Below are 141,317 nucleotides of genomic sequence, written 5' to 3'. Positions count from 1 at the left end.
AGCTCATGCTCTGCAATAGCAGAAGCCACTGGAATGAGAAGCCCATGCAATGAAGAATAACCCCGACTCGCTGCAATTAGAGAAAGCCCGCACAGAGAAAAGACCCAGGGCAATTAAAAACAAAAAAAAACCTCATTCCGGTGCAGCAGGCGTAGGTTCAATCCCTGGTCAAGGAACAAAGATCCCACTTGGCACACAACCAAAAGATTTAAAAAAAAAAAATCATTTAGATTATTTGACTTGATATTAAGTGAAGAAAGCAAGTTGCAAATCAAAGGTGAAATCCCTGTCTGATGTGTATGCATTTGCTTACAAAATGAATCGTGGGAAAGTGGGAGAAAAGCATATAAACCTTTGGAAAGAAAAAAATCAAAAATGTTTCCCTTCAGAAACCAAAAGTTCTCTCTTGATCATTAATGCACTTGCTAACTAAAAAGACTCCAAGTGAATTCAGTCCTTGACTCCTCATTCCTTAAGCTGCTGACATTCTAGGAGATGAAAATTCTAGTTCTAATAAACTTAGTGTTTATATACGCTTAAACCCTTTAGAGATTATAGTGATTTCCTACACATATGAAACATTGCTTAGATACATAAGCACGTGTGTGCCAAGTTGATTCAGTCATGTCTAACTCTGCAACCCTATGGACTAGCCAACCAGGCTCCTCTGTCCATGGGACTTGCCAGGCAAGAATACTGGAGTGGGTTGCCTATGCCCTCCTCCAGGGGTCTTCCTGACCCAGGAAAACAAAATATATTTAAATAAAATTATTTAAAAAAACAATTTCTTACCAGGTCCACCCCAGAACTACTGACTTTTTAAAAAGCACTTGTTTTAACAAGCACTCCACCTAATCATGATGGAGAACCAATGCAATGTGCATTGAAAGGCCTTACTGTAAGTTGCAGCAAAATGTCAGTTGCTTTTCTCTGGATAATGAGATTTGGGTGATTTTTGTTTTCTTCTTTGTATCTTCCTATGGTTGACAAAAATAGTAAATATTACATGTTCTCTTTCAAAATGAAAGTAACTTTATATGTATTTTTCTGCTTCTGAAAATAATGTGAACTCCCAGGTTGCTCAGTGGTAAAGCATCTGCCTGTGAATGCAGATGTAAGAGATGTAGGTTCCATCCCTAGGTCAGAAAGATACCTGGGAAATTTCATGGACAGAGGAGCCTGGCAGGTACAGTCCATGGGGTCGGCTGCGACTGAGTGACTGAGCACGCATGTACAAGTAATGTATGGGTTCTGGTTCTAATATGATGCTGAACTGTTAGCGCTCCAGGAATTGCCCTCAGGGCTTTTTCTCTTTCACTCAGGGGCTGCACCCTTGCAAATCTCAGCAGGATGTCTGCAGGGTGTATTGAAAACTGTGATGGTTAACTGTGTGTGTCAACTTGACTGGGTTAAGGCATGCCCAGATAGCTAGTAAAATAGAACTTCTGAATGTGTTCTGTGAGGGTGTCTCTGGAAAAGATCAGCATCTGAATCAGTAGGCTGAGTTAAGATGATTCCCACCAATGCAGGTGGGATCAACCACTCCACTGAAAAGAACAAAAATGTCGGGGGGGTGTGAATTTGCTCTCTCTGAGCTGAGGTGTCTGTTTTCTGCCCTCGGACCTCCATACTCCTGGTTCTCCACCCATGGGACTCAAACTGAATTACACCCCAGCTTTCCCAATTCCCCAGGTTGCAAGTGGCAGATTGTGGGACTTAGCCTCCATAATTATGTGAGCCAGTTCCTATAATAAATCTCTTAAATAAATATATATACATCCTATTGGTTCTGTTTTTCTGGAGAATCCTGCCTATACAAGCTCCAAAGTCCATTTAGTACCGAAAGAACTGAAAATAACCTAGGATAGTGGATGTGGCAGCCTTGGTTCTGAATGCTGCAGAGAAGATCACATGGACATGAAAAGAAATGCAAATAAAAACTACATCGAGGGGTGACTGCTTAATCCCAGGCCTTGCAGGTTAGTTTTTTCTAGGTTTGGACCCAAGGCTTCTGTTGAAACCATGCTCCACCAGATCATTGGTCAGGCCAAGAAGTATTCTAGCTTGATCCCCCTCTTCATATTTATTGGGCCAGGATGTACTAGAACAGCATCATATGTCACGTGCCTGGCATTGTTTAATCCCGTTGTCAGCTGGGACAGAAAGAATAACCCAGACCTCTGGAACCAGCTGGGACCTAATCAGTACAAGTTCAACTCTGTGAGTGTAGATTACAGCAGACTGAAGAAAGAAGGTCCAGACTTCTAAATGAAGCATTTCACTATAAAGTTGCTTAGAAGGAAGGTCTTCCAGAAGCCATTCACACAATTCCATCTAACCAGGAAATACTTGCCCTCTAAATGCACAAAACCATGTTAGTGTATTGTGTTGGAGTTTACACTGATTAATAAGTAGTCTGAAACTTAAAAAAAAAAAAATACAATGAGGGGCTTCCCTGGTGGCTCAGCAGTGAAGAGTACATCTGCTAATGCAGAAGACACAGTTTCCACCCCTGATCTAGGAAGATACCGCGTGCCGAGGAGCAACTCAGCCCATGTGCTACAACCACTGAGCCTGTGCTCCAGAGCCCGGGAGCCATGACTACTGAACCCAAGTGCCACAACTACTGAAGTCCGAGTGCTCTGGAGCACATGCTCTGCAACAAGAGAAGCCACCTCAATGAGGAGCCCACACACCATACCTAGAGAGTAGCCCCCACACCTAGAGAGTAGCCCCCACTCTCCACAACTACAGAAAATCTGATCACAGCAACCAAGACCCAGCACAGCCAAAAATAATTTAAAAAAATTTTTAAGGCAATTTTCTTTTTTAAATCTACAATGCAGGGGACTTCCCTTATGATCCAGTGGTTAAAACTCCATGCTCCCAATGCAAGGGACCTGATATCCATCCTTGGTCAGGGAATTAGAGTCTGCATGCCCTAAGAGCCCATTATGCCAAGACTAAAGATCCTGCATGCCACAGTGAAGACCGGGCACAGCCAAATTAAAACAAAAGCTACAATGAGGTATCACACTGGTCAGAATCAGATCAGATCAGTCACTCAGTCATGTCCGACTCTTTGCGACCCCATGAATCGCAGCACGCCAGGCCTCCCTGTCCATTACCAACTCCCGGAGTTCACTCAGACTCACGTCCATTGAGTCAGTGATGCCATCCAGCCATCTCATCCTCTGTCATCCCCTTCTCCTCCTGCCCCCAATCCCTCCCAGCATCTGAGTCTTTTCCAATGAGTCAACTCTTCGCATGAGGTGGCCAAAGTACTGGAGTTTCAGCTTTAGCATCATTCCTTCCAAAGAAATCCCAGGGCTGATCTCCTTCAGAATGGACTGGTTTGATCTCCTTACAGTCCAAGGGACTCTCAAGAGTCTTCTCCAACACCACAGTTCAAAAGCATCAATTCTTTGGCGCTCAGCCTTCTTCACAGTCCAACTCTCACATCCATACATGACAACAGGAAAAACCATAGCCTTGACTAGACGAAACTTTGTTGGCAAAGTAATGTCTCTGCTTTTGAAAATGCTATCTAGGTTGGTCATAACTTTCCTTCCAAGGAGTAAGCGTCTTTTAATTTCATGGCTGCAGTCACCATCTGTAGTGATTTTGGAGCCCAGAAAAATAAAGTCTGACACTGTTTCCACTGTTTCCCCATCTATTTCCCATGAAGTGGTGGGACCGGATGCCATGATCTTCATTTTCTGAATGTTGAGCTTTAAGCCAACTTTTTCACTCTCCACTTTCACTTTCATCAAGAGGCTTTTGAGTTCCTCTTCACTTTCTGCCATAAGGGTGGTGTCATCTGCATATCTGAGGTTATTGAGATTTCTCCCGGCAATCTTGATTCCAGTTTGTGTTTCTTCCAGTCCAGCGTTTCTCATGATGTACTCTGCATAGAAGTTAAATAAACAGGGTGACAATATACAGCCTTGACGAACTCCTTTTCCTATTTGGAACCAGTCTGTTGTTCCATGTCCAGTTCTAACTGTTGCTTCCTGACCTGCATACAAATTTCTCAAGAGGCAGATCAGGTGTTCTGGTATTCCCATCTCTTTCAGAATTTTCCACAGTTTATTGTGATCCACACAGTCAAAGGCTTTGGCATAGTCAATAAAGCAGAAATAGATGTTTTTCTGGAACTCTCTTGCTTTTTCCATGATCCAGCGGATGTTGGCAATTTGATCTCTATATAGAAGCTCTATACAGTCAGCAAAAACAAGACCAGGAGCTGACTGTGGCTCAGACCATGAACTCCTTATTGCCAAATTGAGACTTAAATTGAAGAAAGTAGGGAAAACCACTAGACCATTCAGGTATGACCTAAATCAAATCCCTTATGATTATACAGTGGAAGTGAGAAATAGATTTAAGGGCCTAGATCTGATTGATAGAGTGCCTGATGAGCTGTGGAATGAGGTTCGTGACATTGTACAGGAGACAGGGATCAAGACCATCCCCATGGAAAAGAAATGCAAAAAAGCAAAATGGCTGTCTGGGGAGGCCTTACAAATAGCTGTGAAAAGAAGAGAAGCGAAAAGCAAAGGAGAAAAGGAAAGATATAAACATCTGAATGCAGAGTTCCAAAGAATAGCACGAAGAGATAAGAAAGCCTTCTTCAGCGATCAATGCAAAGAAATAGAGGAAAACGACAGAATGGGAAAGACTAGGGATCTCTTCAAGAAAATCAGAGATACCAAAGGAACATTTCATGCAAAGATGAGCTCAATAAAGGACAGAAATGGTATGGACCTAACAGAAGCAGAAGATATTAAGAAGAGATGGCAAGAATACTCAGAAGAACTGTACAAAAAAGTTCTTCACGACCCAGATAATCACGATGGTGTGATCACTGACCTAGAGCCGGACATCCTGGAATGTGAAGTCAAGTGGGCCTTGGAAAGCATCACTACGAACAAAGTTAGTGGAGGTGATGGAATTCCAGTTGAGCTATTCCAAATCCTGAAAGATGATGCTGTGAAAGTGCTGCACTCAATATGCCAGCAAATTTGGAAAACTCAGCAGTGGCCACAGGACTGGAAAAGGTCAGTTTTCATTCCAATCCCAAAGAAAGGCAATGCCAAAGAATGCTCAAACTACCACACAATTGCACTCCTCTCACAAGCTAGTAAAGTAATGCTCAAAATTCTCCAAGCCAGGCTTCAGCAATATGTGAACCGTGAACTTCCTGATGTTCAAGCTGGTTTTAGAAAAGGCAGAGGAACCAAAGTTCAAATTGCCAACATCCGCTGGTCAGAACAGTCATCATCAAAAAATCTACAGCCAGGACTTCCCTGGTGGGCCAGTGGCTAAGACTCGGCAGGCATACTCCCATTGCAGGGGGCCCAAGTTTGATCCCTGGTTGGGGATCTAGATCCCACATGCCACAGCTAAGACCAAGTACAGCCGAATAAATAAAATTTTTAAAAATCTACAGCCATCAGACTAAGGAAGGCCTGGAAACGTAGGGGCCACATGAGCTACAGCCTCAGCTGCATCAGCAAACACCGGGAGCACCCGGGAGGCTGGGACAATGCTGATGGCATTCATCACCACAGGCTCAACTTCAACAAATATCACCCAGGATACTTTGGGCAAGCTGGTATGAGGCATTACCGATTAAAGAGGAACTAGAGCAGAACTTCCCTGGAGTTGAGGGTGATCCAGTGGTTGGGACTCTGAGCATCCAGTGCAGGGAGTATGGGTTGGATCCCTGGTTGGGGAACTGAGACCCCACATACTGTGCAGCCAAAAAAAAAAAAGAAGAAACAGAGCTTCTGCCCAGATGTCAACCTTGATAAATTGTCAACTTTAGTCAGTGAACAGACATGGGTATAAACGCTGCCAAGAACAAGAGGAGGTGCTCCTATCGTCAATGCAGTGCATTCAGGCTACTAAATACAAACTTCTGAGCAAGGAAAAGATCCCAAAGCAGCCTGTCATGGTGAAGGTCAAATTCTTCAGCAGCAGAGCTGGGAAGGTTAAGGATGTGAGTAGGGCATGTGCCCTAGTAGCTTGAAGCCACGTGGTAGGAGATGCATTAAATGTTAACAACTGCTTTAAAAAAAAAAGAAGAAGGTCTACAAATAATAAACTCTGGAGAGAGTATGGAGAAAAGGGAAACCCTCCTACACTGTCATTGAAAATGTAAATTGGTGCAGCCACTAAAGAGAACAGAATAAAAGTTTCTTAAAAAATTAAAAATAGAGCTGCCATATGACCCAGCTATCCCACTCCTGGGCATGTATCTGGAGAAAATCATAATTCAGAAAGATACATGCATCACTGCAGCACTATTTACAATAGCCAGGACATGGAAGCAACCTAATGTCTATCAACAGAGGGATGGATTAAGAAGATGTACATATATACACTGGAGTATTACTCAGTAGTAAGAAAAGAGCAAAATAATGCCATTTGCAGCAATATGGATGGACCTAAAGATTATCATACGGAGAAGGCGATGGCACCCACTCCAGTGCTCTTGCCTGGAAAATCCCATGGACGGAGGAGCCTGGTGGGCTGCAGTCCATAAGGTCGCTAAGAGTCGGACACGACTGACTGACTTCACTTTCACTTTTCACTTTCATGCATTGGAGAAGGAAATGGCAATCCACTCCAGTGTTCTTTCCTGGAGAATCCCAGGGATGGGGGAGCCTGGTGGGCTGCCGTCTATAGGTTCACACAGAGTCGGACACGACTGAAGCGACTTATCAGCAGCAGAAGCAAAGATTATCATAGTAAGTGAAGTAAGTCCAAAGAGAAAGACAAATACCATATGATATCACTTATATATGGAGTCTTTAAAAAAAAAAGAGAGAGAGAGAGAGCAAATGAACTTATTTGCAAAACATAAGTAGAGTCATGGATGTAGGAAACAAACTTAAAGTTATCAAAGTAGTGGGGAACTGGAATTACTTTTACTGGCGCGATACACAGCAAGATTTCCAAAGACCCTGAAGCGCTTTGTCCATATATATTCCTCTTTGCTTTGCTGTGATGACTCCAACTATGAACTGGAGGAGAGTGTATGGACAGAAAACTTAGAGACCCGCTGAAAGGTATGACACAGTAGGATGAGCAGGCAAGGGTGAGCCCACTGTCTCATGCTCAGCAGTCAGGGTCCACACTGTAATTGTGTGATGACACTGAACCTCTTATAGAGTAGCTTCCCAAGGTCTGAAACAGTGGCCACAAGACAGACGAGCACATCCTTTGCCTGGGCTGCAGCTTTTAGGAATAGCATTTTGTATAGTGCACAAGACTCCATTCTGACAGAGTAGACAGGTTTTTCATAATTGTGGAAAATCACAGTGTTAATGTTAAAAGTGAATGGGAGGAATTCTCTGCTTTCAATACATGATCTATGTAACCATGGAAGTTCAGTTCAGTCGCTCAGTCATGTCCAACTCTTTGTGACCCCATAGACTGCAGCATGCCAGACTTCCCTGTCCATCACCAACTCCCGGAGCTTGCTCAAACACATGTCCATCAAGTCGATGATGCCATCCAACTATCTCATCCTCTGTCGTCCCCTTCTCCTCCTGCCTTCAATCTTTGCAAGCATCAGGGTATTTTCCAAGGAGTCAGTTCTTTGCATCGGGTGGCCAAAGTATTGAAACTTCAGCTTCAGCATCAATTCCTCCAGTGAATATTCATGATTGATTTCCTTTAGGATTCAGTGGTATGATCTCCTTGAAGTCCAAGGGACTCTCAAGAGTCTTCTCCAACACCACAGTTCAAAAGCATCAATTCTTCGGTGCTCAGCTTTCTTTATCTTTATGGTCCAACTCTCACATCCATGCATGACTACTGGAAAAGCCATAGCTTTGACTAGATGGACCTTTGTTGGCAAAGTAATATCTCTGCTTTTTAATATGCTGTCTAGATTGGTCATAGTTTTTCTTCCAAGGAGCAAGCATCTTTTAATTTCTTGGCTGTAGTCACCAACTGCAGTGACTTTGGCACCCAAGAAAATAAAGTCTGCCACTGTTTCCATTGTTTACCCTTCTATTTGCCATGATCTTAGCTTTTTGAATGTTTAATTTTAAGCCAACTTTTTCACTCTCCTCTTTCACTTTTAAGAGGCTCTTTAGTTCTTCGCTTTCTGCCATAAGGGTGGTGTCATCTGCATATCTGAGATTATTGATATTTCTCCCAGCAATCTTGAGTCCAGCTTGTGCTTCATCCAGCCCAGCATTTCACTTGATATACTCTGCATATAAATTAAATAAGCAGAGTGACAATATACCTCCTTGACGTACTCCTTTCCCAATTTGGAACCAGTCTGTTGTTTCATGGCTGGTTCTAACTGTTGCTTCTTGACTTGCACATACAGATTTCTCAGGAGGCAGGTAAGGTGGTCTGGCATTCCCATCTCTTTCAGAATTTTCCACAGTTTGTTGTGATCCACACAGTCAAAGGCTTTAGCATAGTCAATAAAGCAAAAATAGATGGTTTTCTGGAACCCTCTTGCCTTCTCTATGATCCAATGAATGTTGGCAATTTGATCTCTGGTTCCTCTGCCTTTTCTAAATCCAGCTTGAACACTTGGAAGTTCTGGGTTCACATAGTGCGAGACCTGGCTTGGAGAATTTTGAGCATTACTTTGGTAGCATGTGAGATGAGTGGAATTATGTGGTAGTTTGAGCATTCTTTGGCATCGCCTTTCTTTGGGATTGGAATGAAAACTGACCTTTTCCAGTGCCGTGGCCACTGCTAACTGTTCCAAATTTGCTGAGATGTTGAGTGCAGCACTTTCACAGCATCATCTTTCAAGATTTGAAATAGCTCAACTGGAATTTCATCACTTCCGCTAGCTTTGTTCATAGTAATGCTTCCTAAGCTCCACTTGACTTCACATTCCAGGATGTCTGGCTCTAGGTGAGTGATCACACCATCGTGGTTATCTGCGTCATGAAGATCTTTTTTTGTATAGTTCTGTGTATTCTTGCCACCTCTTCTTACTATCTTCTGCTTCTGTTTCTGTCCTTTATTGTGCCCATCTTTGCATGAAATATTCCCTTCGTATCTCTAATTTTCTTGAAGACATCTCTAGTCTTTCCCATTCTATTGTTTTCCTATATTTCTTTGTATTGATCACTGAGGAAGGCTTTCTTATCTCTCCTTACTATTCTTTGGAACTCTGCATTCAGATGGATATATCTTTCCTTTTCTCCTTTGTCTTTAGCCTCTCTTCTTTTCTCAGCTATTTGTAAGGCCTCCTCAGACAACCATTTTACCTTTTTGCATTTCTTTTTCTTGGGGATGGTCTTGATCACCACCTCTTGTACAATGTCATGAACCTCCGTCCACAGTTCTTCAGGCACTCTATCAGATCGAATTCCTTTAATCTATTTGTCACTTCCACTGTATAATCATAAGGGATTTGATTTAGGTCATACCTGAATGGCTTAGGGGTTTTCCTTACTTCAATTTACGCCTGAATTTTGCACTGAGTTCATGGTCTGAGCCATAGTCAGCTTCCTGTCTTGTTTTTGCTGACTGTATAGAGCTTCTCCATCTTTGACTGCAAAGAATATAATCAATCTGATTTCAGTATTGACCATCTGGTGATGTCCTTGTGTAGAGTCATCTCTTGTGTTGTTGGAAGAGGATGTTTGCTATGACCAGTGTGTTTTCTTGACGTAACTCTGTTAGCCTTTGCCCTGCTTCATTCTGTACTCCAAGGCCAAACTTGCCTGTTACTCCAAGTATCTCTCAGCTTTCTACTTTTGCATTCCACAACATGTGAAAGTGAAAATCGCTCAGTCATGTCCAACTTTTTGCGACCTCATGGACTATACAGTCCATGGACTTCTCTAGGCCAGAATACTGGAGTGGGTAGCCTTTTCCTTCTGCAGGGGATCTTCCCAACCCATGGTTCAAATCCAGGTCTCCTGCATTGCAGGCAGATTCTTTACTCGCTAAGCCACAAGGGAAACCCAAGTATACTGGAGTGGGTAGCCTATCCCTTCTCCAGCAGGTCTTCCCGACTCAGGAATAGAATCATGGTCTCCTGCATTGCAGGTGGATTCTTTACCAACTGAACTATCAGAGAAGCCCATTCCAGAATATACATTGCAGTTACTGGGGAGAGATTTGCAATGCACCATGGGGAAATGGCAACCTACTCCAGTATTCCTGCCTGGGAAACCCCATGGACAGAGGAGCCTGGAGGGCTACAGTTCATGGGGTTTCAAAGAATCAGACACAACTGAGAGACTAAGCACTAGCTTGATGGGGAAACTATCAATCCCGCCTTCAAGAATCTCCATGGAAACCACAATTGTATCTTCTCTTGCTGGATGGAACAGACAAGTCTGAATTGGATGGAGAAATAATTGCATTACCACCTGTATGGTTAGAGAATTCCAGGGCACATATTCAAATTATGTGCTTTGTAATGGTCTTTCTAAACAAAAAACATGAAGCAATGAACATGAAAAGGCTAAAAATGGGAACATAAATACATACCTTTAATAAATTCCAAAGCAAAAATTTAGAGAGCTACATGGTGGAGAAGAGCTCTGGCAGATGCCACATTAACTAAGAAATCAGTGTAGGAACCCTCCTACACTGTTGGTGGGATGTAAGTTGGTGCAGCCACTATGGAGAACAGTATGGAGATTACTCAGAAAACTAAAAATAGAGCTACTATATGATCCAGCAATCCCACTCCTGGACATATATCTAGACAAAACTCTAATTCAAAAAGATACATGCACTCCTATATTCATAGCAGCAGTATTCACAATAACCAAGACGTGGAAAAAAAAACTAAATGTCCATTGACAGATGAATGGATACAGAAGATGTGGTACATACATACAATGGAATACTACTCAGCCATAAAAAGAACAAAATAATGCATTTGCAGCAACGTGGATGCAACTAAAGATTATCAGTAAGTCAGTGAAGTAAGTCAATATCATATTGACTTACTACTACTCTTGCCGGATGGGACAGACAAGTATGAATTGGATAGAGAAATAATTGCATTACCACCTGTATGGTTACAGAATTCCGGGGCACATATTCAAATTATGTGCTTTGTAATGGTCTTTGCTAAACAAAAAACATGAAGCAATGAACATGAAAAGGCATGTAAGTCAATATCATCTTCAAGAGTAGATATTGAAGTAAGACAAATATCATATGATATCACTTATATGTGGAATCTGAAAACAACCTATCCACAAAATAGAAACAGAAATAGACTCATGGACATAGAGAACAGACTCACGGACATAGAGAACAGACTTATGATTGCCAAGGGGGAAGGGGCTGGAGGAGAGACAGAGGAGGAGACTGGGGTCAGCAAATGTAAGCTATTATATATAGATTAGATAAACAACAAGGTCCTACTGTGTAGCACGGGCAGCTACATTCAATATCCTGGGATAAATGAAAAAGAATATAAAAAAATGCATATGGATGTATAACTGAATCACTTTGCTGTACAGCAGAAATTAACACAACATTATAAAAAAGAACTATACTTCAATTTTTTAAAAAAATTTCAGTCCACGTTACATGATTAAACCATTTTGAGTTGGGTAAATGACTCCATACAAACTGGAAGGTAAAGATAGAACTATAGACATGATGAAGCAATCAAACTCACGGTATTTATGATTTTGTGTTAAATTTAGGAACATTCAGAATGTGTTTGTGTTACATATTTTTTTGAAGATTTATTTATTCATTCATTTATTTTTAGGCTGCACCACATGCGGCATGTGGGATCTTAGTTCCCCAACCTGGGATCAAAACGTGCCCCTCCCACACTGGAAGCACAGAGTCCCAACCACTGAACCACCAGGGAAGTCCCTGTATTACATATTTTTAATGTTCCTAATGTTTAAAAGAATTTAAGTAAAGAAATCTGATAGATTAGCCCTGTAATTTCAATTTAAATATGTAACATTTTAATTTTTAATTTAAATTTATTTATTTTAATTGGAGGCTAATTACTTTATAATATTGTATTGGTTTTGCCATACATCAACATGAATCTACCACAGATGTACACGTGCTCCCCATCCTGAACCCCCCTCCCTCCTCCCTCCCCGTACCATCCCTCTGGGTCATCCCAGTGCACCAGCCCCAAGCATCCTGTATCCTGCATCGAACCTGGACTGGCGATTCGTTTCTTATATGATATTATACATGTTTCAATGCCATTCTCCCAAATAATCCCACCCTCTCCTTCTCCCACAGAGTCCTAAAGACTGTTCTATACATCTGTGTCTCTTTTGCTGTCTCGCATATTTTTAGATGATGTTTTGATTTCAACTTTGGGGGAGGTGTGCCGCACAACTTGTAGGATCTTAATTTCCCCAGCAGGGACTGACCCTGCACCCCTGGCGATGGAAGTGCAGAGTCCTAACCGCTGGACTGCCAGCGGATTCTCAGAGTTCAACAGACTGGATTACATTTGTAAACACTACCATAAAATTGAAAAGAACTTGAATCTGGACATTTGTACATTTGGTTTGTTTACATAAGTTATTTTAATGCATCAGAAGATAAGTATCTGTTAGAGTTTTCAGTCCCATCGGACATTGGAAGTGTTCGGAAATTTAATTAAACAGGTTTGCAATTAGTGTCCATTATGCAAATTTAACTTAAAAATTATAATTGAATATGAAACAGCAAGTGAAAATGATTATTCTTATTTTTATACTCAAATTATATTACCTGTATAACTAAAATAGCAAAGTGTATAAGTTGAAGACTTCAAAAGGAAAAAGTTAGAATTTTTTGTTTTAATTGAATAAATTCAAACCCAAGGATATTGATTTTGTGCACAAAAGCGTCCTTCAGACATCAAACTCAGATTAGTAGGAACAAGCCAATTTGCTCTATTTCATAAAGAATGGGAAAAAGGCAGTTGTTAAGGGGGGAAGGATGACCAGAGTGGATTGTGGAGGGACAAGAGGGTGAAGGGAGAGGAAGAGGAAAGAGAGTTGCCAAAAGAGTTGGAGAGAGAGGTGTAAAAATGACTTTTAATAAGTCTTAATTGCTCTCATCACTCCTGCAAACACAAAGTAACATTACTTTTTTCTTTTTAAATCAACTTTATTGAGGTATAATTTACATACATAAAATGCACTCACTATAAGTATACATGGAGAAGGCAATGGCACCCCACTCCAGTACTCTTGCCTGGAAAATCCCATGGACAGAGGAGCCTGGTGGGCTGCAGTCCATGGGGTCGCTAAAAGTCAGGCACACCTGACTTCACTTTCACTTTCACTTTCATGCACTGGAGAAGGAAATGGCAACCCACTCCAGTATTCTTGCCTGGAGAATCCCAGGGACAGAGGAGCCTAGTGGGCTGCTGTATGGGGTCGCATAGAGTCAGACACGACTGAAGCGACTTAGCAGCAGCAGCATAAGTATACGTATCGATGACTTTTGACAAATGTGTACTCCTGCATATCCACCATCACTACCAAGATATAAAACTTTTCCATCACTCCCCAAAATTCTTTAGTGTCTCTTCAACCCTGACCCCCAACATGGATCTGATTCTACCATTATAGGTTAATTTTACCTATTCTAGAACTTCATATATATATATGTGTGTGTGTGTGTGTGTGTGTGTGCGTATGTGTGTATATATATATATGCTTTTAACTTTATATACATATATTAATATATATGTATGTATGCTTTTGTGTCCGACCTTTCATTTAACATCATGTTTTTGAATTTAACCATATTTAGGTATCAAGTAGTCATTCTTTTTTTAAATTGCTGAATATTATTCCATTGTAGGACTTCTCTGGTGACTCAAATGGGAAGGAATCTGCCTGCAATGCAGGAGACCCAGGTTCTATCCCTGGATCTGGACAATCCCCTGGAGAAGGGAATGGCAACCCACTCCAGTATTCTTGCCTGGGGAATTCCATGGACAGAGGAGCCTGGTGGGCTATACAGTCCATGGGGTCGCAAAAAGTCGGCAACAACTGAGCGCCTAACACACACGCGCACACACACACGCATTCCATTGTATGGATCTGTCTGTCCATTCACCTGTTGACAGACATTTGGGTTGTACCAGTTTGCACCCATTGTAAATAAAACTGTTATGAACGTGAGAATACAAATCTTGTTTATAAGCATATTTTTTCATGTCTCTTGGGTAGCTACCTAGAAGTGGGCATTTGTTTAATAAATCTTTGCCTTTCTAAGAACCTGCCGAACTTTTCAAAGCAGTTGTATCATTTTACCCTCCCCCTTATATTTTTCCTCGGTAATTTCTGGAATCAGATTTGTTTGAGTAAGACAGTATCTTCAATGGCCTCAAGGTGGCCCCAGTACATCCCGGTGAATGCAAAAGATGTTTTAACTGGAGGAAAAGAAGCCAAATCCATAAATGACTTTGTCTTCTGCATTTAGTCTTTCTGTAATTTTCCAGGGCCTGGTGGGCAGCACTCCTTTGAACCCAGGAGTATCTCTTTCAGGGAGGGAGTTACTTTGGTCTGCCCATCAACTGAGCTGGAGTCAACCTGATCCCACTTCTGCCCCCGGGGTGATGGAGAGAAGGTCACAGGTCCACCAGCAGCGATTCTAGCAGCTTACGGATCTTGGCAGTTATAAATACCAGCTATTCAGAGCTCCGGGGCGGGAAAGGGGACTTGGAAAGACGCTTCTTGATAACAAACCTGTCCCCTTCCCCACCTCAGTCCCAAAGTAGTTTCTCCCTTCCGTCTTTCACTCTAGGCTTTCGAGGAAAGGAAGAGGAACTCCCAAGCCTCTTTGTCTCTCAGATGAGGCTGCCTGCAGGGCCCAACCACACTCAGGCCCAGTTATCGTCCTTACTGAACAAAGCTGCCCCACGTACAACCTAGAAAAGCGCGGCATGGGCAAAGAGACCAGCTGGGGCCTCCGGTTGGTAAGAGTGATTCTTCTGCCCAAGGACGCGAACAAGGGCCTGGCACAGGCACGTGAATGAAGGTGCACTGGTTTGGTAGGACCTGAGGTGACAAGGTGACAAGGTAGACTGAGGCGGCCTCCTCCTTCCTCAGGAAGCAGCTGGTGGGGGCAGACCTGGGGCAAACCTTATCTGCCCGACTCTCCATCTCAGGGCGGAAGGTGAATACCAGAAGTGGACTTCTGACAGTGAGGGCTACATTCTCGCTTCTTCCACGTAACGCCACTCAGAATAAAGATTCCATTTCCCAGGCTTCCTTGTGGAGGGAAGGCCAATGATATGCGAGCAGGTGGGTCACGTGGCAGCCTCTCGGGACTTTTTAGATGTTCTTGCGCCTGTTTCAGCCACTTCATCGCTTTCTCTCTCCGCTGCCTGGAATATGATTGATACATTCTGTGAATCCTGCAGGAGGGGGCTACACCCCAGGAGGGGTTTGGAAGGAGCCGACTGCTCCCTACTTAGGACTTTTGGGCGCAGAGCTGCTCTGCCAGTGCTGAATAGCCCCCACCGTCCTTTTATGTGAGAAACAAGGTTCCCTCTGGTTTGAGCCACTGTTCAGTATCTTTGCTCTTAGAGCCAAATCTCATCTTAAATAATTATAGAGCTAAGGGAAGAAGTAAGGCTGGACAGGGAAGCAGGTCCCAGCTGGTGATAAATCACAGAGCCTGAGGGGTCTATGGTGAACCAAAGGCTGAGGACAGAGGGGAGGAGGCAGAGAGCTGGGGCGACCAGTGACCAGAAGATCATCTGGTCTGGAGGCTTTTCAGACCAGCCTGGGGACCGGCTCAGAAACGGCACAGCTCTGCGGGGAAGGGGCTGCAGCGGATTTGAAGGGAGTAATCAAGGAGAAGCGGCCATGCCCCCTGCCTCTCACCCACTCTTCCTTCCTGCTCTGTTTGAGCTGGGGCAGATTTTCTCCATTAACCGATTTTGGAGTTTTCTTTTCTACCCAAGACTGGACATTCTGATTGCCGATCTCAGACTGGATATTCACTTAAGTGATCACAAGCCCTGGAGGAGATCAGAGGGAACAACGGAGCCGTGGGACCCAGCAGCGTCATCCTCTTGAGGCAGAGAAGATCTGCACCCTCTAAAACGCTTCCACCCCAATTCACTCATTCAGCCACCGCACAGATCTACTAAAGTGCCAGGAACTGTCTAGGCATTGAGGGCAGGACAGTATATAAAGCACCAAAAATTTCTGCCCTCCTGGAGCTTCCGTGCTAATAAAGGAGACAGATGCCACACAGAATAAATAAGAAAAATATAAAGTATGTTATGAAGTGGTCAGTGCAAAGGAAATAAAGCTCAGAAAGGAGATAGGAAGTCAGGGGTTAAATTCCAGTTAGGGCAGCTAGGAAAGGCCTTACTAAAAGGCAGCATTTATGTAAAGATTTTTTTAATGTTAGAGGGACACAGTGGAGAGAAAATATAGTTGTGGGTTGCTGATGTCATGGGTATTAATTTACCAACATGAGTGTGCCTGCCTATGTGTGTTCGTGTGTGATGGACATCATGTGTGATGGACATGGGAAGTTGTTCCACAGTCCAGCGGACCAGGGTGAGGTGTCTGGGATGGAGACCAAGTGTGAACCAGTCTGAGCCCAGCCCCAGACCGCAAGTTGGGCCAAGAATGGGGCCAAGTGCTGCCAGCTCTGGGCAGCATCAGTGACACCTCCTGCCAGGCTGGCACTATCTGAGAAGGAGGATGGGCCCCAGAGATTGCTGAGTCTCCTGTGTCTGGCCCTGCAGTATCAGGGCTGGGCACAGTGCAGGGGAACCACAGCTCCACAGCTCCCCGGCTCCCCCCTTGCCCACCCACCACCTCTGCCATTTTCCACTCTCCACAGGCAGATGCATCTGCTCTGATGAGGATTTTTCCAGGCTGGGCTGGTGGGCTAACCCGGCAGTGGCCATGAGGTCAGGGCAGGGACTATTCCAGGGGCGATGAGGTGTGTCCTTGGGCCCCCATGGCTGGGGGCAGGATTCATGGGTCAGGGAGCAGCTTTGCCAGGAGCAGATGGAGGTAGGGAATGGGGAGGTGGCCAGTGCTCCCAGCCCACATCCTGTTTTTGGAAAGGGCCCCAGCATATGCTTTCCTTTGGACTTGATCCAGGCTGATGTCTCCCCACCCAGGCCCAGTCCCTAGGGAACCCCAGCACTCCGGAGCATTAACCTAGGGTTTTTCCAGGCAGGGCTGGGCCGGAGCCAGTGTGGGTGAAGGACACATTTCCCACCCCTTCTTGAAATCGGACCAGGGGTCCCCATCAGCACATGGAAAACCAGACAGGCCCCCATGGCCGGAGAGGAGAGAAAGTGTCACCAAAGAGGTGAGTCCTGGCATGGCTGCCACCAGCCCCACACAAAGCCCTAGGGACTGTGAGGCCCTGGGAAATCCAGGCAGGCTGGAACTGGAACAGATCTACCATGAGCTTCAGAACGTGGGCTCCAAACCAGTGAGGCTGGGTGTGAGGCCAGGACCCTCTCTTTCTTACTGCATGACTGTGCCTTAGACCCTCTGAGTCTCAGCTTCCCATCCTTGTCAGGAGGATGAAATAAGTTAATTCTTATGATGAGTGGGGCCTGGGGCCCGACCCAGAGCAACTGCACAGGCGAAGGAGGAGAATGGTGTGGGCCCAGGCTCCTGGAAAGGCAGAGAGGACAAATGAGCACTTAACCTGGGAGTGTCCCCTCCATGGCTGCTCAGGTCACCCTCGGTCATCCTAATTGCCCTTCTCTATGGGACAGCTTCTCCAGCTACCTAGAGCAGTAGAAGGTGGCTCAGTTCAAAGCCTTGTAAGGGAAAAGAAACCTTTCTTTTACTTTTCACATTATAAAATGGCATGCTCATTACAGTAAATCTGGAAGTTACAGAAAAGCAGGAAGGAAGCAAAAGCTTTTATTCAAGTCCCAAGGCCAGAACACCCTTGAAACCCTAATGTTTTTCCAAAAGAGAAATTTCTCTGGGCTTGGGCTTTTTTGGTTGGGACCTCAGCATTAAGATGCAGAGCTGGAAGGGAACTTGGGGATCAGCTGGCCCAGGCTCCTCAGCTGACAAGCCAGGAGACTCTGGCCCAGAAGAACTAAGGGACTTGTAATATCAGGGCTTGAAGAAGAGTTAGCAGGTGTCTGCTGCTGCTTAAAATACCAGTGCCACCAATACCAGCATCAAACCCCACGCCAGCCCTGAAGACCACCTTCAGGGGGGATAGTCCCTTGATCGTGGATCTAAGCCTTCCATTAGGAGAGTCTGTTGGAGATGGGCTTCCTTCAGCAGGGATGTAGCTCTGGGTAACCCGTTTCCTCATTTCCAGTGGGGGACTCAGCCCTGGGATGGGGGTGGGGGTGGGGAGATGAGGGGATGGGAAGGGAAGGCTGGCAGAGTCCAGCAAGGGGCGTGGCCCTGGCTCTGTTCCCAGGGGTGGAGCCAGTCAACAGGGTCACCCTGTCCCTTTAAGAGAAGGGGGAGCACTGACCCCTCTCAGCCATCCTGTCTTGTCATCCATCCTGGCCAAATCCAAAAGGGAAAATGAAAGAGGGACCAGGAGGAACAGGTCCCAACCATCTCCCAAGGTTCTTCACTCGGCTTTGACATCCCAGCGCCAGCTGCAGCGTGAGTGGTTACGGGTGAGGGTCTGGGGGCCTGTGGGAGCTGTGAGGGGGGTGTTGGGGAAGCTGGAAGCAGAGGGACACCAGGGAGGAGATGGGAAGAGTGGGCCAGCATTCCCACCGCACAGATGGTAGGGGACACCTAGGATGACGGATCCTGATGGAAGTGGGGATCCTTCCCTTTGTGTCCACTCCCCAATTCTGAGAGGAGTTCACTGCAGTTAAAAAAAAAAAAAAAAGGAGGGAGGCAAGAGAAATGGTGGGCGGAGAAAGAAGAAGGTGAATCCTTCTGGGTCTGCTGGCTCCATTTCACCCAGAAGTACCAAATTGGGTCAGAGCCTTGGGTTCAGGGCACCACTCTTGCCCACAGAAAGCATCCTGGAGCACACGAGGGCACTGCTGGGTTTCTGCTTCCACACATGTAGTCAGGGGCCGGCAGGGCTCATGTCCGAGGTCCTTTCCCTCCAACTTGGACTCGGAGGAGCGCAGGATCCAACCCAGCAGTTCCATGGGTGTCTGACCAGAGCACTGGGGCGGAGCTCCTCCTCAGCGCCCAAACTGAGACTCATCTGAGTCCCCCTAAGCTAAGCCCTTTGTTCCCTCAAAGTCCCTGCTAAAGCCAGGTCTGGCTGAGCCCCTGGCTCACCTCGAAGTTAGAGGCGGTCCAGCTGATCCCACCCCGATGGGCGGGCGCAGAGGGTTGGGATCCTGATCCTTCGGCCTTTTAACTGCCCGCGCCGCGTCTATCTCCAGCGCCATGGGGGAGTGGGCGTTCCTCGGCTCGCTGCTGGACGCCGTGCAGCTGCAGTCGCCGCTCTTGGGCCGCCTGTGGCTGGTGGTCATGCTGATCTTCCGCATCCTGGTGCTGGCCACGGTGGGCGGCGCCGTGTTCGAGGACGAGCAGGAGGAGTTTGTGTGCAACACTCTGCAGCCTGGCTGTCGCCAGACCTGCTACGACCGTGCCTTCCCCGTCTCCCACTACCGCTTCTGGCTCTTCCACATCCTGCTGCTGTCGGCCCCGCCGGTGCTCTTCGTCATCTACTCGGTGCACCGGGCCAGCAAAGAGCCGGGCGGCGCGGACGGCGGGGCGGGGGCCCCGGGGCGCCCGGGAGACCGCCGCGCGCGCCGCTGCTACCTGCTGAGCGTGGCGCTGCGCCTGCTGGCTGAGCTGACCTTCCTGGCGGGCCAGGCGCTGCTCTACGGCTTCCGCGTGGCCCCGCGCTTCGTGTGCGCAGGTCCCCCGTGCCCGCACACCGTGGACTGCTTCGTGAGCCGGCCCACCGAGAAGACTGTCTTCCTGGTCTTCTACTTCGCGGTGGGGCTGCTCTCGGCGCTGCTCAGCGTGGCCGAGCTGGGCCACCTGCTCTGGAAGGGCGGCTCGCGTGCCGGCAGCTATCTCCAGGCCGCCGAGCGCGACAACCGCTGCAACCGCGCGCACGAGAAGGCGCAGCAGCTGCTCCAGCCGCTGCCGGCCCTGCCCACGCGGCGACCGGGCACCGACCCCTACGCCCCACCGGCTTATGCGCACGGGGCGCCTGCCGGTGACAGCGAGGGCGGCAGCGGCCGCAGCAAGGCGTCGCTGGCCACCATCCGTCAGGACCTGGCCATCTAGAACTGCCTGGGGCAGGAGGTGAGGCCAGAGGCCGGACCCCACCATCCCGGAGCAAGAAGTGTCTCCTCACCCCCTGTTGGCAGGGTTTCCTGCCCCAGCAGATGACACGCAGGGCGCATGGCCCTCCAGGCAGCACCCACACTTCCCAGCGGAGCTAGGGACATCGAATCAACTAAGGCCTGTCCTTGGTGCCCTGATCCAGGCAGAAAGGAAGGAGGCCAGGGAGGCTGAGAGAAGGTGGACCAGAGGAGGGCAGAGTCAGTGGAGAGTGGACGTTCTGGAGGAGCCCTGGGTGTTTTACTGGAAAGGAAAACAGCTGTGATACCAGCATCCCCCGGGCCCTCTCCTTGTTCAGACTGAGGTGTAGCCTCTGCTAAGGCTCTCTGTGTACATACACAAACACGGGTACACACATTTGGTGTGAGCATAGGTGCCCTCGCATGTGTAAAACCTGTGTAAGCACTTTGTGTGTGTGTATGCATGCATATATATCCTGTGTGAGCTCTGGATGTGCACACGTGTGCATATACACATGTCCATCTTGCGCAGGCTTTCTGCACACACGTGTGCCTACCCCTGTGTGCATTCTGCGTCTGTGCGTGTGACGGTGTGTCCTATGTGAGTTGTGTGTGTGATCTGTGACATGCCCGGTGTGGGTGGCCAGGATCCAGGGCAAGCAGCAGCCACGGTGGCTCCTCCCATTCTCAGGAAGATCTCCCCTCCTGATCGAGCCTGCGCAGGAGAGGCGCTGGAGGGGAGGCAGTCCTTCACCCTGGGCAGGCTTCAGTCCAGGTACCATCTGCACTCTCAACTTTGTGGCCTGGGCAAGGTGGCTGGGCCCTTCTTTCATGAAGACAGAGTGGGGCTGGGGCTGGGGTCAGAGGGCAGGACTCTTTTCTAGCTTCCTCCTCCTTACCCTGCTGCTGTTACCCCAGTCCATAAACATCCTCCTGGCCCTGCATTTTCTTCCTTCACTTCTTCCCTCACTCCAACCCTCTGGAAATACAAGGAACTGTCTACAGGGCTGCCTCCTGTTCATTCCTGCCTCTCCTCTGCCCCTATCAGCTTCCTCCTTCACCACACCCATGGGGATGCTGTCCATAAGCAGCCAGCACCTAAGTAAAGGGCTTCTCTGGTGGCTCATACAGTGAAGAATCTGCCTGGAATGCAGGATACCTGGGTTCGATCCCTGGACCAGGAAGATCCCCTGGAGAAGAAAATGGCAACCCACTCCTGGCAAATCCATGGACAGAGGAGCCTTGTGGGCTACAGTCCACGGGGTTGCAAAGAGTCGGACACTGCTGAGCAATGAACACACACACACACACCCCCTACGTGAAAAATCCAGGGGTCACCATCTAACCACAGGACCGTCACCAGACTCTGCTGAGCAGGCTGCCAGAGCCCCACTCTGCACGATTGTCTTCTATGCCTCTGGTCATTCCCTGTCTATCCTCCATTCCTTCATGCCTCTTCCTCAGCTTTTCTGCCTGGACTGCACATAAGCAGAGGGAAGAGTCTTTCTAAACAGGTACCCCTGCTTACTCTTTGGGGCTCCCCTGTCCTCAGGTAAGTCAAGCACCTGAGCGAGGCTTCTGAATCCCCCACGTCTGGCCCTGTTGCATCAGGTCTTCTCCAGCCCCTTCACCTCAGCTCCTCCAAAGTTTCCATGCTCCAAACCGATCTAAACTTTCTGTTCCTGCCAAGCTGTACCAGATTTGCTTCTAAATGTTTCAACTTGCTGTTCCTTTGCCTGGAGCAGCCTCCCTCTCTGCTGACCCCCTTCCTCTAGACCCCCTGCCTTTTGGTCTCATTTGGGAAGAAAATGGATGCCTTCCTGGACAGACAGACCAACCCCACAAAACCAGAGCTAAGGCCCCAAAGCAGCACTTCTGTTGGATGCATAGTTCTCTCCTCCTTGCAGGCCCATAGTAGGTGCTTAGTAAACTCGCGCTGGGGGGCTTCCCAGATGGTGCTGATGGTAAAGAACCGGCCCGCCAATGCAGGAGACATAAGAGACATGGGATCAATCCCTGGATCGGGAAGATCCCCTGGAGGAGGGCATGGCAACCTACTTCAGTATTCTTGCCTGGAAAATCCCATGTAAAGAGGAGCCTGGCAGGCTACAGTCCATAGGGTTGCACAGAGTCGGACACGACTGACGTGACTTAGCACACACACACACAAACTTGTGTTGAAAGTGTTCTCCAAGCCCAAACACTTACCCACGCCCACAGAGTGTGCCGCCATCTCTCTGCCCAGAGTGAGTTCTGTGTCTGCCTCCCAGACCCTTCCGCACAGACTCAAACATGAATGTCCAACTGTTTGCCATGTATATTCATTCAACAAATACTTGTGAGCACATACTATATGCCAGGCACTGTTCTGCAGAAAGAGGACGCGAGCCACCTATGTCATTCCAAGTTTTCCATTAGTCACATTACAAATTGAAAGGAAACAGGTGAAATTCATTTTCGTAATATATTTTGTTTAACCCAATACATCTAAAATATCATTTCAAACACATCATCAGTGTAAAAAAAATATCACGGAGATGCTTTACATGTTTCATTTTGTGCAAAGTCTGGTGTGTGTTCAGTGCTTGAAATCCTTCTCAATTTGGACCACCCACGTATCTCAGGTTCGGCTGTCGTCTGTGACAAGTGGCTGCTGTATTAGCAGATCCACTTGCAAAACTTGCCCTCTCAAAGCTCACATTCTGGTGGAGAAGGCAGACAATGAACACAGACTGTGCTACCAATCAGGGTAAGAGTCAAGGGAGAGAGTGCGGCCCCTGGGGAGTGTCGGGGAGAAGAACTGGCAACGGTCTAGCTGGACGTCTCTCCAGGGAGAGCATTCATGTTGGAGGAAATGGCAAGAGCAAAGGTCCTGAGGAGGAATAAGCTGAAAGTGTTGGAGGCCCAAGACGAGACTGGTGTGGCAGCAGTGGAATGAGGGGGCAGTGGGGGTCACCAGTAACTGAGATGGCATCTCAGCTTCCTTAGCTCTCACTTCAGTTGCTGGGGCCCAGGCACCCCGGCCATCTCCATCCGCTGTTGCCATAGCCTGTCTTCTGCCCGCCTTCCGCATCCTGTCAACCATCTGATCCTCTCGTTTCTCCACCTAAGCATTTCATCCCCTCGTCACCTGTTTAGAAGCTGCCCAGGAGCAGCCGTCACCGATGGCCCGGTGTATGCCCTCCCTCAGCCTCTGCTCCAGCCCCTGTGATTCTAACCTGAACACTTCACTCATCGGCTTCAAACCCTTCACTGCCAGGGCCCTCAGGATCCAGTCCCACTCCTGAACTAGCCTTGTCCTGATACTGTCCCAGCCTCTACACCCTCATCTCTTTAAATTTATTTTTTTTAATGGAAGGATAATCACTTTACAGAATGGCATTGGTTTCTGCCAAACGTCAACATGAATCAGCCATAGGTATACATGTGTCCTCTCCCTCCTGAACCTCCTTCCCACCTTCGTCCCCATCCCACCCCTCTAGGTTGTTTCAGAGCCCGGTCTGAGTTCCCTGAGTCATATAGCAAACTCCCATTGGCTCTCTAGTTTACATATGGTAATTGTTTCCATGTCACTCTCTCCATGCATCCCGCCCTCTCCTTCCTCTTCCCCCCAGTTGTGTCTGCAAGTCTGTCCTCTGCGTTTCCATTGCTGCCCTGTAAATAATTTCATTGGTACCACCCTCCTAGATTCCATATATATGCGTTAATACATGATATTTGTTTTTCTCTTCACTGTGCATAATAGGCTCTAGGTTCATCCACCTCATTAGAACTGATTCAAATCCATTCCTTTTTATCAGCCTCACCTCTTTTACCACTTCAACCAAAGCCCAAAATGGTTAAAACACAGAGCTGGGGATAATGGCTGAGCCCAGAAGCTTTTATTACCTCTGCATCCCACCTAGCTAACTCGTCCCCTTACGGAGTTAGGTGGGCAGCAGGGGTACCTCTTTCAGGAAGCTGTCTCAGCCCTGCTCCAGGTCTGGTTAAATGTCTGAGTTGTGGGTTCCCGTAGGCAAAGCACATGTCAGCCGTTGATGACCAAACTCCACAGCAGTGGTTCTCAACTTGGGGCGATTTTGCCCCCTAGGGGACATTCGGCAATGTCTGGAGACATTGATGGCCCCTCACGACAAATAATTCCCAGTGCAAAATGTCCCTCGTGCCATGGATGAAAACTGCTCTACGGTGATGCACTGCGAACCATCCAGAGCGTCCTCAGACCCCAAAGGTTCTCAGCAGCAAAGTTACTATCCCAGGGTGGGCGTTCTGTATGTTTGGGGGTCACTGACTTAGTCATCACAAGGAGGGGGATCCTGCTGGCATTTGGTGAGCAGGGGCTAGGAATGCCAGTGTCCCCCCACAATAAAGAATTGTGACACACCCCTATAGAATGTCCCACTGACATTTACATAGTGAAAAACCTCTTTATAATTACCTGAGCCCGAAACTTTACTCTGTTTTACATACAAAATATTGAGGGTTTAGTTTTTGTTTTTTTTTTTCACATGGTTGCATTATTCATTATCTGTTTTTATTTCAACATACACCCGTATTCTTTAACTTTCCTGAGCTTCCTGTACAGAATAACTTCTGACCTTCTTCTTTTAGATCCAAATATTTGTTAAAAATAGAAGCAAACATAGAACTATGTCCTATTGTCTGGTGATTGTGCCCGTGCATTGACATATTGAAATTCACAGTTCATGTCAGTTCAATTCAGTTGCTCAGATCAGATCAGATCAGTCGCTCAGTCATGTCCGACTCTTTGCGACCCCATGAATCACAGCACGCCAGGCCTCCCTGTCCATCACCAACTCCCGGAGTTCACTCAGACTCACGTCCATCGAGTCAGTGATGCCATCCAGCCATCTCATCCTCTGTCGTCCCCTTCTCCTCCTGCCCCCAATCCCTCCCAGCATCTGAGTCTTTTCCAATGAGTCAACTCTTCGCAAGAGGTGGCCAAAGTACTGGAGTTTCAGCTTTAGCATCATTCCTTCCAAAGAAATCCCAGGGCTGATCTCCTTCAGAATGGACTGGTTGGATCTCCTTGCAGTCCAACGGACTCTCAAGAGTCTTCTCCAACACCACAGTTCAAAAGCATCAATTCTTCGTGCTCAGCCTTCTTCACAGTCCAATTCTCACATCCATACATGACCACAGGAAAAACCATAGCCTTGACTAGACGAACCTTTGTTGGCAAAGTAATGTCTCTGCTTTTGAAAATGCTATCTAGGTTGGTCATAACTTTTCTTCCAAGGAGTAAGCGTCTTTTAATTTCATGGCTGCAGTCACCATCTGTAGTGATTTTGGAGCCCAGAAAAATAAAGTCTGACACTGTTTCCACTGTTTCCCCATCTATTTCCCATGAAGTGGTGGGACCGGATGCCATGATCTTCATTTTCTGAATGTTGAGCTTTAAGCCAACTTTTTCACTCTCCACTTTCACTTTCATCAAGAGGCTTTTGAGTTCCTCTTCACTTTCTGCCATAAGGGTGGTGTCATCTGCATATCTGAGGTTATTGAGATTTCTCCCGGCAATCTTGATTCCAGTTTGTGTTTCTTCCAGTCCAGCGTTTCTCATGATGTACTCTGCATAGAAGTTAAATAAACAGGGTGACAATATACAGCCTTGACGAACTCCTTTTCCTATTTGGAACCAGTCTGTTGTTCCATGTCCAGTTCTAACTGTTGCTTCCTGACCTGCATACAAATTTCTCAAGAGGCAGATCAGGTGTTCTGGTATTCCCATCTCTTTCAGAATTTTCCACAGTTTATTGTGATCCACACAGTCAAAGGCTTTGGCATAGTCAATAAAGCAGAAATAGATGTTTTTCTGGAACTCTCTTGCTTTTTCCATGATCCAGCGGATGTTGGCAATTTGATCTCTGGTTCCTCTGCCTTTTCTAAAATCAGCTTGAACATCAGGAAGTTCACAGTTCACATATTGCTGAAGCCTGGCTTGGAGAATTTTGAGCATTACTTTACTAGCTTGTGAGAGGAGTGCAATTGTGTGGTAGTTTGAGCATTCTTTGGCATTGCCTTTCTTTGGGATTGGAATGAAAACTGACCTTTTCCAGTCCTGTGGCCACTGCTGAGTTTTCCAAATTTGCTGGCATATTGAGTGCAGCACTTTCACAGCATCTTCTTTCAGGATTTGGAATAGCTCAACTGGAATTCCATCACCTCCACTAACTTTGTTCGTAGTGATGCTTTCTAGGGCCCACTTGACTTCACATTCCAGGATGTCTGGCTCTAGGTCAGTGATCACACCATCGTGATTATCTGGGTCGTGAAGAACTTTTTTGTACAGTTCTTCTGTGTATTCTTGCCATCTCTTCTTAATATCTTCTGCTTCTGTTAGGTCCATACCATTTCTGTCCTTTATCGAGCTCATCTTTGCATGAAATGTTCCTTTGGTAACTCTGATTTTCTTGAAGAGATCCCTAGTCTTTCCCATTCTGTTGTTTTCCTCTATTTCTTTGCATTGATCGCTGAAGAAGGCTTTCTTATCTCTTCGTGCTATTCTTTGGAACTCTGCATTCAGATGTTTATATCTTTCCTTTTCTCCTTTGCTTTTCGCTTCTCTTCTTTTCACAGCTATTTGTAAGGCCTCCCCAGACAGCCATTTTGCTTTTTTGCATTTCTTTTCCATGGGGATGGTCTTGATCCCTGTCTCCTGTACAATGTCACGAACCTCATTCCATAGCTCATCAGGCACTCTATCTATCAGATCTAGGCCCTTAAATCTATTTCTCACTTCCACTGTATAATCATAAGGGATTTGATTTAGGTCATACCTGAATCGTCTAGTGGCTTTCCCTACTTTCTTCAATTTAAGTCTGAATTTGGCAATAAGGAGTTCATGGTCTGAGCCACAGTCAGCTCCTGGTCTTGTTTTTGCTGACTGTATAGAGCTTCTCCATCTTTGGCTGCAAAGAATATAATCAATCTGATTTTGGTGTTGGCCATCTGGTGATGTCCATGTGTAGAGTCTTCTCTAGTGTTGTTGGAAGAGGGTGTTTGTTATGACCAGTGCATTTTCTTGGCAAAACTCTATCAGTCTTTGCCCTGCTTCATTCCATATTCCAAGGCCAAATTTGCCTGTTACTCCAGGTGTTTCTTGACTTCCTACTTTTGCATTCCAGTCCCCTATAATGAAAAGGACATCTTTTTTGGGTGTTAGTTCTAAAAGGTCTTGTGGGTCTTCATAGAACCACTCAACTTCAGCTTCTTCAGCATTACTGTTTGGGGCATAGACTTGGATTACTGTGATATTGAATGACTTGCCTTGGAAACGAACACAGATCACTCTGTCGTTTTTGAGATTGCATCCAAATACTGCATTTCGGACTCTTTTGTTGACCATGATGGCCACTCCATTTCTTCTGAGGGATTCCTGCCCACAGTAGTAGATATAATGGTCATCTGAGTTAAATTCACCCATTCCAGTCCATTTTAGTTCGCTGATTCCTAGAATGTCGACATTCACTCTTGCCATCACTTGTTTAACCATTTCCAATTTGCCTTGATTCATGGACCTGACATTCCAGGTTCCTATGCAATATTGCTCTTTACAGCATCGGACCTTGCTTCTATCACCACTCACAATCACAGCTGGGTATTCTTTTTGCTTTGGCTCCATCCCTTCATTCTTTCTGGAGTTATTTCTCCACTGATCTCCAGTAGCATATTGGGCCCCTATTGACCTGGGGAGTTTCTCTTTCAGTATCCTATCATTTTGCCTTTTCATACTGTTCCTGGGGTTCTCAAGGCAAGAATACTGAAGTGGTTTGCCATTCCCTTCTCCAGTGGACCACATTCTGCCAAATCTCTCCACCATGACCCGCCCGTCCTCGGTTGCCCCACGGGCATGGCTTAGTTTCACTGAGTTAGACAAGGCTGTGGTCCTAGTGTGATTAGATTGACTAGTTTTCTGTGAGTATGGTTTCAGTGTGTTTGCCCTCTGATGCCCTCTTGCAACACCTGTCTTACTTGGGTTGCTCAGTCATGTCCAACTCTGCCACCCCATGGACTGTAGCACACCAGGCTTCCCTATCCATCACCAACTCCAGGAGCTTTCCTTTACCGGACAGTGTGACAGCATGGTGATTTTTTTAAAGCATGTGTTTGGTATGTTATATTAAATTTCTGTCTAGTTCATAAAGAAACCTGATGGGAAGTGTTAGAAAATATTTGCTAGAGGACGAGAACCTCTGTCCCACTCCAACCTAGGCCAGACTGTGACATAAGTGTGAAGCTGGCGCCACCTGATGGCTGAAGTAGAAATGGCCGGTGGTCTCCCACAGAAGAGACTTCCCACACAGGAATCGCATCCTGCAGGGGAGCCTGCTAATTGTCCCCAAACACAGCCTCTCCTGCCAATTCCCTAGACCTCCCCCAGGCCTCGGTGCTTGACACTTCTTCAAGGGCTTCAGAGATCCAGGAAAGAGCTCTGGCTGAGAGGCGGGAGCCCTACTGTTGTTCAGTTGTTAAGTCGTGTCCAACTCTGTGATCCCTTGGACTACAGCATGCCAGGCTTCCCTGTCCTTCACTATCTCCGAGTTTGCTCAGATTCATGTCCATTGAGTTGGCGATGCCATCCAACCATCTCATCCTCTGTCGCCCCCTTCTCCTTCTGTCTTCAATCTTTCCCAGCATCAGGGTTTTTTCCACTGAGTTGGCTCTTTGCATCAGGTGGTCAAAGTATTGGAGCTTCAGCTTCAGCATCAGTCCTTCCAATGAATATTCAGGATTGATTTTCTTTAGGATTGACTGGGTTGATCTCCGAGTCCAAGGAACTCTCGAGAATCTTCTCCAGCACTACAGCAGCAGTTCTTTGGTATTCAGCCTTCTTTACAGCCCGTCTCACGTCTGTGCATGACTCCTGGAAAAACCATAGCTTTGACTACACAGACCTTTGTCCACAAAGTGATGTCTCTGCTTTTCAATACTGTGTAGGTTTGTCATACTTTTCTTCCAAGGAGCAAGTGTCTTTTAATTTCATGGCTGCAGTCACTGTCCACAGTGATTTTGGAGCCCAATAAAATCAAATCTGTCAGTTTCCATTTTTTTCCCCATCTATTTGCCATGAAGTGATAGCAGCCCTTACTACTGTTCCCTCATCTGCCACTTATTTGTTGGGTGACCCTGGGCAAGGGCACTGCCCTCTCTGGACCTTGATGTCTAGTGTGAGGGGGTTAAAACTGGTTTCTAAGGACCCTCAAGGCCTATCACACTCCACTCTCTCGATCAGGAGCATCCAGGTGCCGTCACCTGCCTGTCCCCTGTGCCTCCTGCCCACAGACGTGACGTTGGGGGCGGGACAGGGACAGTTCTTCCTGTGGAAGAACAAGTGGCCCAGCCTCCCAGGTTCCATCCCAATCCTGAGTTCTTCTTAGATTGCAATGAGCGAGCCCCTGGCCCAAGTCCCCCAGGCCAACTGCCACTCTTGTTGTGGTCATCGGTGGTCACTAAAGATAGAACTCTGCCACTAAATGGCTCTGATTCAAGCTCTAGCTTCCCAAGGGTTAGGGACTCTCAGAGAGCTGAGGTGGCTTTCTCTCTCGGGCTGGGGACTCCCTGAAGGCTGAGGCGGTCTCTCCCTCTCTCCCTCCCACCTCTCTACATGGGTCCCTGACAGGCTGTGAGACCCCTAGACCAAGGGCTTCCTAAGGGCAGGCCTGTCTCCTCCCAGTATCTCCAAAGCTCTGAGCACAGCAAGGCAGGTCCCGAAGGCAGCTTGGGCCCCAGTCCCTGCCCAGACACCGAGAGAAGGCGGCGAGGCAGCGAGGCTCTGAGGCGCGTGTAGAATAAATATAACTTTATTCTTTATCCAGTAGATCTCAGTGGCAAGTCCAACAGTAACAGGTGCACCAGCGGGCTCTGGGGGGGATGAGACCCCCAACCCCAGGGCAAGGAGGGCAGGGCAGAGCCAGCTCCCCCAGCCCCGGGGGAGCAGGGGTGACGTGAGGGGACCCCCTGTAGGCCCGTCCTGCGGGGCAAAGAGGGGGCACGGGTGTGGGGTGGGGGGCAGGCCAGGGAAATGGAGGAACTCAGGCCACGTGTCTGTCGGCCTGTCTGTCCACTGTGTGTGTGTGTGGGTGTGTCTGTGTGTGTCCGGGGGCCCTGTGGGCGGTGCTGGTGGCCATGAGGCTGGAGGGCAGGGGAGCTCGGACCCCCTGGCCAGCCCCTTCATGGGGAGGGGAGCGCTGGAGGGCTTCGATGACGTGGGCTCTGATGGGGAAGCAGAGGACACAGGGCGGAGAAACACACGCCTGGAGGTCCTGAGGCCCCGGTGCTCTGCCCCCAGCCCCATCCCGGGGGTGAGCCACTCCTTCCAGGGGTTGCCAGGAAACTGTCCTTGCCCAGTGGTTAGGCAGAGAGAGAGGAGAGGGCAGGCCTTGGAAAGTTAGTACTTCACAGTTTTAAAGAGAAAACTGAGGAGGAAATGGCTGGGGAGGGGGCCTTGGGGGGCACAGGGACTTGGAGAGACAGGGGAAGCCCCTTTCAAGCCACTCCCCTCCCCCGGGGCCCATCCCCCCCTCCAGCTCTGAATCCAGCTCCCCCCAATACACAGCACACTTCAGTATAAATGTGCTTAAAATGAAAATTCTTATTTAAAAAAATCAAAACCAGAAAAAAAAATTAAAATAAAAACAAAACCAGCGAGAATTAATACCTGGGGGTTGGTATGGCAAAGTATGTACAGGGGATTCCCCCACCCCGGCCCACCCCCTCTGTCACCAACCGAGGCAGGGGGGGTTCCCCAACCGGGGGGCAATGGCTTGCAAGTTCTGAGGATGGGGGAGCCAGGTCCTGGCATTTGCTGGTGATGAAGATGTGGCGAGGTGGGCAGAAGGGTGTCTTGATGAACACAAAGCCCGCAGGCCCCATCCCGAGGCCCGGGACCAGGGGTCCTCACTCAGTCCACGGCCACGGCCCTGACGTCAGCCCAGGCTCCAAGAGCGGGCAGTCCATCGCAGGCCCGGGCCTCTGTCCGAAGAGTCGCCGCCACCTCCTCCCTCCAGCCCCCCGGGCAAGGGAGGGCAGGTGGGGCGCAGGGCTGGTGGGGGTTGCATGGTTGGTAGAAAGGCAGAGAAAAGCCAGGGCACGGGGTGAGGGCTGTGTCCATGGGGCAAGGGCAGTCACGGGGAGTGGGTGGCCGGGCTGCTTCTGTTTGAGCTGGGGCTGAGGCTGGGGCTACAGCTGCCGGGCGGGGGAGCCAGGCCACCCCCGTCCCGCCCCCCACTCCCCGCTTGTCCGCTCAGAGTGTCCAGGCCCTCTGAGTTCTCCAGCATTTCCTGGATGAGAGGTGGCATGGAGCCCGGAATCTCCATCTTCAGCGTGATCACCCGCTCAGCCCCTGCAGGAAAGAAGGGACAGAGGTCAGGAGTGTGGCCACCTTGCTCCTCTAGCCCTGCACACAAGCGTGGCCCCAGGAGGGAGTGTGCAAGGGGTAGGAGGATCCACAGTACCAATATCAGCTCCCGCCACACACCGACCCCTGCACTGTTTCCTGATGTAAGCCAGCTCTCCTAAGCCCCACAGCTGAACGGCAGCAGGGAAAAGTGGCTCCCAGCTCTGGCTCTGGGGTCACTGGGCTTGATGCCAGGCCCTTCCTACGTGCTGCTGACTCTCCTACTGACATCTCAAGACAACTCTGCAAATGTTATCCCTGCTCTGCAGATGGGTAACTGAGGCTTAGAGCCGTTGTGTGACCCGCTCAAGGACACACAACAGTCTGGTTCCAGAGCCATGCCCTGAACTAGCATGCCAAGATGACACTGCCATGTTGGGGCTCACAGGCACGGAGGTCACCTGGGCACGGTGAGGTTCAGGTGAGTGGGGCATCACAAGGACACAAAGATGTGGGGTACTGGCTCAGACACAGGAGGCCTGACTCTGGACATGGATGGCAGACACACAGGGAGAGAGCCTCACCCTTAGCACTGATGCTCCGCAGGTCTGTGATCTTCATCAGCATCTTGGGGAACATGTGTGGACGGCTGGGCCTCCGTTTCCGCACATAGACCTTCAGTGCCTCAAGCAGCGGCTCCTGCAGCATGTCCACCCTATCTGGCTGCTCCAGGTCCTGCCGGTCTGAAGAAGCAGAGAAGCCCTCTGCCTGGTGAGGAACACAGCTGCGGGCCCCATCGTGACCACCAGGGGGCGCACCTGTCCAGGCCTTGGGCAGAGTATCTTTGCTCCTCAGGCCTCCCCACCTGGCCCTACTGCTGCTGCTGCTAAGTCGCTTCAGTCGTCGCTTCAGTAGTGTCCGACTCTGTGCGACCCCATAGATGGCAGCCCAACAGGCTCCCCCGTCCCTGGGATTCTCCAGACAAGAATAGTGGACTGGGTTGCCATTTCCTTCTCCAATGCATGAAAGTGAAAAGTCAAAGTGAAGTCGCTCAGTCGTGTCGGACTCTTAGTGACCCCATGGACTGCAGCCTACCAGGCTCCTCCATCCATGGGATTTTCCAGGCAAGAGTACTGGAGTGGGGTGCCATTGCCTTAGAGGCTCTCAAATGTGAGCAAAGAAGGGCTGGGGCACAAGGGTGTCCCAAAGCTCGCCCTGAGAGCCCAGTTCATGGAGGTCACACCCCTGAACACAGGCAGTGCCATCTTAAGCAGAGCCAGGTCTCCCACTCGAGCTGGTTATTCTGGACACCAGCCCAATATGGCAGAACTCATGACAATAAAATAATAACAGCAGCCAGCATTTACTGGGTCTTCCTCTGGGCACACTGTGCCTTACTTATTACCTCCTAATCCTCCCATCAACTTTATGAGGTGGAGACATTACTGCCCCCATTTTACAGAAATGGAGGCTCAGAGAAGTTCAGCGACCTGCTGAAGGTCACATGTTGTCCAGGATTTGAACCTGGGTGGTCTGACCTCCAAGTCCTCACTCTTAAGCCCCCTGGAAGGAGCGCTGCCTAGAAATAGGGAACCAGAGCTCAGGTCTCTATCACTGTTCCCTTGCCCTGTGGCCACAGACCAGACCCTGCTCCGCTGGGACTCATTTTCCTGTCTGACAGGTGCCTTTTTGATCAAATGATCCCCCAGCTTCTCCCTGGGAGAGGCTCCGCAAGCCACACCACCACCCCTGGGCCTGGCCCCCAGACCCAGGCCCACAGCCCACCTCCACAGATGAGGCAGATGGCGCTGAGCAACCCAGTCTCAGCGTCATCCATCTCCAGGGGCAGCAGCTGGTTGGCGAAGGCGAAGACCAGGTCTGTGAGCGGGCCAAAGCCGGCGTTGTGCATCTGGGTCCGGTTCAGGGTCAGCCCATCCGAGAAGGTCATTGTGTCCTGCTCGGGCGTGTACCGCGTGCAGATCCGCAGGATCTGGGTGCAGAGGGTTCTCGAGTTCAGGAACTCACATCCGCCAGCACTTCCGGCACCAGCATCCCCCCCCAGGACCACCTGGCGGGCAGCCAGACTACTGCTGTTCTACAGAACCTTCTGTGTGACACAGTAGCCACCAGTCACACTGGTGACCAGTGGGCACTTGAAACATGCCAAGTGCAACTGAGAAACTGAATTTAATTTTAATTAATTTCAATTTAAAACAGCCATACACGGCCAGCGACTACTGTATTAGACAGTGCAGATCTACAGCATCCTGCCTCCACACAGAGAACTAAGAGGGCAACAAAACATTTCCAGGAAGGCCAAGACCAAAGTGGATTTCAGTCTATGGTTCCCAGGACTGGGGACAGAGCAAGAGCTCAGTAAATGTACCTCATCTTCAGGTCTTTCAAACCCTGACCCTGCCTCTTGCATCTCCCTTCCACCAGGAAGAGCAGCCTGGTCACACCCCAGGTTCCCGACCTTGGAGGTGGCCGAGAGGGAACAGGAGGGCTGAGGAAGACAGGGAGGACAAGCCTCCCTCCAGCCTTGGAGTTGACAATCTCATCCGCCCCCATCCTGCCTCAAGTCCAGCCCACCCTCTGGCCCCACCAAATACCCTGCAGTCCCCTGAATCCCACTGGTCCCACGCCAGCAGGCCTTTCACAGACCATTCTACACACCTCTAGAGGCCACCTCCTCTGGGGCTCCTCCCTGGGGCCCAGTAGTGTGGCTCTCTGTCCTGCAGGGAGGGGACAGCCCTCCCCCATCTGCAGCCAGCACTTATCACAGTTTTGCAACCTCTGTTTACCTATCTGTTGCCTCCACCAATGGAAGGTTCTCGAGAGGGGACAGTGGTGTGTTCACCTCTGTTCTGACACCCAGTTCAAGGCCTGGCCACACAGGGTCCCAGGTGAACCTTTATTAGACTGAATAGATGGGAAGATGGGTGGGTGGACGGAAGCACTGAATCAAAGATGGGCTGAGGGTGGATGAATGAGAGTAGAGGTGAATGGGTGCACACCCGGGTGCTGGGTGGCTAAGCAGACAGGTAGACACGCGGGGGAGAGGAAGGGTGGCTGTTCAGGTGGGTCGGCGTTGGGACAGGTCGACTCCAGATGGATTTTTAGGAAAGTGGTTATTTGAGCGGCAGGACATCCTCCAAGAACACAGGGATCAGTGCCTAGGCGGGCAAGGTGCAGACCCTCACCAGGATATCCAGGCAGGCAGCCTTGAGGAGGGTGATCTGGTCCGCAATGGTGAGGGTGGTGAAGCCGGGCAGTTGCTTGGCGAACTCCACAGTCTTAATGATGCACTTGGTGGAGAGTTCACTGAACTTGTCCCAGAGGTCAATGTCCAGAGAGACACGCTGTTCTGAGCTGTTGTTCTGGGAGGATGGGGGAGGGGGGGAGTGGGAGGAGAGTGAGGGCCTTCCCCTGGTGGCACCCTTCTGGGCCTGGCTCTACCTGGCCCCACCCGCAGGCCTGCCCTCTACTGGCCTTCACTTCCTGAGAGGCGGGGAAGGGGTGGACAAGGCAGCCCAAGCAGGGTTGCGGAGGGGCAGGCCTGAAGAAGGAGGGGTGCCCCTGGGGGGCTGTACCGAAGTGTATTTGCCCAGCTGGGGGGAGGGGCAGGCCTGACAGCTGAAGGGGTATGAGGTCGCGGGGGGAGCGGGCCATACCGTAGTGTATTTGCCCAGTTGGCAGAGAGCAGGGAAGGTCTCCTGATGCGCTTTGCGCACCTTCTCGATGAGCTCCCCCACCTCCGGCGTCAACGTGTAGCTCTCGGAGCACTCGGGCTTGGGCACCTCCTTCTTCTTCTTGTTCCGGTCATTTCTCACAGCTGTGGAGGGCCCAGGCCGCACAGTGAGAGGGCAGGTGGGGTCAGCGGTCCATCCCCCAAGCCGTCCAACCCCAGCCCAAGCTCCTCCCACCAGACTGAGAGCTGCGGAGGCCACCGGGTGTGGTCAGGCACGCACACAAAAGTGCACACGCACGTGAGTGCACAGGCAGGCGGGACATCCACACACAGCCGGTCCCTCGGCCCCCCTCTGCGGTGCCCACCCGGCCCACACACCGAGGCCTGCCCCAGGGCCTGTGACCACAGCACACGTGCCCCAGACCAGCTCACTCTCCAGGGTGAAAGCCCGTGCGCAGAGTGTCCCAGGTCTGTGTTCTCAGCCTCCCTGCCCCCTGCTACTCCGGCCTGCAGGGAGAACCGACCCAGCCCTCCCGGCAGTGTTTGGGATGGGCTCAGAGCAGCTCCCTGGGCGGGCAGACACGGAGGAGGGCTCCCCAGCCTGAGAGTGGGGGGCCGGGTGGCAGAATCTCTCGGCCCATTAGCCGGGGGAGCTGACAAATCACCGGGGGCGCTGAGCCGCACACACCACTCGGCTTTAAAGAAGCGATGGGGTCGTTACCAGCCGATTATCCCAGACACACAATCACTCACAGGGCCAGTGGTGGCGGCTGCTGACGCTGGAGGAAGAGAGGGTGGGGGGTGGGGGACCCAGGGAGGGGGTAGCAGGGTGGGGGGGGAGCTGGCATAATTTGGAGATCACTCATGTCGATTCTGCAAATTCAATAAAGTGCAAGGGAGAGAAGGGAGAGGGAGAGGGAGAGAGGGGGGATAATTTGGGAAGAGAAAATTGCAGCTGTGACAAGACGTTTATCATTCGGAAGCTTTAATTCTATTGAAATGGCAGCTGCTCAGCTCCGGGGCACAGAGCAGCCAGAGAGGAGAAGGAGGGAGGGGAAGGGGGAGTTGGCAGTGGGAGGGAGAGGGGGCCCCACCCTGGTCCCCCTGCCATGAAAAGCTCTGGGATCGGGAAGGTGGCAGAAGCGGAGGAGGAGGTGCTGGGCCCTGCGGGGAAGGGTCCCAGGCCTGCAGGTCCCAAGTTGTCACCTGCTCTGCAGCGTGGAGCCACCACTTCCTACGCTACAGAACAACACAGCCCTTTCCTCCTGAGGCAGGAGGTGGCCGGGTACTTCAGGGTTCCTCTACTCCTGTCGTCCCACCATGTCCCCTCCCCACTTCCTTCTTCCACTGCCCTGCCCACAAAGGGCTAGAGGGTCCTGCAGCCCCCTCCCCCACCCCATCCCCCAAGGCTCGGGCTCCATGGCAACGGCCACGCAGACAAGGAGGCGTCTGTCAGCGTCATTTATCTCTGACATCATCAATCACCGGTCACCAAGGCAACACCCATGATTCAACACAAGAGGGTCTCCCTGTCCAGCCCTCCTTCTTTCCCTCCATCGGGCCTCAGCTGAGCCCAAACTGGAAACCCCCATTCCTCTGGGACTGGAGAAGTCCCAATTCTCTCTTCCAACTCCAGGTCCCAGGCTCCACCAGACAAAGGCTCTTAGATCCCGGTGCCTGGAGCAACCCTCAACACATGCACACAAATACCCAGCAGCACCCCTGTCCTCAGATGCACGATGGGGTGGGGGACTCAGGGATGCTTCTGAGCCCCGCCCCAGAGCCAGTCAGAGCCTGGAAGCAAGCTGGCAGGGGCAGACACGTGCATACACGTGAGCAAGCACACACAGCCCGCCTCACACGAACAGGAAGGGCTGTCCGCCCATGGACACACAGATGGTGAGACAGACAGGTCCGGTCCGTGCAGCTATACGTGAACTGTCCTCAACCATGAGCCAGGGCACCGCATCACGGCAAGGTCCATTTGCACCCACACGATCACCCGCATGCCCCTGCTCCTCTGGCTTTAGGGGCCAGGAGCTCACACCCTGCCCAGTGCGTGGCACGGCCCCGTCGGTGGCACTCACACTCCTTGGACATGCCCACTTCGAAGCACTTCTGCAGCCGGCAGTACTGGCAACGGTTCCGGGTCACCTTGTTGATGATGCAGTTCTTGTCCCGGTGACACGTGTACACCATGTTCTTCTGGATGCTGCGGCGGAAGAAGCCCTGGGTACAGAGAGCAGGGAGTCAGGTCAGCCACACCCACAGTCGAGCGGTGCTGGCCTGTAGCCGCAGTTCGAGGGCCAAGGGTCAGGCGACTGCTGTCCCCAAGCTGTTGGCCATCCCCTACCCGAGAAGGCCAGAAAAGACGGGGAGAAGGGTACGCCTATAAGGATCCCCCGGAAGAATCTGAGTATCTGCCTCCACACTGGGGTGGGGAAAGGGCTTCCCCCACCCTGCACACATAGACCTGGCTTCCCCACCCCTGGGGAAGGGGACCGCAGGCTGCTGGTGGGTCAGGAAAAGCAGCAGACGGGGCTAGATGGGAGAGACAGACAGAGCTCTAGAACCCAAAGCCCCGGGCTCAGTGTGCAAGAAAAGGAGACAAGCAGGAGGGGCCAGAGAGATACACACACGGGCTGGCCTGGCCTGACAGGTGGAGACATGAGTGCTCATAGGCAAGGCAGCAAGACACACGTTCACTAACCAGGCAGATGAGCACAGATCACAGGGTGACTAGGTTGGTCAGAGGCTGCCCATGTGGGCTAACAGCGAGACGGACAGACGCCTGACCAGGGCAGACCACGAACAGCTGGTCTGGACAGGACAGGCAAGACACAGAGAGTCCAAGGCCTTGTGCTTTTTGCCCTTGACCTCTGCCCCACACCTGATGGCCACTCCACACTGAGGGGGAGCGTAGGGCCCCAAGCCCCGAAGCTGTGCAGCTTCTGATCCCCAATCCCTGGAGAAGAAACAGGTACAGACAGACTCAAGCCCTGGGGAGAGGAAGCGGGAAGGCCATGCCCACAGCTTCCGGAAAGGTGGCAGTCCCTTCTGCACCCTGGAGCCTAATGTGGGCACGTGGAAATCCGGCCAGAAGCTGGGGAGCCCCAGCCCAGGCACCTGAAGGAGAGGCCAAGGCAAGGCGCCTGCTCCTGACGGCCTCCTGCCAGGCTGCTATGGCGAGGTGCAGGCAGGCCACCAGGGGCAGGCCTCCTGGGTCCCCAGCCAAGAGCCAGTCGGCAGCCAGTTCACCATGGCAACACGGGCAGCGGGAGCAGAGCGGGTGTGAGCCCTGCCAGCTGGAGGATGGAGATGCTGGGGGAAAGAGTCAGGGCTGGAGGAAGACCTCCGGTTTGGGGGACCCCTGCTCATCTATGGTAAGGAGGTTCTGCTGAAGGCTTCCTCTCCTCCAAGGCTCCTGCCACCTTCCACACAGAAGTTAGAGCAGCAGCCTTAGGGACACCCCCACTGCCGGTACAGTCCCCAGACCCGGCGGTGGGAACATCCCACTTATCTAATCAGGACTGTCCTTCCCCACGACCCCCTGGACTCACCTTGCAGCCTTCACAGGCGCTGACCCCATAGTGGTAGCCGGAGGATTTGTCTTGACAGACAAAGCAAGGCTTGTAGATGCGGGGGAGGGGAGGTGGCGAGGGGGGGCTGGGCACAATCTCTTCAGAACTGCTGCTCTGGGTCTCAATGGCTAGAGAGAGGAGAAGGACCGTTAGAGACCCAGGCCACCACCCTCAGCACAGTGCCCACCTGGCCTCCAGGTCTCGCCCAGGAACCTCTCCCAGCTGCCCCAGGGCTGCCAGATGTCAAACTCTGGGGCAGGGGCAGTCTTGGGAAAGCTGGCACTCCCCACAGCCAGACTGCCAATGATGCCTCCAGCACCCCATCAGTCCTGCCTACTTCCCCAGGACCCCACCTTCAAAACCAGAAACATCACATAATAAACCATCAGACTGGTATGTGGATGTGGCTATACTGGGCAGGTGCCAGGTGTAGGTATCAGCCTGGGTCCACAGCCCTGGACCCTGGGCGCCAGGTCCCACCTCCCCCAAGTGAGGAAGGGGTTAAGGCCTGAAGGAGGGAGGGGCCAGGACACAAGCTGGGGGCAGAGGAAACTGGGGTCAACAGGATATTCAAAGTTGGCCACTCCCCCACCCCTTCTGCTTCCGCTCCCCTCTCCACCCCCACTACCAGCAGCGACAGCCCCTCCTCCGCCCAAGCAATCCCCTGGCCAGGGATCCAAGGCCGGGTGCAGTCACAAATGCTGGGGCACAACAGGCAGGGACTCCCTCAGAGAAGCAGGGGGACCCTGTGGAGACAGGGGGAAGAGTCCCTGTGGGCCCCGGAAGCCCATGGCTCTGAGTGCACCCTGGCTGGGGGGAAAAGCATGACAAAGGGGGTCTGTTCCCATCAATGCTCTGTCTGTCTGGCCATAGAGTCCATAGTATGTCCGGGTTACTGTCCCCCTCCCCTCCTGTTATTCAGCTCCAAGAGGGCAGCCAGGAGGGTGACCCCGCCAGCAGGGGCAGCCCCCACTAGCAGAATCCTCCCCAGTGCCTGGCCCCATGCCCATCACCCAGGCAGAACAGGGCAGGGCTAGGTGGGGGCTGTCTGTGCCCCAAGCAAGGGCAGCTGTGGGTGCACTGTACTAGATGGGAACTGTGACCCGGTCACCCCCAGATTCCCAAGGGGCCAGTGGCAGCCTCCTGAGGCCTTCGCCAAGTCCACTGGTCCAAGGCCAGGGATGCCTCCCTGAGTAGATAGATCCCTGCCTCCTCCCACACCCCAGACTCCTACCTAGCCTCACCCCAAACCCCAGCACACAAGGTTCTGGAATTCAGCGGGGCCGAGTTCCTGTCCAAGCACCTCATAGCATCTCATAGTGGCTCATGTGGCCCCAAAATCCAAGCACAGAGAAAAGAAGCACTCAGATGGGGGGCTGGCAGGCTGCAGGCTACCACCCTCCCCCCTTACCTGCAGACAGGACCAGAGACTGCCAGGCGGCCGATGACAGGGAACCAGGCCAACAACCTTGGCAAGGCTTTCCTGGCTCTTAGTTGGGCCCGGGCACCACTTCCCTGGTCAGCCTGCTGACCAGCACTGCTATGGCCCTGCGTCCCTGTCCCTGCCCAGAGAGCAGCCTGCAGCAAAGGATCAGTGGATGCTCACACCACACCCCCAGAGATCCAGACTCTGCTGACCCTCCCCCACTACTCTGCTCCTCACCCCAAATCGAACTGTCCTGGCCTGGTTTTCCCCCACCTCACTCTCCCGGAGGCCAGACAAGCAAATCAGACAGGCGAGAGGCCTGAGAACAGCTGCTGTGGGGGGAGCAGGGTTGGGGGGCCTGGGTGAGGCCAGGAGGCAGAGGGGTGAGCGACAAAGGAGCCCTTTGTTGTGCTAACTTTTTCCAAGACGTAAAAGGAGTAACAATAGACAATCCAGACTAGTGGGGGGGGGGGGTGTTGTCAAGGACAAGGGGATGTGGGGGGGACCGTGGCCTAGAATCCCAGTCAGCGTTCCAACAAACAGGGGACCCAATAAGCAGGGGCTGGAGGCACTGACCTACCCCCCTCCCATCCGCTCCTATCCAGTCTTTGCCCTGGGTCCACCTCCCCCAAGTCTCAAAGCTCTCCAATGGACCAGAAGGCAGGGGGAGAAAGGACAGAGGGAGCTCTGGGTTCAGAGTGGGCTCGAGAGAGGGGAGGTGCACGGACGCACAGGGGGTGCCCGGGTGAAGGACAGACAGCTCTGAGGCCAGGGACTGACTGGAGGGCCAAAGGCTTGTAGAAATTTGGAGCTAAGGCAAAGTCCAGAGGCTGTTTATGAAACTGGAAGAATGTGCTTTTTTAAACTGTGCTTTTTGGCAGGATGGGGGGTGGGGGCAAGCTGACCCAAGGTGGGGGTACAGTTTGGTTTCAGTGAGGCCTCCTTTCGGCCCACCCCATAGCAGCGGGCTGCCTCTGGGGCCGAACTCTGCTCTGCACCCTCTACCCCCAGCACAGCCCCACCTGTCACCCAGGTAACAGCTTGGAGGCTTCCCACTGTGCCCTTTGAACCCAGAGCCCCAGCCCAGTCCCCACCTCCCAGGAGTGTAGCCAGCAGCCTCAGAGGAACAGGGGACACTCTAGGACCCTCCCACCCTCTGCAAGAGTTAGCCTGAACTCTGCACACCTGGGGGAGTAAGGACTGCCACGACCTGGCCCCTCCCCAGAGGCCCCAGCACAAGATTTCTCCTCTTCCTGCAGGAAGACTGCACGGGAGAAGCACCACACCTTCTCGGGCTCAAAGTTCCAGCGCCTGGCGGAGGGCTGGCACCGGCCCAGGAAGCCAGGCGTCCCCTCCCTCCCGTGCTGCCCCACCCCCGGCGGGCAGGAGGCGCAGAGCGCTCCGGAGTCCCCAGCGCCCCAGAGCCGCTCGCAGGCGCACAAGGGGCCGGTTTCCTGGAGGAGATCAGCAGGAAATCAGCCGGGCCCCCGGCCAGCGGCTCCCCTCCCAATCCAGCTGGCGCCCGGTCCTCTGCAGCTCCCCTCGCAGCCCCCGGGGAGGGCAGAGGAGGGGGCGCCGGGCGCTGGGTCCCGCCCTGCCTCCACCCCGGAGAAGGGTGGGGGTGGCTCTGGGTGCAGTGCCGCGGCCGGGGCGGAAGAAGGCCCCTACCCAGCGGCCGCCGATAACCATCTCTCCCCCTCCCCCCACTAAGGGCATCCACGTGCTTCACATTCTTGGACGTCTGGGAGCGGGCGGAGGCAAGAGCGGCGAGATTGGTGGGGGACAGATGGAAAGCCACTTCCTCTGTACCCCTTATCCTCTGGCGCCCCAAATCGGGGGCTCTGGCGAGGAAGGCAAGGTCCCCAGGGTCCTGCAGGATCGGAAGGTCTCTTCCCACAGCCCACTTGCTGTCTCTTCCCACCCCTGGTGGAGGTGGCAGGAGGGAATGGAGAATTTGGTGGAGAGGACCCCCGAGGGCTCCTGTCATCAAAGGCCACACTGGTGGGTTGGGTAATGACCCCATGTGCTCTAGACTCGCTCGGGTCACCACCCCCAGCCTCCAGGTCCTTCCTGTGCCCCACAACCACCCCTAAAGCCCCCCTCCCAGCCTACACAGCCTTGGGGGCTGAGCCCACTGCCACACACCCACACTCCGACCACGGAGACAGGGCAGCCCAGGCCTCTGGCTCCACGCTGCCCCATGTCCTCCACCTCCCTGTCGCCTGCTGGACTCCAGGCTCCCTGGGACCTTGTCTGGCCAGTTTGGGGCCAGGAAGAGCTGAGCTGCCCCCAAGGGCTGGAGCCCAAAGTCTCAGATCCTCGCTCCTCCCCAGACCTCTGGCAAAGGCGGCCAAGACTGTGGAGGGAGGGACCACGGCAGCCATACCCTCAGTGACCCCACTCTGGAGAGGGGACACCGTCCTCCTATTCTGCGAGGTCAGGAAGAAGGGTCCTGGTATATGTCACATTTCTCGCATGTCCCCTTCTCCCTAAAGTCCACCCATGAACACCCCTCCCTCCCTCCCTCCCACCGTCTGCAGCCTACCAGGCAATCTGCCCCAGAGGCAAAGGTCAGGGGGCAGGATGATAGAAGCTGGGGGTGAGGTGGCTCTGAGAGGGGCAGAGATGGGCGTCGCCCCACTTCAGGTCACTCTTCCCACGGCGAAGGTGTTGGGGGCTGCCCTTCAACCTCCCGCAGCCCGCCAGGCCCCCAGAGACCCACTCCACCCCTCCTCCCCGGCAGGCTGGAGGGAGGCAGCCAGTCCGGGAGTGGGGGGAGAAGCCCCAGGGAAGAGCTGAGCCCAGAGAGGACTAAACCGGAGCCAAGTAACAATAACCCCCTGAGCGCCGTTCTGGCCCTCAGGTACACTACCTCACTGCTGGGTATAAACACGCCCAGGTGTGCACCCCAGGCACTCACGGCTCCCGCCAAAGCACAGAGCCCCTCCCTTCCAGAGAAGCCTGAACCCAGACAGGGGACAGCCAACAGAGGAGGTGCCAGGACTCCGGGATTCTCGTGGGCGGCCCTAGTAGGGACAGCCCAGCGCCTGCCCCCATCCCCAGGTGAAAACAGGGAAACAAAAGGACACGCTGGGTTGGGAGGGGACACATTCCTCACTTCCAGAGCAGCTCCAGACCCACAAAAAATCAAGCTCAGCCTCCAGAGGACAAACCGTGTTAGGATTACGGGGAGGGGGAACCCTTCCCACCAGATTAACTTCCCCTCTCCATTCCTGGTGCAGCCAAGTATCCAGGACCAAGGCTACCCTCAGACGGACAGGTGGCCTGCCCCAAGGTCTAAGGGCCGGGTAGGGTGGCCGACGGGTATCTGATGGAGTTGCCCCTTCTTGCAGCACCCCACTGCCAACACCAAAGACACGGAGCGCTCCCCTGACTCCCACCCAGACGACACAAGGGCAAGAGCTGGGGGCAGCAGCTGCTGCCCAGGAGGGACTGTCCCCCAGGCTTTGGCAGGGGTGGGATCAGAGGAGGCGGCCCCTCCTCCGAGAAGCAGACAAGCCCACTCTACGACCTTCACCCCACCCTCCTGGATGGCAGAAAGGACCACTCAGCTGTGAAGCTATTGGATTCCAAGCAAGGAGATATAAACTGGGGACAAGGGACTTCACTGCCCCTTCAAGAAGTCGAAGGAGAGATGAACAAACGTTTCCTGAAAAGAGGAGCCCCCAAAGTTCCTCTGTCGGAACACAACAGAAATAAGCGCCCAGGATTACTTGGGGGGAGTCCAATTGTCCAACAAGGGCACCCGACTTTCAGCAAGACAGTCAAGGGAAAGTTAAGGGTCAGAGACAAGATCACCTCACCTCGTCCCCAGTCCGCACCCCCTAGTAGCAGCGGAAGCCCCACAGTCCGCCCCCACCCCCAGCTCCCACAATAGCAGAGGAAGGCCGATACCTACAGTGGTTTGAGCCATTCCAAAGCGGAGTCCGGAGCGGAGTGGAGTAGGGGCCGGGAGCAGGGAGCCCCTTCTCCGGAAGCAAACAGGCCCGGTTCTGGTTATAAAAATCCACCACCAGGAAGGGATTGGGGGTGGGGGTGAGCCCCCCCACGTCCACACTCTCGTACATCTTCCCCGCGAATACAAGAGGTCCGGGCGGGGAAGTCCTGCGCGCCGCCTCCCTCACTCAGTCGGCGGCGCCATCCAAGAGCTGCTGGGGGCGAGGGGCACGTCCCCCTCGCCCCGACTGGTGACCCGGGCCGGGGGCCACCTTCTGCCCGAAGTCCCGCGTCCAAATCGGCCGGCCGCCCTGCGAGTCCCAGGTGAAAGCAGGCAAGTTGTGTGTACTGGGGGAGGAGGGGAGTCCGCCGACTGCCCTCGGGAACGCCCGGCCGAGGCCCGGGAACTCCGCAGCTTCACCTCGAGGGGGCTCCCGTCGCGAGTCTCATGGTGTCCGAGGCAGCGTCCCGCGGCTCCCCGAGCGCGCCGGCCGGAGGCGGGATCGGCGCGGGGCGGGGGGTGACCGAGCACTTCCTCCTCCCCACCCCGGGGCTCCCGGGCTTCTCCCGGGCGAGGATTCGGGTGAGGTGGGGACCGCGCGGCTCCGCCTCCACCAGGCCCGGGGCGGGCGCCCGGCACTCGGTCTCCGGCGGTGCGCGCCGAGGTCCCCCCACCCCAGCCTGCGCGCCCCGTCCCCTGCGGTCCCACCCCCTTTCCTCCGCCCCGTCCCGTCCAGGCGCCGCCCCTGCCTTAACCCTTTCCCAGCGGGTCCGGTTGCAGCAGACGCCAAGCCGGGAACTGAGAGGGAGAGGCGGGGTGTGGAAGGAGATTGCGGGGAGCCCGGGCAGGGGGAGGAGAGAAGAGCTGACGGAAGGGGGAAAAGGCTCAAGAGCAGGAGTGCGCGGAGTACGGACGGAGGCTGTGGACCAGGAGAGGAGGGGGCTCCACCAGGACGGAAGAGGGACGGGCGTCTCCCCCATCCCAGTTCCGGCTCCCAGCCTCCCCCGTGGTTGGGTCAGTCCCCGGCCCGGTGAAGCTACGGCGAGGGAGGTGGTAGGCGGGAGGAGGGGGGTGGTCCCGGTGTCCTCCCCCAACACACCCCCCCACCCAGCCCGGGCCTCATTTGCCTAATGCAATGCGGCTGAACTCTCTCTGAACTCGCCTGGCGGCGCCTCACCTCCGGGTGACCCACCCACCGCTGCCCGTGACATCACCCGCTCGCCAGCGTGCCCGCGGGGCTCGGCCACCAGCCCCCTGCCCGGTTGGGCCGCTCCCCGGGAGACGCCCGGAGTGGCGGCCGGAGACGATGGGCCAGGCGCTTGTGGCCAAGTGTGAGCGCCTTGCAGGGTGTCCCGGGTGTGACATTGTGCGGCACCGTGTGAGAATGAGACACCCGACTTGTGTCATTGTCTGTGACATCATGTGTGACTCCGGCCACCCGCCCGACGGAACCTGAGGCGGCAGCTCCGGCGCTTTGGCAGAAATGCTTGTGCTGAGGGGGGCTCTCCCTCCACGCTCTGCGTGCTTCCGTCGAGCAAAGCCCCGCCCAGGGTGTCTCCCAGAGGCGGAACCACCCTGGGCCCCCCACCGCACCGCCCAGCCCTGGAGTGAGAAAAGGAGGGGCTGATGCCTTCCAGCTGACCACTTCCTCCCGGAAGCCCTCGGGAGGCCTGTTTCACTGGAAGAAAGGCCTAGGTTGGGTAGGTCCAGGGAAGTGGGGGGATGCCCTGGGAGAAGAGGACATCTTATTGCCCCCCTCTGGCCCTGCAGCCGAGTTCCTCATTTTAAAAAGGGATAGGAATTTACGTGCTTCCCAAGGATATTGCTCCAAAAGCCAGGTTTCTAAATTATGTGGTCAGGTAATCCTCACAGCCAATCCAAGAGATAAACACTATTATTCCTGTTTTACAAATAAAGAAACTAAGCTCTCAGCAAGGTCAGATGGGTTGTCCAAGATCACACTGCTAATATAGAGTATTTGAACTTTCTGCCATCAAAGCCCATATTCCCACCATGCCAAGCCAATGCAAGGAAAACTATTTTCTGATCACCTCCTAGGTGGATACCATGGGGAGCATGCCTTTTTAGACCTTATGGTGAAACAGCCATTTAGCAAATAATCACACATATATGTTTATTATTGCATATATATATATATATAAAATTGCAAGCTAACTGGTATTATGGCACAAGTAAGCACATAAAAAACAAATAAGCTTGAGGGAGAATTAATGTAGGCACCTAATTTAGGTTGGAGGGTCAAAGCAGAGACCTAAAGAAAAAGTAGAAGTTTAAAAATTAGTTAGGCAAAGAGCAAGAAGGAGTGGAGTTCCAGTAAGAGCCTATGCAAGGGTCCTGGGTTATAAAAGTCGGAGAGTTTACTCAAGGAACTATCAGAGGACTAGAGTAGATGGCATATACAACTCAAGAGGAAAAGGAGCACAAGACCAGGCTGTAGAGGTGGGCTGAGACCAGACCACGTGGGCTTGCTGAATTTTATCTCAAATGCAGGGAGAGACCACTGAAAGGTTCCAAGCAGAGGAGAGGCAAGATCTGATTTAGTGTTACAAATCAGCTTTAACCTTGTGAAGCTGTGTGGAGAATGGATGGTAGGAGGGCAAGAGAGACCAGTTAGAACAGTCCAGGAAGCACACAATGGTTAGCACAGCCCACAGCCTCCCTGGTGGCTCAGAGGTTAAAGCGTCTGCCTCCAATGTGGGAGACCCAGCTTCAATCCCTGGGTCGGGAAGATCCCCTGGAGAAGGAAATGGTAACCCACTCCAGTATTCTTGCCTGGAGGATTCCATGGATGGAGAAGCCTGGTAGGCTACAGTCCACAGGGTCGCAAAGAGTTGGACACGACTGAGCGACTTCACCTTCACCTTCAGGAAACTGCCAGTGGTGATAAGTGAGTGAAAGTTGCCCAGTCGTGTCTGACTCTGTGGGACCCCATGGACTATACAGTTCAGGCCAGAATACTGGAGCGGGTCGCCTTTCCCTTCTCCAGGGTATCTTCCCAACCCAAGGATCAAACCCAAGTCGCCCGCCAGTGGTAATAAAGGAAACTAATCAGTGTGTGGCTTGTGCTACAGCAAAGTTCCAAGACTGCAAAGTAGCAAAGTCTACTGGGCTGGGGGACAGGTGGGTGTGGGGCTCCAAAATGAGGTCTCACCTAAGTGAGGTGTCTGGGCTGCAGAAGCAATGCTGGGACCTGGAGCACAGATGCAAGCCTTGGCTGGGGATGAGACTGCTGGGGAAGAGGGCAGATTGCTTCCAAGGCCCTTGGTATCTTTCCTCCCAGTGACAGATCCAAGGCACCAGTTATGTGCCAGGCCTTGCGTTCGCAGCTTTGAGGTGCTCAAGGATCAGGGACTGTCCCTGCCACCAAAGACCTGGTGATGGGGAAGAGATCTCCCAGATGATTACAGCTCACGGTGGGTATCAGGTGGAGAGGAGTCCCTTCGTGGGAGAGAGATGAGTTTTATAGAAGAAAAAATAAGGACCTGCGGGCATTCAAAGGAGGTAGGGGGTGGGGTGGAGAGTGAGCGAGGAAGAGTGAACTTCTGTGAAGGTTTCTGGGAAGAGGCGGTATTCAAGATGTTCCTTGAAGGATGGATAGGATTTCCGGAGCTGGAGAAGGGGAGAAGTCGGGGTGAGATGCCTGTTCTGGGCAACAGCAAGGTCACGGGGCAGGTCAGAGTAGAACACAGTGTCCTGGGGCAATGGGAGAAGAGGGAAAAAGGAAGGTTCCGGCAGGTTCTGGCTGGCCGCTAGGGGTAGCAGGGGAGGTGGGAGGGCCTAGTGGCAGGTCTGGGGCCTCTGTCCTCCTCTGCCACATCCCCCGTAACTCCTCCAGCACTGTGTGCTTAGCAGGCCCTCAGCAGGTGTGGGCTGAAATGAACTGGCCCCCAATTACCCTCCAAGCACGGCTCCCTCTGGTCCCCGACCCCATCTAGAGGGGATAACAAACACGAAATAATGAGGCTCAGGGGCCAGACAGACATCAGGTCCCAGTACAGGGTGCCATCCCCCAAGACAATACCAGCTCTACCCCCTGACCCTGTCATCGCTCATCTTATAGGGTACTTGAAGCTCGCCCAGGCCCTCACCAGCAAGCAGGTCAGCATGGCCTCCTAGCAGCCTGCCCAGCAAGGAACGGATTAGGAGTCTTGATTTAAAGAGGAAACAGACTCAAAGAGAGGTTGAGTGACCTGCCCCCCGCCGCACAGGAAGAGCTGTCCTTTAAGACTTCTGCCAAAGGGGCCTTGGTCCGTGGGCTGAGGTTCTCTGCAACTCAGAAGTAAGAATGGGGAGGGGAGGACCTCTATTTCTGATCTAGCCAGGGCTGAGGGCCTCTGGTCTACCCTGGGAGGTCCGGCTCCATGGGCTATGCCCCACCTTTGAAAAGGGAGAGGAGGAAGAAGGCGTTGTGGGCACCACCCCAAAGTGATTTGGAGAAGGGAAACATTTCCTCTTTCCACAGACACTACCCCTCAAAGGGTGGTCAGGCCTGCACTGGCACATCCCCATGGGCACAGGGCTTTGGCATGGGCACACACTGTGTCTCAGGTCTGGGCCAGCCTAGAGGACAGGCTTCCTTCCCGGAGTCCCCTCCCCCAGCCCATGCTGGGATCCGGCCCTGAGGGGGTCTGTGCACTACCAGTGCCTTGAGATAAAAGGTGAGGGGGGCCCCATTTTAATTCAAAACCCCATCCAACAGTCTTTCAGCTGATTCTGCATTTTGGACCCCAGGAAGGGCACTGCTAGCAGTTCCCCCGCCCCCTGGGCTGTCTCTCCTATTGTCCAGGGAAAGAGTGGGCAGAGGAGGGAGTGGCAGAGGAGAGGAAGTCTCCCCAGGCTCCCCCAGACCCTAGAGCCACCCCCCCGTTTCTAGGCATACATAGCAAATGTGTGGATGGAAACGAAAAGTCTGGACCCGGTCTTTCGGGGCTCCCATCCCCAGCTCCCCTCCCCGTGGCTTCCAACTTCCCTGCCCCCACTCCACAAATGGAAACAAAATAAGAATAAGAATGTGGCTTTTACACTCCGTTCCTCCAGTGTCTGTCTGGAGGTGGGGGGAGGGTGCCCGCTGAGCTCTGCAAACTCCCGGGGCTGCAGTGGGCTGATTGGGGGCGGGGATGGGTGTGAACAGATTGTATCCGCAGCTTCCAGGACAGGATGGAGATCTGGCCCGGGCCTCTTATCGCTCTTTCCCTCCAGCCTTCAGGATCAAAAACAGAAGAGGGGGCGTGGCTAGGGGGAGGCCTTCCCTACGCCCCCTGCTGGGTAAAGGCGGGAGGTCCAGAAGCAGAAGCGGGGCTTCCTCCTACCTTCAGCCAGGGAAGAGGGGGTTTCACCATGGCCCAGATCCGCCGCCTAGACTCCTCATACCCAGGGCTCCCCACCATACCCTCCCAGGCTGCCTATCTGGATGGCAGACAACAGCCCAGCTGTAGGGTCACTCAGCTCAGCCACATAACCACCAGCGCTGTTTCCCCATGTGTAAATGGAGATAATGTCCCTCTCCCGGATTGTCGGGATTAAGATTTGTAAAACAGAGATAAAGTCCCAGGCACACAGTAGGTGCTCCACAGATGTCAGCATCCCATTCTCTCCAGCTCCCACCCAGAAAAGGGTCACGATCCCTTTCCCCTGTCATAAAACCCAGGTACCACGGCCACGAGACAGCGATGAGCGCACGCACGGCGAGGAGCAGAGTGCATTACGTCGGCGATCTTGCCTAACCTCAGCCGTCTGAGGGAGCTTCTGCTTAGATCCCTGTTTTACAGACGAGGAAACACGCTCGGAGAGGTTGTCACACTTAGTAAATGGCAAAGCCAGAACTCAAGCTACACAGCCTACTCCACAGCAACCCCTCCCACCCCATGGAATTCCCAGGGCAAGCAATAAAAAAAGGCAGGTGCGTTTCCTCTCCAGCCTAGACTAGCGATAAGAAATAGAGACCCTTCCCCCTCCAAACACACAATCACAGACCCCTCCCCCTTACACATTCGGTGCCCTACGTCACCTCCCCCTCCAGCACACAAACACATTGACACCCCTCCCGGCTCTGGATCTGATTTTCCTCAAACACACTCTGACCCTCTCACCCAGTACTTTTAAGCCATTGACCCCCTCCCCAGCACAAACCCAACCTTGACCTCCCCACCCCTAAAACACACCCAACCCTCACCTCCCTCCCCAAGCACACACAACCCTGACCCTCCCCACAAGGCACACAGAATCCCAAGCCTCCACAGTAAATACCAGTCCTCAAGAGACCAAGCCCCCAGGGCTGGTTTGGAGGAGGAGATCTTGTACCATCCCTGGAACTTCCCACTCTGGCTTCCCGGGAGAGGGAGAGGACAGCAGGACAAACACCCACCCCTCGCCACTGACCTAGAGAACAGTTCTGTCCTTCCACAGGCCACTGAGTCTCTGAAGCGCACCCAGGGTCCGGCCTCCCCCCGCCCCAACTTGGTGAGAGGGATGGAAGTTGTGGAGGGGGCATTATCCAAACACCTTTGTTGGCGCCAAGTGGGAGGAGGGGGCCTCCTGTGCCAGGCTGTCTGCAGGAAGGGTGGCAGGGGACCAGAGCATATAATCGCTCCTGGTGGGGATGGGGGCCACAGCTGTCCACCATCCTGGGAAATGCCTGGCCCCCAGCACCAGCCCTCAGGTGGGGGGAGCGAGGCTGCCTCCAGGTCTGAACTTTGATCTGTCATGCTGCACTACCCAGAGCTGAAAGCCAGGGTTACCAGGTCCCACAGCCTTCCACGACAAAGAGGGAGATGCCTGGCTCTCTTGGGGTGGATGGACAGGTTTCTGACCTAAGGGGAAGGAAGGTCAGGGAGAAGCTCAGAAGCTGGGGGTCTGGGTAAGCAGAGGTGTTGTTGTTTACTAGGAAGAGGCAGGGAAACCCACTGGCTCACAGAGGGAGGAGGGCAGGAAGGGGCATTGCTTAACTAGAAATGTGGGCACCCCACCCTGGGGGAAGAAGGTTACCAGGGTGGGAGGTGGGGTACCCGGAAACCCTCCCCACCCACCTCGAAGAAAGAGGAAGAAGCTTGCAACATTCAAAAAGGAGAGCAAAACACTCGCTTGTCCGGCACAAGATAAGGGTCAGGCCAGCCCACCGTGAGCCAGGCCCCAGGGGGACAGTGTCCAAGGCCCTGTTCCCAATCACCTGGGGAAGAGCAAGTGGTCCACCAGCACCAGGCTGAGCGCCCTCGGTTTCTCCCTCCCTAAAAACCCCACCCTGGCGGGAAGCAGACACTCCAGTTCCTGGAACTGGGATGTGAACTCCAGTTCCCACACAGATCTCAGGCACCACAGACCCACCCGCCCCTTCTCCAGCATCCCCTAACTCAGAGACTGGCCCAGCATCTCCAAACTCAGAGACTGGCCTCTCCCATCACCAAACACAGACTAAAGACCAGGCCAGAATCGTTCTGACTCCCAGGTCACAATGTGCCTGCTGTGCCCCCTCCATGGGAGGAAACAGAAGGTGGAGGTTTGAGGAGGCAGCATCCGCCTGCCCCCTGCCCCGGGGCCCAGAGGGTAGGGACCTAAAGGAGCACAGACTTACAGCCCCTGCTCTCAGTGGCTGGTGGGGCTGGAGAGGGAGGAGGCCACCGTGCAAGCCAGAGGAGGCGAGCCAGGAAGCAGTGGTGGCGGTGGGCAGCCGGCCAGTGTGGGCAGTGAGGCGCCCAGCCAGGGCCTGCCCCAGGGACAAAGAGACTCCCTGGCTCCGGGGAGAGTGTGCTGCCCCCACGCTGGGAAGGGGGCACTGACCCAGCCCAGCCAGGCGCACAGGGCAGCAGTGCCAGGCAGCTTGCCAGTGGCGTGGGAGAGGCGGTGGGTGCCCGGGGCAGGGTGTTCAGTCCCTGCCCGCCAGGAGAGGTGGGACACGTTTCCCAGGTCAACAGCTGACCGGCCAGGCCAGCCTGCCGTCCATGGTCCCCTTCTACGGCTTCCACCCCCTCCCGCCCCAGGCCAGGCCCCGGCTCCCTCCTCCCCCAAACCCTGGCCTGGCGCCCAGCTGGGCCCTGGGGGCCAGAGTTACTGTAAGCGGCCTGGCAGGACCGAGGCCTGGACTCTGCCAGCTGGCCTCAGTGCCGCCACCTCCCACTACCTGGCTCGGCCAGCCAGGGAAGGGTACCGAGACCCCCACCCAGCCAACAGGCGACCCCCCGTGGCAGACGGCGGAGGCGGAGAGAAAACACAGGCCCTGCCAAGAGCAGGCCTGCGCGCAGAGCCAGAGTCCAGGCCTGTGTCCCCTCCCCGGACTCTCCCCCCATCACCAGGCTGCCTGTGGGGCCCTCCCCTGCCCCGGCCCCTCCCCACAAAGGGAAGCACCATGCAGCCTGGCCAGCGGTGAGGGGAGGGGGTGCTCCTCCCAGTCCCTTCTCTCAGAGGCACTGGATGGGGTGGGCTGGAGGTGGGGTGCTGTTCTCAGTAGACCAGCCATCCCCACCAAATGTTGAGAGGTTTGTTTACCCGCCTCCAGCCTCCTTGTCCAGTGCTTGGAGCTATTTATAAGGCCCTCAAAGGCAGAGCACAGGAGGGGGCGTGAGGGGCCAGAGGACAGCATTGTCTCAGCTCTCCACACTCCAGGCCACCCCCCAACACAAAACACAACCACGGTGATTAGCCTACTGGCCTTTCATCCTCAAGCCCCCTTGTCCAGCAGGTCCCCCTTGTCTGGAGGAAACCTGGCTGCTGAGGAAGAGATGTGCCCAGAGGCCCAGCCTTGGGCCTGCTGCCCTCCACGGCCCCCTCCCACGGCGCTCCCCGACCCCACTTACTGGCTGGGGATGGCGTGCTATAGCCGCTCACTGGAAGCTGGTGCTGGAGAGTGGTCAGAGCGCCTGGCGGGGAGAGTCCACCCAGCATGGGGGGGAAGAAGAAGGCGTAGGGGGGCACCGGGTACCCATTGAGGTGCCCTCCCCCAGGTGTTGGGCAGGAGCTGCTGTTGCTGGCCATGCCAGGCGGCCACAGTCAGAAGCGCAGGCAGACAGTCTGGCGGGCTTCAGGCCGCCTCTCCTCGGGGCATGGGGCCTGGGCCCAGAGGGGGCTTGGGCGGTCAGCCCACCCCCCCTTCCGTCCCGGAGCTGCAGTCCAAGGCCAGCAGGCTAATCTCAGGCTCCTGGCACCCCCACTCTAGGGGGGGGCCGGTGGGCTGGGGGACGTCCCAAGAGCCAGTCCTTTGGTCAAGCGGTTCTGCGAGCTGGCACTTTCCCGGGAAGGTCCAGAGCGGGCCCTCAGGATGCCGAAAAGGAAGCCTCTCCTGGGTGGGCCCCAGCTAGGCGGCTGTGGGGGCCATGTCCCGTGATGCTGCAGAGAGAGAAAAGACAGGTGAGTGGGCACCGAGGAGCGGGCTCACGGGCATTCCCCGTGGAGCTCCCCAACCTGGGCAGCCGGAGATTTTCCCGTGGCACCCGGCTGAGCAGACAGCTGGCACCATGCCTGGCTGGCAGAGACAGCCTGGGAGTAAGGCCCAGACACTGCTGGGGGTGGCAGGACAGCACAGCCAGGCTGGGGAGACGGGGACAGAGCCCAGAGCGAGGAGGGCCTCTCACCCACAGTCCTGAGAGCAAAGCGTCCACGCTGCCATGCCACCCTGGAGGATTCCTGCAGCAGAGAAAGGCAGCTGGCCCTCCTTCCCCCAAAGCAGGTTACCTGAGGTCAAGACACAGAGAACGTGTGCTTGAGAGGAGGAGGGAGGGGGAGGAAAAGCCGCTTCCCTAAAGCATTGGCACTTCTCAGAAAAATGACTCCTAAGCCAGGGGGCCTTGCTTACACCACTTCCCCCCCAAATCCAAGCCCAAGCACCCCAGATGGGTTTGTCCCACAGACCCGTTTACATACCTACAAATAGGGAAATGGGAGCTGAGACTCCTGAGTGTCACCTCCATTGCCTAACAGCATGATGGGCTGGGGGTGAAGAGTGTGCCAGGGACTACCTAGCATGGAAGCCCCCTACTCTCCTCGCCCACCATGAAGGAGCAAGGGAAACTGAGCTCAGACTTCACCCACATCCTCTGCCTGCAGAAGCAACCTCCCTGGAGGGAGTGGGAGGTGAGCAGAAGATGAGAGCCCAGATGCCCCCACCACCATCAGTGTATACACAGATCCACACCCTGTTTGAACAGCTGGGGCCTGAGGATACACAAAGATAACACCACAGGTAGCAAGAGACAGAGGTGAACCCAGAAATTCCACGACACAGTGAGACAGGCAGCAACAAGAGCAAAGAAAGAGACAGGAAGAGAAGCATCCACGAGAGGCCTAGGAGGATATGTATAAACAGTATCAATAACCATGCATGTATTTATATATGACTGTGTACACACACACACACACACACACCTGTGACACATATGAAAAAGCAAAGAGAAACACGGCTAATCAAAGCCACAATGAGATACCATTTTGCATCCACCAAGATGGCTATAATCAAAAAGACTGATACTAACAAGCAGGTGAGGATGTGGAGAAATTGAACCTTCATACATAGTAGGCAGGAATGTAAAATGGTACAGCTGCTTTGGAAAACAGGCTGGCAGTTCTTCAGGAGGTTAAACACAGAGTAATATGACCCAGCAATTCCACTTCTAGGTATCTACCCAAGAGAAGGTAAAACATTAAGTCCACACAAAAACCTGTACATGGATACAAACCTTCATACCAACACTCCTTATAGCCAAAAGAGTAGAACCCACCCAAAGGTCCATCAACAGATGAACGGATAAATAAAATGCTGTACATCCATACAATGGAATAGTATTCTGCCATAAAAGGAACAAGACACTGCGACTTCCCTTGTGGTCCGTGCTCCCAATGCAGGCAGCCTGGGCTTGATCCCTGGTCAGGGAACTAGATCCCACATGCTGCAACTAAGAGCTCCCATGCCACAGCTGAAGATCCCACACAAGGCGACGAAGATTAAGGATCTCGAGTGCTGCAACCGAGACCTGGCGCAGCCAAATAAATAAATGAATGAATATATTTTAAAAAGGGACAAAGTCCTGATATATACATCATGGATAAACCGTGAAAACATCCTGCTAGTTGTAAAAGACCACCTGTTGTATGATTCCCTTTATATGAAATGTCCAAAACAGGCAAATCTAAAAAGGCAGAAAGTAGCTTGTGGTTAGTTACGGGGTGGGGGGGGTGTGGGTGTGGGTTTGAGGGAAATGGGAAGTGACTGCTGAATGGTACGGGGGCTCTTTCTAGAGTGATGAAAAATTTCTACAAGTGAAGGTGGTGATGGTTGCACAACTCTGTGACTATAGTAAAGTCACACTCACTTATACACTTTAATAGGTGAATTTCATGGTATACAAATTACATCTCCATAAAGCTGTTAAGGGGAGGAAGGGAAGAGAAAAGAGAAGAAAAGAAAACAGGGCCAGAGAGACTCAAAATAAGGATGGCCTCCAACCCCTTCCTCTCCAGGCTCAGGGCATAATACCATGTTCCAAGCTCCAGGCTCCAGGCTCAGACCTGGAGTCCAGGGGACACGCATTGGCCAGCATTTGGCCAAGAACGATGCCTGAGATGGAGGAGTTCTGCCAAGGCCACTGTGGACGAGGCCAGGACTTCTGGGCCCAGCTGGGCGAGCCACCCAGCCTGTGACTGTGTGGGGCTGAGGGGGGAGGTGGGGACAGGTACTTGCAAGGGAGGGGGCAGCTCCCCAGGAGTGAAATCTGGACCTTGTTAATGACCATGATTTTTATTTTTACTAATTATGACCTCCTTAGGGCCTCTCTTACTCCTGAATGAGGTGCCCCCTTCCTTCCCCAGGCCCCCGCCGATTCCCTCCCAGGCAGAGAGGCTGACGTCAGAGGAACAGGGGCCCCACCCATTGGGCCAGCTGCCACCCTGGCCCCCCTACACACCCCTGAGGGGCCCCGCACAAGGGGAACTCGAGCCAGCACGAGAAGGAGGGACTGGCTGAGCCTCAGTAGTGTTGACAGTCAGACCCTCACACACACACACACACACACACACACTTGCAGGCACTTACACGCAGAGTTCTAGGGAAAGCGTCCGGTGGGCAAGGGCACGTTTGCACACCCAGCCTGTGTGCGTGCAGACATGCATGTGGCACATGAGGAGGGGGAACCCAGACACATGATCCCCCACACCTAGGCTCCACACACAATGAAGCTGGCTCCAGATCTGCGTGCATGGCCCAGGACACAGCTCCTCACAGACACACAACCACAGCCTCACGGTCTCCCAAACTGTACTTTGCCTGGTCCTCACCCAGCCAGGCTGGCCTCTGCACCTGCCTCCCTGTGGGCCAGCCCCCCAACAGCAGCAGGGTCCACACACACAGAGAAACACTCCAGTAGATTCAGGTCCATAGGGGGGCCTACCTCCCGAGGTGAAGCCCAGGAAGCCATTCACTCCAGACTCCAGGCCTCCTGACCGAGCTTTTGGAGGGTGGGGGCGGATTCAGTCTGGACCCTCTGGAGCCCACCCTTGACCCCAAAAGAGACTAACAGCTACCTTAATATGCCTCAACTCTGCCCCTGAGAAGTTTGAAACTGGACCATACTTCAAACCTCACTCACAGATACACACCCCAGGGAGAGGCTGGAAGGCGTCCCCCACCCCCATCAGAGCTTCACCAAAGGAGCTCAGCCTGCAAACTTCAATGCAAAGTTACTCAACTCCCTGGGGAAGGCCTTGAGTCAAGGGAGGGGGTAAAGGTCACAGAAATGGGCCAAGGGCCAGGCTGGCCAGGGAACAGGGATGGGCAAGGGCAGGGATGAGGGGGGGTGGGGCCAAAGAGCACAGGCTTGGCCTCAATAGGTTTCTCTGGAACCATGACCACCCTCGGGGAGATGCCTGGGCCCTGGCCCCAGGCACCCAGGGGTGGAGAAGACACTGTCAGAGAATTGAAACCAGCACCAAAGAAAGGGAAAACAAATTACCCACATCCAACCTCCACCCTGTGCCTGCCACCTCCACTGCCCACGGGCACCCTCCCTCGAGGGAGGGAAAAACCACAGGCCCTCACCTCCCATACACCTAGCTCAGCCTCAGCACAGCACAAAGAGGGTGGGGGGAGGGCTGGAGCACTGACCACCAGCCAGGCACCCCTGACCGCTGGGGACTCCCCCGCCCTCGAAGGTGCCAGGATCCCTTCCCCAGCGTCCGGAGTCCCAGCCCCCCGTTCCTTAGGTCCCCAGAGTCTCACATCTAGAGAGAGACAAAAGTTGGCCAAGCCGTGAAGACAGCAGAAAGAACCAAAGGTTTTGAAGGGTCAAATCTCAGCTCTGCCACTCTGGGTGACCTTAGACAAGTCACTTAACCTCTCTAAGCATCTGTTTACTTGCCTGTGAACTGCCTACCTCAACAACTGGCTGTGTGATTTCAGAGATAAAAGTCCTGGAAAGTACCTAGCACAGTGCCTGGCACACAGGAGGTGCTGGGCAACGGGGTCCCCTGCTTCCCCATCTGCCAGCGCCTCCTCAGCGCCTCCCTGGCCCATGTGTCTGCACTCCCCTCCTTCTCCCCAGCCAGGGCTAGTATCTGCTGACGGGGCTGGGCGGGAAAATTACCCATTTTCCAGGGTCTGTTTCCCCCCTAGACCAAGGAGCGGAATGTAGGGAGAGGAATACTTGGGGTGTGGGTGGAGGCCTGACCACAATCCTTTCCCAAATTCCCTTCTTTCGTTTCACAAACCAAAAAAGGGAAACCTTTGGATTTGGGGAGCGGAGGAGGGGAAGAGAAATAGTCGATTTATTTCCCTGCCCTCAGGGAAGGGCAGCCAGGGGTCCCCAAACCCAGCCGGCCTTGTCCTCCTCTTCATCTGCTTCTCCTCTCTGTTCCCAAGTTCCCCCACAACTAAGGCTCCTAAGGAACAGAGGCCAGGCAGTTCTGGATAGGCTGAGAGAGAAGGGGATAAGGATTGAGGAGCTTAAAAGAAGGGGCGACAGGGGCTTTCCTAAGCATTCTAGACAGTCAATGAATCATATGCAAATGACACCCAAAGCTCAAGCTCAACTTGGGGGTGGGGGGCAGGGAGTCCAGCCCTGGCAGAAGCAAAGACCCAGTCTCTCTGAACCCCCTTCCCCTGCCAGGAGCTGGCAGGGCAGGGCAGGGCGGGACAGGGCAGATTTCAAACCAGAACAGTGGGCTGGAACTATTTATAAACTTTCCAGGAAAACACACACACACACATACACACACAAAGCCACAACCTCTCCCCCTCCCCCATACTTCTCAGATCAGCAAAGTAATGAACATTACTTCTTTTTCGCCCTTTTCCAGGGGCCCCTCTCTCTTCCCGGCCATGCGCGTCCTCTGTTTACCTTTTGCTCACCCGGCTCTAGGCTGCAGGAAGCCGGCAAGACCAGCCTCATTTTGAAAGAGACCACCCCAGGCAGGGCAGAGGAGGATCGGCTGGGTGAGGCTGGGACAAGTGGAGGGCATCTCTTTCCCCACCAGTCCTCAGAAGCCCAGGCCTGCCTCGCCAGAGCTAGGAACTGTTTGAAAACCTGCCCCAAGCGCTTGCAGGGCACATCACTGGAGACAGTTAGGGGAGACCTGAAGTCCAGAGGCTGGCCTCAGGATGCTACCACTGCCCGACCCCACCCCTGTCTCAAGTTGCAGTACTTACTCCCAAAAAGTGGGTCTCATGTCTCCCCAACTCGTACCCCCCGGCCCAAGCTTCTGCCCCAGCCTCACTGGGCTGCCTGATGTCCACAGGCCATGCTCCCCATGTGACTGAATCCCAGGCAGAAGGCAATTGGATAACTCAAGCCCAGGACAGGCCAGGTCTGCAAGAAGGAAGTGGGGGGGCATCTCTGCCAGTCAGGGCAGTGTCCCAACTCTTGCACCTCCAGGGACTGCACCCCAGAGGCCCCTGGGAGATGTGACTGGGGCCTCCAAAGCCCAAGGTGACTGGGGGACCCGTTCAGAATCAGAGCTGAAGCCTCCCACCCAGTCTTCTCTCGGAGCAGAGAGCAGGTGAAAGGGCAGGGGGCAGCTCAGGCCTCAAGGAGAGGGACTGGCCCACGGGGAAGGAAGAAAACAGGAAGAGGAAGAGATGAGGCTGCTGAGGCCACAGCCAGACCACAGGAGTGTGTGGACCACACAGAGGCAGCTCTGTCCGGGTGGAGGACCAAAGGGGCACAGACAAAAGGGGACCCCCCCCAGCTTGGAAACCACCGTCTTGTCTTCACAACCAGCCTGGCATGGGGCTTTCCCCACCCCCACCTTGGCAGCTGCCCCCTCACCACTGTCTCCCCTCTCCGCAGGGCAGGAAGTACAACTATCACAATGCGGGGGGCAGGGGGAGGTGGGGGTGAACACAGAGAGCAGAAGGTGTGTAGGGGTGTGTGTGTGTGTGTGTGTGTGTGTGTGTGTGTGTGTGCGTGCGCAGGTATAGGTGTTGCGTAGATGTAAGGCTATAGCAATCTACCCTGCTAACTCCTCAGCCCTGCCCCAGCCCTGGGAGTGCCAATTCTGAATCTGAGGGCAGAAAGACTGTCAGCAGCACACAGTGCTACGAGCCCCCCTCTCAGCATCCCTCCCTAGGGACCGCACTGCAGGGAAGCTGGGAACGCCCCCCCTCCTGCCTCAGGATATCCTTTTGGCTCTGACCCCAGACCAGGCCTGAGTCAGACTGTGCCCCGCCCCATACCCCTCTATCCAGCAACCCCCCAGGAACTTCCTACTCCACACTCGCCTACTCAGTTGGGGTTGGAACTAGAGGGAATCTCTTCCCCTACTTTAGCCCCCTCCGAACAGAGAAGCCCACCAGGGGGTGGGGCAGATGGTCACAAAGTCCCACGACCTGCCCCTTCAGCTGAGGGCCCGTGGGATCAGGGAGAAGTGGATGCAGGCTGTGTGCAGAGGCGAGAGGAGGCGCTGCAGAGCACCACCTCCCCACCTCCAAATCACACAAAACCGGGGATCCTGCCGGGGCCCTCCCTACTCCAGCCTGGACCCCAAGAAGCCGCAGGAACTCCCTGGGGAAAGCAGTTTCCATGAGAACACAGGATGGGAGAAGGTTCCGAAGGGAAAGAGGACAGGAGCAGACATTCCTAGAACGGGAGTCTTTCTAGGCCAGCGGGACCCCCAGGTGGAGGTCTGCACAACTAGTCAGACTCAGTCAGCCACAGCCAAGCGCAGCCAGACGTGGTCACAGTCTCCTCGACACTCAGTCTGACTGGGTGGCTGCGACTCCTTCCCACAGACAGAAGTCTGGGGGGCCCTGGGGGATCTGGGGCATCAGAGACCACACACACTCAGCCTGAAACAGCCCCCTGGGCAGGCCCCCTCCAACCCTCCCGCAACTGTGGGCCTAGAGGGAGGGGCAGTTTGCTCCCCACAAGAGCCAGGGTAGTGCCCAAGGCGGCCATCTCCATGGCAACCAACAACAAACATCCCGGGAACCACAGTGGGACAGGAAGTGACAGTCACGTGACGGGAAGACAGTTTTTTTTTTTTCAGTGGGGGGTGATGAAGCTTGTTAGCAGTCCCCCGCCCCGGGGGAATCAGCGGTCCCCTAAGTTTACCCCACTTGGAACTGGAGGAAAGGGGGCAGCTGGGAAGGTGCACCCCACACTGCAGTGTGCGCAGTTGGCCGCAGGGCTGATGGGCCCTCCCTCCCTGCCTGCCACTCATGGTTCTCCCCGCTGGGTCCCCCTCCCTTCCACTTCCTGCCGTGACTGGAGATCAGAGAACTCCCCACCACAGCTTCCCCTTCTCAAGTCTCGATTCCTGGGCTGAAGGTTTCACTGTGGGGCGAGGGACACAAGGAAGGAGGGCTGGGGACCTGCGGTAGGACCCGGGGGACAGGAGCTCCAGGGGAGGGGCTGGGAGGGAGCTACTCCAAGGGAGGTGTGTACACACAGGCGCACCAAGAATGGGTCACCGTGACATACCACCAGGTGCAGTGACACAGACTGCCTGACCTCAGGCAGCTCTGGGTGGAGGGGAGCAGAGCCACTGGATCTGGCACGCCCCACTCCACCCTGGTCCTGAGCCTCCAGGTTCATCTCAGGCGTCTACTGGCCTCCAGGCAAGCAAGGTCCCAACGGTGCCCAGCCCACACCACCTCTCCCCTGCGTTCTGTGCTGAGGAATCCCCCTCCCAGCTCCAAGGTGCCCGCCCAGACGAGGGCACCTTGACCGGAGGTGGGGGGAATGGAACCTCCCGCCACCCCCCTCCCCTTCTCTGCAGATGTCCCAGACTATATTTAGCCCAAACCGGGCGGCCAGCCAGACCCAGACTCCCCACTGGCCCGGAGCTGAGCTCCCAGTTTTTATGCAATTAAAACATTAACAGAGAACCACCCCCATCCACACACCCCACCACCACCCCCCCAGTCCAGCCAGAGCAGCAGAGCTCAGAAAATTTGAACATGGGCAGCCCAGCTCTGCAGCCAGGGAAGGGGGTGGGGGTCATCGGGCAAATAGCAATAAATTCATCCCCTTGCCCATCTCCCAGGCCCTACCCCCACATGCAGGACAGGCACATCATCCATGAGATCAGGTTGACACTTGGGAGGGGAGGGGAGGCTTTCCTGGTTCCGGGGCCCGGCCGGAAGGGAAAGGCATACCCAGTGGGTGGGGGGGTTGCCTGGCTGCAGAAATTCCACCTGTCATTTTGCAGCCCCCCTCCCCGGCCAGCTCCAGTTACAGGGCTGGGGGTTGGCAACAGGTGCTGGCCAGGCTGGCAGCAGACTAATCCCCACTCGTTCCCCAGGCTGACAGTGGTGCCTGGAGGTCCAGGCAGGGGCCCTGGCCAACAGGATGCTGGGTAGAAGAAGGAGACATTGCTGCCTGGGGGCGGGGTGGGGGGAGCCCAGACCCCTCCTGTAAGACCTGGCCCCCTGGACTCTGCGTGCTGGAAGGTCTGGCGAAGGCAAGGAAACCTTAGTTCCATAGCACCTATTTCATTTCCCCAAGATGCCAGGCGGGCGGGCTAGAGTGTGGGAGGTCTGTCTGCCTGCCTCTTCCTCCTCCTCCTCTCCAAATTCCAGGAACAGGCAAGGGAGGCTCCAGTTGCGGAGAGAGCGAGCGAGCAGGCGGTCCCAGCTGAGAGGGAGGAGGGGCTGGGACTGGAGCGGGAGGCAAGATCCAGACGAAGCAAGAGACACCCACACCCAAGCCAGACGGGACAGGCACACCGACACTGACACGTTCTCACACTCTGGGCCCACTCCTCGTGCGCCGCCCACTGCGCAGGGACACCCAGACTCCCGCAGCCAGTCCTGCCAATCTCCAGAACACTCCCTGGACACACACAGAGATCCGGGACTTCGCCCCCACCCCACATCCCCCCACAGACTCTGTGGGCTCCACACAGCAGCCAGAGGGTAGAGAGGGGAACAGAGGGAGGAAAGACAGCAGGCGTCAGAGAGGACGTGTGGCCAAAACCCTGGGAATTGGGGTATCAGTTGCCACACTCCGTTTCCAAAACCCAGTAAGTCAAGACAACCCTGGCCATCTTGCCAGGGGCCCTGCCAGCTTCCCACACTCCACAAACCACCACCACCGGGAAGGGTGTGGGGTGCTGGGCGAGAGGAGATTTACTCATCGCATTGGGGTGGGGGGAGGATAGGATTACCTTCCCCAGACGCCCATCACCCCTGAACCCAGACAGTGCTCCTAAATGGAAGCAGAGTCCCAAACTCACCCACTCATACAGCCCAGTCAGGGTCCTGCCCTGTCCATGCTACCCAGAGAATAGGGAACAGGGCACGAAGGTTTTATCTGGGGGCAGGCCCCACCCTGTCACAGAATTCTGTGGACCATCCACCTAAGACCCTCTAGTCTGATCAAGGAGTGGGGAGGGGGTTGGGGGGCGCTCCCTGAGGGCAGACAGAGCCAGGTTCCAAGGACCAAATGATTTAGAGGAAGGGGAGCTTAATTAACTGGGGTCTGGGTCAATACCCCAAAACAGATCCCAAGGGCCACTCAGACGATGCCCTTTCCCCCCACAATAGACAGGGTGGCAGGAACCACGTCATGGCACATGTGGGTGACTGTGCCCAGCGGGGGAGGCATGGGGGTGATTAGGATGGGGCTGCCCACAGCTAGCTTCCTGCCAGGCGGCCACATGGTTAGGAGTAGGAGGGGGACCAGGGAGGTTTCCCAGAGTGGTAGTAGGGGCATTTAGGGCCAACCTGAAGGGCGGAGATATGGGGGCTATAAAAGGAGGCAGCCAGGATCAAGTTGCTCCAAGCCCAGGGTCTTCTCAGAACTGCCCCTGCGTCTGCACTGCCCTTACCAGTCTGGCGAGGAAAGTCCTGAGGTGCCCACCTCATGTACACTTATTCACACACTCCAAAGCCAAGATCCTCCACTCCCACAGACCTACTCAAGTCTGATACCAGTGACCCCTCTGTCTCAGGACCGGCATGGCCCAGACACCAGGCAGAACTGACGTCCGAGTCCCTCCCAGTGCACCAACATCTTTCATAGTCACAAACTCCCTGACTCCACAATCACCCCCCTCCCCACCCCCTCCAGCTCCAAAGACTCTTTTATCCCCTCCCCCAGACTCATCTCCACCCCTCACAGGGGAAGCCCCAAGGCTCCAAGCCACCCCCACTGCAACCTGGGGCTTCCCCTGCCCAGCCTCCCCATCAAGCACAAGGCCCCGGAGGAGAGTTTGGGGCTTGAGCCCATTTCCTAGCAAGACCTGACAACCTTACTGAACCACTTCCCCAGAACAACCCTGCCCTGTGACCACTGCAGCCAGCGAAGGGAATGAGAGACATCTCTGAATCTCCTAACTGGGCAACTGGAGGAGGGATGGCAGTCAGGAGTAGAAATGAGTGTTGGGGGTGAGCCCGCAGTGGGTGGAGGTGGGGGGGGGAGTCTCCATCTGAGAACATACACACACATACATGTGCACACATCTTGCAAGGAGAAGGCAATCTGGTTACAGAAGAGGGAGCTGGCATTAGGTGGGGGCCAAGGGTACCCCCCTCCATGCCAGCATATGGGCAACCTATCCAAGGTAGGATGAATGGTAGAGACGTGACTCCCAGACTGGGGGGCTTTTCTTATCTGATTTTCACATGAGTTAGTCCCCATCCCCAGCCTGGCACAATGGAGGCATGGCCCCCTTCTCAGGGAGTAGCCTGACAGTAAGGCAATGCCCAGAGAGAAGGGGCACTGCCAAGCAGACTTTCCAGCGCCCCCCCCTCCCACATACACATCTGGCTCGCAGCTTCCTCGCTTTCTGGGTGGCACCAGGTCCCAGACACCCTCAGCAGAGCAAAGACGACCAATCTGTGCCTTCCTCCCTACGCCCCCAAATGCTTCCACAACCCCACAGTGCCACCAGATTCAGAGACATCCCTCCCCTGGCTGCACTGGCTCCTGTCCCCAGTTCTGACGGCTCCCCGCACTCCACGGGGGACACCAGCTGAATGGGCCCCGCCCCCCAACCGGCTGCCTCTGGTGGGGGTGGGCCCCAGGGCTGATTTTCCCCAAACCACAGGGCGGCTCAGATAACAGGAGAAAAAGGAGGGGGCTAGTCCGTTGGGCATCCGATCTCTCCCCAAACAGGTTTCAAAGTCTTTTTGTTTTACTTGTTTGTGAAAAGAAAAGCGAGAGAGGGCAGGAGTTCCCAGCGTGGGTTCTGCCACAGCTCGGCCGCCGGAGACACGCGCGGCAGACGGCCCCAGACATCTCCCGGCTGCGCGCGAAGACACCGGAGCAGACAGACGCACAGACGGGGCTCTCCCACCCTGAGCACGGCGGCGGGTTGGGAAGCCCAGGAAACCCCAGGTTCCCGTCGGAACTCGCCCGGCACCGGGTCCCCGCCCGCGGGTGCTATCAGGAACAGGCCAAGGGGCCCCGATGTCTGCGCGAGGCGGAGGCTCTCCAAAATCCCCAGGGGAGAGGTTACCTCGCAGTAGGGGGAAGCAATCCGTCCGGGTCACCCGCGGGCACAGCGTATGCCCTGACCCTGAGCCTCGGAGCCGCTCGGCGTCAGGGGTTGCGGGGTCCAGGGAGAGGAGCGGTTTGGGGGGCCGTGGCTCAGGGGCGCGGGGCTAAAGCAGCGGCCATGGCGAGTCACGTGCGGAGGCTGAAACTTTACCCGGAGCCCCAGACTGGGGGGGCGGAGGGTACCGAGCAGCGGGGAGGCCCTCACCCTCGGGCCCGCCCCCGCCCGCCCACCGACCAATCACGAGCCAGGGGCGGGCACACAGGATCACGCCCCCCCCCCATAGACCCAGGGAACGGGCGAGTCTTAAAGGAGCCGCGCCTAGCAGAAAGCTCGACCGTGGGAATCTGGGAGAATCCCTCCCTCTGCCCCAAAAGAAGAGATTGAGAGCCAGAACTGGAGTTCTGCGCAAAGAATGGAATGAGGATTCAGTGGAGAAAGGACTGCCGTGTGCGGTATCACACTCCTTTCCCCCCAACCACACACACCCACACTCAGGAGCGAGGATCACGAGCACACACCCTTCACACCTAAACCTGGGTTAGACAGGCGACGACGTAATTTGGAAACACATGCAGAGATTCTGGCCCTAGCGGTCAAGGCTCTGACCCCTTTCATTATAATCTTTCTCCTGGAGCCCCCTGAAAATGAGAGCTGTGTGATCTTGAGCGAGTCGCTTCCTTTCTCTAAATCTCAATTTTCTCACTGGCAAAAAAGGAGTGCAAAGGCATGTAGACCACCTCCAAGCACGGCCCCCTCCTCTTCCCTAAACACCTTCACAACTTGGGTGGGTCGGAGGAACTCTGGCCCAACCCAACCTTTCAGCAACCCCCAGAACCCTTCCCCCAAAAGAACAGCGATTCTCAGGGGTATTCCAAGACCCGAGCTGGGGGCGCCCAGGAGCACCCCTACATTCTCAGACTCAAGCTTCTCTCTCCTGATCCAGGCTGGAGGAGACAGGAAAACTCGCATTATTGGGGCAGAATCTGAGTCACTCTCCCTCTGCAGAGACCCCAGTCCCCGACACGGCCACAAGCCCCCTCCTAGCCTGCTGCTCCGTTTGAGAGGACCATCTGCCCACTCTAGCCGTCTATGGCGGGAGGGAGGGGCGGGGGGCGGACAGAAAGAGGAATCAGTAAGTGAACACCTCCCTCCAGGTCCTCGGTCAGAGAAGTGGCCACAAGTGCCCCCACAGGACTTCCCACTGTAAGGGGAAGTGCCTACTCCCAGGCCTCCTGTGAGGAGACAGCATGACCCGGCTGGCAGAGCTCTCAAACCCACCGGCCCGACGGTCCCCGCTTTTTAGACGAGGAACCCCAGTCTGCGACGAGTGGACACTAGGTTTAATCCCCGATCGCCCGGCACAGGTAGCACAGCTGGGTCTAGGACTGAGGGATCTCATTGTCTCTCTCCAGCTTTGGGCCCCCAGCCTGTTTGAGGTAGGACAAGCAGGGTCGGAAGGACACTGTGCCCTGAGGTCCGGCGGCGCGGGGAGAGAGCGTCCGGGTGACGCTTCCCCAGGCCCCTACCCGCCCGCTGGGCCGGGCTGTCTCCCGCTCCCGTCTGGATTTCCGTCCGCCGGTGCGAACCAGCCCCTCCCGCCCTGTCCCGGCCAGATCCATCCGCAAACATGCGCTCAGCGGGCAGGAATGTGCCAATGGCTCCCAGATGTGCACGCCGACGCTTAACCCCTTGTCCCCCAACTCCCCCCCTCAAAAAAAGGCCTTCTAGCTAGAGTCCAGCCAGCAGCAGGGGGCGCCGCTCAGGGAGGGGACTCAGTGCCAACAGCCCCCCAGCTCGCACAGTCTCCTCCTAGATTCCACTAGTCTAGATTCTGCCAGGTTTCCTTCCCGCGGAGGCCAGAGGGGAAAGATCAAGGACACTAAAATGTATCGTGCACTTTGCGCACAGGCATACTGCCTCCCACGAAGGGGGGCCTTCACGTACACCTGCCAGCACATGGGGTGAGGTTCACTCGCGCACATGGGGATGCAGGTGTGCAAATGCACACTCAGGACATCCAAATATGCACAAGCATGTGCACATTAGCACACACACATATGCACACATATGTATACACACAGAATTTGCACATACAAGACAGGCATTTGTGTACCCACAAGGTCATGAAGCAGAGGGGAGGCACACTCCTGAAAAGACAGAGCAGGAGACCCACATGCAGATGAGGGTAGAAATTCACGCACCCACAAACCTGCTCCCCACAGAGGGCAGACACTCACGCACAGAAAATTGACATCCATGTGTACAAGCACACAGCCGCACACTTTAGGGCACTGCCTCACTGCTGAGTTGAACTCCAGCTCTGCAGGACCCACTCCAGGGTCCCCACCCCCACCCTCCAGGGACTCCCACGCAAGAAGGAGAAGTGCTCCGGGGCCAAAGGAGGGACACAGTCCCAGGGACTCCTCACTCTAAAAAAGACACCCCTTCTTGGGGCCTAGCCTTCCCCTCTGGCAGGCAGAGGAGATGGGCTGCGGGAGGAGCCTGAGCAGCTGATTTCCCAAGACAGGCATCCCTCTCCCAACTGGAGGAAATCTGAGAAAATCCAGATAGGTGTGGGGCCACTGACAGCCTCAGTCAGACAAAGGAGATACAAAATAGCTGTGAAACACCCTGAGAGAGCCTACACTTCCAGCAAAACAAGGCCTCCCTTTCTCTGCCTGTGGGGAACTCTTGAAGAATAGCATCACTAGTAATCTGAACAGAGGATGGGAAATACTGCCCCCGCAAGACCACCTGGATGCAGGTGGGGTGGAGATGTCTGCTGGAACCTGAACCGACCCCACCAGACTCCTCTCCCCCTCACTAGCTGCTCAGCTTATCCCCCTCAACCCCCCTCATGGCCCCACCCATCTCACTTTCACAGTCCTGGAGAGTCATCCAGGGCAAGGCTCCTGCTTACATTGTACAGATGAGGAAACTGAGGCTCAGAAAGGGAATGGCCCTGCTCAAGGTCATAGAGCTTGTCAGTGGCAGAGCTAAGAGCTGAGATTTAAACTCACAACCCCTCCTCAACCCCCCATTTATCCTGAATATATTTCCATGCAGCACCCTGCTCCCTCTTCCTTCATCCCCCAACAGAGCACAGGGCAGAAACACCAGCCTTGCCTGGCTCTGCAGATTTGTGGGTGGGGACAGGACATGCTAGAGAGAGATCAGAGAAGATGCTGGGGGCTACATACATAGCCCCCCAACCTCACCCCCAAGCTCAGTGCCCACCTGCCCAGCAGGCACGGCCAGTGACTCAGCTGCATCCGGGGGAGATGCCAGGGCAGTGACTCACCTACCGAGAAGAGCTGAGCCTGGCACCTTGCCAGCCCCAGGACAGAAGTGACTTAGTCACCGAGACTGTGATACCCAGCAGGCACAGCCCAGGGATTGGGGACAGGGGCAGGCCATGTCCTCCATGGTTATCTGCATCCCTGATGAAGAACAGGCATCCTGGGGCAAGCCATGGCGCTACCCACCCCTGAACCCTTACTACGGCCCACACCCACCATGACAGGCCCTGCTTCCATGCAGACAAGTTTTCTGAGACCCCTGGGCTGCCCTGCCCCTCCCCTGAATGAAGCCTGCCCCTTGCCCATCACTCACCACCCACTCTTTCCCCGGCCCCACCTCCTCCTGCCACCCAAGTTGTACGCAGGCTGTGAGTCTCCTTTAACGTGTCTTGGCAGCACCTCCTGCCCCCACAGCCCCTCTTCCCCCCGCCATACACATATGCACTCATACACATTTCTGCCAGCCCTGCTTCTGCCAGCAGCTGCTGAAGTTGTTCAGCGGGAGGGGAATCGGGGTGCAGGGATTGAGTTACCAGAGGCTATGGGGTGGGCTGTCACCCAATCCCTTCCCCAGCTCATCCTTCCCGCTGGATACAGCCTCCCTCACCCACCTGCTCCCTTCCCACCTCTGGCTAGCAGCCTACTGCCCTTTAAGCCCCTCCACCCCCACTCCACCCAAGCTAGAAAATAAATGTTCAAGGGTATTTGTCATGCAAAGACCAGCCCAGGATATGAGAGAGACAGAACAAGAGAGAAGACAGAGACAGACAGACAGAATCATTCCTGTGCCCAGGCTACAGGCACTAGGTGTGTGGATCTCTGTGTATGTTGAGCCAGAAACGGACTGAGTAACTCCCCAAGTCTTGGGAGAGTTGATGGGGCCCAAGGGGAGCCGACAGGCTGAACAACCTCAATCCATTTGCACTATTGATTTCTCATACACTGCAGCCGGCCTGATGAGGGGGGATGATAAATCAGCCCCCCAGAGACATAGAAACTGAGTGGAGAGAGGGGGAGGGGCCCCTGCACCACAGTTGGTGGCCCACTGAGACCTGCTTGGTGGGGAGGAGGCGGGCTGAGTGGCAGGAGGCAGGGTGGGGAGTGTGTGTTGGATTAAAGCCTGTCTGGGACACCTCCTTCCAGCTGGATCTGAAGCTGATTGGAAGAAAGAAGGTGATGGACAGAAGCACCTTTAGCTCCCCAAGCAGGGCTCTGAACAACCCCAGAGGGTGCCCTTCACCCTCTGGTCTACAGAATGGCGCCCCCTGCAGCTTTGCAACATGCTGGCCCCTGGGATGAGGCTCAACTCAGGGACCACGTATCTCTGCTGAACTTTCTCCCCCACCTCTGGGCCTCAGAGGGCTCACTTCTGACTGTGATCAGAAGCCAGTGGCAATCTCCCTGCTCCCACCCCCTTCCTTTGTTGGGTGGACTGGCAAACAACCCCTGTGGCCTAGGCGTGGCAGGACGGGGGCTCACAAAGGGCTCTGTATCCTAGTCCTTGGTCGGTCCCCAACTCCTCCTGGGACTGTGGGCACAATCCCCCACCCTCGCTGGGTCCCTAAAATGGGGTTAGGCCGGATGCCCCTTTTCGAAGGTGTCTCCAAGCTCCCGGCGAGCCAGCCTGTGAGACTGTTGGAACCAGCCCAGCACCTCGATTCACACCAGTGGCCACAGGCCACCTAAACAAACCCCAACCCTGACCTCCTTCCAGCCTGGACACAGACTCTCTCCACACACGGTGGAGACTTATAAACAAACCAAGCTGGGGTTTACCAAAGACCCTGCATAAACAAGCAGAGAGGGAAAGAGACCAGGAGCCTGGCCAGGCCCTACTTGCTGCCGGACGGACAGACAGACAGACAAGGTAGCACAGCCCAGTTGGGGGAGGGGCTGTGACGAGAAAAACAAAGGGCACAAGGGGCCTGGATTGGGGTTCCAAAGCCCCCAGTGACGGGCTGTATGTCCACGGGCAAATCACATCCCCTCTTTCCCGCTCTGTAGGGCAAACGGATGGGCCAGGTGCCTCCAAAGCCCCTTCTGGTTCTCTTGGGATAGAGAGAGCCCTGGGGGTCCCCAGGACTCCCCGCCCAGTCCAGCCCATCCTCTGGTCAGGCCCTCTTCTCAAGGCCCTTCCCCTGCCCGCCACACCTCCTCCTTACTCTGTCTACTGCCCCCCTGGCCCTTCCTCACTCCTCCGCCCGCCGGCTTGCCCTCACCTTGGCCAAGCCCCTCTGCCTGCCCCGTGCTTTTCTGCACGTCCCTCCTGCCAGGGGACAGACCAACTAAAAATAGTCCCTGCAGCCTTTCTCGCCCACAGCTGCCCAAAGAGCAGGAAATGAGGGGGGCAGGGAGGCCCATGTCCTGCTCTCCCCCACAAACTCCCAGCCCCAAATCAGGTCCAGCCCTCCAGCCTGGGATGTGTGCCAACTTGGCCATCTCGGGGGCACCCCACACCCCTTCCCTAGGGGGAGGCCTGCCCATAAGTGCCTACAATCTGAGAGCTGTCCTCACCCCACGGGAGGGGGAGAGGAGGCCAGCGGTCTGGAGGGAAACCTTCCCAATTTCTGACAAATCAGTGCCAACCACACTGTGGGCACCGAGAGGGCAGGGCCTGGCTCCACGGACTGGTCTTTTGAGGGCAGAGGGAATCGGTGTGGGGAAGTCTGGGCTGGTTCTCTTCATCCTGGCCCAGCTGGAAGGAAGACAAAATAGTGCCCCAGCCTCAATTATGCCAATCCCCCATTCCCCTAAATGTGTGGGTGCAGACAGAGGGGTTTCGGTAGCCACCCCCAGATGCCATGGGGTAAGAAGCTTTAGAGGAGAGGTCTTGGCTCCCACACATAAAGATGGAAGCCTAGAGGCAAGAACAGGTCATGCCTGCCAGGCTGGGCATATGCTGCCCCCAAGCTGAGTCAGAGGCTGGGAGGGAGGAGCCGGACGCTGGGTGCCAGGGGCTACAGAGCCTCCACCCCTATCCCACCTGGGACTCCTGACACCTCCAAGCCCTGGAAGAAGGCCCTCCCTGCGCAGGAGGAAGGAAACCAGCTTAGCGACTCTCTGGAGGCCTGCAGGGCAGCTCTGCACCAGGAGGCAGGCGGGAAACCCAGGAGTCTTGGCTCCCGGCCCAGGGAGGGAGTGAGAGAAATACCTCGGAGGGGAGGAAACAGCCTGGAGAAAGGCAGACGCAAGTGCCCCCAGCAGCTCCCAGAGCTCCAGGAGAAACTGGCCAGAGGGGCTGCAGGGGGAAAGTGAACACATTTCTGAACAAGAAGGGAGAAGAAGGCAGAGCCCCAGGGATGCAGGAAGCAGGGCAGGCCAGCCAGGCTCTCACCTGCTCTCCTCTCCTCCCATCAAAGCCTGTCAGAGTCTGAAGTGCTTATTAAGGGCATGAAATATCAGGGAGGTCCTAGGGGCCTACGTGTGTTCCCCCCTCCCCTTATCTCCAGACCCCAGCCTGTTTGTTCCTGAGCTTCCCCTGGCACCCCTCCCCTGGGGCCCAGCCAAGTCAGGAGTCAGCAGGCCCAAGGTGGTGCCTGGGAGGCCTGGGCAGTGCCAGGGGCAGCCCTCATACCATCCTCCCACTGGCTTCCCTCCCGCCTGCTCTCGGCCGCCACACATATCTCAGCTGTCGAATCCGATTAGGGCTCCTGCCCAGTGAGCCGGACAAGGAGGCCATTGGGCAGGGGAGAGACAGGGACAAGGACGCTGAGCAGGAACGGCAGGAGGAAGGTGGAGACGGGGCTCAGGGGAGGTGTGGAGCCCCAGAGGACCAGAGAGCTGGTAGCCAGCTATGACCCGCATTAGGGGAACTCTGCAGCCCCTAGGGCAACAACCTGGTTCCTCCATCCCAGAGATGGGCAAGGATGGGGGAAGGAAACTGAAGGCAGAGAGATGACCTAGATTAGAAAAAGAATCCCATCCTGGAACTCTATCCCCGCCCTCCCACCCTGCCACACCCCCACCCACTACCATTTCCAGTGGGCTGTAGGATACATCTTCTAATGAGGTCTTTATGGCTGCATCCCTATCAGGCAAGCCGGGCTTGTTACTAATAGCCATTTTTATAAATTAAGAAACTAGAGGCTTAGAGACCTGTATAAATGCACGTAGTCAAATGAGCGAGCTGAGTCTCAAATTCAGGCCTGATTCTCAGCCCACTGCTCACAAGCAGAATTTACTTTCCTTCCTGGGTCAAGAGCAGAACTGAGTCTGAAGTCACTCCATTATCCACATTTTCCTCCAAAACCACCCCGTAGGGGATCTGGGGGATCATGGAGGAATACAGAACATACCCTACACCTAGATAGAGTGACCAGATAGAGGTGCGCCACCCACCCCCCACACAGAGAGCTAGAGGGGTTCCCTCAAAGTGTGACCTGTCTCTTCCATGGCTTCCCAGCCCAGTCTGCTACACCCAGAGGCTATACACACACTTATACACACGGTTACTCAGACAAGTCATACACCCCTCCTGCCAACCCACCAAACCAGAATGAGATGCCCTAGATCTTCAGAGAACAAGGTCTGTCAGCCCCCCAGAAGAGGGACAAACAAGTCACCCTAAATACTAGGTATCATCCACCTCTCTCCCAGAGAGCCTGCAGGAGGGCAGAAGCCTCAGGGCAACACCAGGAGCTCGAGCTCTGAAAACCAAGGAGCCCAGGGAGCTGGCATGGCTGGGTGGCCTCCCTGATTTGGTCCACACCCCCTTCCCCAGCCATCTGGGCTGATTCTATTCTGGCCTGGGCCACACTCTGGGATCTCTCCCCTTCCATGCATATAGCCACCTCTATCCCAAGCTTATAGATCTTACAACCATATGGTCTACACACACACACACACACACACACACACACACAGTGGGTGTGTGTGGGGGGGGGGGGGGCGCTTTTCCATAGGTGTTGAGGTGTTGGCAAGGATGGGAAGGGCTCTAACCTGAAAGAACGTCCCCCCACCCCAGGGAAAGGTCACCCCCAAACCCCTAAAAAGCTCACAATCTCCACTACCCTCCCGCACAGCCTTTGGCCACTCCAACGTGCCATGAGCCTGGAAGCGGGCACTGGGTCTACAAGGAGAGTAGGGATTCGGGGGCAAAGTCCTGGGCTCTTAGGGCTGGAGGGGCGGGGAGGGTAGGCAGGGAGGAAGCAAGAGAGAAATCCCCAGGGAGTCTTGGCTTCCCCAGCGGTCTCCCGGTCCGGCTCCCGGTCACCTTAGCGTGCCAGTTCTCCCCTCGAGGTGAGGTGGGGGAAGGGGGATTAGGAAACACTGCAAAGAAGGGAGCGGGGTCTGGCGCCCGGGCAGACCTTACCCCCACTTTCCATTCTTAGCTGGAGAACGGGAATGCCTGAGGGGCGTGCAGCAAGGGCGCCGGAGGGCGCAGGGGCTCCGAGCTCCCAGGCACCCCTGTGTTCCCAGGCCCCCACCTCCCTGGACTACAGCGAGCCGTGGGGGAGGAGAGACGGGGAAAGCCTGAACTGCCGAGAGGGAAACGGCCGGATGAGAAGCGGAGAGGCCAGGCGGAAGGCGGCCGAGGCAGAATTGGGAAGGGGTGTTCGAGGTCCTACCTGCTCAGGTGCGTGCCGGCGGGGGGCGATGGGGTTCCCAGGAGAACCGGGGAAGCCCTCTCAGCTCGATTCAGGATTCCCCCCTGCTTCTGGGTTAGGCTGCTGCAAAAGGCACAGGTTCCCGTTGGGTCCTAAAGCCCATTCTCCAAACTCTCCCCGCCCTCTTCCACCAGCCGTGACTGGGTCAGCGGGTGCAGAGCTGAACCGATGGGGCAGAAAGAACTCACTGGTGAAAGAGGTCTGAGTCATGGGCTGGGGACAGCCACAGTCCCCGGTGTCAAATACACAGCACATGGGAGATTTTAGTTGAGGATATTATGGGACAGAATTAAAGAAAACATTGCTTCTGCCTGGCCTGAACGGATGGATTTGAGCTTTGGGACTGAAGGTGGGGTTAAGATGGCTTTTCTCACCATTCCCAACTAGCCTGGGGTCTGGGGAAGGGGGTTGTTCACTTTGGACAGGAGCTCACTTCTACCCTCCCCCTCCTAGACAGAGCACAGTCTCCCCTAAATTATTCCTAAATGCCTAGGAGAAGGAGGTCATGCCAAGGGGAAAGAAGGCACTGATTTCTAGCAAGTGGAAAGGGCAGTATGACTTAGGTAGCAATTGGAAATTGGCATTTTTATATCCTTAGACTGAGGCCTGTGTGTCTGGAAGTGTGTTGGGCTCTGCAGATACATGTAGCCAAGTGAGAGGGTAAGCCGGTGGGGCTGGGAGTCTTTGGGTTACATCCTTTGGCAGAAATGGCAACTGTCAGTGAAGGAAGGGGATGCAGAACCTAGGGGTCGACTCGGGCTCCCTACCCGGCCCTCAACTGGATCCTGAAGCTTTACCAGAATGAATATGTTAAAGGAGAGTATTTTCCCAGGTACTATTTAGGATAAATAGGGGGCCGGAGGGCCTCAGCATTAGATCAACTTCAAGGTTTTTGTTGTCTAGTCGCTCAGTCATGTCCGACTCTTTGTGACCCCATGGACTGTAGCCCACCAGGCTCCTCTCTCCCTGGGCTTCTCCAAGCAAGAGCACTGGAGTGGGTTGCCATTTCCTTCTCCAGGGAATCTTCCTGACCCAGGGATCAAATCCTATATTTTGGCAGGTGGATTCTTTACCGCTGAGCCACCAGGGAAGCCCGCAACTTCAAGGTTACAGACCCAGTTTAGGATAGCCCAATTTCTCAAAGGGAGAACTCAGAGTTGGGGGCCAAGGTGGGCCAGGGAATGTGGAGGGAAGGCTGCAGAGGGCCTGGTAAACGTTTTGCAAGGGGAGTTGCACACACCTCCAGCAGCAAAGCAGGGGAAACGTCACACGGTGAAGGGCCAGGGGAAGTCAGGGACAGAGTCATGGAAGGGAGAGGGCACGGCCTCTTCCTAGAAGGGGGACAGGGTGGCAGCACTGCTTCCGCCCCTGTGTCAGTCTGGCAGGAACTGGGGAGAGGAGCTGGATGGCAGGTTGGGAGGGCCCCAGGGTGGAGCCGGTGGGGTGAGCTCAGGTCAAGCCTTTCACCCTGATGTGCCTCAGTTCTCTCCCAGCTGTTAACCAGGGCTCTGGGTTCTTCCCAGGCAGTTAATGAGTGTTTACAGAGGAGCTTGGAGATCTTCAGATCTCAGCTGGGCCACCACTACAGTTATAAAGCTCAATAAGGGCTGAGTGTCATTGGGGAGGGGAAGGAGCAGAAGAGGGAAACAGACGACTCTCTTACAACCTAAGGATAAAGCCACGCTCAGAGAGCAGAGCCAGCCTCAGCTGCCACAGGATATCCTTGTGCCCAGGGATGGAGGTCATGTACCCTCATCCTTCTCACCACCACCAAAGGCTGGCCCGCAGCTAAGTGTGGGCAGAACCCAGACTACAGCTGGTCTTCATTAACTCCAGCTCTTTTTCACCCCCCACTGTGAACCCACAGCTTCTACAGGCCCAGGCTAGAGGGGCTGCCCTAGCCCGACCTCACTGCTGACTCTGGGGTAGGGGGCACCTACTGTAGGCCAAGCTACCAGCTGAAAATAAGGTCAAAGCAAGACTCACTTTTCCCACTGGGAGAGAGCAGAGAGGAAAGAAAGGAGTGTGGGGGTGAGGGTGGAGGTGGGGGAATTTAGGGCAAACAGCAGGCAGTGAAGTCAACTGGATCTAGGCCCAGAAACCCCCACACCCTGGGGCCAAGTCTTACTCTAGCTCTGCTTTCAGCCCAGTCTTGGCTGGGCCCCAAACTAGGGAAGGCCCTGGCTGCCCCTTTCCGCCTCCCTACCCCCACCCTTATTAAATACACATTTTATCTCTCAGCATCTTCATTATCTTAACTGAAGGAGACAAGCAGTGGATGGCGGCGGCAGAGAGCGTCAGGAGAGGGGGGGCGGGTGTGGGGAGCGGGCGCACCCTTGTTGTAAAGTGCTGATGAAGCTCTTTCAGGCAGTGTGGGAAACAGAGGCGGGATCAAAGGCAGCGAGGCTGATTCAGAACTCAATTAGAGCTTTTTAAAAAAGGAGCTGGCTCCCTCCTTTTGCCAGGCTTCAGACAGCCTTTACCCAGGCCCCTCGCAACCCAATTAGCTTCTACTGCCAGCACCCTGGGGCCGGGGTTGAAAACCAAGGGGAGGCCAAAGGGCACAGCTTCTCCCTCTGCAGACCCACCCCTTCTGAGAAGGTGGAGACCTACTGCTGTGCGTAACTTAAAAGGTCTCCGAGGGCACCTGATCTTTTCAGGAGGAACCTGAGATCACACCTTTTCCTCAAAAGTTAAAACAGCAGGACTCCAAAGGTGGGCTCCTCCCTAATCCCTTGCCAACTAGAGGCCACGCAGCTTCTGGCCCATCTCTGGGGACACTAGGTAACATCCAGACAGACACCCCCTCCTCCCAGCCAGTGGGTGGGACTCTTTCCCTCAAAGCCAGGGGCTCCTGGGAGCAACATGGAAGTTGCCTCAAGCAAAATATCACATCAGAGGGAGCCATTGGGACGCATCTGTGAGGCTGAGAAGCCTCATGACACATGCCGCAGGATGGAGCGCCCCCTCTCCCTGCTCCACCTCCGTGCAGAAGCATCAGCCCGGGCTGCCTCCAGATCAGAACTGTCCTCAAGATGAAGGGGAGGCGGCGTCTTACTCCATCATGGATCAGTTCGCTCAACAACTGTTAATGGAATACGCCCCTGGCCCCCGCAGGTCTCAGGCACTGAACTAGGTGCTGGGGACAGATACAAATGTTAAAAAAGCTCTCCACCTCGGCTCTGTTTTGGCCTCTCTCTCAGTAGTCAAGGTAACCTCTCCACAGATATTTTTAAAAAGCCCCAAGTCGCATCTCCTTCCTACTTCTCAGTTTTTATTGGTGTATCTTAAAAGGGCGCAATGAGGGGGAAGAAGGAGAGAGCTCTGCCAACTTTGGATCTCTGGGCAGCTTGGACCTCACACCCTCTTGCCAGTTATCCAGACACAGGCAGGTCTTCACTGAGCCAGAATTGTCAGTTGCAGCTCCGGGGTTGAAACTCAAACCAGTTTTATTGTGTCTGAGTGTGTTCCATGGCAATACCCACCGACACTCTATGGCAGCTTCCTCTGCCTCTGTGAAGAAATAAATAAACCAGGAGACAGACACACACACCCCACCACCTTCGAGAGGAAGAATGTAGGTCAGCATCTCTGCCACTACTCCATGTGAAGCGGCCTATGCTCCTGGCAGAAACCAGTAACCACAAGCCCAGCCCAGCCTCCTAAAAATCCCACCGCCTTCCCAGAGCTCTCAGCTTCAGCGAGAAAAGGACTTTCTTCCTGCTCTCAGTCTGCTCCCCGGCTGTCTGAATTACATTTAAGACTCCGCTGTCAAACATACATCAGCCTGTGCTCCCATAAGGGCAGCGGAAGCCAAGCAGGGACTCGAAGTCAGCTTCACGCATCGTTGACGGAACCAACCCTGTTCCAATTGCTGAAGTCTTAAGAGCAGCAATGACCTAGAAATTGACAGTGGGGGGAGAACCGAAGGGAAGAAAAACTAACCAGTACACAGAAAACCCGATTTCCTAATTCCAGGGGAAAGGGAGAGAGAGGAGGTAGATGGGGGAAGAAATTTGGCCTCTTTGAATCTGCAAATGCGACCTTGGCTCAGTGCCATAGAGGATACACAGCAGCCCCAATGCGAGTCAAGCCATGTTCCTGACTCCAGCCCTACAGTTAAGAGGAAGGCGCCAAGCCTCAAACACAGCGAGGTGGGCAGGTCGCTCCTCTTTGGGCAGGATCCTACTGTGGACACAGAACAGACAGCAGCTGCCCACAGTGTGGAAACAGACTGTAAAGCAGTCACGTCTCTTAAGGCTGCAGCATCCAATAAAGCGTAATTTAAATCAAGCCTCGCATCTGTTCTCAATCCCATTCAGTCTCTGCTTTCCATCAGCCTTCGGACAATCTCTGCAATTATGCTCATTAACCCTTATAGCCCCGGACACTTTCCAAGCTGCGAGGTATAGACCTGTGTTCTCCCCCCGCAAACTGACCGCAGAGGGAACAAATGCTCTAGTGAAGGAGAGTGTGAGACATTCAGACTCCTGTCTACAGACCACGCTCTGCTACACACACCAGCAGGTAGTGTTCATTTCAGAGGGCTCTCTCTGTGCCCTCCTTCTATCCTGTACCACCTGCCGCAGCCCAGATCACATTGCAAGGAGACAGTGGGCAGCATGAATGAAACAGTGGCCAACTGATCATTTGTACACATATCAAATTCTCAAACCCAAGCCATGTCAGGAAGGCAGGAGGCAGAACTCAAGGAGCAGCACAGACTTGGTCACTGGCTGTCAGACCATTCCTATCACACACGGTTTGCATTCCAAGCATATGCTTGAGTTATAAAAGTACAGCAGTCTCCCAGAGGAATCAAACTTCAGTTTTTTTTTCCCCTTCCCTCAACTACCCCAGTCCCACACCTGCACTCCTAAGGCAGTCAGTGTTATCATGGTGCCCTCTGGTGTCCCCATCACAAATTGCCATTTAATGCCACTGGAAGCCAAACCCAGAAAAGCGGGGACTTGAGTAACTATGTGGATTAATTTATCTAAAGAGACTGGGAAAATGAGGTTCCAATGACAATCCAAACCCAAACGAGGGCATCTTGAAACAAGTAAGTGGCTTCAGCTGAGGACCGTGGGACAGTTTGGGGAGGAATTTTCACATTGCCTTCTGAAAAGTTTGAGCTCTCTTGAAATGTGATAGCTGAAGAAAACAAAGACTGCAACTTGAAAATAAATATATTCACAATCTGTAGTCACATTCTCCTGACCACCCCCACAACCTTGGGAGTGCCCAGGAAATTCAACGAGTCTTTAAAATGTCGCAGTGCGGAAGTCTCTGCAACATAACACGAACACAGCACACTCCAAAAAAAAGATATCCTTTGATCAAAGTGTCCTCCAATCTCCACGTCAGCTGGCTTATTTGTCTGGAGTCTCCTTTTTCGTTCTGCTTCCTCTGATCCAAACGTTCTTGAAAATATACCAATGTTTGAGGAGACTAAGAAATCAATATATGAACTTTCTGCAGCACCCATCTGTATACCTGTAAGCATGTTGGTTAGGGGCACACTCAGGGTAGAGGCGATGAGTGTAATTAAAAAGGGTTTCCTTGGTAGTTTGTAATTCATAAATATAATAAAACTCAAAGATATAATTCTGTGCTAATAGTCACGAATCTATAGATTATTTTTTATCAGGTTTAAGTAAAAAAAAGGTCACTTGCTTTCAGACCTGAGTGTATAAAGTACTAAAATGAAGACTCCATCGGTCTCTAAATGCCAGCTGGATACTTTCGGGTGGGGTATTAGTAGAAAAGAATTTAAGGCAATCCAGTAGCTAAGATATTTCCAACTAAAGCTTTGTCTTTCAGAGCATGCTCTATTTCCGTCTCTTCAATCTTCAGAGACACCTGTAAGGAAGAGAAAAGGACTTTTTGTGGTGGAGAACTCACAAAAGCCAAGTTTTTATTACAGAAACCTTTACTATGTTAAACTTTTCTCACAAGAGTCAAGCAAGCTAAACACTTCTTTTCCAATAACATGGGGGGAAAAAATCTGATTCATTCTATAGCCATATCTTCACACACCTTAAATCCTACCTAACAAACAACAAAAAAGTGTTTATCTAATTGTGATCATTTTTAAATCTTTACTTTAGCAAAAATCTAAGCTCTTCAAAGCAGGACAATTAAAAGCAATGTCCCAAAGAAGCAGGTCGTTGTACCTTTGTGAAGCGGGTTTCCTTGTTTTTCTTTAATCCAAAAATGCCTCTGGCCTCCAAGAGACCGGAAAGTGACAAACACTCCGACTGGGCCACAGCTGCCACCTGCTGTTTGCGACAGACGTTACTGTAGGCTTCATGTAACTGGAAGGGAACAAGGGGAAACAAACGTCGTTTAACAGCCCTCTCTCTTCTAACTTTGTCATCTTTTAAAATAATGTAAATCTGGGTTTGCAAAAGAGTTATCTGAACATCCTAATGCTCTCCATTTTCAATAAAATCCTTGAAAATGCTTTCTGGAGGTACCGCCAAAAACCTACACTGTAATGCAAGGAGGGGGCTTTATTGTGTTTCATAGGGAGAGGCAGAAATAAAGGGGAGAAGATTAATGGTAAAGGCTCAACCATAGCCCAAGGGAAATAAAAGTCAGCTGCCTTTTACATGATACCAGTACTTATTCTCACCGTTAAAATCCATTTTTAATTCACATCAGCTGCAGCATCATAGGCCTTTAGGAAAATATCTGCTCTGCAAAGCAGATTCTCCTCTCCACCCCAGCTCCATCTGCTGAGATTCCTGACTAACCTTCCCCAGGGTGACCTCTTTGATTTTCAACCGCCTGGTCAAGAGCAGCAAAGAGCAGACCAAGATCTTCTGCTGGAGGGGAAAGGAATCTTGTGCTCCTTCTTGGCTCAATGTCATTCTGTTTCCATCAACTTCCGAGATGACTTGTGATATGTGAATAACACCAACCCGCTTGGGAACCAATGACTCAGAGGGTGATTTACCTATCAAGTAAATAAATCAGGATTAACTCGATTCGAGACAGATGATACTAAGTTTTAGTGGAAGGAGAGGTTCCAGTTCTGTAATGAGAAGTCAAAGGATGAGACACAGCACGATCCTCAGGAAGATGCCAAAATGTGACACGACTTGGAAAGTAAGGTTATCCTCTTTCTGGGCAGAACGGTGAGCTATTTCATCCTGTGTGATGCAATTTAATGTCAAAAAGATGAAATCTACCTCACGAAAGAATAAGGACTAGACAGAGAACTAATGTAAGGTTCCTGGTATCTCAAAGGCAAAGAAGGACAGAACCTTGAATCAAAGATGACTGGGCCTGGTCATTGATAAAGGCTGGAAAAATTACCTAATATTTCAAATCAAGTGAGTGGCTAAACGTGGACAGTCCTAAGTCCTCTTGATAGCCTCCCCAAATGACCTTCGAGGTTTGGTTCATTTGCCCAAGCCAATCTCCAGGAGAGCAACACTTGAGAAAATGTCATCGGATAGTTCAGCAGATAGCACCATCTCAGAAGCCGGAGGTTGGGAAACTGCCAAGGAGCCACAGAGGACTGTGGCCTCATTGTCTGGATGCAGGAATGGCAAGACAGAGAAGGATCTGCTCTGTAATAAACTTTGCCTCATGTTGCCTCATGTTACTTCCTGAGACCAAGTCAGTTGTCCCAGAAGAGTTTGCTTCGATTGTTGTTCAGCCGCTAACTCTTTGCAACCCCGTGGACTGAAGCACGCCAGGCTTCCCTGTCCTTCACTGCTTCAATTCCATGATCACAGACAGGATGCTACCGAGGACTAAGCGTACTGGAGAAACTGGAGTTCAGTGGTCAAGAAGCAGAATCTCACAACGCTGAGAAGAATTCAGGTCTAGTCTTACTCCCTATCCAATGGCTGAGTCTCTTCATAACAGTTCCAAGAAGAGGTCACCTACCCAGCTTGTGTCTGAGTCTCTTCAATACTGGGACACCCCCACTGTGTCAAAAGAAGACCAGTTAGTGCTCTTTGCTGGAAAGTGCCTTCTTTTTTTCTTTTTTTTTGGCTGCACCACAAGGCATGTGGGGTTTTAGTTCCCCAACCAAGGATCAAACCCACACCGCCTGTGCTGGAAGCGTGGAGTCTTAACCACTTCCCTGGAGCCACCAGGGAAGTCCAGGAAAGTATCTTCTTATATTTAAAGTCATTCTCCCTGTAGCCTTCTAAAGCCATTAAAGCTAACCACATCTACCAGAGGTTAAAAGACAGGAATTAGATTAGTTTAATAATTTATGACAAGAAGACACAAATTCTTTTAGTTCTGTGTGTGTGAGCGGTGCTCAGCGGGTCCACTGACAAGCCTAAATGTTCCTGGTAGGGGAAAAAAGGGAATGATGTGAAAAGTTGAAGAGAAACCAGCATCTAATCTGTGCACTGGCAAATATTACCTACTATCAGTCAAAGCACTGTTCAGCTACTTCTGAAATATTTTTATTAATCTTCTTTCAACAAGTTGATGATAAGGAAGAAACAATCAAATCAGACTGTTCTGTTTCTAAAGATTAACACGATATTAACCACAAGATATGCAGTTCATGGCCATTTTACATCCTCTATAGCTAAGAGGACAAGGCTGAGGGAAAGGAAAACTAATTTTGTCGTTTCTGTGAAAGCGTGCAGTTTACTGTAGCGATGCTATCTTTGTATCGCCACCCTCTGAGGCTTGTTGAAAGTCTAGCGATATCCCAAGCTGAACTAATTCTTTCCCTGTCTGACTCTTATTTCCTGGGCTTTGCTTTCACCTATATCAAGACCTAAAGTGCACTCGATACAAGTACCCAGAGAGACGCTGATCCAATCTTAGTGTCTAGTTTTCATTCCTAGGACTTGGAAAGAAAACCGACTCTGTCCCAACTATTCATGTAACACCCTGGAGAACCCATTTCCAGTAATGCGTGGATTACTGCACTGGCAGGCAAGACTGAAATAAAGTAGATGAAACTGATGAAAAACACAGACACCCATACACAAATGGATAACAGGATTTAACTATGCTCATCTCATTTTTCTATCTCTTTCAGAAAAGTAAAGCTTCTAATTATAAAGGAAGAGGGAACAGAGATAAACTACTCACATTCAGACAGTGGTTTGAGGATAGTCTGACTTTTGACATCTGACTCTACAACTTCAATAGCCCTCCTATAAAAAAAAAAAAAAAAGTATTTCTAGAGTTAATTTAGGCTGAGCCAAACCAAACACCACACCAAACCACCAAGCCCAAAAACAGGCACATTAACACAAAGCAACATGTTTTATAATTTTAAAACCCAAGAAAATTGGATTATGCCTCAACTCCAGGGGACCTAATTGCCTCGAAATAAATCATGGACCAGGGAATCCGAGAAACTTCAACACTACTCAATTTCCTCTTATAGAGGCCGAGTAAGTCATCATACATTGAGCCAATGATAATATTTTGGACAAGGAAAACATGTCATGGATAGAAGAGAGGACATGCAGTGTGGGTGACTGACTAAAGAGAGACAGCACCACCTATACACACCAGCCCTCAAAGAGGAGCCCGCAGTTATCTATACATAGGCTATGTGCAGGCTAAAACCACACCAGCCTACGTGACTCTTGCTCATAGCTGCAGTCTTTATCCAAGTAGTTTGCTGACTAGGAAGAACTTTCAAATCCAGGATCACATCATCTAGCAAGAGGAAGAGCTTACTCTCCCACTGCTCTCTCCAAAGTACTTTGCCCACAGGAAGCCACGAGCCAGACCTGGATCTTCTGCGTGGCAGTAGGGGGAGGTTGGACCAGCGGGCCAACACAGCAAGTGTCATTTTAATGGCCCCAGTGTCCTACTGGGAAAGAAGAAATTTCATCAGTCAGCACAGAGGCTTTCCCCAGCAGGAGGGGCCAGGGGATGGGAAGGGGGAGAGAGAGCGGTCTGGAACACAACTATGGGGGACCACCAGCTGGAGGAAGGGGTGCTCACAAAAGCAAAGGAAGGGGCAAAAGGAGTCTCAAGGCAAGGATGGTTCAGGTCCATAAATAAACCTGCTTGAGACCAGCTAATGGAAAAGTAAACTGGAGTCTTTTTTAATACAAATGTAATTAACCAATCTATAATCACCACAGGGAGTGCCAGCAACATCTCATTTGTTTCTCCCTCTGTAGGTAATGGACTGATAATGTTTCAGACATTAACACGGTGGAAATGCAGAGCTCCCCACTGAGAAACAAGTCCTCCTTTCTGAACGTAAAAAGTGGCAGAACGGAGCCTCTTAAGCCACATTCATTTGAGTTACACGAGACAATTAACAGCATTTCTCCTTTTTAATAAAAGCAGCCAACAGTGCCATAACTCACCTGCAAATATCAAGCGCTTTGCGAACATCTCCCGAAACAGCAGAGACTTTGCGGGCGCAGAACTGAATGGCAGCATTGTCTAGGACCTGGTCATTAGATGCCTTTGGACAAGACACAGAAGTTTACAGTTGAAAGTACACAGCTCCTCTTCTGCAATTTAGGTCTCAGACATGAGTACTTTCACACTTAATTCTAAACTTGATTGACCAAACTTTAGGGTCTAAGAGATGCCTTTTCTGCTTAGGAATGGGAATTTCATACATTGAAGCATTTTGTAGGAATGTGGTGGAGGTTCACAAAAGGGAAAAAAGCAACTGAAACTTAAATTAGCAAAACTACACTATACTAAAATCTACTTGGTCAAGAGAAAGTGTTTTCTTGGTCCTATTTTTAAAAAAAATTTTTTGGCCAGACCATGAGACATATGGGATCTTAGTTCCCCGACCAGGGATAGGAGCTGTGCCCCCCTGCATTGAAGTGCAAAGTCTTAGCCACTGGACCGCCAGGGAAGTCCCAGGTCCTATTTTTTTTTTTTTCTGTTTCTTTTCGGCTGTGCTGGGTCTTCACTGCTGCGTGGGCTTTTCTGTGGTTGTGGCAAGCAGCAGCTACGCTCTACTGTGGTGCACGGGCTTCTCCTGTTGTGAAGCCCAGACTCCAGTAGTTGCGGTTGCCAGGCTCAATTGCTCCAAGGCTTGTGGGATCCTCCCGGATCAGGGATGGAACCCGTGTCTCCTGCACTGGCAGGCAGATTCTTTACCACTGAGCCACCAGGGAAGCCCCCTCAGGTCCTATTTTAAGACTATTGTGTGTGTGTTCGTCGCTCAGTCATGTCCAACTGTTTGCAACCCCATAGACTGCAGCCTGCCAGGCTCCTCTGTCCATGAAATTCTCCAGGCAAGAATACTGGAGTGGGTTGCCATTTCCTGCTCCATGAGACTATTAGAGAAGCATTTGAGTGACTCCTCTCTTATGTTTATTCCAATACTGAAGCACCTAATAAATGGAGCCATGGGTGGAAATTCACACCAAATGTTCTCACTATGGCCCAAAGGAATGCCTTGTTTAGCCATGCAGTCAAAGCAAAATATTTTAGAACTATTGTTAGGCTTCCCTTTCACAGGTGATACAAGGAACAGACACCTGGGTACAGTGCTTGGCACTCACCTGATTCAGTCGATCCTGCAAGATGGTGGCTATCTGATTTTTGGTATAAGGTGGGAAGTTCAACAGCTGTGGCTTGCATTTTTCTCTAGCTTGAAGCCTCGGCAGAATTCTGTCTGTGAGATCCAGAGTATTAGCAATACCTGAGGAGGAGATATGTAACACTTATCATCAGTGGTCAAATCATCCTAAAAGGAAAAATAAATCTTCTGAAAGCTGAATAAAATTTCTAGTCATAATCCAGCATTCCAATTGTTGCTTCCCACTCATCCCCCACTCTCAATACTCATTAGGTAGGATGTACACAATCACTGAAGAATGCTTTTTTTTAAAGTGTTCTTTATTTCTTGGCTGTGCTGGGCCTTCGTCATGGCATGTGGGAAGAATGCTGTATTCAAATTAGGTTTACAATTCTGACTAGTAAGCAGGACCAGACACTCCCAAAATTGACTGTTGCTGAAATGCAGTATTATGTCATTTCTATTCAGAGTTAACAAAAATGATTTGATTAGTGAAAGTTAAAGTCGCTCAGTCGTGTGTCTGACTCTTTGCAACCCCATGGACTATATAGTCCATGAAATTCTCCAGGCCAGAACACTGGAGTAGGTAGCCATTCCCTTTTCCAGGGGATCTTCCCAACCCAGATCTCCTGCATTGCAGGCAGATTCTTTACCGGCTGAGCCACAAGGGAAGCCCTGATTTGATTAAGTTCCCTATTATTTTATAATAACTTTCCTTTAAAAAAAAATTCTTATTTTATTTATTTTTATTCTTTTTTGATTGAGCTGCACAGTATGTGGGATCTCAGTTCCCTGACCAACTCATGCCCCTACCGTGGAAGTGTGGAACCACTGGACCACCAGGGAAGTCCCTATAGTAACTTTCTTATTATGGTAAGAAAGCAGAAAGCTCGTGTAAGATAAAGTAATAGGTGATCATTTCCTAGCAGTCCGGTGGATAGGACTACTCGCTTTCATAGCTAAGGTTCAATCCCTGGTTTGGGGAACTAAGATCCCACAAGCTATGTGGCACAGTGAAACTTTTTTTCAAAAAAATTTGCTTTTACAAAACAAAACTGATAAGCCGAAGAGATTTAAAAAAGAAGTCTTTAGAACCACCATGTAACATGAACAACAGAGCACTAACCAATCAGCACCAACCGAGAATTGCTTAGCCACGGCCATTCAAAGAGTGTGTACAAGACATCCTGCCCTCTGCTGTCCAGCTGATCCATCTCGTCCAACACCAACACACTACAAAGAAGCAATGAGGATCCATGTTCACCTTCTTAAGTCTCCAATCTGTTTGATGTGGGCTGACTCTAGGTCACATTCCTACAGCTCAAACTAGTTTGAAGGTAGTCATCTACCCCATTTGGTAACATACAGCAATGAGCTTAAAAACATTTTCCCCCAATTTGAAATTAGAAGGTTTTTTTTTTTTTTTCTTCTTTTCTTCTTTCCCTTTAAGCTTATGTAACTACCTCTCAGAGAGAAAATATAGGAAATGTTCTTTCGAGGAGTAAACCGATAAATTCAAGAGACAAGACTGTGAGTTTGTGGGCAACAGATCTCGGAGACTTTCACAAAGCAACATGCAACAGAGCAATGCTTACATCATGGGGCCCTTCTCTGCAGTCATATGGTTTTCCAGTCTCCTCATCATGTCCTTCCCAGCTGGCCTGGATACTTCTTCCTGACAAATCTCCTGAGCAATGGCTGGGAATACAGCCTGGGCACTCCTCAAGGACATGCAATTCAGCACGATAGTTTTAAAGCCTTTTAGTTCCTTCTAGAAAAAATGCAAACAGGCAAATTAGTTTGGCCTCGGATAAACTTCTGATGGAACGTGAAGTGTCTTTGAGGGGTTAACAGCATAAGAAAATAAGCTCCATTTTCATTTGGAAAGATTTTGACAATGAAATTAAAAATGTCTTATTTGGGGGAAAACTGCAATCCCTGAAGTACTTCCACTTTTTCTTAACCCTTAATAACCAGATGTCATTTTAGTAAGAGCATCATAATTCAGACTCTCAATGTACCTTGAGGTCTTGTAGAATTCGGCTTAAGCAGGCAGTTTTTCCAGTTCCAGGAGCACCAGAAAGATAAAGACTTCCAGCTTTTTTCCCATAGATGTGCTCCCTTAGGAAATTCCTGATGACATCCATCTCCTTTTCCCTGGCAGGCAGCTGATCCGGGACAGCTGTAGTCAGGACCTGTTTCGCTTGCTGGTAGCAAGTGCCTGTGCCAGACATGAAAGGACAATTAGACACAACAGAGGGGACTGAGAAGACCCACCGGCTTTCACTTGGAATCATCAGCCTTGGTTACGAGGCTGCACTAACAGCTGCCGTGAAAGAACCAACCTTCTTGCTTGAACAGTCTCAGACATGCAGATTCTTTCTCCGGCGGACACCTCTGTTCAGAATTGGTTGTGATGTCCTGACCTTTTGGAACTGAGGGATGTATTTTGTTTTGGTGAACTCTGGTGTGTTCTCTTTTGCTAGGAGACTTAGTTGTCAGCTGACTGTCAAATACCAATCTGCGTCCCTTTGACGTCTGTGAGCGAGGGGGACCATTCTCTTTCTTGCCTTGCTTTGGTGGAGAACAGGGAGATAAACGGGGAGTGTTGCACAGGTTGTCGTCACCTGAAACATATTAAAATCAGAATGGGTCACTCATAGCAGTGGACAGTAAAGGACTTGGAAAGATCTCTGCATCCACCCCTCAAAAGGGGGATGAATTTCTACCAGGGTCAGAATCACCAAAATAAAATGCCTCTCAGACAGAAGCAAACATCGGCCACCAGATGGCACCACTGAGTCTTCCTAGTTGGTGGAGGTTTTAATGAGAGGAAATTCTAGGACTGCTCTAAAACAGGGCTTTCCAACCTTGGCATCATTGATATCTTGGACCAAATAATTTTTTACTGTGGGGGACTGTCCTGTGCACTGCATCACAGTGAGCAGCATCCACCGTCAGTGGCATCCCCTCAGTTATGACAACTAAAAATGTCTCCAGGTACTACCAGATCACCCTTCATTAAAAATAGATGCGCTAAAACAAGAAAGGGAAAAAAGAAAACAAAACTTAAAGAAACAAGAAAGGATTATCAACCACAAGAACTGTCACCTGTTTCTCATAATTTCACAACCACTGAGGCAAGTTTCAAAATACTATGTAACGAACAGTGACACTGACAGAATCAAGTTCAGTATTAAGAACTGAAGGTCGGCCCTATCGAGTAGTTCAGAAAGCGATTTCAAAAGCAGCTTAACTCTGAAGTTCAGTAAGCAACCATTCTGAAAATAACCAAAGGGAATAGAATTGTTTTACTTGTACTCAGAAAGCTGTTTCAAAGTCATCTTATTATTAAGAAAGAGGTTGAGAGCTACGGGTTAAAAAGTACTCAAACAATGGCTGTCTTACCCAGACGTTTTCTGGGGCTAAGAGGCAGAATTTCTGCACGAGGAGAACACAGGATAGCCTGGGCATTTGTCAATTCTAGTTTGGTGTCACTGGAGCTTTTAGCTTTGTCCACTGTCCGAGACGGTTTCTTTTTTGGAAAACTGATTGTAGCCTGTGACTGGGAGCGGGTTCGAGGCATGATGGCAGCACAGCTGGGTACAAAAAAAGGAACAGGACATCCAGTCAATATGTAAAAGTGAAGGAAAAATAATTAACATGGAACTTAAACCAAATGATCAACACTCATTTCATAATCAGATTATGTTGTGACAATATTTTAGCATTTAATTCGGCTTCATATCCAAATCTATGCAACAAGAAATACCTTGTCTACCTACTACACATAACAGGCTGCCATAAGTTTTTTAGGTATTTACTCAGCGTCTCTTGTAGCTCAGCTGGTAAAGAATCCACCTGCAATGAGGGAGACCTGCATTTGATCCCTGGGTTGGGAAGATCCCCTGAAGAAGGGAAAGGCTACCCACTCAGGTATTCTGGTCTGGAGAATTCCATGGACTGTATAGTCCATGGGGTCGCAAAAAGTCGGACACGACTGAGCGACTTTTACTTTTATTTAAGTTTTACAACCATTTTAGAGGTAGGTACTATTATCCTTTTCTTACTGATAAGTAAACTGAGAGGCAGTGAGGTCCAACATCATAGCAAAGTAAGATATAAGACCAGGTATTCTGGCTCCAGAACCCAAATTTTTAACCACTCAAGCCATGCAATAAGAAGATGATCTTAATTGGCGCCTACAGCACTTCTAATTCTCTAGCTCCAGGCCCGGAGTAGACCATTATCACCACCTTAGCGCAGCAGCCTCCCATACTTACAGGCTTCCCCAAGCCCTCAGTCCCTACTCCGCCCAACCTCGGCCCCACATAATCCCAGATGTTCGGGGAACATCGCCCTCCTATCGCACTCAGCACAACTGTCAGACCATTCCGAGGGTGCATTCCTCCCTACCCGACCCCGACCTCATCACCTTCTGGCGATCTGAGCTCTCCTCCCGCGGTCCTTGCCCCAGGCTCTCACAAACTCCGCCGTCCCCAAGGACCCGGGCCTCCTCTCCTTTCCACCATACAGGGCTGCGTCACCTCGGTGCCGGCTCTTCCTCACGTCTCCGGCAGACAACTTCAGGGACTGTCCACGACAAGCTGCTGGATAAAACCCCACACCGACAGCAGCAAAGCCCAGCCACGCTCGCGCCAAATCTGCACAGCCGCAGCTTTCCCGCCTCCCGCCAAAGCCCGGCCACGCTTCTGATTGGGTGTCGCCAGAGCGCCGCGCGCGCCTTGGAGGCAGCCCCCTCCTTCACAGCCAATCAAGCCGGAAGGTATACAACCAATAAGAGAGCCCCAGGTCTTAGCGCCACCGTGAGGCCACGCCCACAGATCCGTTTACATCCGGGGCCTCTCCAGAAAGACGCGCGGTTGCGCCGGGGCCGTGTGAGTCCGGCTGGCCCCGCCGCAAAGCCCGGCGGGAGATGTAGTCTTTGCAGCTCGCGACTGTATTCCCACTCCCTTTTTTGGTTCTCGATGCCCTTTCTCAGTGTTGCACGTACCCCTTTTCATTATCCTAATGGGCTAGACCCTGATGCTGGGAGGGATTGAGGGCAGGAGGAGAAGGGGACGACAGAGGATGAGATGGGTGGATGGCATCACCGACTTCATGGACATGAGTTTGAGTGAACTCCGGCAGTTGGTGATGGACAGAGAGGCCTGGCGTGCTGTGATTCATGGGGTCACAGAGTCGGCCACAACTGAGCGACTGAACTGAACTGAACTGAACTGAATGGGCTAGACTTTCAGAGAGATACTACATAATCAGTTAATCAGTTCAGTCGCTCAGTCGGGTCCGACTCTTTGCAACCCCCTGGACTGCTGCACTCCAGGCTTCCCTGTCCATCACCAGCTCCCAGAGTTTGCTCAAACTCATGTCCATTGAGTAGGTGATGCCATTCAACCATCTGATCCTCTGTCATCCCCTTCTCCTCCTGCCTTCAATCTTTCCCAGCATTAGGGTCTTTTCCAATGAATCTGTTCGCAACAGCTCCAAAGTATTGGAGCTTCAGCATCAATCCTTCCAGTGAATATTCAAGATTGATTTAAGATTGACAGGTTTGATCTAACTGCAGTCCAAAGGGATTCTCAAGAGTCTTCTCCAACACCACAGTTCAAAAGCATCAATTCTTCAGCACTCAGCTTTATGGGCCAACTCTCACATCCATACATGACTACTGGAAAAACCACAGCTTTGACTAGATAGACCTTTGTCGGCAAAGTAATGTCTCAATACCTACCATTATTTGGGCAATTCTGGGTGCCAGGTTTGATGCCAAGTGCTTTACTAATGCTCAACACTGCAAGGCACAAAGCAAATCAATCCGCTGAGGGTTAGAGGTCACAAAATTTTTGGTGGCCTTGAAGGGCCTAGGATCATTATTTGATACCAAAGTCAGTTTCTTTGTAAAGTTCTGCATAAATAACACTGCACTTCATCACATTAGCCCCCTTATTTGTGTTTCAAAGATGAGAAATAGGGCCAGGCCTTTGCTTTTATTTTGTTACAGATAAGAATATGATATTTTGTGTACCTTCCCATCACTAGTCCCATTGATCCACACAATGTGGGGAGTGGAGAGAATTATGGCCCCTTAATTTAAAAATATTTTTTAATGGCTAAACACAAGGGTTTCAGGACCAGAGAAGATCTCTATAGAAGAGGCAAGCTGAGCTTTTAATGAAAAAATATAAATTAGAGCAGTAATTTACAGGCCAGCTTCCAAAGCTAATAACCCAGTTAAGCCTCAGGCGCCATTAAAAACCAGAACCCAATTCTAGGTGATGGTAAGCATTTATCTCTCATCCTTCTATATCAAATGAAATAGAGCAATAAAACCAGGTAATAGGAAAACAACAATATTACAATCAAGTTAGTTGTAGTTGATTCATATAGGGTATAAAAGCTAATACTTATGTGTACGCCAGGCTTTGAGCTCTGGTATTTTACCTATATCACCCTATTAATTCTCACAGGAACCCCATGAAGTTGGAATTATCTCCATTTCACTAATATGGAGACAGAAATAGAGAGGTTGGAGATGTGCCCAAGATCACACAACTAGTGAGTGGAAGAATTGGAATTTGAACCCAGGAAGTCTGAAAGGAGATCAAACTCCTAACCAGTAAAAACATCCAAGGAGTAATAGAAAAGTCAAAGTTTCTCAGTCATGGCCAACTCTTTGAGACCTCATGGACTATACAGTCCATAGAATTCTCCAGCCCAGAATACTGGAGTGGGTAGACGTTCTCTTCTCCAGGGACTCTTCCCCACCAAGGAATCGAACTCAGGTCTCCCACATTGCGGGCGGATTCTTTAGCAGCTGAGCCACCAGGGAAGCCCAATAGACAGATGCAGGTTCTATAGCAGAGAGAGGGCAAGGGAACACATTTGAGGAAGGCTTTCTAGGAGATGAAAACTGTAAGAATGAAGGGCATAGGCTGCCACAAATGGAGAAAGTGTTACCATAGAATTGAGGCTTTTTTACCAGCTGGTATTTCTGATCTCTTAATAGGGCAATAGAACCTAGGAAGCAACTTCCACTGTTGCTATTTATTTCTATAACCTGGGCACCTAAAAATTGTCCTTCATAACCAATGGTAACAAGTGCCCAGCGAGCTTTTAAGGGATGGTGGTGAACAACCTACCTATCTTAATTACAGAGGGAGCAGAAGCAGCCATGAGTACTTAATGTGCATACTGGAGCCTATGGAAGCATCCACCAAGAAATACAGCACTGGTCCAAGAAAAGCCTACAAGAGTCAGGGACTATGGGGAAGCAGGCAGAGAACTGCAGAATGTCCAGATTGAAAGATCTCTGAAAGGGTACCTACTTGAAGCTTTCCCTTTCCAGTACTCCAGTAGTTATGAGATACCATCATAATGTTTCTTGCTTCTGTGCCTCGTCTGGAATACTGCTCACCATCCTTCCCTGGCTAATTACCATGAAGACTTTTAGTATCCCTCATAGGTTTCTCCTGGTGGCTGTCCTGCTCTCCTGCTAGACTGTGAGCTCCTTGGAGGCAAAGACCATGTCCTATTCATCTTCATACTGTCACTGTCTGACACAGAGCTAAAATATGCAATCAGTGCTTGCTGAATGAATGGAAAAGACATTCCTGCCAAGCGGCTATCCATCTTTTGCATGAACATTTTTTTGTGGTCAGACAGTACACAGTCCTTTAAATCTCACACCCCCCTAAACCTAGGAGTGGAGAATGAATTATGTGTAAAATGATCCAGACTGGGCTCCGGCGATGTCAGAGACAAAGCATCTCTCCATCGTTATCCTCCAGGGTGATGAGGATCCTGAGGTTGACATTTTAGTCCTTTTAACTCTGTCTGCAGAGTAATAGGGAGTCAGAAGCAGGCAGCCTCCTTACAGTAACCTGCAGTTTGTGGCTGGGCTGGGTCAGGAAACACTGAAGCGACACTTTCGCCATAGCAGCTATGCCTCGGTAATAATTAAAGTGGGACAGACTAGCGTCCTTATCACCTGCTAATCCACACACAGTATCATGGGGGAAGGAATGAAATCACACAGGAAGAACCTGTCTGGCATCCTTTTGTGAGTCTGTGCACATGTCTTTGTGTGCACTGGTGGGTGTGACTAGCAATACCATCCCAAAAGGACAGAGAAAGCTGATAGGAAGTTAGGAAGTTAAGGGTCATTTAGGCAACCTCCATTTGAGAGCTATTCAAAGGCACAGGAGGAACAATTACATCAATAAATAGGTAGTTTATTAATCATATTAATAACAATGATGAATCAAAGAATCAAGAATTCGGCCTATCTGGCAAATATGGATGAAAATGAAAGGAGGCCCCTTTTCCCCCCTCACTCCCTCCCCCCATAGGTTTTTATATCAAAACTGCGAGTGACTCATCCACACACCCGTTATGAATCAGTCCAGGAAATAATTCCAAGACCTCTGCTAGTGATGAAAGTACAGGTTAAGCTCATTAAATCTATGGTGATTATGTCAGCTGACCACAGTAAGCCGAGACTGTCTGGTTCAATTTCGACACCTGAAGTCAAAGTTCAAGGAAGTCAGCTAAGATTTCAACTTGAAAAGGAGTGAAGGAGAAACGCCAACATCCACATAAAAAACCGACGCACACAGTCTGTGTTCTGTCCTCACCTTTTCTTCACACCTCACTGTGAGAATCTACCATTCGTACAGGCGGAAGAACCATCAGGGATAGAGACAAGGCCTGGGGGATCTCCTTGGGCTCCCTGAAACCATGGGCCAAGGGGAGTTAGGTGGCAAATACAAATAATGACCAACTCTCAGAATCACCCGGTAAGCTTGGTGAAATAGAACTGTGAGTTTCCAAACACAGCAGGAGGGGAGGAGAGAAAATTCTCAGGAAGCTGCAGATGCTTATGTCCAAGTGAGTGTTTCTACTGCTCAAGGGGACCTGGAGTCAAACCACGACACCCCCAAAGCAGCAGACTTCTTCCCACTCTCTGCCACCACTTGTGGCAGTAAGTATCCCAGACAAGAGTACACAGTTTGCAGGTTTTTTGTGTTTGTTTTTAAGCAAGGTTTAATTAAACTGCACGGCATCCAGAAGAAAGAAATGTACCAAAGAATCCAACCTGAGACCAGATTACACATTTGCGGGGGGAGTGGAATCAATGCTAAGTGGGGGGAGGGAGTACTGTAATCAGAAACGCCGCCAAAATAAATCATACAATAAATTATTTTTTAAAAAGAGAGAAACTGATCAACATGCCAAGATGGACACGCACATACATACACACACTCTTCACACACGTCACTCTAGTCTTGTATTCAGTGTTGATGAGGGCTCCCGTGCTGGTTGCCATGGGAAAAGACAAAGGTTAGACACGAGAAGAGAAGGCTCAGCCCCTCTGCCACCAGTGGAATGAGGTTCAAGACAGTTAAGAGAGGAAACCCACTCACTTGTCAGAAACAAGAGTAGAAAGAAGGAAACAGCAGTTTATCAAGGAAAATTTAATTGCTTCAAAGAGGGACAGAGGAAGAAAGCACAGAAATCTAACACAAGTAAAGGCACAATGAATGTGGAGTTGAATGGAACCAAACCCTTCCTTCGGTTAGTTATCCTTTATTTTGTTTTTGTAAGTGTTTTGAAGGTGGTTGTCGTTTTGCTTTATTCTGCTGTTAAGAGATGAGTCCTGAAGGCAGAGTCGTAATGCCTCCCATTCCCTAAGTTAGGGTGGCGCCCAGAGAACCACCATGACCACGTGGAGCTGGGGACTGAGATTCAACAGGGAAAGAAAGCCTACAACTGGAATGTCAGGAATCTGATCTGTAGTTCATTGTAGGTTGGGTTTCCAGAAGAACAGACAGCTCAGTGTAGTGCCATCAAAGGGCCTCAGCCGCCCTTTACTCCACCCCCAGAGCTTTGCAGAAGGGAAGGACCCTGGAGTCACACTCCTCCCCCACTCCCATAAGCATGCAGCCTACAGATTATTTCAAGTGATCAGGAGAATTAAAACACACCCCAACCCTGAGTTGCTCTGTAGCAAGTCTATTTACAATTTTCTCTCACCTCTCCCTGGAGGTGAGTCTGGGTTTCAAGCTGGGAAGCTGTGGGGTGAGGGGATGCCCCCAGTGCAGTGGCCAGTCTCCTCGCCTCCACCAGCTGAGAGAGCTGGTATACTTTCTGGAGGCCGGAGCCTCCCATCTGTTGGTGGGAAAACCTGAAGTGCTCTCGCTCAGCAGGCCCAGGCGGTGAAACTACTGGGGGCGCTGTGGCTGGAGGAAAGCCCCACCAGAGAGAAAACCTGGAATATTAAAGTGCTGTGATCCAGGTCTGGGGACCAGAGATGAGGGACACGGGGACATCGAGCTCATTGAAAAACCTGGAGGCCACTGGCCTGTTTCCCAGAAAGGGCGGTAAGAAACAACTATTAAGTTTTTCCCACTTGAGAAAAACAGCATAAAACCAAACCCACATGAGGGCTTTTAGCACAGCTTTCTGATGCTTAGCTGGGCAATGTCTCTTCCTTCCAGGAAGGAATAAGGGAGTTAATGGGACTGGGCAACAGCCTCAACATGAGACCACCCAATCTTCCACTGAAGAGACGACATTCCCACAAGCAGATAAAAAGAGCAGTTTAAAAGGTGAGAAGTTTTAGTGCTCTTATAGCCAGCCCACCTCAAACCTATATTACAAGCTTTTTACAGCGTACAAAATAGATCAGTAACTATGAGGCTCACATTCCCATTCTTCAATAGTAAATATACATGATAATAAATCTGTTATTAACAAAGGAACCAAATAAGGTATAAGGCAAAGACATTTAAATAGGTACTGTGTCATCAACATGCTCTGCGGAAGAAAATCCAGCTGACTAGATCTAGTCCCAGGCCTTTTCCCATGAGGCCAAGAAACTGAAAGTACAATCCATACCCACATGACACAGTCCAAATTCTGGGGAATATGGGGGGCAGCAGGGCACAGGGGAGGACGAAGAAGCCCCAATGAAAACCTGGGGTTTGGCTTTTACGTGTAACGCTTATTTCAATGCTCTGTGTTTGAATAGCGGGGGTAGTGGGGGAAGGTAACACTTTGATAACATTATACAAAAGGCATCAACTCCCATTTCAAAAACAAATGGGAAGACTTCACAGTCCGAGTGCAGTAACCGGTCAGTGTCTACCCTGGAACTCTGCTGCAGTGTCAAGTCTTGCACTTTCTCCTTTGCCCTCCACTAGCATCCCCTCTCTCAGCTCCCCTGGCTTCAGGATGCCAGGGATACTGCTGAGAGGTAACTGCTAACAGATGTGAAAATAAGAATTATAAATAAAAGAACGATTAGAAAAAGTGTGTTGCGGTTTGCCTCAACAGTCAGTATGGTCCAGGGGATGGCAAAGGATAGCAGACCCCAGACAAGTAACCCAAGTTACAAGCTCTCTCATCTAGCAGTGGGAAGACCTGGGTTTCACTGGGCACCATGAAAAGACCCTTAGTTTGTGATTCAATAGATTGGAAAGTCCCTAGGACAGTTTAAGCCTGTGACGTACCTGGTGAAAAGTCTTCGTGGACTTTTCCCCATTCGTTCCAAACAATAGCATGGTTCCTCTGCTCTCACTCTAAGCTCTGAGCAGCCTCTGCACTCAAGAGCTTAAGCAAACCACACCAGCTGGATGTGGAGCTCCATTCTGCTGTCGGAGAAGGGCAAGTCCCTGTACCATGATCCAAGCTCAGGTCCTACCTAGATTGGGAACCTCCATTTTCTCTGGGCTCTTCAACTAGGACTTGGAAGATGAAACAACACTGCTGGCTGCCATAGAAGATCAACTGGATCGAAGCACACCTCACCAAAGTCATGGTGCTTCTTGGCACAGAGGAATCTTTGACTCCCCCAGAAGCTTCCTCGCCTGTCTCTACTCAGAAATGTTAACCTATGCAGGCTTGCGGCTAAATGGGGAAGGGAATGGGAAGAGCCTGCTCAGTCAGCTGGGCTATGAATTTCAGAGCCGGTGGGCCTTAGTTCAAAGTCTTCACAGCCCAGAGAGCTGGACCTTTCCACAAGGTGCTTCACCCTTCCCTCCTTTTTCATCCTGGGGGCTGCAGTTTCTGAACAGGACTGAAAGGGCCAGGGGCTTCTGGAGCCAGGCAGTAAAAGACTGAGGCAGCCTCAAGGTCAAGGTTAAGGCCAAGGCCAAGGTCCTATTTTCCTATCTCTCACTAGAGGTTTTAGGGATTTGAGAATCCATAATGAATGAATGAAAGGGACTTTTCTCTTGAGGGGATAAGGTGGTGAGAGAACGACAACATCCCTCAGCCTCAGCACCTGCGGAAGTGGAGCAGGGAGTCCCAGAGTGCTCCCACCATGGCCCCTGGTCCCTGTGCTGCAGAGGAACTGACTAGCTCTGAAAGGATGCCCAGTTTATTTCACCTTCTCTTTTCACTGATGTTTAGTTCAACTGGTTAGTATTTAGTGTTTATATCCAGCCTATTTCTGGGTGTGGGGTGGGGTTACAGCAAAACCAAAATACCCCTAAAAATAGAGCAGATCCATTTCCTTGCCTATGCTCCAAATGTGACCTTTAAAACAGATCATTTCTCTGCAAACTCCTTTCCTGTTTCACTAAAAATGCCCACTCCTGGAAGCCCTGGCCATACCAGCTTCCTAAAATGAAGAAATATAATGTAGCCATCAAGTTCCTCTCTCCCCACCCCACTACAGTGGGTAGGACAAAGTGGGAGGACCATTCCCACCCTACCCCGACAATGAGTTCATTCATCACAACAAGGCACCTTTCCCCAGAGGAAAGCAGGAGACATGGAAGCTGCTTCCTCATCTGGCCAGCAGGGCTTGCTAGAGGGATGGATGCAGGGTTTGAGGCCCTACTGTCAATATAGACAGTCCGTCACCAAGTCCAGAGATGAGATGCATACACAGATGGAGGTGAGTTGGGAGGACGCTTGGAGTCTAGAGGTTGGTTGCACTGGAGAAACACATCAGGAGCTGTCATGCAGATTTCAGGGGAATGGAAGGGACCATCTGAGAAGAGGAGAGGGTCCATCCTTTTCCTGAGGAGCAGGACCAAGCCAGGCTTCACCTGAGAATGGGGGGCTGAGGTGGGGCTCCACGGGCAGCTGAAAAAAAATAAATAAAAACCACATACATAAGGTCACTCACCAGACCCAGAATCACCCAAACATTCCTAAAACAAGAGACAGACAGGCTCTTTGAGCTATCCTTTAAAACCTGGGATGAGGTTTTGTCTTTTTAAGAAAATGCAGACAAGAAGAAGCAAATGTTAACCTAAGAAAAACACACATCAATTCTATAGCCTGCATAATTATGGAGGAACTTTCTTGATTCTCTTCTTACCTCGGTTTGTTTTGCTGGGATATATTCTCTGAAAGTGTTTATACTCTTCCGGAGCAGGAAAGTCTTCGACTGGATGGAAAGAATACTTTGACTCAAAATCATCTGCAAAAGGAATGGAGCATTAATTCCTATCACCGCCTAATTAATCCCTAAGTCTGCCTCGGCTCCCACACGCCTCGCCGCTACTCCTAACCCTTCCTGATGCACTGTGAGGGCCTGCCTTGCTCAGTAAACCCATGAGGACGGCAACAGCTCTCCATGCCTGGTATGCAGAGTGTGTTCAAAGGCTCTTTACACTAAGGAATGAGTCTTTGAAATGGTTCTTTACTTCTTTCCACAAACTGGCTCTTTACAACTTTTGGTTTGGATGTTTCCAAACCAGGCACATCCCAGTAAAGGAGCCCAGCTGTTTGCCTGGGAGGGGAAAGAAATATAATTCTGTTTTAGTAACATAGTCATCTTAAAGACTATCACCACGGGAAACCAACTGAACTGAATCCACAAACTGGTAGAAATTAAGCTAACCTGGGAATATCTGTCACCAGCTACTGAGAGATTTTGACCAGGTTAATTCCTTCTCAGTCTGGACTCCCCTCAGGGAATTCTGTAACACAGCTGGGAGAGCCATGGCATGGCCTCTGCTCCTCCTTCCCATGGCTCTTCTACATGAAAGCTCAAGTTTCCTATGGGGGTGACTTGATTACCATTCCACAAGGCATATCTTCTAAGCAAAAATCCTAGTCCACTTAATAGGAAGAAATCAGAGCAGGGGCAGGGAAGAGGTAAGTCGACAGTGCGCAGGCTAAAACGGACCATGCAGATCTTTCCAGACTTCCTCAACAGTTGTTGTTCCGTTGCCCAGTCGTGTCCAACACTTCACAACCTCATGGACTGATGCACACCAGGCCTCCCTGTCCCTCAACAGAGGGTCTAACAATACCTGCTGGACAGTCTTTACTTGGTGCTTCATCACAGACCTAATGAATCAGATTCCCTCAGGTGGAGCCCAAGATTCATTTATAACCTTGGAAAAGTGGACCTGATAACTCTAGTCCACTTAGTCAATCTCCTTGTTTCACAGATAAGGGAAGTGAGGTCCAGAAAAATGAAGTGACTTCTTCAAAGTAACAGAGCTAGTCAGTGGCTTTGGCTTATCAGATAAATGCTGTGCATAGAATGTTCTGTTTTCAAAGGTCCAGAAAGGAGCCTTTCTTCCTCAGAGAATATGAAATTCCTGTCTCAATAATCCTGAAGAGGATACAGTCTCGGACCTAAAAGCTAACCACACATAATGAGGCTTGAGGAGCAAGAGAGTTAGCAAAACACTTCCTATCAGAGTTAACAAAACACTTGCTCATTTTACTTTTAATCTCTTCCAAAGCAATTGAGCTGAGAATTCACCTAAGGAAAGCAATGTACGTGGATAGGAACAGAAGTCTGAAGGGAAATCAGGAAAGGAACTGCAGTGAAGAGGGTACCAACTGGCCATGCCCACTGTGCAGTGGCCACTGGAGTCAGTGAAGTCCCTTAGGAGCTACAAGACTAATACCGCTAGCTACTCACCCAAGAAAGATCGGACAGTGGTGATGGAATCTCTGTGGCCATTTCTCAGGGGCGGCGGTGGTGGAGGAGGCCCGGCTGGCGTTCTTGAGGGCGGAGGTGGGGGCTTTCCTCGGCTCAGGGGTTCTGACCCGTGCACTCGGTATGGTGGTGGGGGAGGGGGGGCATCCCTGGCACCATTTCGGATCATTGGTGGTGGGGGTGGAGGAGCTGCAATTAGAATCGAAAGCAGTTAGGCTTGGATGCAGGGACAGGGATGGGCAGAGGGATGTGAGAGGCACGGGTCAAAAGAGCACCTCGGCACCTTCCCGAAGAGCCAGCCTCTGGGAGCCTCTGGGCAGCATGTTGATGTCACACCCCCTCCTCTCATCCCTGTTTCTTTTTCAAAATTTTTACTTTCTTTATTTTACGTTATTTATTTGGCTGTGCTGATGCAGTATGTGAGATCTTAAGTTTCCCTGATTAGGGGTCGAACTCGCGCCCCCTGCACTGAAAGCAGAGTCCCAACCTCTCAGATCGCCAGAAGTCCTCCTGTTTCTTTAGCAACATCACATTCTTCCAGAGACAAAGTTCAGAATGAACAGATGACCCTTTTTCATTTCCCATGACAAGTCAGGCAAGAACTCTACTTATTCGTGATGATTCCTTGGCTTTTCCACGCCTGCCTCCACAATTCAAAGTCAGGGCTTTCTCACTTTTAGCTGGTTCTACTGCAAAAAGCCTCGCCATTGTTTTCCTTGCTTCTGATCTTTTAGCCTTCCCATCCATTCTGCATACCAACTCACTAATCTCCCTCAAATACTAGCTCAAACTTTTCCAAGCGCTTTGCATTTCCTACCTCATAAAGTTTCAAATCCTTAGCTTCCACAAGTATCACCCCACGATATTCCTTGCTTACACAGTAACCTACCACGTAGGTGACCTGATCTTGCCTTCGTTCTTTCCATCCTTGCCTGCCTCCTAGGTCGAACTGGCACCATTCCACCCACACTCCCACTGTTACCTCTGTCTCTCTCTACTACTCTACTATGCTATAATTATTCATTATATGGGCTTCTTTCCCAGTATACAGTACATTCCTTAAAGTCAGAGCAGTGTCCATTCATCTGAGTTCCCAAGCTCAGCCAGATGTATAGCAAATGGTAGGTATTTAATCAATATTTGCTAAATAACCTGAATTACCTATGCTTTCCTCCTGTGACCAGTCCTTACTATCAAATCCTACCTATCCTTGAAGGTTTAACTCAATTCCCATCTTCTCAAGGCTTTCTCAAAGCAATCCACTCTATTCTGATTTCCTCCTTTGTTCCCTGGCAGCATTTAGAGACTATGTCACTTATTCCAGCACTCAGCAGCACAGCCTAAAATGTGTGCCTTTCAAATTATGTATAATAGTTTCATTGACAGAAGTTACATATTTCCAGTGACAGACTCACTGCTCAAAAAAAATCGGAAAAGCCTCTTAAGAATTGTCTCCAAACCCAGTCAGACAGATCCATAATTATTATTATATGATGGTCATTTCCCATTTTCTGAGGTTGCACCACCAACAAAAATATTCTTAACTATATCTTAACTATGTCTGACTCTGACTTTTGGCCATTTCCAAATATCAAATTCACCCTTAAAAGACAAAAATCTGCCATCAGGTATTAGATAATATCAAAAGCATGCTGGACATTGGACTTCCCTGGTGGTCCAGTGGTTAAGATGTGTCTGCCAGTGTAGGGAACACAGGTTCGATCCCTGGTCCAGGAAGATCCCACATGCTGCAGAGCAACTAAGCCCACACACCACAACTACTGAGCCGGTGTACTAAATCTTTAAAACTTCTTATAGCCAGCCCCGTACAAGTATGTGGCACTATCCCCTTGGCATTGCATAAATGAGGAAACGGGGACTCGGGCTATTTATCTAAGGTCACAGATCTAACAGACCCAGAACAAGCCTACTCTTTCACAGTAAGAAAACTGCTACATACTGCTTTTCATAATTACCACAAGTATTAATTACCTCCCCAACAAATGTATAACCCAGTGAGATGGAGGTATGTCTTTTGGTACCTAGGCTATGCCCAATAAGAAGTTGTTCCTTACACAGTACACAGAGATACTACTGTGCTTAACAAACAACACTGTCTTAATAATTAGAGTATATATTATTCCTCCTGAATTACTGTCAGAATTTCTATAGAGTAACCGTAGTTAAGCATGAAACAGTAATGGGTTGATGCTTATAGACAAGGAGTCTGGCACTGTAGGCCCAGTAAATGTCAGTTTTAGCTTCCCACAAAACACACTCAGAACGTAAACTCTCCCTCAATCTCCAAGGTCTGTGTAAGCATGGACAGTGTCCATTAAAAGTAATAATTAAAGAGAAACCTCCTTAACACCTCCCAGCAGATCTTTGAACCCTGTTTTCATACCAAATCTGCTCAAACCAAAGCTCTTTCAGGTCATCCTCAAAATATTTCCCTCATGGTCAGATTTCTTCAGTTCAGTTCAGTCGCTCAGTCGTGTCCGACTCTTTGCAACCCCATGAATCACAGCACGCCAGGCCTCCCTGCCCATCACAAACTCCCGGAGTTCATTCAGACTCATGTCCATTGAGTCAGTGATGCCATCCAGCCATCTCATCCTCTGTCATCCCCTTCTCCTCCTGCCCCCAATCCCTCCCAGCATCAGAGTCTTTTCCAATGAGTCAACTCTTCGCATGAGGTGGCCAAAGTACTGGAGTTTCAGCTTCAGCATCATTCCGTCCAAAGAAATCCCAGGGCTGATCTTCAGAATGGACTGGTTGGATCTCCTTGCAGTCCAAGGGACTCTCAAGAGTCTTCTCCAACACCACAGTTCAAAAGCATCAATTCTTCGTGCTCAGCCTTCTTCACAGTCAGATTTCGTAGGGTCCTGGAAATCTGTGTCTACCCAGACTCCCTGGTGGGGATAGGGCAATTAAAGTAGACAGCATCAGCCAGGCTCAAAAGGACACCAGTGAGGCTGTGAGCAGGTGGCAGTGATGAGAGCCAACCTGGACAGGCAAAATGGAGCAGGACGAAGAACCACCTGCTTGGCTTCCTTAGCTCAGGGACAGAAATCCTGACCAGGTTCTACTGTTTGTCACATCCAGTTTTAAGACTACTTCAAGTGACAGAGCTGGAACCCAATGACCCCAAGAGACAAGCAGTGTGTAAAAGAAACCTCAGGGTGGGAAGATCAACTTTTGTAATCCAAGATAAACCCAATTTTGAGTAAAGCGTGATGTTATTGATTCTTTTGTTTTAAACTGAAGCAGGGCTTCCCTGGTGGCTCAGATGGCAAAGAATCTGCTTGCATTGTGAGAGACCCAGGTTCGAACCATGAGTTGGGAAGATCCCCTGGCGTAGGGAATGGAACCTGCTCCAATATTCTTGCCTGGACAATTCCATGGACATAAGAGCCTGGCAAACTATAGTCCATGGGGTGGCAAAGAGCTGGACAGGACTGAGCACACAGACATAGCTGATTTACAATGTTGCACTTACATCTACTAAACCCAACCTCCCACTCTATCCTTGATTCTTTTCAAAAGAAAAAAATGCCCTTTAAAATAGTGTTTTACTCTACAGAGAAAAAATTCAAAAAGAAACTTTATGGACCAATAAGAAGGGATATTTTTGGTCTCTAAGCACCCTGGGCACGGCAAAAGACTCCTTTTGCCTGTTTTACATATTCTTTTGCCTTTTTACATATTCTTTCAAATGTAAATCATTCATAAAGAAACAAAAGTACATTATAACATGTTATCATTATCATAGTATGATTAATTAATAGAAATAAGTCCACGAAAACTACCCAGAAGCCCTTTGCATAAATCCACTAAGCTCACCAGCACACCACAGTTTAAAAAGCACTTCTATGCATTTTTTTATTTACAACCACCTCTGAAAGTACTATGAATATCATTTTACAGATCAGGAAACAAACTCAGATATCAGAGCGATAGGCCCAATCTCATAAACAAATGGAGCCAATACTCACAAGATCTCTGACTAAAATATCTCAATTTTTTTTTTTCAGAGTATCATTTTTAAGAACTGTTGTTCTGGTTACTAACAGAGAAGGCAATGGCACCCTACTCCAGTACTCTTGCCTGGAAAATCCCATGGAAGGAGGAGCCTGGTGGGCTGCAGTCCATGGGGTTGCTAAGAGTCAGACACAATTGAGCGACTTCCCTTTCACTTTTCACTTTCATGCATTGGAGAAGGAAGTGGCAACCCACTCCAGTGCTCTTGCCTGGAGAATCCCAAGGACGGGGGAGCCTGGTGGGCTGCCGTCTATGGGGTTGCACAGAGTCGGACACGACTGAAGCGACGCAGCAGCAGCTCTGGTTACTGATGCAGAAAGTAGGCCGAGGCCTATGGCAGGCTTCAAAGTTGGTGATGGCTAATAGAAGAATAAGACTCATAACTTCACAATATTCTAAAGAAATCACAAAGAAAGAACTGAGAAGTGGGAAGCAAGAAGTCTACAGACATTTAAAACGACTCAATTCAACCCACGGAAATTACATTTTCCCCTGCTTCTATTCCTGGTTGGGTTTAGAAAGATATGTGCTCTGGCTCAGTTAAAGGGTCATTTAAAAAACATTCTTTAGTTAAAAAAAAATTTTTTTAACCAAAACTTTGTAAAATCAAAGGTCATGTTGGGACTATATCCTTCCAGCTAAAGCCAGAGAGATACAGGGTTGGCCATGTACTAGGCTCCTATGTGACCACCTGATGCCATGGCCAGCTCCCAGAACTGACATCTCTGTACTTAGTCAAGCAGCGTGCAGGTTAATGGGCCTTTAATACACGCTTCCTGGTGACAAACCTCCCTATTGGATGATTTCACCTATACACGTGGGGTGTCTAAAGCCAAAGTTCAAAAGCCATTTGTGGAGGGTGCCGCTCAAAGCCCAGTGATAAAAAAGAATTGTTGCTATTTAGTCTCTAAGTCGTGTCTGACTCTTCTGTGACCCTATGGACTGTAGCCTGCTAGGCACCTCTGTCCATCGGATTTCCCAGGCAAGAATACTAGAGTGGATTGCCATTTCGTCCTCCAGGGGATCTTCCCAACCCTGGGATTGGGACCTGGATGTCTGACAAACAGACTGCTTACCACTGAGCCACCAGGAGAGCTTATACAACAGAATATGGGAGCCAAAATTCCTGGGCCTAAGAAGGGCTTCCTTGGTGGCTCAGATGGTAAAGAATCTGCCTTCAGTACAGGAGACCCAGGTTCAATCCCTGGGTCGGGAAGATCCCCTGGAGAAGGGAACGGCAAACCACGCCAATATTCTTGCCTGGAGAATTCCATGGACAGAGGATTCTGGCAGGTTACGGTCCATGGAATTGCAAACAGTTGGACGCGACTAACACTATAGAACACTGAGAAGGCCCCAGAGAGCTGTCAGAGTCTCATTCACTCTCTACTTTCACCTATTTTGAAAGATGACACAACTTCTTCGCTTGATTCAGAGTCCAGAGAGCTCACCGTCACACTGTAGAACTCCTCTCTTCCACCTTTTCAAAGGTTCCTGAATCTTTTCCTCACCCAGTTTAACAGCAGGGTCCCTTGTGATAACCACTCCCTTACACACCCCCTTACCTCCCTTGCCCGACTCTCCCTCATGGTCACACATGCCTACAAAACGCTAACCTGGGTAATTAAACTCTGCCCCGACTCAGGACTGGCAGAGACGCAGCTGAACACACGTCGAGCTGATGAATCTCACTTGAAACATGTGGCCCCTAAGCTGGAGTGAGCCTTCTGTGTCACTGGTCATCGCAGCACACTTCCCTCTTTCACTCACTCACCCGTGTGCCCAGATGGCCAATTCATGCCCTCTTCTGTCCTCAAATCTCCCTCTAACTCCTTACCCACATTCACAGCAGATGTCCTTGCTTTCAAACTCACCAAGAAAATAGAACCACAAAAACAAAAAAACAGAAGAAACTTTCCACACGCTCCCATCACTACACCCACCTACTCACTTGCTTCTTTGCCTATATGCTCAGTCATCCCTCCTGCTACCCAGAAGAACTATCTGAATTCTTACCTAAGATCAACCCTTGACCTGTGGATCAGATTTCATTCCTTTCTGCCTCCCTGAGGATTATCCAGGCAATCTCCCTTCTCTACAGGATCATTTCATCAGCATACAAACAGATGTTGAAATCTCTCCCATCTTGGAGCATGGGGCAGGGGGATCAGCCCTCAATCTCATATCCTCCTCCAGCAACCGTTCCGCATAGCTGCAGCCCTCTCCCCTTACAGCAAACTCCCTAGATGTCTACCGCTGTCTTCATCAAGGCCTCTCCTATTCCCGCATGCTTGAACCCAATCCAATCAGACTTTCGCGTCACCCTCTCCTCCGCACTCCACTAAAACTACTCACAAGGGTAGTTTGTGGATCCTCAAAATGACTCTTCGTGTTGCTGAGACCAGTGTCATTCTCAGCCTTCAGCTTAGCTGACCCACCTGCAGCACAGGCCCCGGGTGCTCACTGACTATCTCGGACTTTTCCCATTACTCTCTCGGTATTCCTCCTTTCTCCCTCACTCCAGGCCTTTTCTCAGCTTCCTCTGCCTTAGTACTCTCAATGCTCTGGCCTCTGCTATAGGAAGGACTCACGCCCCAGACTTCTCCTCTCCTTTAATGAACTCACTCCCCAGGTGGTTTCACCCCAGCATGTAGTTCTCAAAATTCTTCAAATTCCCCTCTCTAGCCCACACCATCCCCCTGAAGTGCAGAGTCTCAGAGCCAATCGCCAATCCATGATTTACCCTCAGGTCTCAAACTTGACATTCAAAACTGAACACCTACAACTTCCCTTGTGGTTCAGTGGTTAAGAATCCACCTTCCAATGTAGGGGACTCGATCCCTGTTCAGGGAACTAAGATCCCACATGGTGTGGGGCAAGAAAGCCCTCAAGCTATAGCTAGAGAGAAGCCCATGCATTGCAACTAAGACTGGAAGCAGCCGAACAGATAGATATTTAAAAGCAAAACAAAAAAACAAGATCGATGGAACACTGATCCTTCCCCAAAGCTGCTGTGACCCACGCATACACCATACACCCAGTTCACTGCCCTAGCCTCCCAAGTGCTCTCCCTTGGCCCCTCTGTCTTCCTGTGGTCTTTCTCAACACAGGGTCCAGTGACCTTTTCAAAAGGTAGATCAATGCTACTTCCATGTTCCCATCCTCCCCGCAACCCAGTGGCTCCTCATCTCACACGGACTAAAACCTGAAGCCTTCACAAAGTCCTTGGCTACTCTTTCATGGAATCTAGCTTCCTGACCTCCATGTCCTGTCGCTTGTCCCATCGCATATCCTGGTCTTGCCACAGCGGTCTCCCTGCTGTCCCCAGTCTCAGGGCCTTAGCATCTGCTGCTCTCAATGCCTGCTTAGTGCATTCCCTCAGTTTCTTCAGGTCTTTGCCAAACTGTCGCTTTATCAGTAAGGCCTTCTCTGACCCTACTTTTACCCTCATCCCTGCAATTTAAGTATTTCCTCATCCCCACTCCAGTACACCCCATCCCCTTTCTCTGCTTCGTATTTCTCTAAAGCATCTATATACTATGTGTTTATATATATATATTTTTTGCTTGTTTTCTTTATACATACACACACATATATATTTTTTTCTATTAACTTATTTTCCTCAGTGTTCAGAACAGGATTTTTTGCCTTTTTTTAATTTATTGCTGTTTCCCTAACAAGAGAATCTGACATGTAAAAAGGCACTAATAAACCTGTCCAATGAGTATTCACTTCAGTCACTGAAGAAGAGCTTTGGTGAGAAGGGTGAAAAGGAAGAGAGACTCAGTCTGAATATGAGGGGAAACACAAGGTACTTCCAGGCACTTACCTGCTCCCCGGCTGGGAGGGTCACGGGTTGGGGGAGGTGGCCTATTACTCTGTGAAGAGGGGGAGGCTGAGGTGGGCGGAGGAGGCGCCAGGCCTCTGGCAGGCCCTGGAGTCTTCCTATGCAAAGAATTGTGTCTCTGTGGCAGCTCGGGGGCTGACTCATTCGTGGGGCTGGAGGGTCCGTTGGGGACCCCAGGAGGCTGGCGGTAAGGCGGCGGAGGAGGAGCCAGAGACTGGCCACTTGGTCCCGATCTGACATTCACAGGGGAAGGAGGCGGCTTGACTGGGGGTGGAGCAGAAGGTCCCTCGCGACCCGGGTGAAGCCTCTGTCCAGGCGTGGGCGGCAGGGGTTTCTCTCTGTTGTAGGCCGCGGCTTTGTTGCTGTGCATAGGCAGGGGCGTGGGGGGGGCGTTGGCACGCCTCCCCGGGGGAGGTGGAGGAGGGGCAGAGGAGCTGTGCTTCATCCCGGTACTGCTGGTGGGATTGGGCCGAGAGAGGTCCGGTAACGAGGGTCTCTGCGTCCGGGGCAGCTCTGGGAGTGAGGCCCGGCTGCTGTCTGTGTCATCTTGAGGACGCCCGCTGGCTGTGGTCCCTGGAGGCCTCGGGGCAGCAGCTCGGGAACTGGGGACTTGGAGCACTGGCTTACCAGCCAGGTTCTCTACAAATACAGCAGACAGCACCAGGTCAACAGAGCCAGGTGCACAGTGGTGAGTTATCTCCATGTCACCCCGCCTCCTCTGTGCAACCTGCATGGCAGCAGGTACGGTGCTGGGTTTTAACCTGGTTTTAGGCTCAGGGTCCATTAGCAAATACTACTGCTACAAGTCGAACGCACTTTCATCGAATGCCTCAGCTCCCGCTTTATTCTGCTCTGTCACTCCTCCCCTGCTCCCCTCTTTGTCGCACCTCTACCGTGCTCCTGATCTCCAGAGGTCCCGCTTAGGATCAGTCCAAAATGAACACATTTGAGAAATACCCTAAGGAAGTCCTTACCACATACCTGAACTGTCCTTGGCTCCCACAGGGCGCAGCTTTGGCACTCCTCCTTGGAAGAGGCCTCCCTTGGCCTGCAGGGCAGCTGCTCCAGAACCGTAACCACCACTGCTCCCTTTGGGCTCTGGAAAGCACACCATTAGGATTGTCATTTCATGCGTGCTCTGAGCTGGTGACCAAGTCAATCCTGAGGAGAAACCCGTCCTTCTCCCTGGGCTTTAATTTGCAAACCGCCACTGCTTTTGTCCTTCCACTGAAATAGAAAGTGAGCCTCTCTGCTCCACAGCTTCAAGTGGGCATGGGGATGAAACTTTGGGCTGTGATGAGAGAGAACGAAAGGAACGAGAAGCCAGTCTTCCTTTATTTAGGGCACGGGGTAACCAGGATGAAGAGAGTTCTCTAAGCTCTCCTCTCCAAGTCCCAGATGATCAGGGGCTGATGGCTCTGGGACCCAGGTGTGAGCCAGCTCCCCAGAGGCCCTCCAGCAAGAACACTTGCAGCAATTATAAAATCATTACTGGCTTCAGCTTATCAGTTTTCAGGACTGTGGTGGTTCCCTCACAGAAAAGCCAAGGATGTGCCCTAACAAGCACGAGGCATAGGAGGAGACGGGAGGCTTAAGACCCCAAGAATGTTTCTCAAAGGTCAAAAAGAAATTTCTAAGGCATTCAAAATTACAAATGAGAAGACAGTCACAGAATACCCTAACACAAAACTCCCACCCAAGATCCAACAGTAAAAATGACAGCCAGGCCGAGTCTCCAGGCCAACCCTGGGGTCCTGGCGGTTCGCAAGGCGATGCAGCTCAGACTCACTCTCGAGGATGGGAGCGCTCCGATCGTTAACGTTGGTCACCTTCTTCAGCTTAGTGCCCTTGCAGATGTCCTGTAAGAGGGCGCCTCGACCCCGCTGCTCATCTCTACTCAGCTTAGGTGGCTCGGTGTTTGCCTGAAGGAAGAGGGAAACAAAAGTTCACCCTCAATATCCTCTTCATCACAAGTTCAGGATAAATGTCTTCGGCAAACTGGATTCCATGCAATGCCTGTCCAGCCTGATAAGGTACATGTGCCAAAAAACACCCTTCTCACACCCTTTTCTCATGCTGTCCCTTCGGTGAAGGGACAGCTCTCCCTCCTATTTAGAGGCTTCTGATAGGAGGCCTGCACCAATCTAACAGAGTACCTATGTGCTAGGCTTGTGTCAGACGCTTTATCTGTATTGTATCACCATCATCAATGCAAACATTTATGGAGTCCCTACTATACCAGAAGCATTGTGCTAATAATAATAAGCACATTACTTTCATTATCTCATTCAAATCTTGAAACAGTCCTATGACCAACTATAACAAGAACACAAGGACAGACACCTAGATTAATGGAACAAACAGACACTCCATAAGCAGGCCCAGATCTATAGAAGAAAAAATAAAAGTATAGTTCATCAGTGCAGAAAGGATAGGTCATTAAATACACGGTGTTAAAAACTAGTGGTTAATTTTCTGGGGGATGCACCATGGGGCATGTAGGATCTTAGTTCCCTGGCTAGGGCTCAAACCTGAGCCCCCTGGAGTGAAAGCTCAGAGTCCTAACCACTGGAATGCCAAAGAAGTCCAACAAGTGATTAATTTTCAGAAAAAAATTATAAAGTTAAATACCTACCTTAGGGCTTTACTCTGGCTGAATTAAAAATTTCAAGTGTAAAAAAATAAACCCACAGAAGTACTATATGGAAAAAAATAGGTAAGGGGAAGGACTTCTTATCAAGACAACCAAAATATAGGAAAAGACCAACAGATCTCTTTATTATAGATTATTCACTTAGGAATATAATATGCAGATAACACACTGGAAGGAGAAATTATCAGTGACAAACGTAACATATGATAGAAACAAAGGTAGTGTTCTAAATCTATATAGCATTAACAAACAAGATGACTCAGAAATCAATAGGATAATAAGCAAGAAAGATTATATAAACAGTACTGAGGTTTCCCAGGTGGCTCAGCAGGTAAAGAATCTGCCTGCAAAGCAGGAAATGCAGGAGACTTGAGTTTGATCCCTGGGTCAGGAAGATCCCCTGGAGAAGGAAATGGCAACCCACTCCAGTATGCATGCCTGGAGAATCCCATGGACAGAGGAGCCTGGCAGGCTACAGTCCATAGATAGGATCACAAAGAGTCAGACGACTGAAGCGACTTAGTGCACACACATGAACAATACAGGGTGAAGAAAGTCAAAAGAGCCAGCAAATATGAAAAGAAAAAAAAAAACCTTCAACAATAAAAAAAATACATAGTGTAAAACAGTATTATTATCTACCTATGATATTGGTTAAGGTTAAAATTACAAAAGGAGTTTGTTAGCTTTGTCAAGGCACTGCCTGCGTAGTGCCTGGCACACTGAAGATGTTAAAAAAACGTACAGAACAAAAACCTGCCCTGTGGTGGTCACAAGATTCAGGCAAGTCTAGCACAGGACTTCCCTGGTGGTCCAGCAGTTAAGACTCCGTGCTTTCACTTCAGGGGGCACAGGTCTGATCCCTGGTCACAGAACTAAGATCCTGCATGCCACGTGTGCGAGCGTGCGTGCGTGCTCAGTCGCTTCAGTCATGTCCAACTCTTTGTGACCCCATGCACTGTAGCCCTCCAGGCTCCTCTGTCGATGGGATTTTTCCCAGTAAGAGCACTGGAGTGGGTTGCCACACCCTCCTCCAGGGGATCTTCTCGACCCAGGGATCGAACCTCCTGCATCCCCTGCGCTGCAGGTGGATTCTTTACCCACTGAGCCACCTAGGAAGCCTACATGCCATGAGGCACAGCCAAAAAATAGCACAAAAGTCTAGTGCAAGAGTTCTACTTCCAGAAATTAGCTTGAAGAAAATAATTGGAGCAGTGCACAAAGATAATAACAGGAAAAAACAGTTTATAATAGCATAAAGCTGAAAGTAATCTAAAAGGTCAATCAAAAAGAACAACGAGGAGGATGCCAGTTAAGCAACTTCAAGTGCCTACCTTCACCCTTTTCTGGCTAAACTCTACTCATCTTTCAAGATTCAGCTCAGCATCATCTCCCGCCAGAAGCTTCTCTTATGGCTACCTCCTCTCCTTCGACCACTGGTGAGGTGCCCTTTTTATGGCCCCATACATCTCTGCATAGCATGGATTTTGTCTGTTGACTTACCTGTCTCACTCATTATACTGGGGGCCCTCAAAAGCAGAATCGGCTTCATTTCAGGTTGTCAAGATCACAGATGATTTTTATCTGCTTCTTTTTGCTTATCTGCATATTTCCCCTTTTAATTTTTAAATAAATTCGTGTGGAGAGTCAAGCAATATATAAGCTCTTATATGGGAATTCCCTGGCAGTCCCATGGTTAGGACTCTTGCACTTTCACTGAGGGCACAGGTTCAATCCCTGAGCAAGGAACTAAGATCCCATAAGTCAAGTGGTACAGCCAAAAACAATAAAAAATGTTTTTAAAAAACGAAAATTAAAAAGTATAGAGAAAATTAAAGTATAGAGTAAAATTATATGGCTTTTCGAAATTGTAGTCAGCCAAGTCTCTGACACATAGTAAGCCCCCAGTGAAAAGGCTATGAGGGAATGACTAAGAACAATGCAGTGCAGTAACCTAAAGGCTACAGGGATCCAAGGATTAACTGTGGATCTTTGAACTCTACTCTATCAAGAGCAGTTCTGCTTTTACCTACTTTACTTATTGGTCTTCCACATAAAATTTCAACTGAAAAGGGAATCCAGGGATTCCCTGGTGGCTCAGTAGCAAAGAATCTGCCTGCCAAGGCAGGAGACATGGGTTCAATCCCTGATCCAGAAAGATCCCACATGCCTCTAAGCAACGAAGCCTGGGCGCCATAATTATCGTTGCCAGTGCTCTAGAGCCCAAGAGTCACAACCACTGAGCTCACGTGCCGCAACTACTGAGCCCTCACGCCTAGAGATCTTGCTCCCCAGAGAAGCCACCTCAATGAGAAGCCCGAGCACCGCAATTAGAGAGGAGACCCTGCTCACCACAACTAGAGAAAAGCCCCCACAGCAATGAAGAGCCAGCACAGCCAAAAATAAATAAGGTTTTAAAAGGGGATTCATACATATTCTCAAACAAAATGTCTAAAACCCAAAACTTAGAAGGAAAAAAAAACACAAGTTGGCAGGTCTGAGTTCTAGTCCTAGTACTGAAACAAACTAGCTAGGTAGGTCTCTTTTGGGGCACAGAGAAAGGATACACCGACCTTTATGTCACAAATAGTTTAACAGGGAAGAGACACTGATGCCACCTGCTCAAAGCTCCACTTAGACTGAACCAGGAGAGGAAAGCCAAGACAAGCCATTATGGTCCTAAGAGAACTTCTCAGGAATCAGAACTAATTGAGGAAGACAGACTTTTATTCAGTCTCCATCTTCCCACACCATATGTCTTACACCAGGAAGCCCTAAGTATGCATTCAGGTTTTGAGATAGCTGAGTGGAAGGACAACCTACCTGATGAAAAGTGGGAGGAGGAGGAGGACCGGGGGGTGGTGGAGGAGGAGGAGGAATTGGCATCCTTGCCCTGCGTGCAGTTGGCACTGCTCTCTCTCCGTTTTAATCTGCAGCTTTAGGTCACTCATATACCTGCAAGTTAAGCAGAAACAAATTCAAGAGAACAACTCTGCCCTGAGAGACACTGAGTACCAGAAGAACTAGAGGCCCGGGCACGACACCAGAGAAACTAGGCACTCATCTCCTAGGCGCACCGTGATCCAGTCCTGGGCTCGGTAAATCTCCGTTAAAGGCCAGATAAAAACAATACTTTAGGCTCTGTAAACTGTCTATGGTCTCTGTTGCACATTATTCTTTTATTTTGCTTTGACAGCCTTTTACATTACTAAATTTCATTTTTAACCACGGTTTTAGGTTCACAGCAAAAGAGCAGAAAGTACTGAGTTCCCTTAAAACCTCTGTCCCCCCAGCCAAACATACAGTACCCCACTATCTGCATCCTGCTGTGCTGCATTTGTTATAACTGATGAAGCTACACTGATACCTCATAATCGCCCAAAGCCCACAGTTTACATTGGGGTTCACTCTCTTTTTTTAATTTAACTAAATCCTTTAGTTCTTTTTGGCTTTGCTCTGCGTCTTCGTTGTTTCAGGTGGGCTTTCTCTAGTTGCAGCGCTCAGGCTTCTCACAGACGTGGCTTCTCTTACGGCCAAGCACAGGTGCCAGGACACGCAGGTTCCAGTAGTTTGCGGCTTGCAGCTCTAGCGCACAGGCTCAGTAGTTGTGGCGCCTGGGTTTAGTTGCTCCAAAGGCGCGTGGGATCTTCCTGGACCCGGGAGTCCACCCGTGTCTCCTGCATTGCAAGGTGGACTCTTAACCACTGGACCGCTGGAAGCCCTAGGGTTCACTCACGCAGTTGTACATTTCATGGGTTTGGACAAATATATAATGGAAAAGACCCTGATGCTGGGAAGACTGGGGGCAGGAGGACCCGGGGGTGACAGCGGATGAGTCGGTTGGATGGCATCACCGATTCAATGGACATGAGTTTGAGCAAGCTCCAGGACATAGGGAAGGACAGGGAAGCCTGGCACTCCACAGTTCATGGGGTCGCTGAGTTGAACACAGCTTAGTGACTGAACAACAAATAATGACAACTGTCCAATAATGTAGTCGGCTCTCCAGGTGGTGCTAGTGGTAAAGAACCCACCTACCAATGCAGGAAATGTAAGAGACACGGGTTTGATCCCTGAATCGGGAAGATCCTCTGGAGGAGGGCATGGCAACCCACTCCAGGATTCTTGCCTGGGGAATTCCATGGACAGGGGAGCCTAGCGGGCTACAGTCCATGGGGTTGCAAAGAGCTGGACATGACTGAGTTACACAGCACGCACGTAAACACCAATGTCATACCATACAGAATCATCTCACTTTGCTAAAAATTCTTTTATGCTCTGCCTATTCATCCCTCCCTGCCCCCGTCCTTTGAACCCCTGGCAACCACTGAGCTTTTTAATGTCTCCATAGTTTTGCCTTTTCCAGAACTGTCACACTGTTGGGATCATACAGCATGTACCTTTCTCAGATTGGCTTCTTTCACTTGATAATATGCATTTCAGTTTCCTCCATGTCTTTTCATGGCTTAAAAACTCATTTCTTTTTAGCGCTGGATAACATTCCACTATCCGGATGTACCAGTTTGTTTTATCCATTCACCTCCTAAAGGACATCTGAGTTGCTTCCAAGTCTTAGAGCAATTATGAATAATGCTGATATAAACATCCTTGTGCAGGCTTTTGTGAGGACATAAGTTTTTGACTCATTTGGGTAAATATCAAGGAGTAAGAATTGATGCTTTTGAACTGTGGTGTTGGAGAAGACTCTTGAGAGTCCCTTGGACTGCAAGGAGATCCAACCAGTCCATTCTGAAGGAGATCAGCCCTAGGATTTCTTTGGAAGGAATGATGCTAAAGCTGAAACTCCAGTACTTTGGCCACCTCATGCGAAGAGTTGACTCATTGGAAAAGACTCAGATGCTGGGAGGGATTGGGGGCAAGAGGAGAAGGGGACAACAGAGGATGAGATGGCTGGATGGCATCACTGACTCAATGGACGTGAGTCTGAGTGAACTCTGGGAGTTGGTGATGGACAGGGAGGCCTGGCATAATGCAATTCATGGGGTCGCAAAGAGTCGAACACAACCGAGCGACTGATCTGATGACTGATGGATCATATGGTAAGAGTATGTTTTGTAATAAACTGCCAGAATATCTTCTGCAGTGGCTGTATCAATTTGCAATTCTCACAAGCAACAGGTAAGAGTTCCTACTGTTCCATATCTTTGCGAGAATTCTGAATTTTGGGCATTCTAATAGGTGTGCAGTCCTGTTGTTCTAATTTGCAATTCCCAAGTGACACGTGATGTTGGGCTCTTCTCAAGTGCTGACTTGGCATCTATATTTCTTCTTTGATGATGTGCCTGTTCAGGTCTTTTGCCCACTTTTTAATTGGGTTGTTTTCTTATTGTTGAGTTTTAAGAGTTCTTTATACATTTTAGCTAATGGTCTTTTATCAGCTGTACCTTTTGCAAATATTTTCTCTTATTCCGTGGCTTGTCTTTTCATTCTCTTGATCTTTACATTTTGAAAATGTAAAAAAACGTTCTTAGTCATTGTGCCATACAAAACAGATCATGGACCAGATCTGACTCATGGGCCAAACTTTACTGACCCCTGATACAGTCACATGACTGGAATCTGATAAGGGCATAAGTACTATGTGCAAATTTAACCCATCATCAGTGGCTGAACACTTAAAACTCAGAAACTATATGGCTGTCTCCCTGTTAAGAGTTTCTAAGTGTTCCTCATTTCACAAATGAAACTAAAGCCAGGGGACTCTTACCCTAAGACACTGAAGTAGGGGGCAAAGCCAAAACCAAAACTCAAGAACAATACCTCCAAAAAGTCACCCCAAGGAAATCCCACTTCTTGAACCCCTAAAAGTCAAAAGCCAAATAACTGCAGAGGTTTCGTTCTAAACTCTTTATAGGAGTGAACAAAATCTTTCTGTGAATAAAGAACACTTAAAAACTTCTCTCAATGCCCGGAGAATGATAAAACAGCAAATATTTCAGTTTCTATAAAACCAAGAACATTTGTAGGTAAGTAAAATTTGATTAAAAACATTACTGTGAATGTCTTCAAAATCCCAACTCCTCCCAGTGTAATGCCTCTAAAGGTTGTATGCCCAACAGAACTTTTTGCTCCAACCACAAAAACCTGGACACTACTCTGGCTGGGTGGCTCCCACGGGGAGAAGTGTCTGAATTCACTTCAAAGAACAAGCAGCTGACTCTCCTCTAAGGGAACTACCTCCTCATTTCTGGTTTCAAAACTAAGTCTAGTTTTCCTTTCCCAGGAATCTAACATACTAGGCTTGAGGAACTGGTCAAAATAGTAAATGCTAATAAGCAGAACATCTATCACAGAGTGTGGCGGGTGTTAAAATGAAAGAAACATATGGAGAAGAAGAAATAAACTTTCTTCTATTCAATTCTCTGGGATCACTATGACCATTCCACTCAGGTCTCCATAGCTGGCATATAGCCAGCAGCCTAACAATAGGGAAAATTATAGTCCATTCAGAAACAAACATTGTCAATTCCAGTCACCTCAGTTTCTGCCTTTTCTGGGGTTCCCGTTTTACCTACTTTGGCCATTGCCACGGCTGAAACTGTCTTCTAGAATGACCTGGAAAAGAGGTTCAGACAAGTCCCTAATTCTTCCCAGACCCACCAACCTACGTGCTACGAAATAAGAAATAACCTGAAGGGAACCTTAAATCTGATAGTGAGTGTCACTTATTAGGCAAAGCAGTAATTCTCTAGTAAGGCAAACCTTTTTTTAAAGTCACCCACTGCAAAAGACCACTAATACATTACACAGTTAAAGATACCTTTTTAAAATAGGCTCAATTCAAACTCCAATTTCAAAATAGACCCCTCAAAAAAATCACTTTTGGGAGTTCCCTGATGGCCTAGTGGTTAGGATTCTGGGCTTTCACTGCCATGACCCGGGTTCAGTCTCTGGTTAGGAAACTGAGGTCCTGCAAGCCGTGGAGTGTGTGTGTGCGCGCACACTCTTTGATCAAGTGACTGTCTTTAGCGCTGACTACCAGCAGTGGCTCTCAGCCTCCCTGCTGCCTTCACAAAGACTGCAAGCATGTCACTCTCCTGTCAGGGACACGGAGTATACAGTGATGCCCTGTACAGTAAAGTATTATCACTCCCATTTTACAGGTGAGAACTCTGAAGTTCGAGGAGCAGGAGTCTGTCTACACACTACGGTAAGAGGCAGACCGACTGAGCTAAGGGCAATTCCCATGATCACTCAGGAGGAAACTGCAGAGTAAGGACTCAAACTCAGGTCTCCTTGTCCCTTTCTACCTCACTCATCACTATGAAACAAATCTCGACTGCAAGCTGGTTGGGTTTAGCAATTTTCCATTATTTTTCCTAAATAAAAACTTAACTCACTCGAAATTCCGATCTTAGTGATAGAATACAACCAGATCTCTACATTTTCCCAGACCAGACCAATTTATACAAATTTAAATTAACCCAACTTTCCTTTCCCTGAAGATTCCCCAAAGAAGTGTTATTCAAACCAACTCAAGATGGATACTACAAGCACTAACCCAATGCAGAGGGTCTGCTTTGAGAAGTGCTTTCAGTTAAGAACAAATGAAGCAAAAACAATTCATAAAGCTTTATAAGAGAAAGACAAACTTTAGTGATTAACATTTAATCAGAGGACAAATCCAGGCCTTCTGGAATCACTGTCTATTGCATTTTTAAGAATCTAACACTCGTGAAGTTAAACAAAAAAGAAAAAAAGTTCATCACAGAATTAAGTCTTTCCTTTCTGATCTATTAAATTCAAACTACACACCTCACCATCTCTGTTTTTCAGAGTCCCTGATTTTCAGAAAAATTCTCATTCCTTTCTTAATCCCTTCCATCTTAAAAACCATGATAAAATAAGCTTTATACATCCTCAGGAGACAGTTTCTTTGAAATAAAGAGCAGAGAGCATTATTTTAAGTCTTCTTAATGTCAACTTTATCTCAGAATTCAGAGATAAGTCTCTATAAAACTCAAGCAATGCACTTTTAAAAAAGTGCTTTCTTCTACTCCTCAAAAGACAAAACTTATTTTTCTATCCAATTCTCAAATATTCATACATTTTAGGAGCAGGAACCCTCCTGAGGACAAAGACAATGATGCTGCCTTTTAATTTGATAAATGAAGAATCCAATTTAGCTGCTTTTTTCATATATTTAAAATGATCTAAGGATATTGTAGTTACCACTATAATTTGAGGCCTTTATTCAAATGGTATTCTACTGTTATAAAACTGAGGTTTCGTTTACAAGTTATTTTAAAAAGAAAAAATAATTTTTAAAAATCTAAATCTTAATGCCATCCACTTTCATGCTGAGAGACCTCAAGTAACAGTACTTTCCTTTGATCTCAACTTTGATTACACAGTAAATTACAGTTTTTGTACCAAAGTACTGAAAAAAATTCCCCAGTGGGGAGAAAAAAATGACCCTGAATATTTTTTAAGTAGGCTATCTCCCTCAGGAAAGACTCAAGGGCCTTAGTTTCACCTTACAAGACTCAGTCATATGGATAGGAATTTAAGATGTTAACAAGAAAAAATATTTTTTGGCCACACTGCACAGCATGTAGAATCGTCACTCCCTGACCAGGGACTGACACTGTGCTCTCTTCACTGGAAGCACAAAGTCTTAATCACTGGACCACGGGGAAGTCCCTGTCTCACCCTTCTTAAACAAGTGTGTGATTCTTTAATATCCTATTAAGGGCTCCCCTGCTGGCTCTGTGGTAAAGAATCTGCCTGCCAATGCAGGGGACACAGGTTCGATCTCTGGTCCAGGAAGATCCCATGTGCCACGGAGCAACTAAGCCACCCACAACAAAGAATTATCCGGTCTAGAAATGTGAATAATGCTGAGACTGATAACCTCTGTTCCAGTGGCTTAACAAGACAATTTTTTACAATCTTGGACCTTACATTCTAGAGGAAAGAAACAAATATAATCTCATATATCAGTGATAAAAAGAATGGAAAAATGAGAATCATAAAGGGGAGTTAGGAGCAGGGGACGGTGTTGTTAGATGGGGAGGGGCACGGGCTGGGGGCCTGGCTCTCAGAAGCCTCTCCATGAGCAGCCAAGCCCTAGGAACATCTGGGGAAAGCATCTTCCGAAAAGAATTAACAAACATCAAGGAGATGGAAATGAGTTTGATGTGTTAGAGAACTGAACGCCAAGGTAACTAGAACAGGGTGAGAAGAATGGGAGGAGATGAAACCTGAGGCCTTTATAAGCCATGCTCCATATCCTCCAATTAAAAATAAATAAAGAAGAAGCCATCCTCCAAGTCCAATAGTAGTATCCTTCTCTGGACTTCCCTGGTGTACAACGGATGGGACTCTACCTGCCAATGCGGGGGACACAAGGTCAGTCCCTGATCCGGGAAGATCCCACATGCCACGGGGCAACTAAGCCCACGAGCCACAACTACCAAGCCCACGCACCTCGAGCCTGTGCTCCACAACAAGAGAAGCCACCGCAAGGAAAAGCTCACACACCACAACTGGAGAGTAACTTCTGCTCGCCGCAACCAGAGAAAGCAATGAAGACCTAGCTCAACCAAAACAAATAAATAAAAATTTTAAGAAGTAGTATCCTCCTCCATCCAATATGCCTATTATACCAAAGAAGTCTAAACAAACCAATAGCTTCTCATCCAAAGTTAACAAGTTCCAGCAGTTACCTCATGCATTAACCCCACAGACTGTACCTCACCTCTCTTTGGCTTGAGCACAGCTAGGGACCTAGGTACTAACCAGAAGCCTTCCAGGGTTAAAAGTTCCCTGCTGGGAATTTGCTTACCCGTCCACCTACCCTTCAACCTTGCACCTGAAAAGCAGCAGTCTAGGGAAGCGTGAGCTCATCACCACAGTGGCACAAAGGCATCCAGTTCCCAAGCCACAGAACCCCACATGGGAGAAGAGCCAGGAGCTCTCTGAGAGGATTCACATACCACTGCCAGAGACTAACAGCAGGAGTCAAACAGGTTCCTCGAATTACGCAAGAACTGACATCAGCAGCAAACTATGAACACGCCTCCATGTGTTCTATGACAGAATACCGTAGAGTTTCCACTAAAGTAATTTTGGTTTCTCTAAAACACAAGGCAACAGACTAGAGTAACTTCTTGTTCTATGTCTTTTACCACCCTCCCCTCCTCCGAAAGCTATCTAAAAGTAATCTACAGCCCTCTTCTCTCAGGGAAAAAGGTGCTCCCTCTCCCTTGAAATTCAATTCAGTCAAACCTCTGGTGAAACAGATTTCTATCATGTATGGCCATGGAAGTAATTAAAATTCCAAAGTTACTCCATGAAGGATAAAAAAAATCGTCTTTCCAATGACAGGCATTTTCCATCGAGGAAATTTAACTATGCAGCAAACCTGATTGATACAACAAGTAATTAAAAAAAAAAAAACCTCTTTACTTCCATGATTTTTCACTGTTACAAGCAGCACACAATCCTGGAAGAAAAAAGGATGGAGGCAGAAGTGTGAGCGCGCGCGTGTGTGTTTAGTCGCCTAGTCGTGTCCAAGTCTTTGAGACTCCATGGGCTATAGCCTGCCAGGCTCCTCTGTCCACAGGATTTTTCAGGCAAGAATACTGGATGGGTTGCCATTTCCTCCTCCAAGGGATCTTTCCAACTCAGGGATCAAACCCGTGTCTCCTGTGTCTCCTGCATTTCGGACAGATTCTTCACCCACTGAGCCACCGGGAAGGCAGAAGAAAAATATATAACTTTATGATAATAATCTTTCAAACATAATTTTTCTAATAAGAATAAAATTATATATCCCAGAATTCAGCTTTTCCCCCTAATAAGACTCTTTCCTCTTGTCCCAAGTTATTTTTCAAAAGCCTGAAAAACATAAACTCAGAAGCCTACATATGCATAGACTACTTGATGTGGCAAATACCAGGTTCCAAAGGTTATGTATGATTCCCAGATACAGGGCAACATGGCAACCAAGTCCTCTCATCTAAAAGGAACACAAATCAATGAGAAGTCTACTCTTGTGTTCAATTAAATAACCAGTTGTGAAGAATGGCTTCATTAAAAAGATGGCTGCTGCTAAGTCGCTTTAGTCGTGTCCGACTCTGTGCGACCCCGTAGACGGCAGCTCACTAGGCTCCTCTGTCCCTGGGATTCTCCAGGCAAGAACACTGGAGTGGGTTGCCATTTCCTTCTCCATTGTAAGGCCTAACGATCTAGAACACAAAAAGAAGAGAATGTGCCCTCTCATACTGTCAAAATTAAAAACAAACTTCAAACCACAGTACTTTAACATCTCCGAAAATGACACTGTATAAATCTAAGACAGATAACTAGTAAATCTGTTTTTAAAGCCTGAGTCAATTCTCCATTTCAAACAACAACAACAACAAAAACCAGATTCCTGGACTTGGACAGTGAAATGATGCAGAGCAGCTCAATGCTCATAACTAATGTGTCCTCCCCACCCACACATCCCAGGAACCGGAGGGTTTAGAAATGGTGGCTAAAAAAATGCAGTCACACAAGGCCAAAGTTATTACCATTTGCCAGTATTTAACTTACAGAAGAGAGGAGTTAATCAGATGAAGGACACATTCTAATTTAGAAATCCAGACCAAAGCTAGACAGACTAAAACACAGCCAGAATACAAAAGCAACTCAGGATAGCAATAAATGGTTTAGAAGGTCCTTCTAAAACAGAGCTTCCAAACTTGCCTGAAGAAAAAACACATCCTAGGGCATGTTTAACAAACACACACAAAGATTTCTGGGCCCTAATCCAGACCTACTAAAATCAGGAAAAAAAAATTTTAAGGCATAAATTTTTAAAAAAAGAGAAAATGGGAAACAAGACAACAACATAAAGAGAGGTATCAACAAAATTTTGGAAGCTGGACAGCAGATGCACTAATGATAAATAACTTCACAGAAAGGAAAAAACCAAATGCCTGCAGTGGAAAGAAGCAAGCAGATTTCTACCACAGAATCTCAGAAAAGGCTCAGAAACTGGAGGCATCCAGTACGTCTGGAGAAAGGGGTGTAGGAGGGGCTAAAAGAGAACTGGCTGAAAGTCTGTGTAACGTACCTGTGGCTAATTCACGCTGATGTGTGGCAGGGGCCAACACAATATTGTAGAGCAACTGTCCTCCAATTAAAAAAAAAAAGAAAGGAAAAACAAAGCAAAGACCAAAAGTCTGTGTAAGAAATAAGATTCTTTTATCCCCTCTGTCCCCGCCCCTACACTGCCTGGCAGGAGATGAGAGAAGCTGAACCAGAGGGTCTCTGAACCAAGGGACCAGTGGCAGCTAAGGGCAGCTGAGCCACTGAGAACAAAAGGGGATCAAGCGAGCCTAACTTGTCTTCAATAATGAGACCTCTCCCCATCCCCGGCTCTCTTCTCCCACTCCGTTCCAAAAACACCTGCTGCTGGGCTAATACTCTCCAGGCAGAAAACCGGAGCAGTTCTCTCTGAGCAAAGTGACCAGTGCCAATCCACCCTAAAACGGTGCCCGCCACTCGATGAGCCAGGGATCTGCACTCAGCTTTTTAGTGCCTCATCCTTAAAAATGAACAGATAGCCAAGAATTATTAGACGTTTCAAGAAAACCTCTCACATGCAAGACAGGAAGCAAAGTAAATAAGCAAAACAGAATTCCTGACAACAGGCAAAACTATTTATACATAAAATTCTGAGATATGTATACCTATGGCTGACTCATGTTGATGTATGGCAGACACCAACACAATATTGTAAAGCAATTATCCTCCAATTAAAAATAAATTTTTAAAAATTTGGAGAAAATTTCTTGGAAACTAAAAAAAATTGATGGTAAATATTTAAAATACAAGAGCTGGAAGAAAAAACTAAGGCTGTCTGAAAACTGAATGAGGGAAAAAAATTCACAAGGGAAAAAAATTGAGGGCTAGTCTAGGAGTTTCACCATCTGGATAACATGGGTTCTGAGAAATAGGGAGGAGAGAAATAATTATCAGAGAGAGAATACATTATAAGAGATGATAATACAGGAAAACTTGACAGATGGAAAGGGTGAAAGTGTTAAGTCGCTCAGTCAGGTCTGACTCTTTGTGACCCACAGACTATGGCCTGCCAGGCTCCTCTGTCCATGCAATTCTCCAGGTAAGAATGCTGGAGTCGGCTGCCATTCCCTTCTCCAGGGGATCATCCCAGAGACTCCAGGGATCAAACCCAGGTTTCCCACACTGCAAGTAGATTCTTTACCATCTGAGACACCAGGGAAGGAAATGGAAATAAGCTGCAGACTGAAATGGCCCACTGAATCTCAAGCATGATGAATTTTTTTTCCCCCTGGCCATACTGTACAGCTTGTGGGATCTTATTAGTTCCCCAACCAGGCATCAAACCTGGGCCCCCGCTAGCAGAAACACAGAGTCCTAACCACTGGACCACCAAGCATGATGAATTCTAATATCCACCCCAAGGCACATCACTGCATTTCAGAATACCAAGGATAAGGACAAGACCCTAAATGGGACTAGTCTGGTGGTCCAGAGGTTAAGAATCCACCCTCCAAAGCAGGAGGCAGGTAAAGACAAGACCCTAAAATCTTTCAGAGGAAAAAACAGATCCTATACAAAGAATCTAGAATTGAATAGCACCAAATTTCATAATATTATTACTGAAAGTTAGAAAACCACAAAGCAAGGTTTAAAATTTCCAAAGAAATATGATCCCCAACAAAGTATTTTATATCTAGTCAAACTATCAACCAGCATGAAGGTAGAAAAGAGATGATTCAGACAGGCAAACCCTCAAAAAGTGCACCCATCCTATAGATCTTTCTCATAAAGTCTCTGGAAGAGACTCCACCAACGTGTTTAAATGTGCTGAGAAGAGATACTTCCATCCAAGGTTAGGGATGAATTAAAGACTGATACTTAGTAAATCAAGCAAAAAAAGGAAATAAGACAGGAAAAAAAGGCAAATATAATACTTAAGGGAAAAAAAAATATATATAAAGAAGGAAATATAATCACAGTACACACTCATTATATTGGATGCTACTTTTTTCTCTTCTTTTGGTAACACTCACCTCTACTCCCCTCTGGACTCACAGGAGAGGAGGGAGGCTGGAGGTCTGGGAACTACTTTTCCTAGAATCCCGTCACTGGGTTGTGGTTTAAATCCCACCAACACATAGCATTCACTCAAGATCTAGAAGATAGAAGGAAGGTAGATGCCATTATTGATCTTCCAGGAACAATGAGCAGGTGTGTAGCCTCTGACAGATGACAGACATGTGGTTTGCAGCAGTTTTCAATATTCTGTAAATTGGCTGCTTTGGTGTTTAAGGCAGTCAGGATTATTAATGACTGCAGTTTCTTTCAAGCCCTGCAAGTGGCTTTCCCTGACCTATGCTCCCCTGGCCTTTCATGATTTGATAATCTGTGAAATACCAAGAATGGTTGGTTTTTCTACTTGAATCATGATATATAATGCTTCCCTGGTGGCTCAGACGTAAAGCGTCTGCCTGCAATGCGGTAAAGCGTCTGCCTGCAATGCAGGAGACCTGGGTTCGATTCCTGGGTGGGGGAAGATCTCCTGGAGAAGGAAATGGCAATCCACTCCAGCACTCTTGCCTGGAAAATCCCAGGGACTGAACAGCCTGATAGGCTACAGTGATATATAATCATGATATATAATACCAAAACATATAGAATATTGATTTAATCAAGATAGTGATATATATATATATATAATGCAGAGAGCAGGAAGGGTTGTGCATGAATAGCAGCATAAGAATGCAAAACTCAAGTGTCCACAGCAGAAACTCAATAGATAATATCTAAGAATGGAAAAATCAAGACATAACAGTGTAAGAATACTATGTAGAAACATGAATATACATCACAAAAAATATTACAAGTATTATTAAATTATTAAAAATATTAAAAGCATTCAGAGGATAAGTAAGGAGAAATGGAGCAGCTCTTAAGTACTACGAGACTTACAGTACTATTTGACTCTTTATATATTCTTACTATTTTCATTTTAAATTTAACTACTAAAACCAAAAAATCTAACACTGTACAACAAAACCAAGCTTCAGACTACCAAAATTTCCCAAGAAAGGTCAACATTGGATCTGCTACCAACACAGTTAAAGAAAGTAGAAAACCCCAAACAAACCAAAATAACTCATGTCTCAGGCTCAAATGCAATGAAGAAGGCTGCCTAATGTGACCTGAATCTGTGCCACCGCCTGGGTGTAACCAAACAAGGTTCACCACCCAGCGCTCACACCATCTCAAGTCAAATACGTGCGGAACTTCCAGGCCACTGTAAGAACGCATAAGCAAAATTTAATTGCAAAGGTAAGCACAAAAATAGAGGGATAAATCTTAAAACCAATTACTTAGCCCCCTTTTCAGGTCTTGTTCTCCATTTAATGCAACTAACTGAAAAACAAAAATAACCAACATCTGCTATCAAAATATCTTTACAAGTTCTAAGAAACTGTTAATGAAATTAAAAGACTTAGCAGGTAGGCTGAAATCTAGTCACTGATGACAAAAACCAGCTCTTCTCACTTGAGGCTGGCCATCTCACAAGACTAGCACTTGGCTTCTATGTGTATTCCATCATTTGCACAGCACAAATATAAAAGTAGAAAACATACAGAGAACAGTCAGAGGAAGGAAAATCAGTGATGACAGTCTCCATTAAGAAAAGGCCTGAAAGAAAATTTAAGCAGATGCTCCATAAAACGTTGATCCAGACTTCACATGGAGAGAAGTGTCATGCCTCATTTCAAAGATAATATATTAAGTCCCAACTCACCACAGAAAGTCTATTAACAAAGCTGTGACTTTCACTGCAGAAGAGTTTCTTCTCTCACTCTAATACCCTTAAGCCATCAGATACACAGATGCTCCTTGCTGAAATGCTAGAAAAATCTGCACATTTTCATTCTGAGATCACTAGTGATGGTCTGCAAAATCAGGAGTCTACTTTGAAGTATGAAAACAGGGCAAGCTGATCCAATTACACAAGTAAGTACTAAATCAAAACGGGACCATCTGGGCTTTGAGGAAGAGTACTGTGATTCCTGAACAAAAGTCAATATAAAATATACTGCAGATAGAGCAGATAAAAATGGTTTCATATATTCAGAGTTATAATGGCCCTGAGCTACTGATCCATTTGCATGTCCAGTAAGATGCATGCACCGTGTTAAGACATACGGCCTAGATGACAAATTACTTTCAGTAGTTCACAAGAAGAACATCTGTGTTCTCTCTCCAGCCCATGAAGCTTACCAAAAAAACAGTCAATAATCCCCAGAGGTGAGGAGGTTTTGTTTCTTAAATAACCAGGTCTGGCAAACTAACAAGCCCATCATCCCCCATGATCTAAGAACAGCGCCCCAACAATCTCCAAACCAGTTCTCAAGAGCCCCACATTTTAAGTTCTAATCCAGCCACAAGAGTTTAATGGGCAGGAGCTAAAAGAAATCAAGACTAAAAGAACAGGCTTTATCCAGGAAATTTTTCTGGAAACATGTTCCGCTGTACAGAATTCCTGTTCTTTATGATACTGATGATTTCAGCATCAACAGTGGTAAACTACTCCCAGTGGAGAGAACTGACAGAAAGAAATCTCTACTGGAAAGGTTGAACTTAAAATGAACTACGCCATTTACCTGTATTTTTTAAGAACTCACACTCTCTGAAGTCCTGCCTCCTATCTCTCTGCTTCTCACTCCCTAAGGTCCAGACACACCGGGACTCCCTTCAGCTCTCCACATAGCCACGTTCTTTCCCTCCTCAGGACCTTCACCTTTGCCATTTCCTCCCCTCATCCTTCAGGTTTCAGCCTTAGAAGTCAATTCCTCAGGAACCTTCCCTGACCGGCCACCTTCTCAATGAACTAGGGTCAGTTGCACTCTCCACTGTGCTGTCGGCAACCGTAATTCATTACCCGTTTAATGGCTGTTTTCCCCACTAGACCATAAGCGCATGAGTGCAAAGGCTGAATCAGTTTTGTTTTCACTGTTGCATCACCAGTACCTACCACAGTGCTTGGCACACAGTAGGAACTCGAAAATTGTCAAGGAAATGAATAACAGGGCCCCCAAAAAAGCAGCCTCAGCAATTCTAATATACCCTACAGATATAATCACACATGCAAAAGGCCAGATATATATAGTTTTTCTCTGGAGCATAGTTTGTAACAGCAAAAGACTGGAAACATTAAATATCTACCTGGATAGGGCAGGTGTTACTCTCTTTACTGTTCATATAGAATGACTGATTGCCAAAGTAAGTTTTTTAAAAACTGTACATAGAATTAGTGTGTGACACTCATTTTAAAAAATGCAAGACACATATATATTGACTTTGTACACATTATCTCTGGAAAGGATGTCAAGAGGACTTACCTGGTGGTCCAGTGGGTTAAGAATCTGCCTGCCAATGCAAGGGATATGGGTTCCTTCCCTGGTCTGGGAAGATCCCACATGCCTCTGGACAACTAAGCCCATGCGCCACAACTCCTGAAGCCTGAGCATCCGAGAGGCCATTCTCCCCAATAAAAGAAACCACTGGAAGATGAATCCCAAGCACTGCAGCTAAGAAAAAGCCCACGTGCAGCACAGACCCGGTGCAGCCAAAAATAAATAAGTAAGACTAAAAAAAGAAAAAAATGATCTCAAGAAATGGATACTATTAGCTGACTGGGAAGACAAACCAGAACGAAAAGTAGACAAGGGTAGAGGGCAGACTGCTCAACGCATACCGTTTTCTTACCTTTCAAATTCTGGGCCATGTGAGCGTATTATCTATTTAAGAAAATAATCTTTTTATTATTATTTTCTTAAATAGAGATTTATTACTATTTTCTTTAAAGTCCTGTCCTTGTAAGACAGTGACAGCAAGAGTTTAGTCTCATACCTGGATCTTTAATGACAAACACCCTGCCTACATCTGAGCACTGGGAAGGTGGAAGTGGAAAGAAGGAAAACTCACTCTCCACACGTCTCAGACAGCATGCCCCATAATTCACTGTACCCCTTTAGAAAATTCCTTTTTTAAAAAATACCAAATGTTCCAATATGGACATATGGAGACTGATTCACAGTCAGAGGGTTTACTGGGGGGGAAAAAGAAAGAGACTACTTGATTCAGGCTTTCTATGAGCACAGAGGGCAGGCTGATGAATTCGTATGGAAATATTATCATAAATACCAACTAAAAACAAATTACTTTCAGGGGCCTCAATCTAAATGGAGCTTAATATAAATCCATGAAGTTTAAGAAGCTAAAAAATTTTTGAAAACCAATTATTAAATGGGGAGGAGGACATCCCTGGTGGTACAGTGGATAGGAATCTGCCCACCAATGGAGGGGACAAGGATTAACTCCCTGGTCTGGGAAGATTCCACGCTGCAGAACCAGCCCGTGCACCACAACCATAGGGCCTGTGCTCTAGAGCCCCCAGGAGCCGCAACTGCTGAGCCCACGCTCTAGAGCCCACGCCACAACAAGAGAAGCCACTGCAATGAGAAGCCTGTGCCCCCAACAAAGAGCAGCCCCTGCTTGCGGCAAGTCAAGAAAGCCCGCGCAGCAACAAACACCCAGCACAGACCCCCCGCAAAATTGTTTTTAATGGTGAGGAAATCTACACATGTTCCTTGTTTATACAGATTTGCCTCACTTCAAGACACTCTTCAGGAAAGAAAGACCCGAGACTAGATTAAACACAACTCCAATAATCATATTTGTTACCACAATCAAAGCCCTGGACCAGGGTCAAAACCTCTGGATCTGAACCTGCATATCAGGAACAGAATCCTCTGGGCTAATGAAGGGAGGAGAAAGGTGAATCCAGGGCCGCCAAAACTTGTCTTGAGGTTCTCTGCAATGTTACGGGGCCACTGCCATATACTGCGAGAAATGATCTTCATAATCCATTCCAAGACCTAATGGAAACACAGTTATCTTCAAATAATCATCTCCTGAAAAACAAAAGTGCATCCACTAAGCAGAACACACTGAAAAGAGCATTTACAAGTAGAATTAAGTATTTAGGATGGTCATACTAAATTGTTACAACTTTGCCAAGCCTAAATGGCAAGTGAGAAGCTAATTCCTGGCTTCCCTATTTGATAACCTATTTGCCTCCACAGGCATCAGCCAAAATCTTAAGAGAGCTAAGACTGACACAGGTATTAGCAAATGCCTTCTTTCCCTACTAACATTGCTTTTCTCCATAAAGCTCTATCCAGTATTTTTAAATACCTTTAATAATAATACCAAAAAGTGCTCATAAGTTTAGTCTGTGGCTCCCTAGGCTCAAAGGCCTGGGAATGAGAGTGAAGTGACAAAAAGTCGGAAACACTCTCTTCCCTCAACGCCTTGGACTTTGAAAGCTAGGCAAAGGCAATGATTCTGCATTTAATCACCAGATGAATAAGAAACAGATTTGAATTTAGAAGAAACATAAAGGAGTGTAAGAACATTCAGTAAAGAGTACCGCCTCCATTTCCTTGCAGAGAGGCTCTCAGGATCTGCCAATGAACCTCACTTTGACATGGAACACCCCATCTACTCTAATCCAGGCCACATCCCCCAAGAGACAGTCAACCGGAACTCTGCCAACTTCTGCTCGGGAGCTGTGTGCAGAACAGTAGCAACAAGAGCCTACTTTGAGAAGGAGATCAACAATCACACTCAGGAAGAAAAGAAGTTATTTGGCACAGGGAAGCATGTTGCCAAAATGTTAGTCACAGCTTCAAGGTCCCGGTTTGTGTTTCTGCAACTATTCTCTGCTTTGACAGAGTCCATTCTCTAGCCCAGGAAACCCAGCTCAGCTTCTGTCACCCTCTCCCTCTGAAGCAGTAAAGAATTCTTTCAATTTGGTGGTATCAAACTGTGACACAAACAAGACATCCACCAGAGACTAAAAAGGAGGGGGAAAAAATGTGCAATTTGCTGTTTTCCACTTGGGACTGGTTCCAGCAGAGCAACAGAAACACATGGCAGGATAGGAAAAACGGAAAACCATTATGTGGAAGAAGCAGGCTACACTAAAAGTCTGCCCAGAGCCTCCACAGCTTATTTCCAAACCTTCCTAAAAACAAACCAAAAAGACACACTGTAGGCTTAAATGACAGCAAAATATTAAGCAAGTTTTTAACCCTCAAGTAAGTGTACAGACAGGTTACATCCTGATAAGCCCATCATAAACTGAAAATGCCATTAAGTCGAAAATACATTTAATACACCTAACCTACAGGACATCATAGCTTACCTTAGCCTAGCCTACTTTAAACATGCTCAGAACACGTACATTAGCCTACAGTTGGGCAAAATCATCTAACACAAAGCCTATTTTACAATAAAGTACAAAATAGCCCTGGTTTTTCCAGTAATCACGTATGGATGTGAGAGTTGGACCATAAAGAAAGCTGAGCGCCGAAGAACTGATGCTTTTGAATTGTGGTGTTGGAGAAGACTCTTGAGAGTCCCTTGGACTGCAAGAAGATCAAACCAGTCAATCCTAAAGGAAATCAATTCTGAATATTCATTGGAAGGACTGATGCTGAAGCTCCAATACTTTGGCCGCCTGATGGGAAGAACTGACTCATTAGAAAAGACCCTGATGCTGGGAAAGACTGAGGGCAGGAGGAGAAGGGGACAACAGAGGATGAGATGATTGGATGGCATCACTGACTGGATGGACATGAGTTTGAGCAAGTTCCGGGAGCTGGTGATGGACCTGGAAGCCTGGCATGCTGCAGTCCATGGGGTCGCAAAGAGTTGGACACGACTGACCCACTGAACTGAATTGACTGAATAGCTCATGTCATTTACTGAACACTGCACTAAAAGTGAAAAACGGAAAAGTTGTATGGGCACAGGATGGTTATAAGTGTATATCGCCTGACTGCGAGCTGCGGCTGTCTGCCTCTGCTCAGCATCATGAGAGCCAAATACTGATAGCTCAGGAAAAGATCAAAATTAAACATTCAAAGCACAGCTTCTACTGAATGCATATCCCTTACACACCACTGTGAAGTTGAAAACTCTAAGTCGAACCATGCTTAGTCAGGGACCATCCCTATGTACTTCCTACCTTGCAGTCCTTCCTGGGGTTGAGTTGCTGAAACAACCTGAACCAGCAGCCCATGATTTTCAGAATTAATTCAGAGCAAAAGGAACAAAGATTCAAGTACACCAGGTTACTCTCCCAAAGAGCCCAAGACAGACTTCCCTGGCGGTACAGTGGTAAAGAATCCACCATGCAATGCAGGAAACACGGGTTCAATCCCTGGTCTGGGAAGATTTCACATGCCACAGGGCAACTAAGACCCCGCGCCAAACTAAGGCGGAGAGCTGAAACTGCCGAAGCCCACACGACCTTAAAGCCCGCCGCAAGAGCCTCCAGAACGAGAGGCCCTCGCTCAGCAATCGAAAGCAGCCCCTGCTCGCAGCACCTACAGAAAGCCCATGTGCAGCCAAAAATAAAATAATACACAATTAAAAAAAAAATAATATATCAAAGAGCCTAAGAAATCAAGAAAGAACATCCACCAAAAGGAACAAAACTCATCTCTTCCCTCTTAAAAGCCATCAGTAAAACCTGAAAACCCCACAGTTCTCAACACCTTCCACTTTCCCCTGCATTTCGTCTCTGTGCTAACATCACCTAACTAATCAGTACCAACTAAGATAAACACTACTCTGATACCAAGTGTGAAGCCGAGTTAGAAACTGCCCCCTCTTAAGCAAATCCACGTCAGACTTCAGAAATGCCAAGACTTTCAGGAACACGTCTAAGCTAAACAAGTTCGCCTATGCACCAGGTGTTTAGAGTATTACACCCAAAGGAAAACCTAAAACAGTCAAGATGTTAAAGGATTAAGAAGAAGCCAAAATTGTCCATGAGCACACTGGTCCCCAGCAACTGGCAAAAAGGGCCGAAGTGACTGAACCATGGCAAAAGGCTCAACGACCTACAACTATTTTTTAGTGAATTCTCAAAGAGTTCACGAAGCAAGTGTTTGTCAGGAGTAAAATACTCTGGTAGCTAGAAAATAAAATACTGCATTCTCCCACATTCTCCATCAGTTCTCTCCATCAACCAACCTCTTTCATTTCCAATTCTAACTTCCCCATCCCCATCTTGACGGCAGCCAATACAGCGTAACACAACAATATGAAATTTCTGGCTACTAAAAGTTGACAATAAGAAAAGTTTAGAAATTGGACATGTATCAAATCCAAACCAACTCTTCCCAGGCACAAGGCACAAAAAAATGGACAAGGTTGAGAGGAAGAAACTGGGAGCGACGTATCTTCTAAACATCAGTATCTCAGTCTTATTTTCAGGAACCACTTCTTTGCAACCACTTTAAAGATCCCATTTGCTTAACACAATCTTTTAGATGCAGAAAGGGATCAAACCAACATCTCCAATGTGGTGGTGGTGTGTGGGGGCGGGGGGGGGGGGGGGGGACAAAAACTGATCTGCCTCGAAGTTACTTAGTAAATCCACAGGAGGGCTAAAACCGTCCTTATTCCCTGAGGTTCTCTTCTCATGTGTAGAAGAAAGAAAAAGTCACCCAAAACATGCAGTAAGTCATTCAGAAACAAACACAGGGCAAAGATAACAGTGAAAAGGAAGGTGGATCCTAGGGAGGTGGCGGAGGCCAGAATTAAGACTTCACATCATTCCAACCTGAGTCCTCAACTGCAGATCGCGCTCCCTCGCGAACTTCAACATTTATCAATCCAACCTTAAACTCAATTCTGCTTTCTTCTCAACTAACGTTCTCAGATTCCCTCTAATGTAAGCGATTTCCTCAGTTACCCCATAACCAGTGGTTTTCACTCATCAATCCCCAAATATTACAGCGGCCTCCTCATCCGGAGCATCCTGTTAATTACCTGTTCCCAACAGGTCCTCCCTCCCCATCTCCCTTTTTGCGCACGGTTACCTCGTTCCTCACCCCAGTCGCCGTCTTACTCACCTCACCCAGCCCTTCAGGATCCCTTATTTCCTGTCTCTCAACAACCTTCCTTCGCATCTCACAGTTAGCGCTCGCCCCACACCGATTCCCGACCACTCCTCCCTACTTAGATTCCCCACGCCCCCTCTTCTCCAGGTTCTTTAGATCCAGCCTCCAATCCCCCTCCCCTTAGGTCCCGCCCCCAGGACCCCTCTTCCCCACAGGCCCCTCCTCCAAAGTCCCCTCTCTCCCTTACAGCCCCGCCCCAGTCCCCCCTCCCCCGGCTCGCCCTCCCATTCAGATCCGCAGGTCATTTCAGCGACGGACCCACCCTTCCTGGACCCACTCTTCCCGACCTGGCCGCAGCGGCTCCAAGAGCTACTCCTCCGCCACCTCGGCTCTGGCTCCGTCCAGTCCTGCTTGCCCCGCGGCAAGCTCCCCTTCTCGCCGCCGCCGCCCCTTTTGCCAACCCGGAAATGGATCTGCTCCCACCGTCCCCAGCGTCCGCGAACAAAATGGAGGAGGGGGAGAAAGGAGCAGGGAGCAGAGGGCGAAGAGACGCTACACGCATGCGCACCTGGAGAGCCCGCCCCTTGCCGGTTTACGTAAAGGCGGAAGCTGTCAGTGGCCGCCATCTTGGGAAGGTCGCAAGAACGTTGCTTAGCCGCTGAAGAGCAGGGTTTGCCACTTTGGTTGCAATTAGAATAACCTGGGAAGAGTTGACTAAATAGTGATACCTGAATTCCACACCCAGAGATTCTGATTTAATTGATCTTGTGTGTGGCTAGGCATCGGAACTTTTAAAACTGCGCAGTGATTCTATCATGTTGCTGAAGAATCACTGAGCTGAACACAGTTTCGAATATCTTTTTCATCTTTTTTCCGCGTGCTCACGCGCACACACACACCATAAATGTCCTTTCCTAATTTCGAGTTAACGAAGAACCCGCCCCAGGCAAACCTTGAAAGGGCTCAGTAATCAAGCTCCGGTTGTCATGGCAACGGGGAGGCAGGCCCTGCTAACTAGTCACCCGTTACCGTCATCTTAGCTGCTTAACCCGAACACCTGTGAACATCCGTCTTCACTTTCCCGGGCTTGGGCTTCCCCAGTTTCCATGGCTGGGGGTTGGTGCTGCAGACTTCCTGCTGTTTGGGTCGGGGGAGGGAGGGGGGGTCGGGGGAGTGGGGGGAAAGGAATCCTGTGCCCTCCCTGGCTTGCCTGCTGTTAGCTCTGTCCCAGCTAAGTATTCCTCCCTAGTCCACCCACAAAAATGCTTTTCCATTGCAAACTCATTGCCTCAAAATGTTCTTTGGGTCTCTCCATCACCTTTATTTACGCTGAATCGGAAGTAGGGAGACAGAATTGGGACTTAGTTCTCATTTCTTACCGTGTGCCCTTGGGCCTCAACTACGCTATCTGTAAAATGGGTCTAATAGTTCCTGCCTCGACTGTTTCACAGGAACTTCCCTCGTAGCTCTGTTGGTAAAGAATCTGCCTGCAATGCGGGAGACCCAGGTTGGATCCCTGGGTCGGGAAGAGCCCCTGGAGAAGGAAATGGCAACCCATTCCAGTATTCTTGCCTGGAGAATCCCATGGACACAGGAGACTGGCAGGCTACTGTCCATGGGTCACAAGAGTTGGATACAACTTAGCGACTAAACCACCAACAACTGTTTCATAGGGTTGTTGGAAAGCTAATGAGATGAATGAGAAAGCACGTGATGAACTGTAGGTTGTTATTATTTTTGTTTTCCTTCTGTTCTGCCATGAGAAGTGCTGGGCACCACCCACTAGTCAAGTAAATGTCACAACATTCACTGAGTACCTGATGTGGGCCAGGCACTGGGCTAGGCAGCAGAAGATGGCTACAGAGGTGACTAAGACCGCCTCTGCCCTCAGGGGACTCACTGGATGGTGGGCAGACTGGCGTGTAAACAGCTGGCTGAGATACAAGTAGGCATATGATTAGTGCTATGGGGACATATGGGCAGAGGGACCTCAGACAAGGGAGTGATTACTCCCTGCTAGAGAATGGGAGAAGGTTTCATAAATGGTTTTGAATTCAGCCTTGGAGGAGGAGCAGAGTTTTATTACTAATCAGAGAAGGCAGGGAACACATTCCAGGCATAGGGATCAGTAGGTGCAAAGATAAAGATTACATAAGGTTTGTAATCCTGTATGCCTGAAGGCGGAGTGACTGGGCAAGGTACATGGTAGATTGACACTCCCAGCTCTTCAGCCTCATCCCTACTCTGTCCCCTCCCCGCTCACTACACACTGTGCAGACCTGCTTTCTAGTGCAGTGCACCAGGTGCTTCCTCAAGGCCTCTGTTCATCTCTGCTCTTTTCTGCATTTTTCAGGCTTTGCCCGTATACCACAGCTAATGTAAGCCCACCATTCTCTATTACATCACTCCATGATAAGAGCAGCCACTGGGGTGCAATGCAGGAACATCTCAACTAGGCTTGGAGAAATAGGTGTAGGCTTCATAAAGAAAGTAATTTTTACCTAAGTAATGCCCGATGGGTAAGTAGGAATTGGCCAGGTGCAGACAGAAGGGAACAGCATTCAGGGCGCAGGAAGAATATACACAAAACAAGAAGCACGGCCCATTAAAAAAACTGAAAGCATTTCCAGGTAGTTAGAGCTAGAACTTATAGGAGAGGCAAGGAATTTGATCCAAAAAGTAGTCATAACATCTGAATTTATCAATACTTGCCATGTGCCAGGCACTGTCAATTATAACATCACATGTCGTAACTCATTTATCCTCAGGATAACTTTCTGAGGTAGGTATTATTACCTCCATTTTACAGATAAAGAGACTGAGACACAGGAAAGTTAACCGTCTTGCCTGAAGACACATATCTATAAAGTAGTAGAAGTATCTCCAGAGTCTCTGCATACCAAATGACCCCGCACACTCCCAGGTCCCAGTGTCCTTTTATTATAACAAATATAATTCAACTTTACTATCCTCAAGTGAAATTAACAGACAATTTAACCTGATTTTAAAAAAAACAACATGATTTCAAAAAACAAATCAGGGCTTCCCAGGTGGTCCAGTGGTTAAGAATCTGCCTGCCAATGCAGGGCACATGGATTCGGAAAGATTCTACATGCCATTGGGCAGCTAACCCTATGTACCACAACTACTGAACCCACATTCTAGAGCCTGAGAGCTTCAATTATGGAGCCCATGAGCCGCAACTACTGAAGCTCGAATGCCTAGAGCCTGTGCTCACAAGAAAAGCCACTGCAATGAAAAGCCCGAGTTACTGCAAGGAAGACCCAGCACAGACCAAAAGTAAAATAAATAAATCTTTTAAAAAAATCAATATAAAGCCCTGACTATAAAAAAGAAATAAGAGGAAGGCATTTCAGTCTGTTAACACTCACGTATCACGACACTGGAAGATGCATAGTGAAGTAGTTAGATGCTTGCACCGATATTTAGAATCACTGAGAATGTGACAGCAACAAATGCAGATTGACCTAAGGGTGTTGTGTTGGACAGTGCTGCCATTTACAAGGTGATTTTCCCAAATAGTGAACAACTCTTGTTAAAGTTCCGAACAACACAAAACAACAGAGTAGTTATACTCTTTTATGTTTACTTACTTAAGCTTCAACAGGTCTCAGTCGTGGCACGTGGTATCTTCTATTTTCATTGCAGCATGTAAGATTTCTTAGTTGCGGCATGTGGAATCTTCACTTCGGTCGTGTCCAACTCTTTGAGACCCCGTGGACTGCAGCCTGCCAGGCTCCACTGTCTGTGAGATTTCCCAGGCAAGAATATTTAAGTGGGTTGCCATTTCCTCCTCTGGGGGATCTTCCCCACCCAGGAACTGAACTCTAGTCTCCTTCAGCTTCTGCACTGGTGCGTTGGCAGGCGGATTCTTTACCACTGAGCCACCTGGGAGGTCCTGTTCTGACAATATGACAGACTGAGTACCTTGAAGACCTTCTCCCTAAAAACAACTAAAAATCCTAGATAAAATATTTTTTAACTCTTAAATGCTTTGATGAAAAACTGAGGAATGTGGGGAGCAAACTAAGTGAAGGCTAAGCTAAGCTAAGCTAAGTCACTTCAGTTGTGTCTGACTCTGTGCGACCCCATAGACGGCAGCCCACCAGGCTCCCCCATCCCTGGGATTCTCCAGGCAAGAACACTGGAGTGGGTTGCCATTTCCTTCTCCAGTGCATGAAAGTGAAAAGTGAAAGTGAAGTCGCTCAGTCGTGTCCGACTCCTAGCGACCCCATGGACTGCAGCCTACCAGGCTCCTCTGTCCATGGGATTTTTCCAGGCAAGAGTACTGGAGTGGGGTGCCATTGCCTTCTCCAAAGTGAAGGCAGGGGACATGAAAAGAGGTAAGAGGAACACTGAAGCAGGTTCTTGGTCAGAGGACACTTGCCTAACTACATGAGCTTAAGCTTTTGTCAGTGTCTTGTGGGGAAAGAGAGCATCCCAGGAACTCTTCAGCAGGGATTTTAACAGGAGATTCTCCCTGATAGCTCAGTTGGTAAAGAATCCACCTGCAAGGCGGGAGACCCCGGTTCAATTCCTGGGTCAGGAAGATTTGCTGGAGAAGGATAGGCTACCCACTCCAGTATTCTGGCCTGGAGAATTCCATGGACTGTGTAGTCCATGGCGTCACAAAGAGTCGGACGTGACTGAGCCACTTTCACTTTCAATCCTTCATATAGATGGGATGCCAAAGGACTACATCCTCATAGTTAAGGTGAACCAGGAATAAACCTGTCCCTTCCTCCCTTGAGGGGCTTCCCTGGAGGCTCAGACGGTAAAGAATCTGCCTGCAATGCAGGAGACCCGGGTTTGATCCCTGGGTGGGGAAGAGCCCCTGGAGGAGGGTATGGCAAGTATTCTTCAATATTCCACTTCACTATTCTTGCTTGGAGAATTCAATGAACAGAGAAGCCTGGTGGGCTACAGTCTGTGGGGTCACAAAGAGTCAGACACAACTGAAGCCACTTAGCACACACTTCCTCCCTTGGTGTAGGGTTAATGCAGATAAATTCCAGGCTCAGATGATAATTAATAGATTTTTCGCATAGAAGGTTCAGTAGGACATTGAAAATCACATGGATAATTTTTGGTTGTGCAGAATGGTTCCTTGTATTGCCAAAATCTAGCATCCCTAACCCTGTTCACCAAATACCATAGCACAAACATTGTGATAAAAAAAGTTATCATAGGGAATTCCTTGGAGATTCAGTGGTTAGGACTCTGTGTTCTCACTGTTCAGGGCCATGGTTCTATGCCCAGTCAGAGAACTAAGATCCCACAAGTTGTGTGGTGCAGCAAAAAACAAACAAACAAAAACAAACAAAAAATTAGCCACCCAAGATTCCCAAGATGCTGCTATAGAGAACCACTGCTCTATGCTACACTGTCAAGTTGCCAGGGACCAGTTTGTGAAGGACTTTATTATCTCTCATGAAAAGTTAGATTTTATCCCGAGGGCAAGAGGAAAACCATTACAAGGTTTGAGTTGAGCAGTGCCATAACCCACTTTGCCTTCTAGAAAGAGCACTCTGACTAACTGCAGCATGTGCTGTGCTTAGTCGCTCAGTCGTGTCTGACTCTTTACGACCCCATGGACTGCAGTCCTCCAGGCTCCTCTGTCCATGGGATTCTCAAGGCAAGAATACTGGAGTGGGTTGCCATGCCCTCCTCCAGGGGATCTTCCCAACCCAAGGATCAAACCCAGGTCTTCCACGTTGCAGGCGGATTCTTTACCATCTGAGCCACCAGGGACGCTTTGGAGAACTGCAGCGTAAAGGATGAATTAGAGGGGGCCGGGCTAAAAGCAAGAATGTTGTAGACGTCTCAGTGAGAGACGATGGATGCCTGCATTGAGTGGCAGCTGGACACAATTGGGCACAAAGACCTTGAAGACAGGGCTGCTTGTCTGCAGAGCTCAAGGCCTCGAATCTTAGTTCTCCCCACTACTGAATAGGGTGAGGCTTTGGACAAGTTACTCAACTTCTACCAGCCTTAGGCTTCCCATCTACAAAGTGAGATAAGACTAAATGAAGGGACTTCCCTGGTGGTTCAGTGGTTAAGAATCTGCCTTCCAATGCAGGGGACACAGGTTAGATCCCTGGTTAGGGAACATGCCGTGGGGCAAGTGAGCCAATTCACCACAACTAGAGATCCTACGTGCTACAAGTACTGAATCCTCGGGCTCTAGAGCCCATGTTCCACAACAAAAGAAGTTCCTGTGTGCTGCAACAAAAACTGGGGATTGGGGGGGTGGGGGGGTGGTGATGGTGGAGAGTGAGACTAAATGGAATGCTCCTGAACCATGTCTGCACTTGGAAACACTCACTAACTGTACCCGTGATCACTATGAGGGTATCAGTGGTAGAGATAGTAAGATGTAATTCTAGAGATATTTATGAAGTGGAATGTGATGGTTGAAGACGGGGAGAACTCAAAGATGATTCCCAAGTCCCTGGCTTGAGCTCTTTTGTGCAAGTGATGCCAATACTTAGCCAGAGAGTTGAGGAGGAAGAAGAGGGGTTGGGGCAAGGACAAAAGATTAGGGAGACTAGATGGGTGAGGGAGGGAAAAGAGGTTCTTTAGGCCACGGGATGTTTATGTCTGGAATTTAGAAGAGCAATCCTAGCAAGCTGGGACTCACAAACTGGTTTAGCTAGTCTCCAGGACAGCCCCTAATGACCCAGGACTCCACGTGTTCACTCAATCAGGGCTGGCCTGTGACTCCCTTTAATACAGAAGAAGGAATGCTGTACCAGGCCCATAATTAAGCTTTTAGGAAGACCTGGCAGCCTCCAGTCTTGTGTGTCCACCCTAACACTCCCATGTGAGAAATCAGTTATTCTGTTGTAGAGACCACCCGGAGGGGGAGGCCTCCACATGGAGAGAGAGGACTAGCCATCCTAGCCTTCCAGCTGTACCCACTGCGTATGAGATGTGTAAGCCAGCCATCTTGGACATTCCAGCTCCAGTCACCTTCTGACTGCAGCTGACTGAGACACCCCAAGGGGGACAGCAGAACTACCCAGCTGAGTCTCCATTAACTGGAGGGTCATAAGTTTAAAATGGCTTTTAAGTCATTAAGTTTTTGTTTTTTAAAAAACATTTATTTATTTATTTGGCTGTGCCAGGTTTTAGTCATGGCACTTAGTATCTTTGATCTTCACTGTGGCATGAGGGAGCTTTTTTAAAAATAAACTTTATTTATTTGTTTGTTTTTGGCCGTGCTGGGTCTTCGCTGCTGCTTAGTTTTCTCTATGCAGTGAGCGG

At 50.0% G+C, this 141,317-nt stretch overlaps 4 protein-coding genes and 2 pseudogenes across 17 annotated transcripts; 3 read left to right on the top strand and 3 right to left on the bottom strand.

Annotated features, from left to right (window-relative positions):
* The first annotated feature begins 2,022 nt into the window (after positions 1-2,022).
* On the top strand, positions 2,023-2,268 carry LOC113877235 (annotated as a pseudogene).
* Positions 2,269-2,651: 383 nt separating this feature from the next.
* LOC113878323 lies at positions 2,652-6,034 on the top strand (annotated as a pseudogene).
* Positions 6,035-17,832: 11,798 nt separating this feature from the next.
* Positions 17,833-21,201, top strand: GJD3 (gap junction protein delta 3). Its single transcript, XM_027519500.1, has 2 exons — positions 17,833-18,572; positions 19,322-21,201. The coding sequence occupies exon 2, from the start codon at positions 19,326-19,328 to the stop codon at positions 20,178-20,180; it is 855 nt and encodes a 284-aa protein (XP_027375301.1). The 5' UTR covers positions 17,833-18,572; positions 19,322-19,325; the 3' UTR covers positions 20,181-21,201.
* An 8,804-nt stretch (positions 21,202-30,005) lies between these two features.
* RARA (retinoic acid receptor alpha) lies at positions 30,006-74,118 on the bottom strand. Of its 5 annotated transcripts, none has more exons than XM_027517083.1 (9): positions 74,016-74,118; positions 53,020-53,548; positions 38,808-38,956; positions 37,335-37,476; positions 35,231-35,391; positions 34,760-34,936; positions 33,342-33,546; positions 32,141-32,299; positions 30,006-31,562 (listed from the first exon to the last, which is right to left on the bottom strand). In XM_027517083.1, the coding sequence occupies exons 2-9, from the start codon at positions 53,195-53,197 to the stop codon at positions 31,345-31,347; spliced, it is 1,389 nt and encodes a 462-aa protein (XP_027372884.1). In that variant the 5' UTR covers positions 53,198-53,548; positions 74,016-74,118; the 3' UTR covers positions 30,006-31,344. The 5 variants fall into 5 exon arrangements, with proteins under 5 accessions (XP_027372884.1, XP_027372883.1, XP_027372885.1 ...); XM_027517082.1 differs by lacking the exon at positions 74,016-74,118 and adding an exon at positions 65,108-65,324; XM_027517084.1 differs by lacking the exon at positions 74,016-74,118 and adding an exon at positions 53,794-53,893.
* Positions 74,119-79,029: 4,911 nt separating this feature from the next.
* On the bottom strand, positions 79,030-90,427 carry CDC6 (cell division cycle 6). 2 transcript variants are annotated; one of them, XM_027518495.1, is made up of 12 exons: positions 89,993-90,427; positions 88,966-89,156; positions 87,903-88,184; positions 87,579-87,778; positions 87,153-87,325; positions 86,684-86,790; positions 85,541-85,680; positions 84,377-84,477; positions 83,133-83,197; positions 80,813-81,015; positions 80,231-80,371; positions 79,030-79,916 (listed from the first exon to the last, which is right to left on the bottom strand). In XM_027518495.1, the coding sequence occupies exons 2-12, from the start codon at positions 89,141-89,143 to the stop codon at positions 79,827-79,829; spliced, it is 1,680 nt and encodes a 559-aa protein (XP_027374296.1). In that variant the 5' UTR covers positions 89,144-89,156; positions 89,993-90,427; the 3' UTR covers positions 79,030-79,826. The 2 variants fall into 2 exon arrangements, with proteins under 2 accessions (XP_027374296.1, XP_027374295.1); XM_027518494.1 differs by having other exon boundaries at positions 87,153-87,328; positions 89,993-90,415.
* A 3,361-nt stretch (positions 90,428-93,788) lies between these two features.
* WIPF2 (WAS/WASL interacting protein family member 2) lies at positions 93,789-134,671 on the bottom strand. Of its 9 annotated transcripts, none has more exons than XM_027516645.1 (10): positions 134,378-134,471; positions 129,796-130,025; positions 125,103-125,224; positions 113,854-113,985; positions 110,167-110,299; positions 109,359-109,475; positions 108,360-109,016; positions 100,472-100,678; positions 98,909-99,010; positions 93,789-98,670 (listed from the first exon to the last, which is right to left on the bottom strand). In XM_027516645.1, the coding sequence occupies exons 4-10, from the start codon at positions 113,914-113,916 to the stop codon at positions 98,630-98,632; spliced, it is 1,320 nt and encodes a 439-aa protein (XP_027372446.1). In that variant the 5' UTR covers positions 113,917-113,985; positions 125,103-125,224; positions 129,796-130,025; positions 134,378-134,471; the 3' UTR covers positions 93,789-98,629. The 9 variants fall into 9 exon arrangements, with proteins under 9 accessions (XP_027372446.1, XP_027372447.1, XP_027372445.1 ...); XM_027516646.1 differs by having other exon boundaries at positions 129,841-130,025; positions 134,378-134,454; XM_027516644.1 differs by lacking the exon at positions 129,796-130,025 and having other exon boundaries at positions 134,378-134,468.
* Between the last annotated feature and the right edge of the window lie 6,646 nt (positions 134,672-141,317).

Source organism: Bos indicus x Bos taurus, chromosome 19 (assembly GCF_003369695.1).
Source record: "Bos indicus x Bos taurus breed Angus x Brahman F1 hybrid chromosome 19, Bos_hybrid_MaternalHap_v2.0, whole genome shotgun sequence".
NCBI classification, from domain to species: Eukaryota; Metazoa; Chordata; class Mammalia; order Artiodactyla; family Bovidae; genus Bos; species Bos indicus x Bos taurus.
This window is presented reverse-complemented; position numbering and strand designations above follow the sequence as displayed.

Coding starts and splice junctions, on each gene's coding strand:
- GJD3 (XM_027519500.1), top strand. CDS start 19,326: ATGGGGGAGTGGGCGTTCCTCGGCTCGCTGCTGGACGCCGTGCAGCTG.
- RARA (XM_027517083.1), bottom strand. CDS start 53,197: ATGGCCAGCAACAGCAGCTCCTGCCCAACACCTGGGGGAGGGCACCTC. Junction 34,937..35,230: donor AACTGGGCAAATACACTACG/GTATGGCCCGCT, acceptor CCATCCTCCCAG/AACAACAGCTCAGAACAGCG. Junction 32,300..33,341: donor CATCTGCCTCATCTGTGGAG/GTGGGCTGTGGG, acceptor CTGCTTCTTCAG/ACCGGCAGGACCTGGAGCAG.
- CDC6 (XM_027518494.1), bottom strand. CDS start 89,143: ATGCCTCGAACCCGCTCCCAGTCACAGGCTACAATCAGTTTTCCAAAA. Junction 80,372..80,812: donor AAGAGGTCACCCTGGGGAAG/GTTAGTCAGGAA, acceptor GTTCCCTTCCAG/TTACATGAAGCCTACAGTAA. Junction 79,917..80,230: donor AGGAAACCCGCTTCACAAAG/GTACAACGACCT, acceptor TCTTCCTTACAG/GTGTCTCTGAAGATTGAAGA.
- WIPF2 (XM_027516642.1), bottom strand. CDS start 134,656: ATGGCGGCCACTGACAGCTTCCGCCTTTACGTAAACCGGCAAGGGGCG. Junction 99,011..100,471: donor CACTGTCCGATCTTTCTTGG/GTGAGTAGCTAG, acceptor TTCCTTTTGCAG/ATGATTTTGAGTCAAAGTAT. Junction 98,671..98,908: donor TCCCAGCAAAACAAACCGAG/GTAAGAAGAGAA, acceptor ATTTTTTTTCAG/CTGCCCGTGGAGCCCCACCT.